Source organism: Maylandia zebra, linkage group LG3, assembly GCF_041146795.1.
Source record: "Maylandia zebra isolate NMK-2024a linkage group LG3, Mzebra_GT3a, whole genome shotgun sequence".
Lineage (NCBI taxonomy): Eukaryota > Metazoa > Chordata > Actinopteri > Cichliformes > Cichlidae > Maylandia > Maylandia zebra.
The window spans coordinates 30,317,072-30,448,019 of NC_135169.1; the positions used below are offsets into that span (position 1 = coordinate 30,317,072).

Below are 130,948 nucleotides of genomic sequence, written 5' to 3' on the forward strand. Positions count from 1 at the left end.
GAATTAAAAGTACGTTTTATGACTAAGTATAACTAATTATCGATACTGTCATCTTTGACAGCTCATCTCACTTATTCATTCCATTTCCAAGTGAGTAAAAAGTCTAAGATATTTGTTTTATGATAAAAGCTTAATTTCTTTAACTAATACAAATATCAGAGCACTTTGTTGGTATTATAATGATATTGATACTGATATGACTATAAAGCACTATTAACAAAAGATTACAGGATAATGATCTTTCAGTTAGAGCGTGTTGAAATGCAAGTGCCCAAGTTTGCCACCCCCTGTGTTCCAGTGTGCTGACTTTATTGGCTTTAATAGTATATAATGTACTTTATCATGATACATAATGTATTTCATTGTGAGAAATCTCACACTTTGATAGCTGATGTAAGAGTTGTGTTGCACACATCAAGATTCAAGAAAACTTTATTTGTCACATGCAAGTTGCCCTGCAGTGAAATGGGACTCCCCGACCTTACATACACAACACAGACATCACATAGGGAGACAGGTCGGAAACCGGTAGTATTACGGAAAACACTGAAATGTACAATACAATGGGAAAGTCCAAGAGGGGAAAAAAGAGACCTCTACTCATGCTGTGCTTCTATGGGAGGACAGCATGAGATCAGAAAACAAAAAAACTCCTCTACACAGAAAGCACATAAATGTCCACAGCACAACATTATGGAGCACGTGACAAGCAACAGGGGTGGGTAGAGGGTGAGGAGTAATCCGAAACATTTTTTCCAGAATTTTTTCCAGCGCTGGGCCCAGACCCACCGTGTTCTCCAGGAGGAGACAAGCATCGAAGGCGTTTGGAAAGGGAGGAGGGAGGAGTGCGTATCAGTGTGTGTGTATGTGTGTGTGTCCAGAGTTCAGCTGAGACAGTGTCCTTCGCCCATCATTTCACAGTAGAGGTTAAATACTGTATGGCAACTATTTGATCACATTCAAATAAATACATACTCGCAGGCTTTGCAAATATGGGATCCCTTTGTAGGATTTTAAAGATTTTAAAAACGTTTCAGGATTTTTAAATTAGGAGAGGGGGGGGGGGGGGGGGGGGGGGGGGGGGTCAAAATTAGCGCTACATCTCTCCTCTTCTCAGCCACTGACAAACACTAATCTGGCACTGTACACTAGGTCAGCAAAATAAAGCAGGAAATTGATGGCAGTGATTACAGATGCAGCGATTGTATCTGGGTCATCGTTTCTCCTGTAGTTAAACTGGAACACAGGCCAGAGGATGGTGGCGGACAAATACATGATAACTGCCAGGAGCCCATATGCCAAAAGGAACTTGGAGAATGGGATGGGGAGACAGCCGGTCCACTCTCCCACACACAGCACCACCACAGCCATGGAGACGATGAAGCAGATGCAGTACACTGCCATGCACCACGTCAAAGCTGGATGATGGTCGTATGTCACTGGGCTGCTGATCAGGATGAAGATAATACAGGCCAAAAAGGTCTGGCACACTTTCAGTAAGCCCGGAGCTGTAGCCATGTAACCTGCCACCTCTCCTGGCCTTGCTTTAGACAGGCTCACCTCCCCCATGTAGGCAACAGCTGCCAGGCAGGAGAAGACTGTGGAAACTATGCGATGGTCATGAGCTACACGATAGAACAACTGGTGTCTAAGGAAGAAGACTGTGGAAACTATGCGATGGTCACGGGTTTCACTGGCCTGTTGGTGTCTAAGGAAGAAGACTGGGAAGATGATGGATGCTGAAAGGCAGAGGAGTGTAGCATAGCAGGCGACAGTGATGGGGAAGTTGGACCAGGACACTGGCACCCGGGCCTGGAGGCCGAACAACTCTACCAGCAGGACCAGCAGAGTGCAAGCGAAGCTGAACGCCCAGCAGAAGATGCACCAGTCAGCCATGACTGTGATGGGCAGATGAGCTCCATGTGCAGCGGCGCTGAATGCCACACAGGTGAATAACAGGGCAGCTACTCGCATCCTGAACAACTGGGAAGTAGGGACCACAATCAATGGCATGATGGGATGTTACAGTCTGTCAGGAGGTGAAAGTGACTTTAATAGTCCTGCAAGTTTCAAGACGAGTCTTGTACTGAATGTCGGATCCTGCTTCTCCTCTACTTAGTGGGCATTTGTCTCATAATCTGCAGGAAGAAGACAAAGATAATCAGAATAAAATGAAGCAAATATGTTTTAATATGCAGTTAAGGAATAACTGTACAGTACGTCTGTGGAAAACAAAATTATTTTAGACATTTTAAAAAAAATTTAATTTTTAAAAAATTATATTTAAAATTATTTTAGTATTATTTATTTATTTGTATTTTTATTTCATTATCCTTTTTATTATGTACAGTCCATAAAAACAGTAGCTGAGTTTTCCAAAGTCTAACCTTTAAGTTTAGTCTTATTTCTTGTTAAAATCACATGCCATGCTTAGTATTTCTCATAATCAGTTAATAGTTTTCAAGCACTGCTTTAAACACTTTATTCATGATGAATAAGCTAATGTACAACACTTTTTATTAATTATGTTTTCATGTTCTACAACTCATTGATTAATCATTTATAAACGCTACTCTGCATCAGTTACAAACCAGTCATTTCAGGATGCTCAATGCTATACAAAATAACTGGTAAAAGGTAAGTAGATGGTTAGTAGTCCTATATAATACTATAAACTCTACATGTACTACACATAGTAGTTTCATACTAGATGTTTTATAAACACTGAATATCAGGGTTTCATCACTCATATATATCTTAACAGATGTCTTACAATATATTTATAACTGTCACTTAAAGGCTGCCAAAGCTGTAACTCACTATCGACCAACTTCTTTTTTGATAGATTATCTAAAATGCTCATAAATACCTTAATAAACTTATTTAGGAAGTTACAAACCATTTACTACTTGTTAGTAAAGTATCTTGAGTGAGCCCATCTAAAGTGGGGACCATATATACCGTACAACCTATTTATAGATGTGAAAGTTTTTAAAGTACATTGTAACAAAAAATAAATGACAACACACAGGGTAGATCCAGAACGCAATGTATTTTTAAGATGCCAATCACAAAAACATGAGAACAACGCTTACAGATTGGACACACCAAATTTTGATACAAAAATAAAAAGTGTCATAAACTATCAGCCAATGTTTGAGGTAATACAGAACATGGCTGGATGCAAACTATATGACTTGTAGCTCTTTACATAAAGTGTATCACATGTATGATCATTAAAATTAAACTACAAAATTTATAAAATAATGAAGTAACATTCAAACCAAAATCAGCAGCAGACATGGTGCCTCCTCTTTTGAACAGCCTCAAAATCTTGTTATACCGGTTGACCACTTGCTTCGGATTCTGGACTGCATTTGAGAGAGCATAATCATTAATGTAATAGTGTGGTAATGAAACACACCACATGCAAAATCAAACTGTTAAGTTAATCACTTGACTTCTTGTTCTTGGTTTTTGGTCATGTTTCTTTGACTTCTTGTGTTTTTTTGCTTTGCCCTTCATCCTCTTCTTCCTGTCTTTATCTGATGAAGTTGTGCTTATGGAGGAGTCAGAACTCTCATCAAAAGACCCATCAGAGGACAGTGAAGATATGCACACTTAAAATCAATCCTTTGATTTTTCTGAAAATCGACAGTGCCCCTTATAATCCCGTGTGCCTTATGTATGAACTCTGGTTGTGTTTACTGACCTCGAAGCGATTTTATGTCGTACACGGCGCTCGAAAATCTGTCAAATGTTTTAGTACGACTTTGCTGAGCTACGAACCCGCACCACTTGATGGATTGTCGGAGCATTACGGCTATCGTAGTCAGGCGCCTCGCGGAGTGATACGTACTGTGCTTCAACATAATATTAGGGTATTGTGTGTGTATAACCTCTTTTTAAGTTTTGTGGATATTATACATGGTTATGCTGAGGATATGTCGGCCAGTTTCCACTGGAAATGCCTTTTGGTTCAACTGTCAGCAAGGAATTTGCACTGTTACATTTTTATATAACTTTAATGCACATAAAAAACAGCTGCTTGTTTAAGTGAAAATACATTGATGGGGTTTTTTGCACTAATAACGTTGTGGAGTTGTAAAGTATTTTGTCTAGTGTCAATTATATCGTCAGTTATATCATTATCGCAAATTTTCAAATGTATATCGTGATAAATAATTTTGGTCATATCGCCCTGCTCTAGCTTATATGTCACCTCCTTTATTTGTTGATGAAAACAAACTGAAATGAAGTTAGCGTCATGCATTGGGATACTGAATTGTATCGTTGACATAATTGCAATTGAACTGATATGCGAGTAGGGCTGGGTACCAAAACACGATACCTTTTTAGTACTGACTGATTCAGTAGGTATCGATACAGAAAAAATTTTATTTTTGGCACAAAATTTCTGTACTTTTCTAATTAAATCTCTGTTACTGAGCCTCACAAGTCCTTTTCTTCTGCTGCTGCGGATCACATGCCAGCAGTGGCTTCGCAAATGCGCGATTCATTTGCAGTCTGGATGCAGTGGGTTAAAAATCATCTGTTCCATATTCCACTCTGTCACCAATTATCAGAGGCAACAGCCTTAAAAATTTCCAGTTTTGTATTAACTGTCCTGAGAGTTTGTTTGAGGAGTGACCTCACACGGCTTTGAAGAGGTATCAAAGTCAGAGTATTTAAACTGTTTAATGCTCTGATTTGGAATGGAGTGGCTCAACCATTCTTTTTTTTTTTTTTACAAAAAATTTAAAAAACAGCACAACATCATATGACAAAATGCCCTTAAAATGTTGTGTCCTGATCAAAATGGCAAACCTGGCTGTCAGATGTGAAAATCTTTTAAACAGTTGAAAACTGACTCAAATTTTATTCCTCCTATATCTGGTGTACCTTCAGTCTTGAGGTGTTCAACAGGAGAGTTGTACATCTCTATGGTGCATTCTGCACCACACTAATGACACTCTAATGACACTTACAATGAAATTGAAGGTTGTTGGTTCAGTGCAGGGTGCTGCTGGCCTCCCTTGCTGAGCTGATTCAGTCTGGACTAGTGATGTTCGATTCGTGAACGAATCGTTCAATACTTGAGAATCACTTTACTGACTCGAGAATCATGATTCACAAGCCCAACTGACTCACTGACTCATCCCTGTTGCTGTTAGCAAACTAATTCCATTAGTAGAAATATATCTAGCTTATAATTAAAATTGTGGGGGGAAAAAACAACAGCCAGTTTCGTAACAAAAGCATTTCTGCTCTGAACTGGAAGAAAAACCCCTGAGTAGAAGCTCACATCAAGAAAATAGCTCCCCGGTTCAGAGTAGCATCACGCTGCTAACATGCTAACAACATGTTTTGAAGATTAACAAAGACTAACACTGAGCAGTGCTGATTTTCTAACACTGGAATATTTCTAACATTTTGAGTTATTTTCCAGTGTTAGAAAATCAGCACTGCTCAGTGTTAGTCTTTGTTAATCTTCAAAACTGACTAGGTTACTTTTAAACATATAACACTGTCAAAGGTGTTAATTTAACACTCAACAGTGTTGTATTTAACACTCAGAGGTGTGGACCCATATAGACACTCTCCAGTGTTAATTTAACACTGGAGATTTTGCTGTGTACCAACAGGACAGTGTACATCACTGTCACAAAAGCATTTGTTTTCATTCAAAGGCTTTATGGTTTTTCCCTGGTGGGCTGGTCTCTAGTCAAAATGCCGGGGCTGATTTTTTGTCCCAGTCAAGCCCTGGGTACACAGTGGTCATAAACGGATAGAAATGAATGGTCGAAGTTCGAGGAGAGGAGTAAGCAATTAACTAATAAGAAAAATTATGTTTAATGATCAAAGTTAACTGATGAATCCCTGAGATTCTGAATTTGAATGTGTTTTTTTTTCAATGATAAGGAAGATTAAAACACAATCACTTGTGACTCATGATGTGCATTAAAGGGTTAAAAATCACTGTAAAAGCACACAGACGGTGTTATTGGTTCTACAATAGAAAATAGCCTTTTGCCATTATTATCCCACAAAATTTAGTTTCATTATAAATAGCTGTCTTATATCAAATCACAATCAAATCAAAATTTATTTATATAGCACATTTAAAAACAGCAGTTTTGATCAAAGAGCTTCACAAGTTACTTGGTGAGACTGTAGAACTTAAAGAAATAAACATTTTTTATTTTTAGTAATCGCTCGTATTTACTGTTAAGATATACTGTTTTATCAAACAGTCTGAGCTTGTTAATATTAAAACAAAATTCACCGTAATTTTCACAATAATTCTACCAGTGTTTTGACATTTTGTTAAAATGAAAAGCACGGTATGTTTTGAGTAATTAACATACAGTTGTAAACTGTAAATTCAAATGAAAAAAGCAGGAAAGATTGTCATTCATACAGAATTATTATGTAAATTGTAGGGTGATTAATTGTAGATAATGTTACAGATTTTTCCTGTTGTTTTCAAAGACAAAAGAAGCAAATAACCGTTTGTCAATATAAAGTAATTTAACATAGATATTACAAGCATTTCCCCTTTTTGATTTTAGGCAATTAACCGTTGCCATTTTACAGTTATTTAGGGTAATTTTTACGTACATTTCTTATTTCTAGGGTGTGGTGAATTTCACTAGAAGATCAACTCTAGCTCACCCCCGCCCCCATAGATCCCGTTCAATTGCCATTAACTCCGGTGTCACATATCCTGTTGCACATAAAGTGACTCAAGAAGCAGCTCTGAAGAGCTAACAGCGAGTATCCAGGAAGCAACAGTAGCAACATCGAAGCAGTTTTTCAGACTGAATGGTAATCAGGCCAGAATATTAGGACTATTTTCAGGTGTATTTTTTTTTAACAGGGATCAACATCCAGAAACACTTTTTTAAACTTCCTGTTGAATTATCACGGTTTAAACACACTCCATGCATGGTGATCTAAACTGAGAGAGATGACTGTTAAATTGCAGCAGCAGCATGGTCCTGATACATCAGAAAAAAGGTGCGGTTGTGCGGTGTAGGTTATGTGGCCTCTTCTGCTGACAGGAAACCAGGTTTGGGTTTACGCTTTTGGTAGCGCGCATACCATGCTTATAGGTTCTTAACAAAACCCAGTCGAGGGGGTCGTGCCATATAAAGCTTAAAAGTTAAAGGGAACCACCCACACTGTTGTAAAATGGGGGCAAAGAAAGTTTCTCACAAATAACAGGTTATGTTAAATCAAATAGGCTATTGCAGGATTTCTTACCTCTCTTAAAATAACAAAGCTATGAAAGAAATCTATGCTCGTTTTCATGCCAGAGGAGGCGTGTTCATTTCTAAGAGTATAACAGAGGCGTTTAACAACCGTTTAACTGAGTAGTTAAGAAGTTTTCCATGTCATATAGCGGACATAACGCGCCTCGGTGCTATGCCTTTCAGCTCTACTCCAAGAATAGACCGCGATAAACACGAGCTGCTAAGTTTTACTTAAAATCTTTCAGAGCAACATATCATCCTGAGGCGGGATCTTACCGATTTCTGAGCCACCAGGAGTTTTATTTCACAATAATGTTAAAGCTTTAAGTTCCTCGGCGCATCCCCTCTGTTATCCAGCGATATCTGTCTCCTGGTCCTAGCCTGTTTGGCACCCCGGGCGAACACTCCCTTGCTCGTTTCTCCTCCTCTTGTTTTCTGTTTTTTCTAAACTGAGGACCTGATGGCTTTGAACTTTTCTTGTCCATCTTCCATTGGTGTTAATTTTGCACTCCAGTATGAAGACAAATCCCCCAACCTGAGGATCGCCACAACATAACCTAATAGACCTACACTTCAGTTCACATATTATTCACTTTATAGGGTTTATTTCTGTGATTTCGCACAACCCAGGATTCAAATCATGAATACATAATGGGCTTGGATTTACAACATTATGAAGCAGCCGGCCCCTCTCCCCTGTCAACAGGTTGTGTGGGAGACTTTAAATCACCAAACTGCAGTGTAGATTTATTTTCTTACGCTTCTTATATTTATTGTTTGTTTACTTGCACTGCTGTAACTGGAGCCTCGTGGTCTCGTCTCTCTATATACTGGACTGTATGTAGTGGAGATGACAATAAAGTTTACTTTGACTTCAGCAGCAAGCAGGCGCACCGAGGGCTCTCACGCTCACTTTTCGCGTGTAGAATTTCGAAAAAACGTCGGTGCAAATTATAAGTCTGTATCATAATGTCCGCTGTTTTAGTGTTTGTTGTTTTTATTTTGTTTTATTTTGCGAGTTGTTTATTAGATGCTGCTCCAGCCAGCCAGAGAATCCGCCGCCGCCCCGCCCTCTCCTCCCTGTGCCTCAAGCAGCAGGCGCACCTCGCAAACGGAGGACGCCCTTACTCCCAGCAAATGGGCGATAGAAAACCGATCGGTGCCTATGCCATTCCCGATGTGAGTACGAGCATTTTTTTTTTTTTTTTTGCCGATGCCCGTGATGCCGCCCCGGGCAACCGCCCGTGTCGCCCGTGTCAAAAACCGCTGCTGCCCACGCCCCACACTGCCGTATTTGGTAAAGTGCTAAAACCTCTTCTCGGGGATGGCTTATAACTCACATAATAAAGGAACAAATAAGAAGGTCATTACTGGCATGTCGTGCTCCTCACTAGAGATGCTTAGTTGTGTAGCGCTGCTGGATGGGCGTGGAAGCTTACTGCCAGTAAATAAATAAATAACTAAATGAATAATTAAATCAACCGGCAGCGATAGGTCAAAAGTGTGAGTTATGTCATTTTGTGTCAAAATTCTGACACAATAAGCCCACAGTATTACTATCTCGAATTTTCTAGTTACTTCTGAGTAGAAATGTCAAGACTCCTGAGTGGAATTTCACAGAGAGGAAGCAGTAAGTGAGGCTGGAAAGAATCACATCAAGCATCCAGAAAATCACCAGGGGCCTCCCAGGGTTGTGTCCTCCTCTCTCCTCTCCTCCCAATAAGCAAACCTCAGAAGACCCGTCTGGTAAAATCGTGAAGTTCACAGATGACATGTCATTAGACTCATCGAGGATGGTGATGAGCGTGCATAAAGATGTGGGGTTGAACGGTACTGTGTGTGCTGTAAAATTCTTCAGATTTCTGGGATCCACAGTCTCCCAGGATCTTAAGTGAGGACAGAGCAGAGGATAGACTTCCTGCACCAGCTTAAAGGTCAGCCTGGCTCAGGAGCTGTTGATCCAGTTCTACTCTGCAATAATCCAGTTTGATCTCTGCTCATCCATTACTGGTTTGGATCAGCCACAGGACTACAATGGTCTACAACGGAAAGTCAAAAATTCATTGGTGCCAACTTGCACTTCATGCGGGACTACATTGCAAACCAATGACACGCTGGACACAAGCTGTTCCAACTGCTCCCCTCTAGGCGCTACAGAGCACATCAGGCCAAAACAACCAGACATCTGTACAGTTTCTGTCCATAGGTCACTCACATATTGTCTACTACTAAAAAACCCACCGTACCTGCTACTGAACCAAAGCATGCATAACTCAAAATTTTGTGATATGATTCCAATACCTTGACTTGCTCACGGAAAAGAAAAATCATTGAAAGAAATATAACGAAATATGAAAAAATATATTTTCCATAATTTGTTAAATATGATGATATTTATTTTTTTATGAAAATATGTTTCATAAAATCTGTGGCACAAACAAGCTAGAGTGATAGCGACGGAAAAAATAAATATTTATGTCAATTATTTAAAAATATATTTTTATTGAAAAAAAAATCTTTCCATAAACGGATGCAATTCAAACTTATCCTGTCTGGTTACTGTCCGGTTGTAGTACACAACCCTGACCAAACGAGGGCGGTGTTTACGCTCTGTGTGTACGTCGTGTGATCCTTGAGGATATGGTGGTGGATCAGCAGCCAGACAAGACAGCAAGATAACAGCACAGCATACAGCTTAATGTCAAGGACTTTGGAGAGGAGATAAACATATGCTACGACGATTATTAATTAAATCCGGGTTTTTGTGGCAGACCACGAGAGGGAAGCAGATTCTGCTGTAACCGCTGTGTATTTGGAAAGAAGACCTGAGGAGGAGCTCTTACTGGAATCGCTTTGCCTTCTCGCTAACTAGCTAATATGCAACTCTGCGTGTGAATTTGCACGAAAACAAGACTGCTGGATATAACAAGCCGGGGCTTGCATTGACTCCCCTCCCCTTTCCTTTCTCATTGTGATATCCACCTGCTCACATGCAGCTAAAGTCATGCCGGTCTTTCGTCTTGCAGATATAGCCGGTTAGCAGACTAGCTCGGAGGCTCGGCAGGTGAAAGCCGGGCACGCAGCGCTTCGGTTCTGCGTGAGACACAACGCCATGCCGCTGGTTGAAAGAGGCCGATTCGTAGAGCTGACTTCACCGAGCTAACGCTAGCTGCAATTAGCAGGCCGCTGCAATCATCTTCAAGTCAGCTAATTACACAAAGCCACAGGTGAACGGTGGAGATCACCTTTCGCTTTCTTTCTTTGCTGTGCTTACTTGTATATAAGCTCCATCTGCGGGGTGAGCCAATACCCAGTAATCTGCTAATCGGCTAGCCCTTTAGTTAGACAGTAGCGTTAATGCAAAGCCATTTGTAGCGTCTTGGTTTTGCTGTTGTTTACATTGTTAAGAAAAACAGACTGTTTTCTGTAGCTTACAGCTAGCTCGGGTGAGTGATAAGGCTGTTTGTAAACGTGTGTATATATATATATATATATATTTTTGTTTCACTAATACACGCAGTTTGATACTTGTGTATTGAGTAATTTGCACTAGATAGCCACATGTACATCACTACAGATCATATTCACTTTGTGGTGGCTTTATTATTTTTAAGCATTATCAGTGAAAGCAAAGTGAATGAGCAGTACTCATTTGAATGGGGTTATTTAGTCTGGGATCTCTGCTGAAGCCTCCACATGTAAACAAGTCTGAGTCAAGTGAGTGTCAGGTTCGCATTAGTATTTCTTTTAACTGCACGTAATCACCGAATATCCAGTTAATCCTCTGAACGTTATTTATCCATGTTGAAGCAGTTACTTTAAACCTGACACAGACAAAAACAAAAAACAGCAACAAAAAACCCAAAAATGGGATGTTGTTGACCTCCTGGAGCATAGCCAGACATATCAGCCCATTCATTCATGATTGATGATCTTTGTGGAAGTAGGTTGTCCTCTATCCATTTGCCACTAATGTGAGACCTCAGCACCAAGCCACCAACGATCTGTATTTAATTTTAACCACTAATGTAAAGGGGTGAAGACAAACCCTGGGGAGATTTGAGCGTTTATAGTTTTAGCAGCACTTTCCTTTAAATCCTACTGAGCCTAAAACTGGAACCACTGGTGTGAAACATGAAGAGCACTGTGTCTGATCTAAACCCGCAGCCCTGTAGCGTGGAGATCTGATCAAAGCGCAACAGAAAGGCTCATTGTACGGACTGATAGTTGAAGAGGAAACGGAGATCATGGTGGTGATAACAAAAGCAGCCCAGTGACAGCTTTGAATCCCACACCAGGAAGCAGAGGAGTGTCTATAAAGGCTGCAGATATGAGTCTCCGCCAACCCACCTCCACGCTGGACAGGTAGGAGCCTCACATCCGCTACACCCAGACAGTTTATGTGGGTAAAGGTATGCCTCTTTACGCCTCGCTAAAAAAATGTGGTATTCCCAGGTGAGCATTGTTTTTATCTAACGGATGTGCAGTGAGGCCACTGGAAGAACAGCTCAGACGGCTTGTTGACTTCAGGAAAAAAAGCAAAAGATTGCACAATAATGTTCATTTATGTCATTCAATCTGCATCTCCTCTAATAAAACACTGGATGTAGTGCACCCCGTCTTGTTTGTTAATGTCACCACTTTCACCATATATCCCTGCACTGTGTGATCGTCTTTGTGATGCATCTTTGTTGTTTATCATGTGTCTTTCCTCTTTCTCCTGCTGTATACTGTTTTCCCCGATTTGCACGTGCCCATTACCTCCCACTGCTGTGTCTTTGTGTGTGTCATGTGACGGCAGGGCAGCCAATAAGACAGACAACCAACTGTTCAGGTAGGACAGCTGCCCGGTGGTCGCTCATGTCAGGGTTTGGGGGTTAGTGAAGCCTACAGATTGTACAGCTGTGGCAGCAGATTTCTCAGCGGTTGGCTGCTTGTTTTTTTTCACAGTGCTTTGGAGACATTAGGAACCCAAAATACAAGAAAAAAAACATTTTATGACCTCGTTACGTGCACGATCCTTACATGAACACTTAATTTTAAGTGATAAAGAAACACTTTGACATCTTTATCTAAATACTGCCGTTTTGTCAAAGCCGCTGCTGCAAGTATAGCTCTGTGCTATGCCTATGTCATAAGAGCTAACCCTTCTGATACCCCTCAATCTAACCTACAGCCCCAATGTTCATGACCCTGGAGATATAACTACATGTGACCATTGACCAACGCATGCAGGTTTAAATGATGGCAATGGTGTTCACCACCTGTGTAGGTGCTACGTAGATTAATTGCAGAAGTCTCAAATCAAACACCAGAAATTGAGAGGGTTCCTACTCTTAATTTGTCAGGTATGGAGTGAACTTGCATTACTGGGTAGCTTAAGCCTCGATTATACTCGTGGTCATGGACACGTACACAGACAGCTGGAGACACCACAGCCGAATATCATTTATGCTATCCTTATTTGAAGTCCACCATGTGGTGCATGTGCATAGTTGGTGCATTTAAATATCCATCCATCCATTTTCTACCGCTTATCTGGGGCCATATCACAAGGCAGCAGCCTAAGCAGAGAAGCCCAACCACCTCCTGTAGCTCATCTGAGTGAACACTGAGGTGTTTCCACACCAGCCAAGAGATGTAATCTGTCCATGGGACTACCCAGGGACATCCTCCTGGTAGAGCACTCCTGGAACACCTTAACAGGAAGGATCCTGTTCAGGTACCCGAATCATCTCAGCAACTCCTTTGTTTGTCAAGGTTATGCTGATAGTGTCTCCTAAGGCACGTTGGTCCGGGGTGAGCTACTTTGCCCAGGATAGATGTACCAGAGCCCTGTAATACCTGGGATAGGCTCCAGCCCCCCTGAATTGGATAAACAGAAGAGCATGGTTGGAAGGATGTAAACCACTGAGTGAAATTAAAGTGTTCAAGTGAAACTACTCAGAGTAGGAAAACAAAGCAAAAGGCTTCTAGAAGGACATGAACTGCAGTGATGTTGGTGATTTTTGCCGTCTGCTGCAGGCTGTCGCAGTTTAAAACAAAGCTGTTCCACATTGGAGCAAATCCCCACATTGGAGTAGTCAAAACCAGTTTGATTTGAGAATTAGAGACATTCTCAAGATAATTTTTTTCGTTCAGATTTCTTTTGTTTCTGTTTTCTGATCACCTAACCCTTAAGTAACTGATCGTTTCGGTGCTACTTGCCTATGTGAGGAGCTCTATCTGTCCTGATCACAGCACATTTCTTTGGATTTAAAATGACCTTTGTTTGAATTATTCCCTTCAACCTTCCATCACACCCCTTCATATAAATATATTCCTTGAAGTCATGGCTGCTTTCAGTGTTTACAGTCTGTAACAGTCTGAAGGGCATAGTGATGGTTTAAGCAGCCTGCCCTCTCCCTCAGTCTGTTTCTCTCTGTTGTTTTCTCCGTCTTATTCTTTATTCTGACTTTCTGCTTCTTCCCCCCTTCTCTGTTTCTTCCTTCTTTCCTGTCATGCTTCGCTTTCAGCCCTTTTGCCGCTTGGTGAGTTTTCCTGTCAACTGCTATCTTGTCTCTTCTCTGCTATTCATACACTTATTACTGTTAATACCACAGCAAATATAACCGTGTGCCTCCATTGAATCTCCTTTTCTCTCTTCATTTTCTGCATTCCTGGCTAAGCTTTTTGGCCTGTTCTCTGACTTTTGATTTCTCCTCCACTGACCCTCATGTTTTTCATTTATTCCCTTCAGAGCTTCCTTGTCCCTCCCAGAGCGTTTCCTAAATTGGCCTGTTCAGTATCATGCCATACTAAAGTCTCTTTCTGTTTCTCGTCTTTCAAATCCAGGATCAACAGTTTGACAATTGGGGACTCGGAGCGTAAATCCTCTGGCCCTCAGCAGAGAGAGCCAACGGCAGAAATCATTTCTGACAGTACAGGTAACTGCGACTTATGATGGGTTATTTTTAGTTGCCGTTATATTCTTGTTTCATTTAATGTCACCCCGCCGCTCATTACGGCTTCTTCTTCTTCTTCTTCTCCCCCAGGCACTGGACTTGTGCACAGATGTGTGGTTGTGCAAAAGGACCAGCTGGGCTTCGGCTTCACCGTGTGTGGAGAGAGAGTGAAGCTGGTACAGAATGTCCGACCAGGTGAGACAGAGATGCTGCGCCTGCGTTGTCATAGAAACGTAGACAGTGTTAAAAGGTGAACGCAGGTGCAATTACATCACCTTTTGGGTTTTAAAAGGCTCATTGAGCATCGTTGCCAACCTCACCTTAGTTGCAAAACCCAGAGAGGAGTAGAGGCGGGTCTGACTGTGAAACAGCACCCTCACTGGCTCACAGCTTGTGATTGACATGTTGTTAGCCAATGAGTGAGCAGATAATACTGCAGATAATTGCCCTTTTTAAACGTAATTTAGTGAAGATTTGTTGTTCAGTATGGTAAACTGAGTCCTTCTCACACACTCAAACACGTTATGCAACATGCCACAGCCCCACCCATTCATAAGTGGACTTTTTTCTATGCTTAAGTGTTTTCAGGCTAATATTTACTCACATTCACGCCCAAGAGCAACTTGGGGTTAGTATCTTGCCCAAGGATGTTTGGCATGCAGACTGGAGCAGGGATCAAACCACCAGCCTTTATGATTAGTGCATGACCTGAGCTACAGCCATCCTGTTATGATGACCCAAAACGAGTGACTGAGACCGTAAACTCGCCAGGATTGTGTTTACAGAATCCAGTTTCCCATCTGTGAACATTAACTAGCATTAAATGAATGCGATACAACAAATAACACCATCTCATTTGCTAATATGCCAGCAGCAATCAGTAGTTCTATTGTTGTAACACCACTTCGGGCTTAACGGCGGCAGTAGCTCGGCTCCAAGGACGGCAAAGTATCCTTGGAACCACGAGGTGCTCTCTGATTCGCTTATCAGAGTGAATGTGATTGAATTTTTGATAGATGGAAGAACAGTGTTTGTATGACTTTGTGTGAGTGAGGCATGTCACCGTGGATTTCTACGAGTCATCACTGTAAAGAACGCTTGTTCAAATGCAGTCTGACCCACGTGCTCTGGTTGGTGACGGATTACAGCCGTGCTGACTATGTGTGAGTTAAATCGTCCTTTATCCTTTGCATGAGTTTGAATGTATGTTTGTATGGATGCTCTTCAGGTGGAGCAGCAGTGAAGGCTGGTGTCCAAGAAGGGGACAGAATCATAAAGGTTTGTACTGCTTTCCATGTCACTGAATGTGGGAATCTGTGCTTTTTGTTCCTATTCAATAGTAACATTACTGATTCTGTCTCTCTTTCTGCTCAGGTGAACGGCTCGTTGGTTGCCTCCATGTCCCATCAAGAGGTGGTAAAGCTCATAAAATGTGAGTATATGTTTGGCTTTAGTGGTTACATGTTTTTGCTTTTCTTGTTTTAACCTCATTCTTTTATCATTTATCATTTCAAAGCTGGATCTTACGTCGCACTTACACTACAAGGGCCGTCTCCATCAACCACCTCCTTGCCCTTAGAGCCCCTCGCCACTGATCACACTCTTAATCAAAGATCATCTCTGGCTGGGGAGGCTGCACCTCCTCCACCTCCACCCTTGCCCTCTGGACTGAGCAGCACCCCCTCCCAAAGGATCACAGGACCCAAACCACTACAAGTACATGAAACTTTCAGGACTGATATCTAGTCGGTAAAGCTTACTTACCAGCAGAGTAAACGTCAGTGATTTACAGGGGTTTTTTTTGTGTGTCACACTCATTTTTTAGGACCCACAAGTACAAAAACATGCGACTCAGATACTCAGGAAAATGCTGGAGCAGGAAGAGGCCGAGCTGCAGGTATCCATGCCACCTGTGCTATTTGTTTATCGATACATATCAGTGAGCTGCCCGTGTTGCAGAAAAATCTAGTGCATGCTGTCTCCCGTTATCACCGTGTACTTGAATAAATATTTTTTTAAGCTCCTTTGGCCTGTTTTGCTTTTGGAATACTAGTTAAGATAAAGTTGTGTGGATAAAATCTGCTGTTTATAACCAGACGGAGACTGACTTGATTTGCAGGACTTGATGGATGAGCAGCTGAGGAACCCGTCGCCATTGCTGGAGGAGCGAATTGAAAGCGCCAAGAGGAGAGCTCACCAAGTCAGAGTCAAGATTCAGCAAGATGTGGTGAGGCAACCCGGCTGTTTTACTCTATTACAGTTTCTGTAATCGCTGAAAAGCTCCTGTAACATTCACTTAATGATCTTACTAGGACAGAGCATACACTAAGACACAATAAAAAGAACAAACCATATTACTAGAAAGGCAACATGACCAGATAAATTCAGTTAAGTTAAAAAAAAATGTTTTCAGGGGAAACATCAAACAGAACGATCTGACTAACATGCTTGGTGCTTTTTTCCATTTGCATCAGGGACATAAAACAATGTCATTCTTTTAAATTGATTTGCTGCTCTAACTGTGCAGTATTGCTCTCATGAAAGACTTTAATTCCTATCCTGCAAACCCTGATTGATCCCCAAAAATGAATTAATTCTATCATAAAGGTAATAAACAAGCGTAACTTCTGTTTAAAGCTTGTGCTTCAAATCCATTTAACTCGCTTTATTTTTGGTTCGTAGGAGGGAACGAGGTCAGAATCTGTCACAGGCTACTTCATAGCAGGAGAAGGTTTGTATCTGTGGGTCTTTGTAAAGCTTCACAATATACAGTGCTGTTTAAAAGTCTCGAGCCACGCGTCATCTTTCTTCTTTCTTTTTTTAAAGAGGAGTTGAGCAACAGGCTTTCTGAAAGTCTTTCAGAGCTTCTATTTGGACTTGTCTGCTTTTTCACTCATCTTCAGTCCAGTCCTTGTACCTGACCATTTTCAGAGGAATGTTTATTTTTTTTAAGCTACTTAACAAATAAGCTGTGTTAAGAATGAAAAAGGAAACTAACTGTAAACTGAACCTAACTAAAAGTGACAAAGATAACACAGTTTGACTGACAGAGGATTGTATGAGTCCCATAAAGATATTAGCCGGAAACTTGGCGATTCTTCGCGTTGTGTGCAGTGAGTCATTAAAAAAAGTTTCTAGAGTAGATGAGCGGTGTCTTAAAGTCGTGCCATTAAGAATCCAGTGAGGTGAGGGTCCTTAGTCATCTATAAAACACAGTGGAGGCTCTGTCATGGTGTGAAGTTGGTCTTTTGCACAGCACTCTGTGTCTTTTAAGCTTTATTCACTAAAAACTTTAATGATAGATTTGGTTGCTTCATAATCGGTTTCAATTGATTCTTTGCTTTCACAGGGCGACAATCAATAGACTCCAGTGAAGGAGACATGGAGGTAGGCGCCACAATCTCTCTTTTAATAAGCTTGTTTGTGTGTGCTTGTGCATGTGCACTCATCCCGTCCCGCTCGTCCTTCTTCATTCCCTCCTTCTCCTCGTCCTCCTCCCCAGGCCTTTGAGAGTCCCCACTCCTCCCCCTCATTTTCCTTCAGGACCCCCCTGCACCGGCGCCAGACGTCCGACATATCCACCTTATCTGATTTGGTGAGATTGATGCACATATTCACTGCAAAGACTTTTTCCTCTTTCTGCTGCTGGAGGCACACAGGACTAATGACTGAAAGAATCAGAGGATCATCATCACACGATTAAGATAAATGTGTACTGGAGTGGTAGGAGGGCATGCAGGTCGAAAAGAAAAAAGAAAGTGAGAGAGGGAGACGGAGAAAGGGCACCACGTTAATGTATCACTTTGGAAATTTCCGATTTAGTGGTGTCATGTGATTGTTACCAAACCAGGCTGAATGTTATTAATCACTTTTATAGAGCAGAGTCAGTAACTGAGGAGACGATGCTGTATTACACAACATTTCCAGTCTGTACTGGGAGTCTGCCTTCGTACCTGCATGTTCTGCATGGTTCACTGTGACACGCCGACCCTTCAAGGCAACGGCTGCTTTCCTTCTCAGACATTCAGGCTGTCGCTTCCTGCCTGTTTCTGCCGTGTGGCACTTTGATTTGCCCTTTCCTTTCAAATGCACCAGACAGTCGCTGAGATCATTTTTCAGCATGAATATATTCATTATTTATATCGATCCCTGCACATGAATTATGTGAATTAAAATGCACATGTGTGTTTTCCAAAGTATTTTCCGTTTTCTGAAATCTGTGTGTGTCTGTTTAAGGGTGGAAAGGCTCAGATCATCGGGCCCGAGGAGGAAGATGAAGAATATGACGGCTATGCATTTAATGAGGTGACATAGATAGATGGATATAATATTTATTTTTTGGAAGATGTCTCTTCTTTTTTTGTACATTTTCCACCAGTTGAGCATCCCTTCATATTTTTCCCGTCTTTCTCTCAGATGGACGGTCCATACCAAGATATTGAGCTGTTAAAGGCACGACCAGCACACATGGCAGTGTTCATGAGATATGTCTTTACCCAGCTTCTGGATCCCAACCCTCTGGTCAGTTTATATTATCTTTTGCACAAGGTTCAGTAAACTCCCCATTTTCCCAAAATTTGAATTTTATTGCAGTTATGTCATGTTTCAGACTTTAAGAGGAGGTTAAGTGTGGGACGACACTCGAGTTCATATGCGTGTGAAGGCAGATAAGCAAATATTTGTGGCAATACAGTTTAGCTTTTTATTCAAGGCCTCCAATTTTAGTAGTTCAAAATGTTTCTGACAATCCAGAATCTTATGTATATTTCAATTAAATTGGTGCATGTCAGCACTAAGTTACACAAACGCACGTGCATGTCTGTGTTTGATTTCTTACTTTCATGGTTGTTTTCTGTGTTTCTGCATCAGCTGTTCTACCTGTCTGTGGAGGCTTACCTCGGCTCCCTTCCTAAAGATGCCCGCACTCTTGCACCTCAGATCTGCTCCCTGTTCCTGGAACCAGATGCTGTATGTAATGAGTCTAATCCTGTTATCCCTGTATTAACTGACTGGTGATGATGGTACCACAATTATCTTGTGTGCTCCGGTTAAAAAGGACTGACTCTATATTTTTACCATAGAGTAACTGTAAGAAAGAAAACATGTTTTTTTTTTTTTGGTTACAGCCCCTGAAGATTAAAGTACGAGAGGAGTATCTTGCTGATATCGGTAAGTGAACTAAAAGCGCGTGTTCGTGTTTGTGTTGATGTATCCAGTCATATACAGAATTTTCTGTTTTGTGAAAAAGCCTCCAAAAGTCAACCTTTACCACATTTCATTAAGCTAAATTGGCAAAATGAAGGTCTTCAAACTGTAGCATCATGGTTGTGTGATGTAAGAATTGTGCAGGCAGTGAATTCACAGCAACTCAGTGAGCGCCATTCCTGCCTCATGTCGCCTACCCACTTCCTGCTCAGTGCCAGATGTGGGAAATGTTATTAGGAATGCCTGCTCAACTGTTATTAATGCAAATATCAAATTAGCCAGTCGCATGCCAGGAAGTGAACACATTTAGGCATGTAGACATGGTTAAGATGACCTGCTGAAGTTCAAACTGAGCAGCACAGGAAGGTTTAAGTGACTTTGAGTGTGGTGTGGTTGTCGGAGCCAGATGGGCTGTTCTAAAAATGCTGATCTGCTGGGATTTTCCCACATAGCCATCTTTAGGGTTTACAGACACTGGTCTGAAAAAGAGAGTGAAAATGCCTTTTTGATGCAAGATGACAGGAGAGCGGCCGGGCGGTTTTTAGCTAATGGGAAAGCAACAGTAATGCAAATAACCACTCATTATAATCAGGGTTTGCAGAAGAGCATCTCTGAACACCCAGCACATCAGCAGAAGATTGCAATGGGAGAACAGCAAACTCTGACTATAATTCATGCAAACTCAAAAAAATTGGACTTGAGAAGACTGGACTGGATGTGGCCTGGTCTGATGAGTCTCTGTGGACATCATTTGGACTAAAATCTCAGAGGAATGTTTCCAGCTCTTTGATAAATCTGTGCCATGAAGAATTAAAGCAGTTTTTAATGGAAAAAAGGGGTCCAACATGGTAGCAGCAACATGTACCTAATAAAGTGGCCAGTGTGTCTCTCTTCCCCCAGTGATCCACCAATGCAGTGCATCTTTTGCCCACAAGGTGGAGCCTGCCAAACAGTTTGAGAGTAGCTAGAGTAAATTGATAGTAGTCATCAAATTTAAAGGTTCATGTTATTCTGTCAAAGCAAACATGTTATTTATTATTATTATCAATATTATTATTATTAAAAATATTAGTTTGATTTTTCCTGCTGACTAACTGTACCCTTTGCTATTATGTCCATTGTCTCATAAGAAAATCGACTTCATGCTCAGGAGGACATCCGGGGACCTCTGTCTGAGCTGCAGCAGCTTGTGCTGCCAGAAATCCAGGACCAGCTGCAAGACTACAGGTACATCACAGAGGATTCATTTTGTTTGTTTATTCAGTGGAAAACATTGTTTTTAAATCCGAAGAAGAGTTTCTCAGAGGGTTACATTAACCTCGTGTCCGTGTGTTTCAACAGGAACAAGCAGATGATGGGTCTCGGTTCTCTGTTTGGAGAAGGAGACCTGCAGCACCTTGATGGAGACACTGTGAAAGAGAAACAGGTGGTGGACAAACAAGTCACCGCCCTGTGGGAAATACTGTGAGTCTGTCTGCATTTATTGTGGTATTTTAGCCCTAAACTGTAAAGTTTAAACCACATCGAGTTCAAAGTGAAGGCAGCGGTTTGTTTTTGTTTGATCGGCTGATTCAGCTTTCTGTGTTGCTGTGTCCAATTAAGTTTATTTACTCGTGCTCTCACCACACGCGCACACACAGACTGAGCCAGGTTTCCCTAGCGACGCCGTCAGTTGTTCGGCGTCCAATAAAACTGTTATTACATATCAGTAAAGCTATCATGACAAAGGTCATTCATCCCGGCCACAAACTCTGGAAAAACCACATGACATTTCCTCCTCTCACGTTATACACACACAGAAGCTGCTTCCCGTCACATGACTGTGGCTCGGTGCTGTTTCTTGCGTTCTTATTTGCACCTGAATAAAGTGGATTTAAGTTTGAGGAGTTCTTTGGAAAAGGGATTTTTGTCGTGGAGGGAGTTAACAACGTTTTGTCTCTTTGTCTTCCTGCTGCAGATCAAAGCACGAGGAGGACAGAAGGTAAAAGAAGAGGCTCGCCTGTTGGAGTGAAATATAACAGCTACACCTGCATTAGAAATTTCCTAATTCTTCAAACCTTCTTTTCTGGTCTCTGCTCTTCACTCCTCTCCTTCAGTTCTCCTCTGGCTTCAGCTGTGATCCTCTACCTGCGTCATTCTGGGATCAAGCCTAGAGACTCCAAGGTCTTCCCCGGCCTGACCACAGAGAAGGACAAGTGGATCACTTTCTTAAAGTCCAAGAAGGTAAGAATGGAAACTTGCCTTTTATCTTGTCACCTTCTGCAGCTGTAATCATTAATGTGACGGCGTCTTAAAGAACAAACAAACTTGGAGAAAGTGAAAAGGACCTGGCCTGTGATTTTCTACCACAGTATTAGGTACACCCTACTGCTACCATGTTGGACTCCCTTTTGCCTTCAGAGCTGCTGTAATTCATCATGGCACAGATTCAATAAGGTGCTGGAAACATTCCTCAAAGATTTTGGTCCATGTTGACATTCATTGACATTCAAGTCATTGTCACGACAATATCCCCCCACACCATTACACCACCAGCTGAACAGTTAATACCAGGCAGGATGGATCCATGCTTTTGTTTATGCCAAATTGAGACCATCCAGATGTTGCAGCAGACAGGAGTGACACCAGGTGTGATCTTCTGCTGCTGTAGCCCATCTGCTTCAAGCTTTGAAAGAGTTGTGCATTTAGATATGTTCTTCTTCATATCTTAGTTATAATGAGTCGTTATCTAAATTACTCTGGCCTTCCTATCAGCTCACTCATTCTCCTCTGACCTCTGACCCATCACTGAGGGACTTTTGCCCGATGAACTGCAGCTCACTGGTAGTCAAAACAAAGAGCAGCCTTTCTTTCTCATTCTGAAGCTCAGCTCAAACTTCAGCAGGTCCCGACTATGTTTACCTGCCTAAATGTACCGAGTTGCTGACGTATGATTGGCTAATTTGTGTTATCGAGCTGTTGAACAGGTGTACCTAACAAAGTGGCCAGTTTCTCTGCATTGATTGCATGATATTCATTTTGATGTGACTGTGTTTTCCAATTTTCTCTCTTAAAAGTTGTTGTTTGTCGCACTCGATCTCAGTGACTGAACTCAGACCTCCTCTCCACAGCTGAGCGGTACCAAGAAGGAAAAAGATGGAGAGGATAAAAAGAGAAATCCCATCCTGAAGTACATCGGCAAACCCCGGACCACATCCCAGTCCAGTAAATTAAACAGCACAAACACTTTAGAAGAAGCTTTTTAAATCATCATCCAGGCCCGGCTCATGGTCATGCTTCCTGCGGTCTCTCGACATTGTCTAATAACGGCTCGTGTCAGTGTCAGCTGATGGTTCGCTGACACACAACAAACAGCAGCATGCTGACACACGTGACCCTCTCACTCATTCTGCTTCTATTGATTCCTTTTTGTCCTTTGTTCGCCTTTTAATTGATTTTTCCTGGTTTCATGCGTTGATTTATGGGATTTTCATTGTGTCATTATTCTGATTTTTATTGTTGTTTCTGTTTGGCTCGCTTTGATTTTGTAGCATTCCATGTCCCGCTGTCACCCACCGAAGGTACTTCACTTATAATTTCACTTTTAATTTTACCCTTTTGTGCAAATTTAATTTTAAGAATCATACCTGGTGATGGATATGAATTTTGTTTTTGTTTTTTCATCAACCGTTTCTCCTTGTAGTGTGTGTGTGTGTGTGTGTGTGTGTGTGTGTGTGTGTGTGTGTAGGGGCAAAAGAAAGGAATGTTATTTTATTATACCATTAAAGTAATGAGTAACGTTTGTATTGGCAGTCCGGCCTGGCAGCGTGCGGAACATCATTCAGCAGTTTGAGAATAGCACCGAGACCGGCGAGGAAGTCAGCGACGGCGCTGACCCGCAAAGGCTCTCCTCCAGCAGCCTCGGGGATGAAATGGACAGGTAGCTGCGCCTGCAGTATAAGTTCACAGCCAGCTGGCAGCAACTGAGCGAAGCAGACTTTGCTTTATTGTTTGTAAGTTGGAAGTGGTTAAACTGATTTAGCCTTTTGGGTTTGCTTTGTGCGCTCTGTCCCCACCAGCCCTCTACCAGTTCGTCTGGCTCGCAGCGAGTCACTAAAGGCTCAGGGAGAAGGGCGACGGCGGGGCGGCACCTCAGGAGCAGAGTCTGTGCCCCGCTCTCGTAGCGATGTGGACATGGAGGACTGCGCAGATGAGAGGGACGGGCCAGGCCTGAGGCCTCTGCAGCACAGCGCCTCGTCCTCTGCATCCAGCAACTCTGCACGGTAAAGATTGACCAAGCCAGACCTGTCGGGGTGCTCAAACACCAACACACGCACCTTAGCAGCCTTAAGGCAGGAGCTGAGGTCACTTTATTTGAAGGAGAGACTTTTGATCCCCTGAAGCACATGTAAATAAAGTTTTTTGCCCCTGATTTGACCCTGAGAATTATAGGTTTTCACCTAGTGCCGTCTTTCTCTCCACTCTCTCAAACTCAGGTCTCTAGAGAACCCTACACCCCCATACACCCCTCGGTCTAGACGCAGGTGAGTTAAGCTGTTGTCACAGTAGATGGACAGGGCAAAGGAATAACGATATGGACATTTGAAGATGAAGTTGGGTTCACAAGCAGGAAAATTTTTACTTTGATCATCTTACAGTACTAATACATTTTAAAAGAACTATTTAGACATGGAGTTACAGAGATGATCGTGGATTCACGGCTGATTATTTTCTGTTTGTCTCTTCGTGTGTCGTCCGCCACTGCTGTCTACCCATCGCTCCATCTCTCTGCGGGTACACGTCGGTCCGCCTCATCCACCCGTGTTTCTGGATCCCCGTGTAGGAGCGTGGAGTCGCCGCTGGCCCTGCTACCCGATGCTGCAGCACTGGAGGAGGACGTGATGGATAGTAAGACCTGGCAGGAGACTGTTACCCCTCAGCTCCTTGCAACACTCAGCCCCAGTGAGGTGGATAGACAGGCTGTCATATACGGTAAGAGCTACAGCATTTAATTCTCAGTACAATCAGCAGGTTTTAATTTGCTTTTATTTCCTAATACACATCTCTCACATATGCGAGGTAGTATGACCCTTTCCTCTTTCCTCATGTGGCCTCATCCTGTTCAGAGCTGTTCACCACTGAGGTGTCCCACCTGCGAACCTTACGGGTCCTGGACCAGGTTTTCTATCAGAAGATGAGGACTGTCCTGAACTCTGACGAGCTGGCCTGCATCTTCCCCAACTTGCCTCAAGTCTACGAGCTCCACGGTCAGTGTTTGTCCACCATAGCTGCTAAAGGCCTGTGAAAGTGTTTATACACAGGCCTGGTTGTGACATTTTAATCAATACAAGCAAGAAAATGGAATAAAGATTGATGTTTGGATGTCTTCATATTAGTTAGATGAGTTAAATATGAAACGTATCCTGTGTAAATGGAAATCCTCCCTTTTTAAGAGCCCTTTGCTGTCCTGCTGTGTCTGTTTGCACACCCGATGTGTTGTACTTTGAGTTGCTTTGTGTTCACTGCTCTGTGTTGCTAGGTAAACAGCAGCTTTTCTTTATGTTTGCTGAGCCTTTATTTCGAGCCATGTAGACACTCTGTGTTAGACCACTGTACTCCCTCACTAAGGGGAAGCTTTGTCCTGATTCTTAAAAATACCCCGTGTGTTGTTTTCATGATTAATTTAAACATTTCCAGGCTTTGATGTTCTTTGTTGCTTTTGTGTCTCTCGTTTGCAGCGAGTCTGTGTGAGGCGATGAAGAAGCGAAGAGAATCGCCGATTGTTCAGGACATCGGGGATGTGATGCTGACCAGGGTTTGTTTTGCTCCTCCCGTCTCGATGGCAAGTAGAAACATGTTTTCGTGCTCCATATTCAGTGTGTTTACAGTTTGTGTGTGTTTGTAGTTTGAAGGGGCAGCCGGAGACGAGTTTCAGGAACAAGCGTCCCAGCTGTGCTGCCAGCAGTCTCAGGCTCTCGAGCTCATTAAGAGCAAACAGCGTAAAGACCCTCGCTTCGCTCACATTATCCAGGTACACACACACACACACACACACAGCCTCTGACAAAACATGTAAAATATTCATGCAACACACACTTTGATGCTCCTTGTGCTTATTAAAGCTTTATGCAGTGAACACATCATTTTAAAAAAGTGTGTCATTTACTCACAGTTGACGACAGAAGTGTGTTCATGTGTGTACAGTTTGTCAGATTGTTCAAAACTGTGTCACCTTACAATAACTGCACTTCTAAGTTCAACAGTTCAGATTTAAAAGACCAAAGTAAAAGTCACACAGTCGGAGGGGCTGTTGTTTTTACTGGGACTAAAATATTTTAACATTTCATACTTTGTGTGTTTGCCTTCATTTTTAATGACATGGTCTCTTTTGGCACACAGGAGGTTAGTGTTGCATCATTTCTAGAGTTTTGCTTCCCCCCAGCTGCGTTTTCTTTTTCACTGTCTCAGCTCATAGTCTCTCTATTTTTTGCTTCGTGAGAGGACATGAATTCAAGCTTTCCTGTTGGGTATTGTTATGTTATAACACTCCTTACAGAGGAATCTTAGAAGTTCTGTAGCCGCCGTTAGGCTCTTATGATTTAAATGTAGTTTTTCCCAACATCCTTTGCTCTCGTGAAGCCCTGCATCTTCACACTCCCACATCTGTGCTTTCCTGCCGGGATTATACATTCACTGTGATAATCCTGAGCAAGTTCACACCGAACGTACAGGACGCCGTCTTAGTCTGAAGCAAGCCTTCGTTGTTTTACCACAGTGAGAAAGCAGCGAGCAGGAGGTCGTGTCTGTGGCCGCAGCTGCAGTGGTGCACATGCAGGTTTTTATCTGGCTGCTGATCTTTCTGCTTTCTTTTTATGTCTTTGTGTGAAATCTTTGCATTTTCCAGTTAATTTTTCAGGAAGCAAACATGCTCTGTCATTATCATCAAAAACACAGCGGCCACTTTATTAGGTATACCTTGCTAGTTTCAGGTTGGCCTTCAGAGCTGCTTTAATTCGTCGTGCCACAGATTCAATAAGGTGCTGGAAACATTTCTCCGAGATTTTGATCTGTATTGACATGACAGCATGACGTAGTTGCTGCAGTTTGTTCTTCCACTTAAAGCTGCTCTATTGAACTGTGATGTGGTGACTGGATGTGATTTGAGTGCAGTAAACTCATGTTCAAGAAGCCAGTTTGAGATGATTCAAGCTTTGTGACATGACTTGTTGTCCTGCTGGAAGCATCCATCAGAAAATAGGTACACTGTGGTCATAAAGGGATGGACGTGGACGAGGCAGCCTGTGGTGTTTAAATGATCAGTTTGTACTGAGGGTCCAAAGGAACCAGATGTTCACAGTCCCTTAAATCAGTTTGAGCTTCAGTAGGTCATCCTGACTGAGTTGCTTCCGTGTGATTGGATGATTGGTGACTGATTTGTGTTGAGGAACAGTTGTTATTAATCGCTTTATATCTGTGATATTCGAGGGTGCACTAAATAGTTCTGTGTACAGGATAGTTATTATACCGTGTATATGTGTCATAGGTGTAATAAAGCGTATAGTTGTGTTTAAACATGACCGCGTTGTTTTATTTGTTCAGGAGTGTGAGGCGAGTCCTCACTGCCGCAGGTTACAGCTCAAAGACCTGCTGGTGTCAGAGATGCAGAGACTCACCAAGTACCCGCTGCTGCTGGACAAAATCGTTAAATACACAGAAGGTGAGGAAAAGCAGATCCAACATAACCCTGACCACAAACTGAGCTGTTGCTAGGAACCATGATCTTATTTGTTTTTGTTGATTTTAGCGGGCTCATCAGATTTGCCCTTGCTCCAGCGAGCGCACGCGTGTTGCCGAGGGATACTGCAGAGCGTCAATGAGGACGTTAGGGAATCGGAGCACCGGCAGCGCCTCAGCGAGTACCAGTGCAGGCTGGATGCTGCTCCTCAGTTCAAGGTGGCGTACAAGTTTAAAACTTTATTTTTCTTCTGATTTTTAAATGACAACGATTCATTTTTGATCTGTAAATGTTTCGCTTCGTTCTTGTTTCACGCAGAATGTGGACCTCACCACGAAGAGAATGATCCATGAAGGTCCTCTCACCTGGAAAGTTAACAAAGAAAAGCTGATAGGTGAGCATCGCTGTGGTCATTATGTCTCATCAGTTTAGTTTCAGGCCTTCTAACCACAAATATCTGCATTCCTGTGTCAGAGATCCAAGCGCTGCTGCTGTCAGACTGCCTCGTCCTCCTTCAGAAGGGCCCGGACGACCGCCTACAGCTGCGAAATCATTCCAGCAGATTGGGTGGAGGCGGGGGAGGCAGCGGTGACAGCAAGACCTCTTTCAGCCCTCTAGTGAACCTGGCGTCGCTGCTTGTTCGCCCGGTAGCTACAGGTACGCTCGCAGCCTTCTGTTTCTCTGTTTTTGTAATTTTTAAATAATATTTAATTACCTTTTTTTTTACAAATTTTATTTTTTATTTCTGTTTTCTCTAGACAAGAAAGCTCTTTACATCATCAGCACCACAGATATGCAGATCTATGAGCTGGTGGCTGCAACAACATCCAAGAAGGAGACGTAAGCTCTTTTCTTTGATTCATTCACATTTACCTGAGGAAACCTGTGCTGTGCTGCACTCTTCACTTAATTTAAAATGTCTTAACTTCTTCTTGTTAAACAGCTGGAAAGATTTACTGGAAAAGGCCATCTCTGCCGCCGGCGGATCGTCACCTCTGATGAATCACAGCTCGATACCCATGTCGTGAGTAGATTTGATTTGAATCATTTCTTTGATGAAATGTCCTGATTAGACAGTGAAAAAATTGAACTTTTCTGTCATTTAATTATGTAACTATCACTTATTTATGTTATTGTCGCATGAGTGGTCATGTTTAAGCAGGAAAAGCTGTCAAACTTTACCAAACTTAAAAGTGCAGAGTTCACATGTTCCAAAACAGTCCGACTGGCAGGATTGGAGTCTTTGGGGGTCTGATTCTGGCCCGCAAGCCTTATGTTTGACCTCCCTGTTTTAAACACAATATGATGATCTGTATGTTCTTTTGATCTGTTTATTTTTAATCCAAAAATATGCGTCATACTCTTTATTCTTCCTCCAGGTCCCCGAGTCTACGCAGTTCTTCCCCCGCCTCAACTGGCAGCAATGCCTACGGAGGTAATGACCACGCCGCGATCGTCGGCCTCAGATCTGTAAACATTCTGCAGATGTTTTAAAAACCTTTCTCCAACTTCGCTGTCTCCCAGATAACTCGATGACGGAGCAGTCAGACTCCACGGAGACTCATTCCAACAGCGACGAGCCCGCGATCTCCCACAGTACGCCTGTGGACCAATCGGAAGCTTTTCTCAAAGGACAAGGCGTGGCGGAGGCCGCTCTGCAAGACGGTGAGAGCCTCCGAGTATTTTACGTTGGATTCTGTTTCTTCTGATTGTGGAACATAAAAAGTAGAAAAGAAAGAAATCGAACCTTTAAACCTGAATCATCGCTAATCCAAAATTCATCCCTTTTAAAAAAAATTTACAGTTGAAACCCTGCGGCAGCTCATATTACAAGATTTCGGAGAGGACTGTTGGAGCCACGATTCAGATGATACACCCACCAATGAGACGGCCGCTGAAAGCAACTCATTCACAGAGAGGCAGCGACCGGAGTCTCTGGAGACGGTCCTCAGCTGCTGCACCGATGAATGGGAGGCGGAGCCAGAAGAGCTGCTGCTTGCAAAAGCACCCAAACCTCAGGTTGTGAGGAAAGGTAAACACAGCCTGGCTGCCGAGCACCCGTTTTTTCATGATTTTTTTCAGCAGCCGCTCACTCACGATTGCACTAAATTCTCAGATAATTAAACATCTTAAGCTATAATTTGCACCTTTTTCCCCCAATGAGGTGACACGTGGTCACTGTCATCTGCTTATATGACATCTGGGTGTGAATAATGGCCGCCGTCCTTTGCATGTCTTCTCTCTCACGCACTTTATCTTCTCGCTGTTGAGAACGTGACGGCACACTGGTTGCTTTAGTTCAACTCTTCACTCCTTTACACCTTTCAGTGCACTCCTCTTTTGTCACAAGTCTATCCTCTGTGTGTGTAGCTGTGGTTGCGGGTCCTCCTCCTTCTTCTTCTTCTGTCGCTGAAGACATCACTGATGATGTCACCCTCCCCTCCAATCAGTCATCCAAGTCAAGAAGCGAGGCCAAAAAGCAGGGTAATGCTGACCGACCTGGTCCACAGCTGTAGTTTTTTTATAGGTGTAATAAAGAATATAACATCTGATGTTAGCGGTGTTGATTTTACTCTCTGTTCATTCACTAAAACACTTCTTGTTTTGTTACACCTCTGCGATTCAGGAAATACCTTCTACCTGGTCATGCCCATAGAACAGGGCGAGAGCGTGACTGAAGATCTCAACGACCCCCCTACACCCACCGCCAGCCACTTCCCTCCACCTGTAGAGGAAATGACGTTGCCACAGACGCAGATGGAAGAAGAGCCGGCAGCCCGCGGCCCGGAGGCCAACCAATCAGAGACTATGCAACTAGAACAGGAAAAAGAAACAGGCCATTTGCAGGCTGCGCAACACACTCACGTAATCAGAAACGTGGATGAGATTTTTCATACGATTGAGGAGCTGATGACCAAGTTGCGCCACCTGAAGGTGAGTTTTGTGGAAAAGATGGCAACAAAAGAGCCGCCGGCGCAAGCTGGTTTTCTGTCTGTGCCAACTGCCAACTCCACACCCCCGACCATGTTCAGTGTGTGGTTATTAGACCTGAGTAACAGCAGAAGATTAGATATTAAATGCTGTAAGAAACTTTTGAGAAACAAGAATCTGAAGAGAGGGAAAAATGTGCATAATCATCACAGTTAATCTTCAGTCTGTCCAGTAAAGAAACATAGATCATTGTGAATAGGTTTCATTTGCTTTGGTGCGAATGAAGGTGATGACAGGACACCTGTCATAGCCTTAGATTGTGTCCGGTGCACAGATAGTGTAGCTCCTCAAAGATCGTTAACTGTGTCTCCCAGCACAGTCTGAAGGTGTGGAGGAGATGGCAGGAGGTACGCTGTTACATGAGGACGGCTGGTTAGGGTGAAAGGACTCCTGCATAATGACCTCTAGGAGGTCACTCAGGTGGAGGTTTGTGACCAAACTTTAGTCAGACTGTATTGCAGAGACTCAAGGGCCCAACGTCCTTCAACGTCCCAGGATACCCACCGAGTCTGTCGCTTTGATTGTTGTAAACAGACGGTGTCATCACACAGTTACTTCTATTTTTGCTCACCGTTAAGGCGCAGTAAGCAGCTGCAGTATTCTCCTGAAAGATAGGTGTCGCCACTCACACAGCATCACCACATAAGCACTGAAAGTGGAAGAGAAGTCTCATATTTTTGAAACTGTTGCAGCATATCCCGCTGCGCAATCTGACGATCTCTGAGCTGCTTTACTGAGCCGTCATTTAAACGGTGGTTAAAAACCGACATGATCGTACACTGGTGTCAGTTTTGTCACACAGCCATGCAATAGGGAGAGAACAGAAAGCATAAAAGCACCATTAGTAGGACCTGTGCTCACAGCCGTGTGCCAGTTAGCATTTGGTGGCCTGTTCTCCTCACAGATGAGAGCAGGTTCACCCTGAACACGTGACAGACGTGAAAGAGTCAGGAGACCCCGTGGAGAACAGTTTGGTCTACCCTTGGATGCTCACAGACTTTCCCTTGCTAGCCAGCGTTCACATACCAGAAATAAGTGTGTTTCCTAAAACTGTTAACTCCTTTGCAGGAGATAGAGAAGGCCCACTATAAGCTTCTGGAAACTCTCAGAGAGTCCTCCATCAGTCAGGAGTCTGAGGACCAGCAGTGTCGCTCGGCAACCGTCTCCAGGACGCCGTCTCTGGATCGTAGCTCAGGAGATGGTGAGCACGCACTGAATTTGCAGCTTGAACTCTTACATATTGTTGGCCGATGATAGCAACTTCTCCTCTTGTGCTACTAATTAATGCTTTCATCCTTCAATCACACCAGGCAAAGAGAGCAGACCTGCGGAGCCCAAAATCCTGTCGACTGGATTCTGATGCGGCTGCATGGTAAATCCATTTGCAGTCGCTCAATCTTGATTGGCAGTCTGACGTAGCTATCCACTTTGGGGCTTCCCCTTAGACCCGGTTCCACTCACCCATCAGCCCCGTGTGCACCAGCCTGTGGCGCAGAACATCAAAAAGCCCGTCACCATTTCTTTGTTTCTGTTGCCCTGATATAACAGGAAGGTGAACTGACTCATCGAGGTTTCTGAGCTCAGTAAGCGCAGAATGAACGGAGTCCACGGAAGTTGAGGAATAAATACGAAGGAAAGGAAGAAAAAAGCAGAAGACAAGTTGACTGTGGAAGAGAGAAGTTGGAAAAATTGAAAGTGGAAATGTGAGCAAGTTTGGATATTTGTGAAGGAAAGAAGTGTTCATGTAATGCTTTTGGAGAACTGGTTGAAGGAACAGAGCAGCAAAAATGTTTAAATGTTAATTTAAAGAAGAAGAAAAAAAAAAATCAGAGGGACCCGTCACCCCAGCACTTTACCCACAACGCACCTGTCTGTCATGTACGTCCTCTACAGCGGACAGATCAGGGACTGAAGGATTCAGGCTTCATTTAGGGAGGGTGGGGTGGAGGGCTGAGACTGCCTCCTGATGGGGTCTCCCTCCCCCTCCCCCTTCGCTGTTTGCTTTACACCGACTTCACCTGCCACCTCGGCCGAAGGACTGTGTCTATATAATTCAGGTTATTTGCACTGGGTAAGGAAACACACACACGAGCATAGCCGAACTCTCATTCATCTCCTACACCGACTGTGGAAGAAACTCTTAATTCATTTCGTTCACACGCCTTCTTTGAAGCAACAGGAAGGCTTTCATCAGTGCAACATGTTTCACATTTTTGTATTTTGGAAACAGTACTACGCTGTTTACTACTGAAAATGCTGGCAGGATTTATTTTCAGCGCCGCTTCAGGGGCGCACAGGGATCTCAGCGGTTCTTACGTGCTCAGCGGATTCATGCAGTTGCTCGACCGTGTACAGCTGTTGGAACGTTTTGGGGAGATTTACAGTATGTTGAGGTGAGACTCAAACCTGGGATGATTCAAACTTAAGAAACTTGAATTTTCACCAAGAACCTGTTGCCAAATAACCAGACTGGCGTCGCCTGTCTACACTTTAGGGTTTAACTGTGCATCCCTCTCTAGTGTTTTGTGTATATGTGTAGTGACCCACCACGGTGAATACTGCGAACCAGCAACTTCTACCCATTTAATATTAAACCCATAAGTAGTGTTTATATCCTCCCAGGCCTACACTAAGCCATGAAAACGACTGCGCTCCACCCCCACTCCAAGCACACATCCACTTTGAAATTGTGGAAGATTAAAAGCTTTGTAAGAACCTTCTGACATTTTACGGGAAAACACTCAGTTTCGTTGCCTTAGCAGGTGGTTAGCGGAGCTTAGCATCAAAACTGGAAGCTGGGCTTGACCAAAAGTAAGCAAACCCACCTGCTAGCACCTCCAAGAGCCAATTTTCACATCTGAACTCAGCACAGCATTGGGAGAATCAAGTCAGGATCGTTGTCCAAATTAGTTTGCCTTTTCTCACATGTAGCGCACAACGGGATATTTTCACAACTGGAAACACTCAGTCTGGACTTAGTGGGCGCTACCTGGTTTGCAGATATAGTAAATGGGATATGTGGTGCTCTCTAGTTAGCACACTGTGAACTATTTGGATTATTACCTACTCTGTTCTCACTGAGCTTAGCAGGTGGGTTTGTTGCTTCTGGGAGGAGCCAGACTGGCTCTTTCAAGTCCTCATGCTAAGCTAAGCTGGCTAGCTGTTAGCTTAAGTTCTGTATTCAAAGCACATACGTGAGACTGGTGATGGTCTACACATCGAGGTGTGTTTCCCAGAAGTCAGGCCGTTCCTTTAACTATTTTTGGGAACATATTTAGGATTGTTTTATTGCTACTGACATTCAAATTTTTTGTTGAACGCCTTGTTTGAGGCACATCTAACCAGCAATGACTGACACTAAAGCCAAGTGATTTTTCTCTATTCTGTCCTTTTTCTCTCAAACTACATCTGTCTGGTACTAATTCTAATACACGGCAGGACAAAATGTGTATTTTAAACTGCAACTAAATAGCAGTTTAAGTGTTTTTTTGTTTTTTGTTTTTTGTTTTTTGCCTCTTTAATGCTCATCGCGCTGGGCAGAAACACACCGCGCTGAATTTGATTTGAGCTGGTTTCAAATACTAACTGAGGAGTGAGTAACCCTGATTACAAGCTCCATAACTAATCCTAACACTAAACTGATCAAAACCAGGAGCAGATTCAGTCGTTCGCACTGTCAGATTCTGCCATTTGAACGGATGTTTCACTGCCCAGTGGAAGGTTTTTGCTCTTCAGCCACCAACACTGTGTAGGAGAACGTGTGACTGTCAAATCACACGTGTACAAAACATTAAATGCAAATTTTAAAAAAAAGAAGAGAGATGATTAAAGCAGCGTTACTTAATGCCAGGATGGCTGATTTTTCTTTTCACAGCTGTATGAAATTTGTGCTAAAATGTAAAAATGTTTCACCAAAGTGATTTTTTTTTTTTAACTCCAGAGGTGTTTAAGGGAACACGTTTTTTTGTTTTCTTTATTCACATTTTGGCGGCTGAGTTTCAAGCACTTCAGACCAAGAGACTGACATTATTACTATTAAACTTTAAAATCACTATTTTTAACACCTTTTCACATCGAGCTGTCAGCACACAGTTTTCACACTCTACATTTTATTTATAATTAAAAAACAAACACAAAGCACCAAATGGTCTGAGCTGGTTGAATGCTAATCTTTTCTTTTCTGCACATCTTTCGGTGTACTGTCCTCTTTGTTCCTCCACAGCGTTTTCTAATTCCTACCTCTACACTTTCCTTTTAGTGATTTCCTTATCATTTTTACGTCAGCGCCGCAGCCCTAATGGCTGGAAAGAAGCTAGAATTGATTCCATTGTTTAAAAAGAAGAAAAAAAAAATCTTGCACAGACAAAAGTTCCCTGCACAGTGCAAACTACTGTATGCATAAACACATCAATAACTATCATCTCATTCTTTATTTTTGTCTTTTTTTAAAAAAGAAGAAATCTTGTTCACATGTAATATAGAGATCAACCCACTTGTTTTATATACGTTAATTTTTTTTTCTGTAAAGCGTTAGTCATTGTATTTGATTTTATTTTTGTAGATATAAAAAAATGATGTATAAATTATTTTCTTCTCCTTTGTTTTTAAAATTGGTGAGATTGTTAGCTGCACAGAAGGAAAAAAGAGCTCATGTCTCAGATTCATGTGTTTTGTGAGATTAAAAAAAGAAACTGGTTAAAGAGGACTGGCGTGCATTGTGACTCTTTGATTCAAATATATTTTGTTGTGCCGTCTTGTTTTGTTTTTCTTCTCTCTAAACTTCGACCTCTCCTGTATCTGCACATCAGCCACCTTAGTCATCAGTTATAAATATTTTCCTGGCATTTCTGTCTTTCATGGAACAGAAAGTAGGAAGAGACGATGTAGGAGAGCCCTCGTTTCCTGCCCCCCCCCCCCCCCCCCCCCCCCCCCCCCCCAAGGAAAAAACAAAACAAAACCAAAACCCATATTTTAGGTGTGATTGTGATAGATTGTAGCTGAAAAAGTTAGAAAAGTCTGATTAGTGCGTTTTTTTTGGCTTAGAAACCAGATTATTAAAAGATTCATGGACAAGACAGGAAACATAGTTTCAAAATAAAAGCATGAATGAGAGTTTCTAAGGCTTTCTTGGTAAATCTGCTTTTCTGTATTATATGGAAACGATATAAAAATGCAGTTTCCATGTTAAGAGGTTGTAAATAAATAATCAGGTGGCTGTGGAAATACATCCAGGGAAGTTTTTAAGGTTTTTGCGAATATTTTCGCATTGTCTTTGAGTTTGAAAGTTCAGTCTTATTATGAAAATCCCTACCGGAAGCCGAGAATACACTCCAACTGTGCCGGTTCAGTACGTGCGTACGAGACCCCCCTCACAGCGGGACACCGCAGAAGTAGATCGGGGATGAGGTCTGACCCGCAGCCTGTTGTTGATGTTCGCTGGGGGGATTTTATTAAAGAGAAAAGTAAAACAAAGTGTGCGCACAGCGGAGATTCAACATTCACTCCTGCTGTTAACGAGCGAGGAAACTGTGGACAGATGAGAGAAAGTGAATTGGAAGCGTTTGGAGTCGCTTTTGTTGGACACTCTGCCCTCTGGCACCGCTGCTGCTGCTAACAGCGGCTCTTTGTGCTGCAGGCTGCCGCTTTTTCCTTCAGGGAGAAAGGTAGGACCTCTGGAAAAACCTTCCTGCAGGTATTACAGTAGTTTATTATACATGAATTTCTCCAGCACCACAACACTTGATAGAAGCTGGTGCTCAGCCTCTCATCCGTGGACTTTTACGCATAGTGTGCTTAAGGACGCACTTTGCGCCACGCGTGTGGGTAGACTATTTCACTATCGTGAAATAAAAGACTGGTGACCAACTTATTTGCTGTTGGTCACCAGTCTGCTGCTCACAGCAGCATCACTTCAGCCTGCATGCTCTGCTTTGTTTTAACACCGATTCTCTTTGACGCTTAAAGTAAAATCGCGTTACGTGCAAACCTTCCCTGGAAGCGCCGTCACATCTATCATGTCAGCTGTTTGAGTGTTTGTAGAGTCCTGGATTATTCAACTACTCTGTTTAGGGTTGACTCTTGGAGTGAGGACAGGAGGCAACCCACACCTCGCTGGCTCACTGCCACCCGGAGGACAGGAGACCCCTGTGAGTCACAGAATTAGACATGAGGCTAAACAGCGACAGAGAGTTAAAAACATCCTAAACTGATTTAAAAAAATACAAAGTTTCACCTGCTGACAAATGCATTTTATTTAAACACGAGTGGAAGGACACATAGTGATATGAAGGCAATGAAAGCTTTTTAAAAATGCAAATCCACAGATAGTTATCTCTCAGCATCAGCAGAAGTGGACGCTAGTAAACACTGACGACAACAACAACTTAGGACTTTGAGGCAGGCCTCTTAAATTCAAATTTAGTTTAAGTGCTGGCAGTCCCCTTTCCACACTGCACGTGGAAAATCTCACATGACAGTGGACTGCAGTGTAAATCAACTAGTGAATCGATTACAGTGGGATAGCCTTATCTGATCAGTGTGATCGATGTGATTAACTGTGTCCTGTCAGCGTGAGAGAGAGAGATGAGGGGCTGGTTTTGTTCACATTCATGGCACAAAATAGTTTCCAATCTGTGAGAAACATTTACTGTAAATTCTGACATTTTGCATTAAGTTTGTGTTTGTCTGCAGAGAGAAAATATTCTACTTGAGCATGTGTCAGTATGCCTCCCATAGTCAAGGACATCCATAGAGGTTTGCACTCTCTAGACACACAGAGGTAACTGGGGCTGTTTTTCACTCAGTCCTGATGGTTTGTAACCACCACTCTCTCATGCTCCTTTTTCTGTTTGAGACAGTATTTGAAAAAAACCCAAAAAAACCCCTTTGTCTTGATGAGAGGTATCATGCTCAAACTGCAGCAGCTCTGAAGATAATTTTTCATCGTGTCAACAGGGAATATGAGTTCTTAGGTCAAAGTGATTTCCATTTTTATCCAGAAAGTTGGCAGAGCGCTCTGCCCAGCATGGTGCTGTGACAGGTAGTCCATACAGCCATGTCTCTCTCTAAGGAGGCAAGAATGCCGTTTTATGCCCTGTGGACACAGCAGACAAAAACTATGCTTAGCAACTCATTGCTAAACTCTTCACTTCATTTATGTGTTCCCTCTTTTAGCTCATATACATTCAAAGAAGGTTTTACATGAAAACTGAGGAGACATTTGACTTTTATTGGGATAAAAGTCCACACTTTTTAAGTAGAGATAGTGTCTCTCTCATGAATCCAAACCTGGTTCCACAGAGGAGGGGCCTGAAAGCTGAAGGCTCTGTTTAACTGTTTGTTCTAAAACATGGCCAGATTTCTAAATAATCAGGTCAGTGTATGTACAGTCAATTATATGTGAGCCACAAGCTCTAGGCCACATCCACACGTACATGGATATCTTTTTCAGTATCAGTATCAAGAGGCCAGTATCACTAATATCATCATCTCACACACATAGCTCTAGCTTTAAACATACAACTAACTCCAACTTACTTTTTAAGTCTTCTGTTTATAAGGGGCTGTTAATCAGAAGAAAGCTGTCTTAAAAAGGAAGGTGTGAAACAGTTTGTCCGCTGTGAACCAGAAGCTCAGGATTCACAGTTTTCTTTCAACCTGTGTTTCTTCATTACGTCAGCGCAAGCAGATATCCTAATATGTTCCCTGATAAGGCACACATCTCCAGCTGAGAACAAAGAAGCCCCACCCATCTGCTGTTTAAATATTTTGTTTGCTAGGAGCAGCCAATCAGAATAAACTTTTCTAACAAGGAGGGGGAAGGGAACTAAAACTGCTTGTTTTTGACAGTGAAGAGAGGGGGTGCACAGAGCCCGAGTATAAAACGAATAAGGGTTATATTTAACTGTGAGTTATGCAAAACTGCATGAGTGAAGTCTAATAAAAATATGGAAGTTGAATATAACAGGTTCCCTTTTAAAGCGGTGGTCCTCATTTCTGCATTATTAAAATAATAACAGCTTCTACAAAGTAAATAAATCAGTGTGTCAGAGAAATATTGATATTTAAGTGTCAGAAATTTTCAGTGACCCTCTGTGGATGTCAGACAACTCCACATGAAGGTCCGATCTCCTAAAATTTAAACCTACTCATGCGCCTTCTTGGAAAATGTCCGTCTTCAGAAGTCCATGTTTGAATCACATGAAAGCCGTTAAGTAAAACCTGAAGTCTCTAATGTGGAGATGTGATGCTTCAGGTCACGGCACAAACTGAGAGCACGAGGTGGCTTGTTATTAGATTAAGTGTCCGCTTTTTCTGCAGGCAGTTTGAAAAGTACCCATGAGAAAACAACCCGGCTCTATCTGCATGAAAACAAAAACAGATTACAGGTCTGTAGATTCAGAGGAATGTCCTTACAATGATGCCAGATTTGCTTAGTTTAAAAAAAAGTCTTGAGGTGTGCAGTTGAGGGATAAGAGAACAGGATGGGGTGCTGCTGAGTTGATGTTTTGGTCGCCACGACAACTGCTCCCCCTCCTGTCTTTTCTCACCGCTAGCCTCCCATTCATCCCCATTGTAGTAGCTAAGCTCCGTTGCCCCAGGAGACCACGGGGGACAGTTGGGGAATGTGGGCGAGAATGCAGATCGCAGACCGACCCACAACAAAACACTGCGGAAGGTTAAATATACCGAAATAAATGAAGCTCACTTTAAAAAGCAACAAAGTTCTTTCTTTTTTTTAAAAACTGCATGTTTCCAAGTTTTTCACGTATAAGACAGCAGGAATATTTTCAAGCGGCTGCCATGTTGGGCATCTGTTCCTGTGTGTCCTGCACACTGGAGACTTGCAGCCTAAGAATAGAAGGTGATGTGGTTGCCCTTCATTGGCTGAGAACACACTTGGAGCCAAATCACTCAGTTTGCTCATTTAAAAAAAAAAAAAAGGCAGAATAATGGGCTCAGTTATGCTCTTCCATACACTTAGAGTGCCAACATTTCAACAAAGCTGTCTCTCTTCCTGTTGCCATTCCTCGGTATGTGTCCCTCTGAGACTGTTTTACTTCTGTCTCACATGACAAATTATCTTTTTCCTATCCCTCCTTCTCTTCATTCATCTCTCTGCCTCCTCTCCCCGCTCTCCCTCTCTCTTCTCTCTCAGCTTTCTCTCTCTCCCAAATGGTTTCCATGTCTTTTCCAAACACTCACCCTATGTATAATTAATCTCTCACTCTGTCTTCCTCCCCCATCTTTCCGTCTTCTCCCAAGGCTCCAAGATAGATTCCCTCAGGAGTAAAGTGGATCTGCTGCGCCTCCCTCTGGCCCTCTCTACCAAGTCCATCAGCAACTGCAAGAGCCAGTTGGGAGTGGTCTGGGACAAGGGCGGTTTGGGGACAGGAGTGGCCCGGAAACTCCGCCCACCGCCGATCACTGACATGGACAACGAGTCAACGTACTCGGGATACTCTTACAAGTCATCCCACTCGAGGAGTTCCCGCAAACACAGGTAGAAGAAGTAAGCTGAGCAGCAATGCTGTCCAGTGTTTGTGTTCGTGTCTGTCATTGTCCTCACCCCGTTTTAAAATAGCAGAGCATTTCTGAAAGGCCAAGCTGAGGTCATTAAATCTAAATTCTAATGATCGATGAACTTTTCAGTCATATTACAGCTGGATGTCACAACTCTTACAGTAATAAACCAAATCTGTGATTAGGACGTGAGCAGCGAAACTATCGCTATCAAGTACTGTGATCACATGTCATCACGGTGCATAACAACCACATGACAACAAGCGAAAATGACACTTCTGACATCTTAGAAACCCACTGAATCATTTTAATTTCACAACAGTAACATCTAATTTGTATCCACAAAACTTTTAATATTAGACAAATATGCGAAATGCAGGTGTGATTTATCCACACCTCCCCGGTCCTCTGTGAAAAAAGAATTGCCCTGTTTGTTAAATCATGAATTAACTTTGATTAATTGCACTCGGGCTTTATTACTGCTAGACCTGTCAAATCAAGAAATCACAAAAGATCGCAAAAAGCAACACATCAAGCCATGACTTAAAGAAACGGCTGACAAACAGCCAGTTATGTCTAAGCCATTTGTAAGGCTTTGTGATTCCATGAACCGCAGTGAGAGCCATTATCCACTAATGGATAAAACTTTGAAAAGTGGCGAAGAGTGTCCTGCCTACCAAAATGACTCAAAGAGCACACTGACGACTCATCTAGGAAGTCGTAAAAGAACCTAGAACAACATGTAAAGAACTGCAGGCCTCATGTGTCTCAGATAAGGTCAGAGGTTATGATTCAACAATAAGAAAGAGACGGCAAAAGTGCCATCCATGCGAGAGTTCAAGGAGAAAACCACTGCTGAGCAAGAAGAACACAAAGGCTCGTCTCACATTTACCAAAAAACATCTTTGACTCCAAAGACTTTTGGAGGAAAAAAGCTGAACTTTCTGGAAGATTTGAGTCCTGTTAGATCTGCATTAAACTGACACAGCATTTCAGAAAAACACCATCATACTAACAGTCAGACATGGTGGTGTTAGTGTGATGGTGTTGCTTCAGGACATGAATTCTGATCCCTACCAGATAATCCTGAAGGAGAATATCCAACCATCAGCTCATGCTCAAGAGCGGAACAAAACGTCTTCCACATGTGAAAGCCTCAGTTTTTTAGTTTTTTGGCACTGCCAGTTTTAGGGGCACTTGCATTTTAATGCAGGCTGTAGGTTTGGAGAACTGTTTTCCCCTTAATAATGAAATCATTGTCTAAAAACTCCAAAAGTTGATTCTGTTCATCTGGACGTAGCGTTTTCAGTGGGAGAACACGTCCAGAACACGTTGGATTTTGTTAAGAAGGTGAGAGATGTCATTATGGAGGCAGATGAAACCGTGGTCTCGTACCATGTTACATCTCTGTTCACTTGCATCCCAGTCACGGAAGCGTTGGAGGTAGTTTGTAAGAGATTACAGGATGACCTCAACCTCAGCAACAGGACCACTCTCAGCATCGACCAAGTGTGTTTGCTTTTGGAACTGTCTTCATTCCACCTACTTCACAAACAAGGGTCAGTTCTACAGGCAGAAACATGGGTGTGCCATGGGCTCCCCAGTTTCACTCAATGTGGCTAATTTGTACATGGAAGAAGTGGAAAAAAGGGCTTTGCTATCCTACCCTGGAACACCACCAAGCCATTGGTTCAGATATGTGGATGACACCTGGGTGAAAATAAAATCTCAGGATGTACCACAATTCACGGATCACATTAACTCGGTGGACCGACACATCAAGTTCACCAGGGAGGATATGAAAAGGGGCAGGTTAGCCTTCTTAGACTGTGAGAGTTCCATCAGTAATGGGGGACATCTAAAAGCTGACGTGTACCGTAAACCTACACATACGGATCAGTATTTAAGGTTTGACTCTCATCATCCACTGGAGCACAAACTCTCCCACTGAAAACGCTACGTCCAGATGAACAGAATCAACTTTTGGAGATTTACTTACCTGGATGACTGAGCACGCATCAAGACATTGTCTAAAAACTGCATTTTGTCTTTACTTTAGTTATCTTTGTCTAATATTAGAATTTGTTTGATAATCTGGAACATGTAAGTGTGACAAATATGCCAAAAACTAAGAAATCTGGAGGGGAGCAACTATTTTTTCACCACATTGTATTGCTATGTGATCAATGGACAGTCGGTTAATTGACATATAAATCATCTGACTAAAATCAAACAAACAACTCTAGAGCGCGGGCATTTACTAGTAAATAAACAGTAACACATGTCTTTAAAGACACTAGATAAAGTCAACACGCTGGTTACATGAAACAGTAGTGTATAATTACATTATATGTTCATAATAACAATGCAGTAGATTATGGAAAAATATAAAATGATGTTTTTTTGTTAAATAGCAGAGTTTCACCACAACCGCTTCTGAAGAATCAGATCAAAATCTGCTGACATGAATTAAGTGTTGTGCGTTTGTAGACGATAACTACTTTTTTCTTGTGTGTGTGCAGGGAGAGAAGGGACAGGCATCGCTCTAAGAATCGCGATGGCAGCATCCGTGGAGAGAAATCTGTGGTCATCCAGGCTCCGGGGGAGTCGCTGCTGGACGCAGATTCCCCCAGAGAGGACGACAGGGTGAGAGATTCATTTTTCATTTTTAGTCTTGTAACAAATGTTCTTCATAGCCGCAGCATTTCTGACACTGACCTCTTCCTTCAGGATGACAACTGGGGTGAAACGACCACGGTGGTCACCGGCACCTCCGTGGACAGCATCTCAAACGAGGACCTGACGCAGCTATCTAAGGACTCAGACGACTCTTCAGCGCTGGAGTGCCGGCGTTACATCAGCCCAGCGCTGGGAGCCATTCTGGGCTTCGTCTCTCTGATCACTCCACTGGCCTTCTTGGCCCTCCCACAGTTCTTGTGGCGGGACTCACTGGACCCTTGCGGCACGCCGTGCGAAGGCCTTTACATTTCACTCGCCTTCAAGCTCCTGATCCTCCTCATCTCCACGTGGGCGCTGTTTCTCCGCCCGCCCAGAGCCGCTCTGCCACGCTTCTTTGTGTTTCGCTGTCTGCTGCTTGCGCTGGTCTTTCTCTTCGTGGCGTCCTATTGGCTCTTCTATGGGGTGCGGGTGCTGGAGCCCAGAGAGACAGACTACAGGGGGATTGTGGGCTATGCGGCATCTCTGGTGGACGCGTTGTTGTTCATTCAGTACCTAGCCCTCGTGCTGCTGGAGGTCAGACACCTGCAGCCGGCTTTCTCTCTGAAGGTTGTGAGGAGCACAGATGGAGTCAGCCGCTTCTACAATGTGGGACATCTCAGGTTAGTAAGTGTGGAAAATCAGGAGTATTTGTCTATTTTTTGTGTCTCTTTTTTTTCTCGAGTTCTCTGAAATAATGCTTTTTAAATTTCAGTGACACTTGCTGCAGAGTTTGGCCACGCTGTAGTAGGGGGCAGCATTTCATCACTGTTTGATCTGTCTGGGTCATGTTCGTTTCAACCCACTGCTAAGATGTCCAAAAAAAGCCCACTTTGTTTCGCACATGCATTATTTTCTCCAAACCGCATGTGGATCAACCCACAAAAAAAAGTCCAGATTTTGTTACGAAGTTTTCCCCACAGTGTCGGTGGAACTGTTCAGTCCTACAACTTTGACTCTTGACCTCAATGCATTGCACTAATTCTCAGTTTTAGTCATTGCTCTAGTTTTCCTGCAGTTACCAACCAAACCGCAGTGAGTGGTTTTTAAAATATGCAAAGATCGTGTGGATGGTGTTGCTTTCATTTTCTGTGGGTGGTTAGGAAGTCACGCCCGTGCTATGTGTGTTAGACCCCTCTTAACCTTTGGCTCTGCTGTGAAGCTGCAAGCATGTGCTGGTGGTGCAAGCAGAACGATCGGACTAAAAACTCAACACAACTGCAAAATATGTGGCCATAATTAGGTGATGATTTTATTTAGAGGATTGCAAATCACAATAACAGCCATCTTCAAGTTAAAGACGTTATAGATGGAAAAAGGAACAGCCCAGCAACACTCGAGAAGGGGAGAAAAAAAATAAGCTCTGGATGGACCAGACAGCTCAGGAGGGCAGACGTCTGCTACAAATGTCCAATTGCACAGCAGGATGGGTGAGAGCTGATAAGGATCACAGATTCAGACGGGATCAGGCCCAGATCCTGTTCAGCTCTGATCATTTTGCACTTAACTCAGGTTGAACATCCTCAGAGTGGACTGAACTCTGATCAACCTTTCTGGAACAGGAGACTCCAAAATTGTCGATCTCACAGTTATTCAAGCCACAGTTTCTTTTTAAACTCAGAGTTTGTTGAACCTGCTTCCTGTAATACGGCCCTGGTGACTGTGGAGGTCATTTGAGTGCAGTGAAGTCATTGTCACGCTAAAGAAACCAAGAATATTGTGACTTTGCGTGTTGCCATGGAGCTGTAAATACTGTGGTCATAAAGGGATGGACATGATCAGCAACGATACTCATGTAGCCTGTGGTGTTTAAATAAAGATCAGCTGCTATGAAGGGACCCAATCTGTGCAGAGGAAACATCCCCCACACCACCAAACCACCAGCAGCAGCCTGAACTGTTGATGAAGGCACGACGGAGCCATGCTTTCATCTTCTTTGTGCCACTACACTTACCATCTGCACCAGCAGGTTGTCTCAATCATGTCTACATGCCTAAATGCAGAGCCCTGTGATTGGCTGATCAGATATTTGTGTTCATATGAGTTGAACAGGTGTTCCTAATGAGGTGGCCAATGCAGCGTACTTCATAGCAGAGGATTGCTGTTGCATGTGATTTCTGATAATTCTTGCAGTGCTGTGCACTTTTTTTTGTTTCACACTGATGTACGTTGTTAGTCCACAGCAACCGTTTTTTGAGCGGCACTCCATCTGAGTGACTGTGGCTGTTTCTTCCTGTTTCAGGGGCAGTAAAGCAGCGAGGATGTTAAGGTTGCCGACGCTGATAACAACTCTGCGTCTGTTTTAACAAACTTTCTTCCTCTTTGTTGTGCAATGCAGCATTCAGAGGGCCGCAGCGTGGGTTCTCGATCAGTACTACAGCGACTTTCCGGTTTATAACCCTGCGTTGCTTAACCTCCCCAAGTCCATCCTCACCAAGAAAATGTCTGCTTTCAAAGTCTACAACCTGGGGGAAGGTAACAATTCAGCTGAGCAAAAAACCTTATCAGTCCGAGTGAAATAAATGACGCTGAATGAAAAAGCAGTTTTCACCTCCACATGTAAAGCCATAGCTTCAGATTGCATAGTGAATTTCACACAAGCACGAGTCTATTAATTTATTTCTTCCAAATTCTACATGGAATAATAGCTGATAAGCTCATCAGAAGTATCAGAGCCACCCGTGTTACTCTGCTCACGAATTAAATGTCACATTTCTGTTCACAGACAACAGCACCAATAACTCCACAGGCCAGTCCAGAGCCATGATTGCAGCGGCCGCTCGGAGAAGAGACAACTCTCACAACGAGTACTACTATGAAGAGGCCGAGGTGGAGCGGAAGGTCCGCAAACGCAAAGCCAGGTACTAACGGGTGTGTGAATACAGAAGTATTCACTGACAAAGATGCAGAAGTTGCAGACTAGGTTAAACTTAAAAGGTTGTTTTCCTACTAAAACATAATCATATAAACATACTTAAAGATAAGAAGGAAGCACAAACACAAAAAAAATGATGTTAAGATGTTTGTTGTCATGAACTAACTAAATTTGTGGAATTCATATTATTACGTTTTTACCTGAAAGTCCTAAAATGATGCTCTTTTTTTCCCCCCTGGGGTAATAAACATAGAAGTATAGAGTTTGTAGTTTGTAATGTACATGACATCGGTTTAGTGGAGTCATGGTCTCCTTAATCCTCACAGGCTGGTGGTGGCAGTAGAAGAAGCTTTTACCCACATCAAACGTCATCAGCAGGAAGATGCAGTCACTTCGTCTCCCAAACACCCGCGGGAGGTGATGGACCCCAGGGAGGCAGCTCAAGCCATATTTGCCCCCATGGCGCGGGCCATGCAGAAGTACCTTCGTGCAACCAGGCAGCAGACTTACCACAGCATGGAGAGCATCATCAGCCACCTGCAGTTCTGCATTACCCACAACATGACACCAAAGGTAAGGAGGGTCAGTTTGTGTGCGTGATTTTCCCCAGTTCAGTCCTGGGAGGAGACACACATCCCTTCAGCGTTGTGTCAGGAACGTAGAAATAACAATATGATACAATAAGCAGAAATGCACTATTTCCAGCTAAAGGTTCAAATAAATGAATTCTGCTCTTGTGTAAGTAGACAAAGTATGAAAACAGTGTGAATTTCTTTTATAAATGTTTTGCATTTGATTATGAATTGTGATCAAAATTGTCCAGCATTAAAGTAGTGGCAGCATTTTATTTTGACATCACGTCCAGCCACATTAAACAGTGTGATGGAGTTTGTTCACAAACCGTTCTGCGCATTTTCTGCTGTCATTAAAGGCTTTCCTAGAGCGTTACCTCGTCCCGGGCCCCACCCTGCAGTACCTGGACGGCAACAGGGGGCGCCAGTGGACACTAGTGAGCGAGGAGCCAGTGACCGCCTCTTTACGTCAAGGCCACGTCTTCAGCCTGAGGCGCCTCGACCTTTCTCTGATTGTGACAGTAACGCCGCTTCCTTTCTTGCACATAGCCGAAGAGTTTATTGACCCTAAAAGCCACAAGTTTGTCATGAAGCTTCAGTCAGAGACGTCTGTGTAGGAGGGGAGAGGCACCGGGCAAGGCAGAGGAGGGGCAGGATGTCGCATCATATGTACTAATAACTGAGGTCTATTTTTAATGTATCTTTTGTTTGTTCTTTATTTACTTTGTGGTATTAAAAACCTGATTGTTATGACTGTTTATTAGCACAGAAAGGTCTTTACTGACATAAATATAGAACTTGTAGGAAAAACACCAAGGCCACAAAAATAGCATGTTACTGACGATCTTCCATTTACTTGCTTGAAAAACTGCTGACTGTTAACTTTGCTCTGTGGTTCTAGTTCCCATTGTTGCATTTTGTTTGCTCTTTAAATTAGATTCTTAATAAATATGATATTCCTGCACTGTTTACCTAAGATCCACCCATGACAGATCTATGGGAAATATTCAAGCATTTTTATTGTTCACAATGACTTTTTCATATGCAATCAGACCTGAAAGGCTTCACTTTATTTTTCTCAGACTATATCTCAGTTCTCTTTTCTATCTTTAGCATCTTCTTTTTTTTACTTTTTTAGTTCCTGCAAGACTGACCTTAAAAGGCAAAGAATGAACAGAAAACTTTACTAAAAGTTTGCCTGACATTTATAGACAGCTTTCATAGCCTAAATGCGGAGACATGAAACCATCTTTGAACTATTTCTTCTTATATTTTTTATTCCACATGAAGAAGGTGAAATGCTAACTTTGTAGTAAATAAGAAATTTTAAGTGAGTCTGGAAGGACAATTTCACTGTTTCTGAAACATGTTTTGTATTGTTTATGTGATTTGGTCACTCACTGTGAGCACCACTCTTAACCTAAAAACGTATTTCAAATTAAGATCCTAAAAGAGTTTCAGTGCATAGGTGCCCTTCATTACTGCAGGGTTTTTTTTATTATGAAACCTGTCCAAGCATTTACACATACTATATGTACAAACGGCTGGACAAGATTAAAGGATGACAATAAAACACAGTGTTAAAAGGAAGATGATTGTATTGTTACACTTAAACTGAAGCAGTAGAAATGCACCTATGCTTAGTTGGCGCAGACATTACACCATGGGCACCTGGAGCTTATCTAGCCCTGCTATGTCTGTGTATGGGGGTCAACTTTCATCGATTATGAGTAGATGAATCTATAACACTAGCTAGAGCTGGTTGTCTGGAGTAATAACAAAGGTATTGATTTTAATGATGGATATATTTATGTGTCTTTTGTCATTCAAAGATGTCTTTTTTTTACATTACAGATAGTCACATCACTGACGACCAGTTTATATGTACATTTGGAGTGTTTTCCTTTTTTAAAATGTAATTGTATTTTTTATTGGGTGTATTTTGCTCTCACTTTGTTGTACTGAAACTAATGTCTTAATGTCCTGAAATTACCACTTGTCTCTGCAGGTCACTGTCTCTTAAGAAAAGACTCTTGGAAAAAAAAAGTATTAAATGATGTCAGTCAAACCTCATATGTGTCACCAGATAGTTGAGTTGTGTATTTGTTTTTTGGTCTGAAAAAAGGAAGTGAGGCTGACATACATAGGAGTGTGTGCGCCCTAACACGAGGTGACAAATTTCCACAGTCATGATATTCCATGTAGCTAAAGTTGACTGGAATTTTCCACACTACAGAAAAAATAACCTACAATAATACAAAATACAAATGCTATATAATTGAAAATGAAACCATAAAATACATTTTAAAAAACGGAAAGAAAGAAATTCAAAATGTACCAAATAAAAGAGGATGGTAACTTTGATAACGGACAATATTTTGAAATAAGTGATGAACATATTATAAGAAGAATATGTTATTTAAGGAAAAAGTAGGGTAGTATTTCTGTAGTAAATTGTATGATGTGGTAAAGAGTGTCCTCAGTAGAGAGAGAGTGGTGATTGGAGCTGACTTTAATGGACATGTAGGTGATGAGGTGTTGGGCAGGTATGCTTTAATGGAGAGAAACACAGAAAGACAGATAGTAGTAGATTTGCAAAAAGGGTGGGAATGGGTGTGGTGAACACTTTCCAGATGGAAGACGAGTAGGGAATCAGGAAGTGCAGAGGATAGCTAATCTGGATGACACACCTGGCAGGGCAGTAGGCTTTTTAACCAAACTCATTAACACAGTTTGGTGATTGACACAAAGAGTACTTTGACTGATTTTCAAGAACAAGAGTGATGTGAAGACAGGTCATTGAGATGAAAATGTTAAGGTTTTCATTGGTTGTGACTCATGACTAGGATAGACAGCATTAAGAGTAGATCAGAGGACAGCTCAAGTGGAGCGTTTTGACAAAGAGTCAAGACAAAGATGCTTGTTCAAAGGAGGGAATGTGTATATATTAGACAAACGATGCTGAGTGTGGAGCTGTCAGGAAGGAGGAGAAAAGGAAAAATATTCATGGTTGTAGTGCAGGATGACATCCAGAGGGTTAGTGTGATGGAGGCAGATGCGGAAAGAGGAAGAAGTGATGTATGAAATACAAAAATTACAGAAAGTCAAAGCACTTTGACTGTGTTGACGCCAGCTACCATGAGACTACCAACCCTTTTTATTCTTTTCTTTAAAGGTACGTCGTATCTGAAGCTATGTATCATCCAAAGATGTGTCAGACCTGGAGATAAAAAATGTTTTAAATATTTATATTTTTAAAACATATTATATTATATATATATTGATGTTTATGGTCAAAGATTATATATTTAAAATTTGTATTGATATCTACCCTGTCTTATACTGAAAAGGAGAATGTTGGATGTCTAGACAGATGGAGTCATTGGGATTATCAGTTTGACCCAAAAAGAAAAATATATTGACAACAGATGTTCAGTATGGCCTGCTTATCGTTGAAACTACTGTAAATACTGCTAAAAAAACAACTTGGACATCCACTGTCTTCATGTGTTGATTTAACTATTAAAACCACTCTTAAACGTCATTTATTGTTGATAATTTCCAATTATTTCTAATCAAGATCACCACATAATTATGTGACAGATAGCTGTCATTAGCCATTTTATGACAATATCGTATTTAGAGATGGGTCAAATGAAAGCAAACTAAATTTGTTGACTCATGCAGTGGAGCTGAAATGTTTAAACTTTTAGTTGTAGGTCAAAAGTATGTAGACTAGTGCTTTTCCTTTCTTTTTTAGTGTTTAGACCTAAGAGACAATGTACATTGTTGCTAAATGTGTTTATATATTTATTTAACAGCAGTGCAAGGTGTTCAACCAGCAGCAGTAGCTAAATCACATCGCGAAGTCTCTGGGTACCTTGGAGAGAGCATCACATTGCCCTCAGGAGTCGACCCATCATGGAGGCTCATCAAAATTGAGTGGTCAATATTCCCCAACATCACTTTGATTGCCACTTATCGCAACAGGAAAATAAACACTGAACGTGTCCCTCAGTACACAGGGAGACTCACTCTTAACACAACATCAGGTGTCATTTATCAGCTTTTTTATTGCAAAGGAATTGTAGTTTTATTTCTTTCTTGATTTGGTTTCAATGTATTTTATTGTATAGGTGACCTAACAATTCACAACTTGAAGCAAAGCGATGCCAGTGAATACACTGTAGAAGTCTTCAACAGCGAGGGTGAAGACTTCTACAGCGAGGGTGAAGACAAAGTACATCAAGTCACAGCAAAACGTAAGTGATGTATAAATAAAAATGTATTAATAATAACAACACACACACATATGAGATGCGCAGATGCGGATGCAGAAAAAGAGGAAGAAGTGATGTAGCAAAAAAAATCAGGAAGTCAAAGCACTTTGACTGTGTTTCACGTCAACCACCATGAGACTACCGACCCTATTTATTCTTTTCTTTAAAGGTATGTCCTGTGTACATTATCTGAAGCTATTTATCAGACACAGATTTGCCAGACCTGGAGATTAAATACGTTTTGAAATATTTTTACATTTTGCTTTAAAAATGAGTAACTTCCTGGTTTCTTAGGTAGTAGTGCAAAACTTAACTTTTGAATTAATCGCCTCACATGCTAGACATAAATGATGTAAATGTTACCCTTTAAATTTTAGATTTGTTCCAAGAAAAGTGTGTATAGTGAAATGATTTACTGTTGTACGTATTATAAAAAAGGAGGATGGTTAGCTGGTGTATAAACTTGGCTGCTGTCACATGGCTTCATTTCCGTTTCTCATACAACTTGTTGTTAACTCTTCTGAAAATGAGACCATATATCCATGTGTTTAGTGTTCATTAACATACATTCCTATTGTACAATCTATTAGCTTGACCATTTTTGTGCGATTTTGGAAATGCTTTGATCTTTATCCTGAAAGATTATATATTTTCAATCTGTATTGATATCTACCTTAGCTTACACTTTAAAAAATAATTAATTAATATAAAATGTCAGAAGGAATTCTCATTCTAGACTGATAGAGTCATTGGGATTATCCGTTTGAACCAAAAAGAAAAATATCTTGACAGTAGATGTTCAATATTGCCTGCTTATTGTTGAAACTACTGCAAATTCTGCACAAAAAACCACCAGAATATCCCAAGAATTTGATTGTTTTCAGTGGGAGAAAATGTTAGATGAACTGAATCAACCTTTTGGGATTTCCTTACCTGAATGATTGATCATCGTGTAATTATGTGACAGATAGCTGTCGTTAGCCATTTTATGAAACTGTCATATTTAGGCTTGAAAAGCAAACAAAATTTTACAATTTCTGTATTTAAAAATTCCAACAAAATAACCTGTAAAAATGTCTAAAGATATCAGAGTAGTGGAGTTTTTGAAGCTTAAAGTCACGAGTATTTATAGAAGTTCTTTTCCTTCCTTCTTTGAGTGTTTAAATCTGAGAGAATATGTACAGTGTTGCTAAATGTGTTTTTGTATTTATTTGACAGCATTACAAGTTGTACAGACAGAAGCAGTAGATAAATCACCTCAGGACGTCTTTGGATACCTCGGAGAAAACATCACATTGCCCTCAGCAGTCGACTCATCGTGGAATCTCACCAGAATTGAGTGGTCAATATTCACCAACATCACTTTGATTGCCACTTATCGCAATGGGAAAATAAACACTGAACGTGTCCCTCAGTACACAGGGAGACTCACTCTTAACACAACATCAGGTGACATTTATCAGCTTTTTTATTGCAAAGGAATTGTAGTTTTATTTCTTTCTTGATTTGGTTTCAATGTATTTTATTCTATAGGTGACCTAACAATTCACAAACTGAAGGAAGGTGATGCCATTGAATACACTGTAGAAGTCTTCAACAGTGAGGGTAAACGCAAAACGAATCAGATCAAAATTACGGCAAAACGTAAGTGATGTATAAATAAAACTGTATTAATAATGAAATCCTTTATATTTTGACTTTTTTGTTGTATCATCTCAATCAACCATCTCTTATTTATCTTATTTAAAGATTTGCAGCATTTATGGACTATTACAGACTATTTTGAATGCACCCATGCTTCATAAATATAAAATTTAGCCGTCTACAATCAAATATACTGCTTGGTTTAAATTAAGCTATGCAGGCTTGTCTTTACTTTGTGTGAATTTATCATTTTCACTCTCCATCCTTGCAGAAAGGCTCCAGCAGCCATCCATCCAGATAGTCACGAGTACATCTGTAGAAAGTGGCTGTTTAATGGTGGTGAACTGCTCTTCTCTGGATGAGGGTGTTAATCTCTCCTGGGGTGTTGAACCAGTCAGTGTGCTCACCATCAACAAGAGTCATCCCAGTGACAGCTCTGCACAGCTTTTTGCATTTGTCAACACCAAAGAGAACTTTGCCAGTTTTACCTGCATCTCCAGCAGAGACACAGAGAGTGTTTCATCCAAACCTGTCACACCAAAGTGTGAGAGTAAGATCTGTGGTAAGTTGTTGAATGGGACACATTCTTTAACATATAAGCACAACATAGGCTGAGATGAAGATTAAACAAAAGATCCTGTATCAGTAACCAGTAGTGGTGTCAATGCATCCTTTGCTGGAAGGACTCTAAACTGAAACTAAAACGGACAAACCAGTTGACACAGATAATTCACATATCTGATGATTATGTTTTTGCTTCCTCTGTATAGATTCAAATTGTACAACTCCACCTTCACCCACAACAGAGACACAGTACTGTGCTGGAAAAATTGTTATTTGGGTCTTTGCCACTTTTGGAATATGTGGCATCATATTTTATATGATTTATCGTTATCGAGGTAAGTGGAAAAATAAATCACCTCCAGAAGAAAATGTTTATTCAGTTTCCTCCTCTGTGTGCAGAGCAGTAGAGAGCATTGAAGATAATATGAGGTTAGACCCTCTTTTGGCAACTGTCATGTATTTTAGTATAATTTTCTGACATTGTCTTTTAATGTTATATTCTGCCAACTGAAGACTGGAGACAGGGTAGAAGGAAAACAGGTTTTAATGTCCATCTTTCTTGATGTTACAGTGCAATCATACAGCCCGCAGGGTGACTTGTCATGTATAACTCAGACTGTTGTTACTCTGGTACAACGAAGACGAGGAGGTAATTTCATAACACACTTTACAGCAGATTTAAAACACACATTACCAGAAATATGGCAAAAATGCAAACTGTTCTGATACTGTGAGATCATTGCTGACTAATACAATAGTAGATTATATTTCTTGTTATTTTTTAGTTGAATTTAATGAGAGTGTGTGTTTTCCAGCGCAAAGAAGAACTGACAATCCTGGAGAGGCTTTACAAAACCAGGAAGACCAAGGTGAGCAAATGGGCAAATAGTGAAGTTAGGTGGGAAAACAATGCTTATTTTTTCATAAAATAATTTTACATACATTTCATCAATACTTTCCAATAACACACTTAAAAATGCCATTTGAAACTCTAAACATTTTGATATGAAGAGGAGCAGTTTACATGATTCATATCACTCTAAACAGCTTGAATAGCTCACTGATTCTGATGTTTCGGCGGGTCCGCGCTTTGTGATTAAGCCCTTTTTGCGCTTGATTCTGAAGCTGCAGGTTTTATCTCTCTACAAACTATTTGACTGAACCAGCAGCAAAAGAAGATCCAAACTTCACATAAACATCGTCATGAATTCCGTCTTACTTGTGCTGTTTTGCTTCCACCACGATAAAATCACACTTCATGCACAGCTCTCTCTCTCTCTCTCTCCCTCTCTCTCTCTCCCTCTCTCTCTCTCTCACAGTACACTTCAAGAACAGCTTCCCGTCTAAAAATCTGTTTTGTGAATTATTCGCTTGCTTGTTATGCACAAGTCTACCGTTGTTTACAGCGCTGTTGGTGGCTGTTACTTCTAAAAAGAAAGCCTCATTTCTGCAGTTCAATACTGAACAAACTTAAACTTTTTAAAATTATGCAAAATTGCAAAATGCTTGGCTATGTCTCTAATAAAACCTCTGTAACTTTGCTCTGCTTCACTTTAGCAGCATCAGGTAATGTTCATATGTTGATTAATGGTTTTCTTTCGTTTGTCATCTACTGCAGATTATTTTTATAAAATCCCAGGCCAGGAAAATGACCTTGATGTTTTTCTGTGTTTTATCCTCAGCTATTTTGACACAAAGGCATCTGCTGTGATGCTTACACACCTTTGATAAAGTCTCGCAACTGTCAGCTTTCATTTTATAGATATAAAAATATGGAAATGTACTGATGCATGATCTGAATTATAATATTTCTGAGGCAAAATTTCCCTGATTCAAATCGAATTGAATCGAATCGTAGAGCGAATTGACTTTATAGACACTTTACCTGAAATATAGCAAAAGTGCAAACTGTTCTGACAATGTGAGCTTTTACTTACTTGTTCCCCAAGCAGCATTGCAAACGTTAGCTCATATAGGCCAGATAGAGATTATTAGCTAATTTTCAGAACCACTAGTTTGCTGGTATATTGCTAGTTCCCAGTCAAGGAGCAGATGTACTTTATTAATTTAGTTTGTTAAAGATTTCTATTTCAATACTGTTCGAATTGTGCTTCATTGTTTGTTTACAGTACACCTCCAGATCCAGGAGGCAACAAGTGAAAATGATGTTAGCTCTCGATGTCCAGCATCAGCTGGTATTCAACTGAAATTGCTATAAATTAATATGAATCAGTTTAGACAATTTATTAGGTTGTAAATTCTATTTCTGTTACATTTACATTTTTAGTGGCAGTTCAAAGACAGACAGAGGAAGAGCAGAAAAGAAATCAGAATGAAGACAGCAACAAAAGAGCAAGTGAGCAAAAAGAAACAAGTAAGATTTGACATGCACAAGTATGCGAAATCATTAAGCAGAGTGTTATACTATATATAAATATGGATCTCCAACCTGCTGTTATAAATATTTATATAAGATTATATGTTCATCATGTTCTAGTTCAACACAAGGAGGAGAACAGAGAGCTTGAACAAGAGCATGAAGAACAAGGTGAGCAAATGGGCAGATGGAAAACATGCATTCATGGATGCTTTGTACCATGCCAGTATTACATGAAGACTTAAAAATACTAGTGGACATTCTACTCAAAATGCTATTCGTAGGGTGATGTTTTAGTGTCTGTATTGAATAGTGCCACTTTAACTGCTTGACTCCTTCTTTGTCGTTAAGAAACTGCAATAATGTGTGCAAGTTTCTCCTCTTACCTGCTTTGTTGCAAATTGTTTAACTTACTTTGGAAAATGTTGGTCAACATGATTAAGCCTCTGCCTCATGCTATTGAAATCAATAATTTACAAGTTAGAAATGTACAAATGTGGAAAGAGTTGACTACATTTGCAAGCAGCATATTATGCATGTTAATTCCACTCGTTGTGTTAAAATAAATATCCATTCACAGCACTTTTTTCCGGTTTAATTATTTCTTGAATTCAAAAACAGTAAAAGCAGCTTATGAATATGTACATAATAATAATAATATGTATATATACAAGAATACTTTCCTATAATTGAAGCAGTGAATGGTAAATCCTAATATTGTTTGCGGTTTAGCATAGAACAAATTAAATCTGGATGTGAAAAATTAAATTATGTACCTAATTTAGCAATGCTCAGTCACATGGTCCCTCATACGTGAATTACCCTTTTACAATTTGCCCAGGGGTGGGCCCATATTTCAAGCACTCTTTAAATGACTCAGTTACCATTTGGGCTACAGACAAAAGGTTCTGGAAAGAAAAGAAGATGAGCTTTGAGGGATATTTTATGTATAGCACGAAGCATTCAAAAGGTACTTGTGCCTGAACACAGACAGAAAAATCAGCTTTGCCAAGATTTTACCACGTGCGCTTAGCATTACAGTAACTCCTCAACCAGTTTGGTCTAGAAATAAAATTCAAATAGTTCGTGAATGACGAGAATTATGATGCAATTTCACAGAATTGAAAATGATAAAATAAATGATGATAAAATAAGTCTAGATGGCCTGTATTATATTTAGGTGATAAAAGTTTAAAGGTAAGTTTCTATTTCAATTTTGTGTAGTTGCTAGCATTCATTACACATTTTTTATACACTGCCCAAATAACCAAGTTCCTTTCTACTTTATTATATGTCATAATAGTTTCAAGAATGTCACAACAGCCTCAACAAGAATTCCTGAATGAGTGCGAAGACATGACTGAAGACAAATGGCAGACAACCATCGTATTCGATTGAATGCATTCTGACATAATCTTCAGGTGATGGACTCAGTATAATGAATACATCAGTTATTTAACTGATAAAGTTAAAAATGAAGTGTCATAACTTAGACATGCTGATCGTTACTCACTATTGTATAGGTGTTCAGGATTCTTAAATTATCTCAAATATAGGTTTGAAGGTAATTATGTGTTTTTTCTGCCTTTTTAAAATATTTCATTATCTCAAATGTAAATCTCTCCCTCTCTATTTTTTGCTATTACATGTACAGATGTAAGCTATAATTACAGCAATCCAGTACTGTCCAGATTATTTCAGTTTACACTGTTTTTTTTTTGTTTTGTTTTTTGTGCTGTGTTCAGTTGTGTTTACTGGTGCTTGGTGCAAAATCAAATTGAATGTTCTTTCTGAATTATTTTCCAAATCAAAATAATTTTACCACATGAAAATTTGCATTCTTATATGTTAATTTTAAATGAGTTCACATAAACTCAGGTATATTTGTTTTGGATCATATAATATAATACATTTGTAAATAAATGCACAACCTTAAATACCGTAAATGAGAAACATCCCTCTATTTATAGGTTTGTCGTGTTGGACCAGTGTCAGGACGGTCAAAATCATGTATTAATTTCTATTTGATTCTGTTGGATTTTCTTTACTTTGAAGTTGTACATATGATGGTAACCGATCCCCGAAAGTCAGTTGCAAATTGGTCACAATGCCTTACTACTTCCAGTTTTATTACTTTAATCCTTTAATTCTGCAAAATAGAGTTGTGTGTATATTGTGTGCTTCACTCCATGGCACTACAATGTTGACTCTTACACTAAGTTGGATCACCAAGTGACAGTGGGAGGAAGACTAGTAGCAGAGCCCTTGAGTAAGCAAGAGTCATGTCAGTGGGTGTTCAGAATTCAGGTTGTCACCAGGGCTGGACTGGGACAAAAAAATCAGCCCGGGCATTTTGCCTAGAGACCGGCCCACCAGGTATTATAGGAAAAACCATAAAGCCTTTGAATGAAAACAAACTTTGTTGTGACAGTGATGTACACTGTCTTGTTGGTACATATGTATCAATCTAATAAACTTAAACCTACACCATCCTCCCTATTCTGGTATTCTAAACAGTACTTAGCCAAAACCCAAAGACTGCTTGGTTGAGTTAACCTCCTGAACTATCTACAACATATGGTGGAAACCTGAAATTAAGACAGAGAGGACTAGAGGTGAGACATGACCATTACTGAATATTAAAAATAATAAATGACAGATTTAGTGATATTTTCATAAACTATTTATTTACCACATCAATAAACAGCATGGCAGGGCAAAATATTTTTTCTAACATGGCAACCTTTTAAAAGTGAAAGGAGACAGAAAGACAGGTGAGCAAGAATAAAACTTAACTGACTTTTTGATGGCATTTTACACAAAGTACTAGTACAGTATCTAGAAAATGTGGGAAAATACTGGCATCATGTACAGTAATTTCTTCTGAAGAAATTATGTTAGGACCCTGAAAAAAACTTGCTATGTACAATAATGGATTTCTATACATTTGACATCAGATGAAAACTTTGGTTGTAAGATTCGGATAATTATTTGTTAAAAGCTAGAAATTTTAAATGAGAATAAGAAAGAAAAGTATTTCTTTGTGCCCCCCTTTCCCTGTTAATGTCCTACCTGGCCCCATGGCAAAACTTTGCTAGACCCGCCCCTGCACAGTTACCAGCTGTCAGCTACATAAAAAAGGATCCTGGTGTAAGTTGTCTCTCAGAAACAGTTCATAGCTTTCCTTCAACTCATTCATGTCACCTAAAAGGCAAACCTGTTTCTCCATCACCTGTTCAGCTCTGATGATTCAGTAAGAACATCTCCTGGTTTCATCTTCATGTTTCCCTCTCACCAGATAACCAAACCGATATCATGACCAGCAGCTTTTATGGCTGTGGCTCCAACAAACATCAGCTGATACTAGAAAGCAATATTAAATAAATTCTAACAACAGCTGATCAAGTTTAAAGGCGCTTCTGCTGTTTAATGCGACCTCCGCTAGTTTCCTCTTTCTGGCGCAAAGCGGGAGATAAACAAGCAAGAGAGACGGGACTTGCGGCAGAAATGCTGATCAGCTGATCATTGATCAGTTTCATGATTGAAGTAGCAGCAGGAGAGGGAGGGGGGAGAATGAGAGAAGAAGAGGCAGCTGACAGCGTAAAGACACAGAATAACTCCAGCTTTTTGTCTTTTTTTTTATTGTTTCTGAAGTACGGGACAAATCCCGTTTATTTTCAGCTCAATACGAAACACGTAATATTAACTCTGAATACCAGAGGATTCCGTTTTTTACTGGACGGATGGCAACTCTACTAACTAACCATATGAATAAAATAAAGTTCACCAGTAACATCATATCACCCACCCAACTGTATAGAAACTCCATCATGCTAGCTAGTACACAGTACGAGTCAGCACAACGAAAATAAACTCCACCTAAACTAAGGACCTGCAGTTCAAAAAAGCGCCCCTTCGACAGCCAAACCCATCTGTCCTCTGATTGGATAGTTAAATTTGTGATTGACATGACATTGGCCAATCAGATGAAAGGAAGAAAAATAGGGTCAAAATCCGTACTTGTAACTTGAAGAGTTTCACATGTTTTTTTTTTGGCTAAGTCCACACACAAATTCTTTTTATACATACAAATCCTGATTTACAAGTACAAAATATTTATGACCACAATTTGAGCCCATGTTGCTCTGCTAACATTGTCTTTAACTTGCTTTTTTTTTTTTTTTTTTTTTTTACAGCACCTAAATCTCCTAATGTAGACACTAACAAAACATTAGGCTTGCATTGTATGGCACAACTTAATTTTTTCTTGGTGTACTGATAGCATGGAGTTTTATTTTTAAACATCTTCCCTTTAAAAAGTGCATCTCAGTCTTTTGTGCTGTTATATCTCTGCGGTGTGGCTAGTATGTATTGCTAACTTTTGGAACTATTGTGAGGCTCCATCATCCACCACTGTTCTAAATAAATGGTCCATTGGAGTGATTGGAGATGATGCGACTCTTCCATCCAACGGCTTTGACAAACAGAATATAACAGTTTGTTGTGATTGGCTGATGGAGAGTCTGGGACAGGCAGCAGAATTAAGGACTATGCTATGAAGGGGCTTTAACCCTGAGTTAATGAGGATTGTCATGGTTCAAAAACTCTAATTCTGTGTTAACTATCACTTTGTTGGTTAAGATGTCTGTTGATTCAGTGTTTGGGACTGACAATAATTGTAGTAGAATGAGCACTGCATACTATGACTGTGCAGGTAGTTTTTATAACAATAAAAAAAAAATACTGGTAGAACTATTGTCAACAAAATAATTATTAACAAAATAATTTACAGTCACATTAATGCAATTAAGTGTATCAGAAGAAAAAAAATCATAATATACTCTGTAATTTACATAATTTACACGTTAATGAATTTCCTCATATAGCTTACAACGTCAATAAAAAAAAGAGACACTTTCTCCAGTATTATAATAATAATATTATAAAAGTCACAGACTAAATGTAGTAAACAAATGTTTCCTCTTTTGTTTTCATATTAACCTTGTATTTTCTCATTCTGCTCATTTTATAAATTGTTGTTAAAAGCAAAATGTTAAACTTCACCTTTTTTATGTTTACACAAAAAATGGACAAAGGAAACTGTACACCAACTAGGAAACATCTTGGTAGGGGGACACTGAAACCTTCCTCACACGATTAAGCTGGATCTTGTCGTAGATGGTCTGAGGCTGTAAGTGTGAAAAAAAGACATCAAATCCACAGTTACTTGGTCTGTTTTAACATTAACCAGGATTTACAAAAAGTGAAGTATAAAAAGTGGAGTACTTAATATTGAGCACAAGGTAGGGAAAAGTATACTGTAGCGACTAGAGATGGCACGATACCACTTTTTTATGTCCGATACCGATACCGATATCATAAATTTGGATATCTGCCGATACCGATATGAATCCGATATAGTGTTTTTTAATCAACAAAACTGTTTTTTAAAATATCTTTCTGCATTTTGCAAGTCTGCAAGTTCATACTCAAGTTTAAAACAACAACTACACTAAAGCTATTCTGTTATACCTGTATACAAAAAAAATATTTCATAGTTCAGCAATACTGATCAATCTAATAAACTTAGACCTACACCATCCTCCCTATTCTGGTATTTTAAAGAGTACTTAGCGTAAATATTAAGCAACCTAACTAATAGGGTTCCAACTCCCAGCAACAACATAAATAAATAAAAAATAGGGAACCACCCCTCACGCGCCACCTCATGATGCTTAATCGACGTAATCAACCTTAATTTGATGCAGTGTGAAAAAAAATGCACAGAAATCAATTATTTTTCAAGAAATATTAAATAGATTCAACATCTTTCTTCAACAAAATTGCAGACTGCACAGATGGTACCTTCCCAAAGGAAAAAGTACTATAGCTTACTAGGGTATATATATTAGACTTAATAGTCACTATATACAGTAATTGACTTCTATTCATTTTACATCAAATTAAAACTTTGGGTGTCAGATAATTATTTATTAAAAGCTCGACATTTTAAATGAGAATAAGAAAGAAAAGTATGTCTTTGTGCCCCCTTTTCCCTGTTAATGCCCTATCGGCCCCCCTGGCTAAACTTTGCTAGATCCGCCCCTGCACAGTTACAGCCGTCAGCTACGTAGAAAAAGATCCTGGTGTAGAAAGTAATATTAAATAAATTCTAACAACAGCTTATCAAGCTTAAACGTGCTGCTGTTGTTCAGCCGCTGGTTTCCTCTTTCTGGTGCAAAGTGGACCAAAAACAAACAAGAGAGACTCACGACAGAAAAGCCGATCAGCTGATCAGTTTCACGATTGAAGTAGCAGCCGGAGAGCAAGAGGCAGTCACTCGTTAAGCTTAATGTGGGAATGCTTTACAAACATTCAGAGCTGGACTTACACACTTGCTTTACTTTACTTTACTTCTCTCGGGGATAACTTTGTCGGAGATGAAATGCCGGGTTGCTAGCGAAGCTCCAAATGCTATCCAGACCACCGACAGGTCCCGCATGCCACAGCCGCTCTATCACGTGATGCATACTGCTCCGACGTGCTAACGTTCTGAGGTGAGTTACGGCGTGTTGCAAGTTTTGTGAGGTGCTTTCGTGATATTTAATGGATCGGATTACATTTTTTATTTTTCTCCGATATCCGATCCAGTAATTTAGGTCAGTATCGGACCGATACTGATACGTAATATCGGATCGGTCCATCTCTAGTAGCGACCTGACATTATTTCTCCAAAAGATATCAATTTAGTCTTACAAGAATCTCAAACAAAGTTTTGCTCTTACCCCAGGTTTAACTGCTGGGACTCTGTTATCGATGGTTTCGTACACCGAGCAAGGCTGCATGGTAGATGAAGTCCCCTGAGAGTGGACAGAGACAAGTAAAATCATTGAAAGTAAAACTTTTAGGAAACACATAATTTTCCTAACAAAACTTATGTCTGCAAAGTGTATGAGCATACTTACGTCATCATTTGTAAGCTCACCAATATCAGCATACACAGTGAGGTCATTTGTGTCACTTCCTGGTTACAAATGGAAAACCTCAGATAAACTATTAAAATATGGCACTATTGATGTTATTTTAATGTTAGCTAAAAAATGGACACAATCAAGAGTTTCTTACCAACTTGTTTTTTTCTGCAGCAACAAACTCCCACTATAATGGCTATAGTGACAAGAATCAAACATCCACCAGCTATGCCCACGAAAAGGAAAATGTATTTTCCTGCAAATTATGACATTGTTTACATTAGGAACATGCTAGGATTAAATGAACATAACCAAAATAATGCCAAGAAAACATATGCAGATATGTAGTTTTTACAAGTTCAATGAAAATTTTAACTTCAAAATTTAACCCTATATGCAACATCAACACCTACAGCGATGTGCAAAGGTCCAGAACCGTCTCTCATTTCTTTATATTTTGCTTCCAAGGAACCAGACTTTCCAGCATTTTTTAAATTGGACTTGAGCAACAATTACTACGAGTTTCTGGTAAAGACAAAAAGGTCTTTTGAAGTTTTACTTTGGACACTGGCTGCGTTTTTAAGTCCAAGATACCTAACTCAAGGCGATAACCCTGTGTTGTGTCAACACATAACTAAAAATACATAACGACAACAGCCGATTTTACATTGCACCTTTAGAGTCTTTGGGCCAGCAACCTGTTGAAAAATATACTATTTGTTCACATTTCTTTGGTTTAATACATGAAAAAAAAAAAATCCAAAGAATGACACGTTTTGACAAACAAAAAAGTATTTTTGCACCAACAAGGTCATTTTCAAAGAGCTATTAGCTGAACAGTTGTTTATATCTCAGCATGGTGTGCAATGTGTCCTTAAAAAACTGAGGAAACTGGACAAGTGGAGGACACAGGACTGATTAGTCTCTATCATGGTTCGGAGCTGCAATTGATAGAATTAAGAACACAGAAAAGTCTAGAGAACTAGTGATGAAGCCCAATTAAAGAAATACAAGGTAGCTTGCCTAGGAGAAATCAGGCTGTGTAGAAAAATACAGGTGCTGATACCCAATGTTGATGTTAACTCTGTTTTTGCCTTATATAGTGCATTTATGTATTAAATATTTATGTTTAGAAATGCTTCGAAAAGTTACTGCACGTTTCCTATTTTCTTTGCAAAATATACAGAAATGAGGGGTGAGTCAAGACATTTGCACAATCGTATGTAAACTATTTATCCTGCTATATCATTTCACAGATTTACAATATCCATGGTCATGTTTGATCTGAGGATTGCATCAATATACAGGGAGTGCAGAATTATTAGGCAAATGAGTATTTTGTCCACATCATCCTCTTCATGCATGTTGTCTTACTCCAAGCTGTATAGGCTCGAAAGCCTACTACCAATTAAGCATATTAGGTGATGTACATCTCTGTAATGAGAAGGGGTGTGGTCTAATGACATCAACACCCTATATCAGGTGTGGATAATTATTAGGCAACGTTCTTTCCTTTGGCAAAATGGGTCAAAAGAAGGACTTGACAGGCTCAGAAAAGTCAAAAATAGTGAGATATCTTGCAGAGGGATGCAGCAGTCTCAAAATTGCAAAGCTTCTGAAGCGTGATCATCGAACAATCAAGCGTTTCATTCAAAATAGTCAACAGGGTCGCAAGAAGCGTGTGGAAAAACCAAGGCGCAAAATAACTGCCCATGAACTGAGAAAAGTCAAGCGTGCAGCTGCCAAGATGCCACTTGCCACCAGTTTGGCCATATTTCAGAGCTGCAACATCACTGGAGTGCCCAAAAGCACAAGGTGTGCAATACTCAGAGACATGGCCAAGGTAAGAAAGGCTGAAAGACGACCACCACTGAACAAGACACACAAGCTGAAACGTCAAGACTGGGCCAAGAAATATCTCAAGACTGGTTTTTCTAAGGTTTTATGGACTGATGAAATGAGAGTGAGTCTTGATGGGCCAGATGGATGGGCCCGTGGCTGGATTGGTAAAGGGCAGAGAGCTCCAGTCCGACTCAGACGCCAGCAAGGTGGAGGTGGAGTACTGGTTTGGGCTGGTATCATCAAAGATGAGCTTGTGGGGCCTTTTCGGGTTGAGGATGGAGTCAAGCTCAACTCCCAGTCCTACTGCCAGTTTCTGGAAGACACCTTCTTCAAGCAGTGGTACAGGAAGAAGTCTGCATCCTTCAAGAAAAACATGATTTCCATGCAGGACAATGCTCCATCACACGCGTCCAAGTACTTCACAGCGTGGCTGGCAAGAAAGGGTATAAAAGAAGAAAAACTAATGACATGGCCACCTTGTTCACCTGATCTGAACCCCATTGAGAACCTGTGGTCCATCATCAAATGTGAGATTTACAAGGAGGGAAAACAGTACACCTCTCTGAACAGTGTCTGGGAGGCTGTGGTTGCTGCTGCACGCAATGTTGATGGTGAACAGATCAAAACACTGGCAGGCTTTTGAGTGTCCTTGCAGAGAAAGGTGGCTATATTGGTCTCTGATTTGTTTTTGAATGTCAGAAATGTATATTTGTGAATGTGGAGATGTTATATTGGTTTCACTGGTAAAAATAAATAATTGAAATGGGTATATATTTGTTTTTTGTTAAGTTGCCTAATAATTATGCACAGTAATAGTCACCTGCACACACAGATATCCCCCTAAAATAGCTAAAACTAAAAACAAACTAAAAACGACTTCCAAAAACATTCAGCTTTGATATTAATGAGTTTTCTGGGTTCATTGAGAACATGGTTGTTGTTCAATAACAAAATTATTCCTCAAAAATACAACTTGCCTAATAATTCTGCACTCCCTGTATTGTAGATAGACTTTATAACGACTTGTTATATGTCCTACACCTGTTGGACACTACCTGGTTCTTGTTGTGTGTCTTTGCTGCACTTCACTGTTTTAAATGCAGACTTCTCACTGACATGATTGGAAACTGTGCAGGTGACATTGGTCTCTCCATCCTGCTCCCTGATGATGTATTGTTGCCTGGGACCAGTTAGTGTTTGTTTTCCTACAGTCCAGTTGTAGCTGACATCACCAGTTGTGCTGCACTCCAGCAGAACTTTACATGATTCATTTAAGGGAATCCAGGTAGAACTGATTTTTATGTCAGGCTTAGCTATGGGCTCTAATGAGAAAACAGAAGGAGAGAGAGTCTGTGTCAGTTCACTTTTTGCTTCAGAGCTTAAAGTATATGTGGAGTTCTGAAAATGTATTATATAAAACTAATAATATATATAACTAACATTACAACAACAAATTCAGATAAGTACTGCTTTGCCAGTTGGTCACATCTGGTCTAAAAAAATGCAAAAAAAAAAAGCTCAAAAACAAACCAAATTGTATAAACTAAATGCTTTAAAGATATATTCTATTCCAAGTTAATTACCATACCAGCTTTATTTATAAAGCACTTTAACATTAAGATCCTAAAATGTACAGGTAGCCAGTGGAGTGAAATTAAATGGCATTAATAAGCTCAGACTTTTTTCTTCCAGTTAAAAGACGCACTGGAGCATTTTGCACAACCTTCAGATGCCTAATGGACGCATCACTAGCATCAGCAATAAAGGACATTGACAAGATTAAAGTCAAATCAAGAACAATGATGGGTGAGGGTTATGATGAGCAAAAACAAGTAGGATTTGCTATTTGAGCAAATATCTAAATGATTTCATCTTCATCTTAATTTTCAAGTTACTAAAAAATCTGGGAAAGACACAATAACAGATGTGCAGTAAAAAGAACAACAACAAAAAACTGAGGTTGATTAACCATTACAAACTGTTGCATTGTATTTCACACAGATTAGTATCAATAAACAGAAATGTAGATATAAAGTTCAAAATATAAAATAAAATCATTTAATTAGTATTTTACACAATACGTATTCAACATTAACACATTAAGGTGACTGTGAAAGCACAGAAAACACAAGTTAATCAATAAAGTAATCAAGAGGAAAGAAAATTTAAAAAAGAGCTACTGGGGTTTCTTTTCATTAGGATGCTTTTAGAATTAAAACAAACAAGCAAAAAAAAAAAATGTCTCTTACCATGAACTTGCAGAGTGATGATGACTGAAGGCCGTTGCTCATCATTCACCTCTGAGACAAAAGTGAAATCACCAGAATCTTGAAGAGTCAGTTTTCTCACTGTTAAATTAAAGTCTGTGAGGTTCAGCTCTGATCTGTCCTTAAATGGAGAGTCTTTAGAAACACCCACATCTTTCCCTGCAACTGTTATTCCTCCATATCTCCATGCTGCTGCAGTCACTCCTTCAGTTGGTAAGCCTGACGAAAGCTCCACAGTATCGCCAACGTTTTTATGAATGACGCGTTTTCCACTGGAAGTCTCCACATCTGAAAAACATACAAACAACTGAGTATGATCTTCATGAAAGTTCAAAGTTCATTCAGTTAGTGAGAAAAAAAAGACCAAATTGCCTGCAACCATATCCTCTAGCTTTTGTATGAAAACTGTGATTGCTAATGCAAATATAAGACTGAAGACAATTGACATTTATGATATAAGTGACCTTGCAAAGCTAAAATTTAAATATGGCAAAAATAATTACATATGATTGCTCCATAGATGTTTCTAGGTTGTACTTTCTCTATGGACAAACAAAAAGTATTTATTTTGTAATTTTAGGATAACTAGAGCAGTGCATGAATAAAAAATGAATAAAAAACAAAAATAAATACTCAACGAAAAAACCAACTGAAGGAATCTAAAGGCAGTTGTTCATTAGTATTATTATCATTTATAGCAATAATCAATACTTTAACTCAACAATAGTCTGTGTGATTACAAAAAATGCTGCATTTTGATAAAAAAGAAAATGCTGCAAATTTGTGGGCAAAGGTTACAACTGCCCTCTATGTTGTGAGCTCATCACTTTCGGCCAGTGCTGCAACTGGTGGAGAGCACTCAGGAAATGCTGCTGTTGCTAGTGTCATGTCTGACTCACAGGTTTTTCCATTTTGCTATACTGAGTTTATTTGTCCTTTCTAGTCACTACATGTTTTTTATGTATTTTTCTTTTCTTTTGTTTTTGTTTCTAAATAGAAGAGAATCAACACATAGATCAATTTATGTCTGTACAAAAGACTTCTGAAATGTGTCCACACCCCCATTTCAGTCAGATCAATTACTGCGTAGAACTGTACTGTATGAGATGTTATGCATAAGCATAAGAAGTATACAATAGAAAAATAAAACTTGCATTTTATACTTGAAAATACCTAAAAAATACAAAATAAAAAAATCAGGAAGCAACAGAAACAGAAATGATGATCAGTCCTTGAGTTTCTACATTTAGACTTCTAAACAGATGCAAGAGGAAATCTGAAGTAGCAAAGATGCAAACCAAACTGCCAATTTAGAAATACAAGATGTAACATGGTCAATGTTGATTAAGTTATAAATCCTCAAGTAGGGAGAACAAATTTTTAACATAACACAAGAACATGAGACTTAATCGGGAGAAACTACTGCTCTTAGAATATTTAGGTGTTGAAAAACATTTAAATTTTTAGTTATTTATTTTTTATATAAAGTTCACAAGTTCACATGATATTATAGCTTTAAAGTCACCGCTACATTTTGTAACACCAGGTTTAGAAACTCACAAGAAAAATACACTGCAAGCCTCTTCCAAGGAAGACACGTCACTTCTCAAGAGTTGAAGCACTTCTGATGTACTAACTAAGCATGTATCAGAGTTTATGAAGCAAACAAATACAACACATTAGTATTGTATTTGTGACACACATCTGAGAAAGATCTGAAAGCACAGGTGTACTTACAGTAGAAGCAGACCCAGAGAAGTAGCACAATGCTCTTAACGAAGTAGCTACGATAACAAAGTCGACCACCAAACATCGCTGTGGGGAGAGGAACAACGTCTGTTTCCTCTTCTTGTCTGTCAAACTGTGGCTTCACAAGTAAGTGCAGAGAAAAAACTGAGAGGGTGGAGAGTGGGGGGAGGTTTCAATCAACACAGAAGCAGAACAAGCGGTCTTAAACTTGCATGATATGCAGCAAGATTAATGTAGGCACGCTATTTAAAATCCATTAAAACACATTAAAACTAAATTAAACTTAGTTAAAAAAAAGATATTTGAGAGGATTTTCTAAGACACTGTTGGGAACAGTTAAGATGGACAACAGCATTGCCTATTTTTGCTATAACAACATTTTTAGGTCACAGAAAGTAGCCTAAATAAATACAAATTCCTACTTACATTAAACATTAAAAATCCTGGGCCCTTATTATTGGTAGTCAGTCCTACTTTGCATTAACAGTACAAACCCTGCATTTACTGCTACAAACAACTGTATCTAAGCTAGATGTGAAGATAAGATGAGAGATTAGAGTCCTTTTCTAATAAGATTTCTGCAAGAAGAACATAACCACATCCTGCCTCAGATATGTTACACTTTACAGAGTGTTGTCCTAAACTTTATTCACCCCAGAATAGAGGAGAACATGGATCCAGATAATGAACTGCAGAGTCCATTTAAACATTTAAATAAACCACCATCTCTGTTATGACTCAGTTTCTTATTACCACTGCAGCACCCTGTCTGTATATACTGTATGTAGACATACATACATACACAGTCCGCAAAAATTATATTGGACAAAATGAATAAACAATTAATTAAAGACAAATGTGTTTGAGTTCCCCTCTCCTGAACAAGTCTTATCCTTGATGAGCTGGAGATTTCTTTACAATAAGGAAATGATTTTGGTCTGGAGGAACACTGGTGGAGCTTTGTCCAATAAGTTGTGAAATATTTCAACACTGCTGCTAAGTGCTGTTTTCCTCTGCACACTGTGTAGATGAAAATATGCTTATTTTCTTATTTCCTCTGCAGGGCTTCAGTCTGTGCTTGCACGATGAGGCCTATAATAGTATATGCCTTAAGCAGAAGTTAGGGTTCTGTGGGGACTTAACACAGGAGGAAGTGAACTACCCATCATCAAGATAAAGCTCATTTCTATGCAGCCTGCTCAGAGAAATTACATGTAAAGAGGATATATGACCATGCTGACCTGCCTGGTCTGTCCTGACTGATCTGATTCGCTGCAGCCAACAAAACAAAACACTTTTCAGACACATATATATTTTTAAACACACCCAGAGACAGATGGAGTGAAGTAAGTGTCTCGATGGACTAAGATGTAGGTGTATGGACACCATCTTTATGAATTCCCCAGACAAGTGCCTAAAGAGGTTCGACACTGTCTATCATTGGGGTTTACGTCTTATTACTGCCTGTGGAAACTGTGCACATCACTGCTGTCTGTATGCTGTTGCCAAGTGGCCAACTCTGTCTCTATCAGGAGAATCTCCCATTGGTTACTTTTTATCTAGAAATCTCCTCTTGGGCTGTTTTTTTCTTATCCGCGTCTATATGTGCAAACCCCACAACCAGTATAGCCAACACTTTCACAATATAGAGAACAGCTCTCTTGGTCAGTGTTGCTGCTTTTAATGTCACTCTTGCAATGATAAAGGTTTTTAATTTTAACACCCAATACATATCATTATATAATAACAACAACAACAACAACAACAACAACAACAACAACAACAACAACAACAATAATAATAATAATAATAATAATAATAATAATAATGGATTGCATTTATATAGCGCTTTTCACAAAGCCCTAATGAGAGAAAGTCAAATATCACACTTGCACTTTACATAATAAGGTTGATCTATTGTATTTTTAGCTTCAGATGAGTGTACGTTAAAGGTGAGTGCATCTTAACTGCAGCTAAGCAGCCAAAGCCTGATCTCCCACAGGCAACAAAAGCACTGGTAAGCAGTTAGGGTTGTATCACAACCCATAAAGGAGAATTGCTGCCTTTGGACAATTTTCTACTTTAGTGTCAGCTTTGCGGTAAAACATAAGCACTCAAAGAAAGAGCCTGTGTGTGTGTGATAAAAAAGCCCAGAAGCGATCACAGCTAATGCAATGATTGCAACAAAATCTGTCATTTAGCTGTCCGTTTGACATAATGGCCGTTCATGAAACAGAGCAATCCACCTTAAAAGTTTCCTGAAGCCTTTCAGTAAATCCCCCCTATATTTGATTCAGTCTGACATTAGTTTATGTTGTTATTTGACTAATGTGTGGAAACTTGCCACCATAACTGTGGTTACATAACTACAGAAAAATGTCACAGCTCAGTCATATCTGTGAACTCGGGTCCTCTAAACTTAAAGTAATAGTGAGCTAATAAGATTGCGTCTTTAAATGAGTATAATTATGAAAACGCTAAAATACTTGGCAACTGTAAGATTGCAACTATGTAGCAGTGATGACTTAGGGCTGATTGCACAGACAGCTACAGTGCTTTTCTCGTATTATGATTCTGATCAGTTGGATTATTTTTATATAGTGTTAGTGCATAACAGCAGTCACCTCCATGTGCTTTAAACTGCAAAGCAAAAACCTTAACAATATAAGAGAGAAAACTTCAGCAGAACCAAACACAAAGACAGGGGCAAGGGCAAGAAATGTGAAAACAAAACAGAAGTGGAAGCAAGAGTCAAAGTCAATTTGATTTAAATAGCACATTTAAAACAACACATGTTGACCAAGGTGTTGTACAATAAAAGAAATACAAACGTAGGGAGACATGATACAAGTTAGGAGAAAGAATAATAAAATTAGAAAATTTGAGTAAGAAGTAAGATAAATGAAAGTAATACAAACTCATTCTGATTTAAAAGTCATGGAGTAAAAGTGGGTTTTCAGACGGGTTTTAAAACTGTCCAATGTTGGGGAGGTCCTGATTTGAAGTGAAGTGGAACAATTTAGGAGCAGTTACAGCAAAGGCCCAATCTCCTCTGTGCAAGGCGTTAGTTAAGTAAGTGTAAAGACAAAGATAGGAAGTTAAATGACAGAAAATGCACAAGGAAAGGTAATTACCAAAATAAAACAAGAAGCCAAAAACTCAGAAAAAGGAAAGAAAAAGTTGTGGAAACAGAAGAACGGAACAAAATAAATACAAGGGAGGAAATCAGTGAAACAGACCTGGAGAGAAACTCAAATATCGACACCCAACAGAAAGCCACATGCATTATTATACGTGTATAGAAAGTTACTCTTTATGATTCTGTATGAAGGCTTTTGCTAAACCGTATGTATATATCAATACAATAAACATAGTTTTAAGACATTTTACAATTTTTGTACTATAATCAGAAATAAGATGGACTAATATTGTCATGAGGGGGGTCTTTATTAAGAACCTGAAACTGTGTAGCTGCTGCAGTGTCTCTTTGGCCAGCACCACTGTGGTTTTCCTGGTGTCACGTGTTCATGTGAAGCAGAGAGAGCTTACCGACAATGACTGAAACTCACAGTGTGGTGTTCACAGTGGTCTCTTCACGTATGTGCACGCCATGAAGTTGAACGTCTTTTAATTTAAAGTTTTTCTTGTTTACTTCAAGGAAAATGATCTCTCTGTAAACACACTGCTGATGAAACAAAAAAAGTTTTGATGTTTCCTGTTTAAAGCGTAGCAACACAAACTGTGTGTAACACCTCCCACATCTATGCTACTGACGATCAGCCACTGATGTTACTTCTCTGTAGATCAACATCTTTATGAGTTGTGAGCGACATTGTTTTCACATGTAATCACAAAAAAACATCTGAGCTTCAGTTTCATACTTTTAAATAAATCCAGTGTTTAGGTTACTTGTGTCAGACCTCGCATATCTTTCTCTTGTAAGAAAATAAAATCAGAAAAAAATAAAACTAGCATCATTAATTTTTTTTGAAACTACAAATAGTCTGGTTTGATGATGTTAACAGCAGCTTTATGGCTGGAAACATTTGGTTAACAGATCCGCAGACAGATATTTCACTGGTGGTTTACCAGTATAACTTTGTACCAAGTAGAATTTTGTAGCTGCACTGACTGTATAGTCAGTTAAGATTAGGCTGGAGTTTATCACCATTACCACCATTATGTTTAAGATTTTAATTTTTAATAATATGTCTTTAGATGGCTGACAGCCTCATAGGCTGAACTGACTTGGAATGATCCTGGGAGAAAACATGTTTTCCTTTGGATTTGTAGAGCTACGCGGGGGTGTGACCCCTTCTGAAGAACTGCTGTAAAATCATTTTACCCAGGAAAAAGGACAGTTCAAAGAAATTATTCAAAACCCCAAATTACCATGACATTCTTCACTATGATGAAACTTCTGATGTCAACTGTAGCATCAAGTAGTTCAGACATGTTTGTTCAAAGACAGTTGCTGTGTACGCTTAAAAGAGTCTGACCACGTCTAAATGTACTGAGGCCTCTTAGCCGCTTTGAGATATTACACAGTTTCCTGTTTTCTGAGATATGGTGAGGGGAATTGGATGACACAGTTGCTTTTTAAAGAAGTGATCATACCATAAACACTCCCTTTCCCTTCTCCATCACGTCATTTTCTATTTATTTCAAGCATTTCCCACTAGTTTGTGTATAGGATCAACTGAGCTGGTCAGCCTTTGAGGAAAATAACTGGTGAAAACCTGAAGTGTAACAGATGTGTGGTTAGTGACATTTCGAAACAAGAAGTGATACAGTACTGGTAAAGTGAGGCCGAACAATGACTCATTCAAGAAACAGAACCAACACAGGACACCCTTAAGGGCACTCCCTGAAATATTTACTGGAAAGATCTTCAGCACAAACCCGATGAGTTCAAAAGTTTGTAACAATGTTACAATAAAGTTTCCACCAAGTTAGAATTCAGAGGTGCATGAACACTGCTACAAATAATGACATAGATATTACAATACAAAGCACATTTGTCCTCTAATATTACATATTTAAACGCAGTGAAGTTGTACACTTGACTCTTGCAAACCACCATAAAAATGGAGCAGAAAGCAAAACCACAGAGCCCCACCACGTGGCTAAAAATGGTAACCAGCAAAAGTGATACCAGTGCCTTTAACCTTTGGCAATACACTCTTCTTCACACACACACACACACACACACACACACACACACACACACACACACACACACACACACACAAACGCTGAATTGAGCATGCCTGTGTGTGTGTTTGTGATTAGTGTACATAGACCTGTTACAAACTGTTAACTAACAAAGTTTATCACATATCAACTCAGATGCTGACTGTAGTTCATTCAAACCTTCAGACATTTCAACCGCAGTTAAAAATACTTACCTGCATTAACAGACACATGAGGTCATTGGTAGCTCAAGCTCATGGGAAACAAAGTCTCTGTGATACCAGGTAAATCGTGTGATAGTTTTAATGTTTAGCTTCTTCTGTTTTATATTTTCAAATCAAGTTTGAATCATAATTATGTTTACTTAAGATAGCCGCTAGCTGTTTGCAGATACACAGGAAACCAACTAGGACACTGTTGGTCAGCGTTAGCGGGTGCATTTCATGCTAATATTTCCTCTTGCAGAGACATCTTCCCACAGCAGCACCACTTACATACTTTAAGCAACACTGTTTAAAGAGTCTGTTAATACATTTTTGTCTGGAAAAATTTGTGCCACCATAATTTAGCATGTCAGAAATCTTGCTTTCTATATGTGTGATGGAAAAACTATCAATATCAGAAAGTGCACCAGAGAATACAAAAGAATAAGATGAGCATGGCTTTAGGTCTGCCTTAAAAAATAATGTTTTTAATCCAAATTGAATTACTTTAAATCCATCATTCAATCACTAATGAATACTAAGTTATTAACCCTTACAATCTCTAGCCATACATTATCCAGCATCTTCAGGGCCACTCATTAGTTCAGAACTGTCACCACAGCCGTCACCTACTGTTCTTTAAAAAGGATCATATAAAATAGTCTTTTTGTCTGTGAAATATTTAATACAAAATTAAGATTTTGGCATAATGATTTCTTTGTTATTATACTCTATACTCAGAACTCAATAGGGAGAATAAGTCATGCTTAGTATCTATATTGACATGGACAAGGTAATGTGTTAGGAATGAAAGGCCACATGGTTTAATGATAATTAGGCCACTGTTGTGAAGTCTGTTTCAAATCCACACAGTGGGCTGCTGGATGTCATTCTGTAAGAATCTGACGGTGCTCATCCTGTTCTTCCTTGCACAAAGATGCAGATATTCCTGCTGATGGGTTAAGGATCTCGTACAGCCCAGTCCAGCTCTCCTAGAGTAGCTGCCTGTCTCCTGGAATCTCCTCCAGGCCCTTGAGACTGTGCTGGCAGACACAGCAAACTTTCTAGCAATGGCACATATTGATGTGCTATCCTTGATGAGTTGGACTATTTGTGCAGCCTCTGTAGTATCCAGATATTGCCACATACTACCAGTAATGAGACTGACCACAGTCAAATTCAAAAATAGTGAAAAACAGCCAGAAAAGGTGAGGAGGGAAAAATGGCCTCCACTGTAAAACCATACCTGTTTAACAAACAAACAAGCTTTTATTTTGTTACATACAGTATCATATGTAGTGAAATGTTCTTGTGTCCATGCTGGAGATGTAGCTGCGGCGTTCCACTGCCTTTTTTTAAGCATGAAGGGTCTAGACAGGACCCTTACTGGGTGGGACTGAACTTGTGACTCCTGCTCCAAAGATGTGTCATGTTACCACTACACTTTCCAGCTGTTTTGGGACTTGTCTCATTGTTGCCCCTCTACTGCATCTATTATTGATTGATTTCATCGATGCCAACGCTGAGTCTAATTAAAGGGTCGAGACGTGGTGGTGTTAGACATTGCAACAGCCTGTCCGGTGTACAAATTAGCCTTTGTGCACATGGTTGCAGAATTTTCACTGACACTAAAGTGCAGTCACTTCTTCTTCTTTTCTTCCCAACACTAAATTGGTGTGTTTCTGGTCAACATTGTGTGAACAGGATTGTTTTCATGGTTCCTCTATAAGAGATGTGCTGCTGTGATAGACACACACTTTGAGTCTGCAAACTGGACAAACACTTTGCAACTGTTATTTTTGTGTGCCAGCTATATTTGAGGTCACACCAACAATGTAAAATTAGACGTGGGGCTTTTGTTCATGTCAGTTTCTCACAAACATACTGTGACACCAAAAGTATAACAGAAAAAGCAGCACCTTTTCTCCTGCCATTTGTGTTTCCACATTATTGCAATTATATTTGCCCAGTTAGATTTGAATATATGTGATTATATTGTCGAACACAAAAACCTATTACATTTTCATGCTTACTAAAATGTTTTTGTAATTGTCCTCTCAGACTCTGTTTTTTTTTTGTTTTTAAATCACTCTACTCACATACAGCTTGCCTTGCATACTACGCAAGCTGCTGATAACAAATGGTGATCAGGAGGAAGAAGATGGCATCCGTCTATAGCATGCATCATTGACAGCTAGAGCCAGTGGCGGTCCTAGCCTGTTTGGCGCCCTGGGCGAATACTCCCCCCCCCCTCCCCCGTGTTTGTTCGTGTTTGTTGTTTTGTTTTTATTTTGTTTTATTTTGCGAGTTGGTTATTAGATGCTGCTCCAGCCACCCTGAGACTCCCCCGCCGCCCGCCCTCTCCTTCCTGTGCCGCAAGCAGCAGGCGCACCTCGCAAACGGAGGGCGCCCTTACTCCCAGCAAATGGGCGATAGAAAACCGATCGGTGCCTATGACATCCCCAATATACGCTGGCTGATGTCGGGGCAGCATGAGTACCGTGATGCCCGATGCCCGTGATGCTGCCCCGGGCAACCGCCCATGTCGCCTGTATCAAAAACCGCTACTGGCTAGAGGAAGGGGCTGACAACAAGTGTACCAGAGGCACTGATGCTCTGATCATCCCACTAAAGGAAAAGGCCCTAAGCAGCATATTCACAGAGGCAGGAGTCTACCTGCAGCCTGTGACAAGTTACCCTTGAAACAGTAGTGATGGGATTTCCGGCTCTTTTTAGAGAACCGGCTCTTCTGGTTGTTTTGTTGCTTTAATTAATTTATTATTAACAATAATATAAAATTATGCACAAAAGGAATTACTAATGTTAAAAAAGTGGTTTTATTTATATATGTTTATATATAAATATAAACCTCTGTCAGTGTGCCCCAGGGTGGCTGTGGCTACAATGTAGCTTGCCATCACCAGTGTGTGAATGGGTGGATGACAGGTTGTGTAAAGTGCTTTGGGGTCCTTAGGGACTAGAAAAGTGCTATACAAATACAGGCCATTTACCATTTTTTTTTATAAATATATGTGGTGGCCCCTAGAGACAAAGCATGTACAAACTCCAAAACACATTTCTAGTGTTAACTGAACTTCCAAAACAGAGCTACCTAGATCACTTAAATTACACAATTGAAAGCATGTGTGTATTGTTTGTGTATTTATACACAGGCACTCATATATATTCAAATAATTTAAAAGAATGTTCATTTACCTGTTACTACCACACACCAAATCCGGTCGTTGGTACTTGCTGGCTTGTGTAGCCACGAGGTAACAAAAGCTCAACACTGCGCTCAGCATCCTGGAGCACTTCTGTTGTCTTTTGTACATGTTTTGGAGTTCGTACGTGCTTTGTCTCTAGGGGCCACCGTAAATATACTTTTATTTATTCACTCCACATAAAATGTAATAAATAAATCATATAATACAAAAACCAAAAATTTACATTTCAACTTTTAACTATTTAAATTTTCACCTTTTAAACAAATTTAAAATGAAACAACACAAAACACTGCAAACCACAACACAATTAAATATAAATTGAAATAAAAAAAGAACATGCACATTCTCTGTCATATGGATCTGCATGAATAAACTTTCTGAATCCTTTGTCATCCGCAACTGAAAATAGTTGTGGATGATTACTATACCTTTCTAATGTGACGTTGTTGTCCCTGGCTCTCTCTCTCTCTCTCTCCCTCCCACTCTGTTCCTGTGCTACTGAGTGTAACTACCGCCCCTCCCCCTCTGCCCAGCGCAAAGCACAAGGCTAATAAGAATAAATTACACAGATTATGAAGATCTTACATGTAAAAACCACTGTACGTGGTCCTAGATCAGTACTTTTTAAATAGATGTGATTAGTGACATGCAGACATTGATGCTGATTTATTTGTTTAATTGGAAAACTAAATCCAGCAAAGTCACAAATTGTACTCAGTAACCAGTAACCAACGATGGAGTCACAGAGCAGGGCAGGGTCACTCTGCCCCCTCCTGGAACAGTTGTGCTATTGCCACTCAATTTGGTTCAGCTGCTGTTCAGCTTTCAACAACGACACAACAAAGAAACCATCAGAACCAAACCAATTTACGCAAATAGATTGAAATAAAAGTGGTAAATATTTGTATTTATACTTATTCAGTTACATGTGTAGGTATTTCAAAAAACTAATAAAGTTTGAACATGATGGGAAAAAAAGTATATTTTCCAAAGTGGCAAAAACTTTTCTAAATTCTTGGTATATACCTGGTCCACCTTATTCCCAGGCAAGCAACAGTCAAGTATCCTATTGTAAAGTGTCCTTGGGTGACCTGAAAGGCACTCATAAATAAAAATTTATTATTATTATTATTATTATTATTATTATTATTATTATTATTATTATTATTATTATTATTATAAGTAGTACTCAGTGTTGTGGAAGTATCAAGTCTCAAGGAAAGGTGCAGTAATACTACACTGCTGTGTACACCAAAATCACATATTTCAAAGTAAAACTCAATAAAACAACATTATTTATATCACTGTGCTTATATGAAAATTAAATAGATTAATCAATTAATTAATGCATTTATTTAAAAAAGTGCTACTGGAATAATAACATAAAATTGTTACAACTGCACACTTTGTTGCTTCAAATAGTGATCTGAAAAATGGTTCCCCATCACATGTTGGAAAATCCAAGACTTTTTCCTAAAGATCAAAAAAACAAAACCCAGTTAGCCTGAATGATGATAGGGGACCCAGGTCAATATTAACTCAGGAAAAGACTCTGGATTTAACATAGCATAGCAGTAATTTACAGCTGGGAAGTTAATAGAGTTGAACCTGATGATCATGATCCTTCACCATGCAGATTGCATTCTGGTGTCTTGCACCATCAACTCAGCTCAGTAAGTGGCAGTGACACCAACTTATTTTAGCTTTAATTGCAGAAGAAGAAGAAAAAAAGAAGAAAGCGAAGAAGAGCTGTAAATGCAGTAGTTATTGTCTTCAGCGCCCTCTGCTGGGTCAGTAATGATCACATAAGAATGCATAAAAAGAAAACCCATCTGTTTGAAAGCAACAAATGTCAGCACACACTTTGTGTCATGCTTGATTGACAATGTTAATTACATTAAGACTGGTAGAGGGAAAATAAGTTATTTAGTATAAAAGTCTTGAACCACCTCTCATTTGTGTATATCGTGATAAGAAAATAGGTGCAGTGATTCACTTAAACATGTTCAAACATACAAAGTAATAGTGTATATAAGACAAAAACAGAGGTTTTAAAATTCTATCATTTTTTACCATCTTTTAGATACATTCAGTATTGGGGTCCCCCCTTTTCCTACAAACATACATCAGGAGTCAGGGGGGTTGTTGTGTCTAAGAAATTACTCAGTTACGATGAACACATTTTCACACCCATGTACAATGCAGGAAGGTTCATAATTCTAATTTACATTTCCAGCACATGTTGTCCTTCATCACTTTTATTCTATGTAATCTCAGGGTATGATAGTGTCTGTGTAACCCCCCTCTCGCCTCTCTAACATACTTTCTACAGTCTGCCAAAATCCCCCGCCAATTTTCTTGTCCTATGTTTATTCTCAGATCTTTTTTTCCATTTTGTCCATTTTTGTCTCCTATGATAGAAACCAAATCATGCATGGCATAATGCAGACACCCAGAGTCTATTATAGATAAGATGTATTGTATAAGCTGTATAAGGGCTCTGAAGCTGTGGGATTTGGTTTCTTAACAGGACCCTGACCTGTGAAGGGAATATTTCTGTGGCAGCCTTGTTGCATTCTGTTTAAGAGTGTTCTTACTTTTCACAGGGTTTTATGGCTACAATATGGCAAGCTATATTGTAGCCACAGCCACCCTGGGGCGCACTGACAGAGGCGAGGCTGCCGGACACTGGTGCCACCGGGCCCTCTGACCACCACCAGTAGGCAACGGGTGAAGTGTCTTGCCCAAGGACACAATGACCGAGACTGTCAGAGCTCATTTGTTACTTTAATGGACTGCCTAATCTCCAAGAATCTGTGTAGATCTTAGGTTTAAAAGTTATGTGGTGACCATAAATATGCTGAAGAATGTCTCGCTTCCAGACTGTTTTCAGTTTTAATGCCAACTTTCAGAAATGTCAGTCTCACTCTTTTAGTGTGCTGATCTATGTATTTTTATCTGAAATGATTTTCTGTTTGAGGACCACATGTTTGATGGTTTTGAGCAGCATCATCCTACTTTCATGTTTCATTCTAAAAAACAATTTCACTTCAATTTCAGGTTGAAGCTGAAATGACAAAATAAATGTTCAGTTTAATGCACTTTTAGCAACTATATATTATTAAATATTGAATTAAATATGAACAGATTAAATTATTAAATAACAAACACTATATGTCATAAGTGCTAATATATGTGGAAAACTGGTATGCCACTCTGATCGAGTTCAGAGCTACAAAAGTAGATACTCATGTTAGTTTATGTTGGTTACCCACATGTTTATAAAAAGAAGACAAACTTACATAATTTGTAAAGGTTTACAGAAATTTACATTTTAAACATTATAGTTTTCACTAGTTTTGTTAACAGTGGATTTTAACTAAATAAGCAGTCAAACGGACAGATGTGAGCAAATGACAGAAAAGTTTTTTTTTTTTTTTTCAATTTATTGTTTCCTCTCAGAGATTCATAAGATAATTCAAACCAGGTCATATGAAACAGACAGGCTTACATGACACTTTATACATTAAAAATGGTGTTATACCTTCAATGTTACAATGAGCTGTTTGTAATTATCCTCTTAAATCATCCAGTTTTTAAAAAAAAAAAAAAATAGTGGTCACTACAGTGAAAGCTATTCAAAAGCTGTTTTCTTGTATGTGTGTCAGTGTTGAAGGTAAACTTGCACATAAACCACTATATTGGACACTGATGTGTCTCTCCATACCCTACCACCCACTGGTTGTTTAATGTACTATAGATGTATGACGTGTTACATTGTAATTATTGTTTTTTAACCCCTTCATGCATGAATTATGACAACCTCATTTAAGATTTGTTTCTTAAGTATTTTTATACATCTTTTCATGCCTAAAGATGCATAAAAATACATAAGAAACAAATCCTGATTGAGGTTGTCATAATTCGTGCATGAAGGGGTTAAATAGGATGATTTGATATAATAATTGATAAAATAATTACATTTAAAATAAGGCACCCAAAAAATACCACAGACATGCAGAACTGCAGCTCGTCTAGTCTGATTTGATGCACTGTATTTGTGATCCACCTGAAATACAGTAAGAATAGTTTAAGAATGTCACAAATGAAATTCTTGAAATCCCAGAGTTCCCATTTATTACTTTGATGGTTCATCATTGTCATACTGTACCTGGTCCAGCATCTTCAGATCCTCTAACTGTCTCATAAACACAACGATCACCTGCAAGTTAATAACAGTTCAGTCAAAGTCACAATAATTAACATCTCCAAATGATCTAACATTGAATAATTCCTGAAGAATATAATATGACTGATGAAAGCAGGTAAACAGTGTTAGACCTGACCGTGGGAAAGAGCCGAGTACACATGCTGTTGATTTTCTTCCTGGATGATTGTTTCAGACTGTGTGAGCCTGAAATAATTAAAACATATTCTTATTAGTAGAATAAACGTATTTTTTAAAATTCCTGCTGTTAATGAGTTTCAGCAACTGTAACGTCTGTGTTGGAGACGGTGTGGAGCGTGGACCCACGTGCAAACATAAGGCCGAGCTGCATTGAAAAACAATACAGAAACCTGAAACACAAAACCTTGAACTGGGAAAGAGAAACCCGAGACCTGAAAAAAACAAAAACAAAAAAACTGGGACTTGGGAGGTAAGAAGAAAGAGGAGAACAGAGGACTAAATAGACACAGATAATGAGGGGATGGGAAACAGGAGGGAACACAGATATGAGAACATAACTGACTCAATGTGACACATGGTACACAGGAGAGGCACAGCATCAAAACCTGAAGACTAGAAATCACAATCCTAAAGATAACTTATAGGGAGCTAGAAATACAGAAGCCTATACCATGAAACACACAAAATCAAAGAATATGGGCTAAAACGAAACAAACAAAAAAAAACGACACACCAGAAACACAAACACTGGGGCCCCAAACCCAGGACCATGACACCAACCTTTTGTGACACAGACCTGTAAAAAACAAAACAGAAAGTATTATGAGATTCGGAGATTAGGAGAACATTTTTAATAGTAGCATTAACAAGAAATCTTACCCTTTGACTTTATGCAGTAAAGCAGAAAGAGGAACAGTAGAGTGATCAATACACCAGTAAACAGCCCAGCAATGAACATGAGAAGAGAAGAAGAAGAGCTGCACTCTGAAATCACAAACAGTAATAATTACTTATATAAGCAGAACATGTATTCACAACCTCAGTCACTCTCCACATACCTGTTTCTTTTCTGTGTGAATGATCTTTGCTGCACTTCACAGTTTGAAATGCAGACTTCTCACTGACATGATTGGAAACTGTGCAGGTGACATTGGTCTCTCCATCCTGCCTGATGATGTATTGTTGCCTGGGACCAGTTAGTGTTTGTTTTCCTACAGTCCAGTTGTAGCTGACATCACCAGTTGTGCTGCACTCCAGCAGAACTTTACATGATTCATTTGAGGGAATCCAGGTAGAACTGATTTTTATGTCAGGCTTAGCTATGGGCTCTAATGAGAAAACAGAAGGAGAGAGAGTCTGTGTCAGAGCTTAAAGTATATGTGGAGTTCTGAAAATGTATTATATAAAATATAAAATAATATATATAACTAACATTACAACAACAAATTCAGATAAGTACTTTTAACTGCTTTTCCAGTTGGTAACATCTGGTCTAAAAAATGCAAAAAACAAAAAAGCTCAAAAACAAACCAAATTGTATAAACTAAATACTTTAAAGACAGTGAAATTAAATGGCATTAATAAGCTCAGACTTTTTTCTTCCAGTTAAAAGACGCACTGGAGCATTTTGCACAACCTTCAGATGCCTAATGGACGCATCACTAGCATCACAATAAAGGACATTGACAAGAATAAAGTCAAATCAAGAACAATGATGGGTTAGGGTTATGATGAGCAAAAACAAGTAGGATTTGCTATTTGAGCAAATATCTAAATGATTTCATCTTCATCTTAATTTTCAAGTTACTAAAAAATCTGGGAAAGACACAATAACAGATGTGCAGTAAAAAGAACAACAACAAAAAACTGAGGTTGATTAACCATTACAAACTGTTGCATTGTATTTCACACAGATTAGTATCAATAAACAGATATGTAGATATAAAGTTCAAAATATAAAATAAAATCATTTAATTAGTATTTTACACAATACGTATTCAACATTAACACATTAAGGTGACTGTGAAAGCACAGAAAACACAAGTTAATCAATAAAGTAATCAAGAGGAAAGAAAATTTAAAAAAGAGCTACTGGGGTTTCTTTTCATTAGGATGCTTTTAGAATTAAAACAAACAAGCAAAAAAAAAAAAAGTCTCTTACCATGAACTTGCAGAGTGATGGTGACTGAAGGCCTTTGCTTATCATTCACCTCTGAGACAAAAGTGAAATCACCAGAATCTTGAAGAGTCAGTTGTCTCACTGTTAAAGTAAAGTCTGTGAGGTTCAGCTCTGATCTGTCCTTAAATGGAGAGTCTTTAGAAACACCCACATCTTTGTCTGCAACTGTTATTTGTCCATATCTCCACAGTGCTGCAGTCACACCTTCAGTTGGTAAGCCTGATGAAAGCTCCACAGTATCGCCAACGTTTTTATGAATGACGCGTTTTCCACTGGAAGTCTCCACATCTGCAAATATATAGAAACATATCTTTGTGACAGTCCACTGTTTGAGTTAGAAGTGAGTGAGTCAGAAAAAAACTGGCCAAACTACCTATAACCTTATCCTCCAGTTATAGTATCGAAAGTGCGTTTCTTAAAGCAAAAACAAAAAAACACACAATTAAAAAAAGGAAAAAAGTATACTTATAGAATGAAAACAACAACTTATGTCAAATAACATTTATGATATAAATGACCTGGCATAACTAAAATTCAAATATGGCAAAAAATATTACACAACATGGCTCTACTAATGATTTTTTATGTTCCTACTTCTACATGGACAACAAATAATTAATAATCTTGTAACTTTTGGATAAATAGCACAACAAATGAATAAAAAAGAAACAAAAAAAAAACACACCATAGAAAATAAACAAATTGAAGTTATGGAAATTAAACTTTCAGGAAGGGATTAGAAAAACATGTGTCTGTTAAACTCAATTGTTCATTAATAGCAGATACTTATAACAACATATACTTTAACAAAACAACAGTCTATGTGATGATCAAAGCTATAGTGTTTTGAAAGAAGAAAAAAAAATGGTGAAACCAGAGAATTCATGGGCAAAGGTTACAGCTGCCCTCTGTGCTGTGAGCTCATCACTTCTGGCCAGTGTTGCTTCCACTGGTGGAGATACTCAGGAAATGCTTCTGTTGCTAGTGTCATGTCTGACTCACACTTTTTTGATAGCACTATAATCAGCTACGTTGTCCTTTCTAGTGAATACATGTTGTATTTTTTTCTTTTTTTTCTTTTAAAATATTTTATTTTTATCTCTACTCTAAACAGAAGAGAACCAACACTTAGATCCAGATGTCTGCAAAAACACGTCCACACCCCCGTTCCTGTCAAAACAATTACTGCATAGAAATGTACTGTATGAGAAGCAATATAAGCCTATAAGCATGTTTAAAAGTATATCGTACAACAAACACTGAAAAAAAAAATCAGGAAGTAACAGCAGCAGAAGGGGCGATCCTTTAGTTCCTTTAATTAGATTATAAAAATTAACATGTTATACTTTAAAGCCACTACTGCATTTAGAAACTCAACAACAAAAATACACTCCAAGGCTCTTCCCAGGAAGACACATCACTTCTCTTCCACTTCGCAAGAGAAGTGCTCCTGACCTCCAGGTACTCTTGTTTGCCTCATTTTAGAGTTAATGAGGCAAACAAATACAACACGCCACAGAGATCTGAAAGCACAGGTGTACTTACAGTAGAGGCAGACCCAGAGCAGCAGCACAATGCTGTGCATGAAGTAGCTACGATAGCAAAACCAACCACCAACCATCGCTGTTGAAAGAGGAACGACGTCTGTTTCCTATTCTCATATATCAAGCTCTGCCTTCACAAGGAAGCACAGAAAAAAATAAATAACCGAGAGCGGGTGAGGTTTCAGTCTAAATAGAAGCAGAAGAAACGGTCATAAGCTGGCCTGATGTACACAGATCAGCTATAAAATATTAAAACAAAAAGTTAAACAAAAAATATTTTTAGCATATACCATTGCCTGTTTTTACTATGTCACAGAAAGCGGCCTAAATGTTCAGGACCACTACAAAATGCTACTTACATCTAATAGCAATCCTTGGCCCCAATTACTAGTCAGTCCAACTCTGCATTAACATTACATTTCCTGTGTTTACTGGTACAAGCAGCTGTGTCGGAGGTCAGAGTTTCTATCTAATTGTATTTCAGCAGGAAGGACATTTATGTGAGTGCTGGGCCAAGCTTCATTCACTATTCACTCCTGCATGTCCGACATAGAGGGCAGTATGGATCCAGTAGATTAACCCATCAAGTTTGCCAAGTGAGTGTGTTTATTAGTTTGAATTGGACTTAAACATTTTAAAAAACACCAACTTTGCTCTGTAATGCAAGAGGAATCATCAAGCACTGGCTACAGCTGACATGTTTCATATCATTCCTATTTTTTATTTTTTTTACAGGAAGTGATTTTGGTCTAAAGTGATACTAGTGAAACTTTGTCCAGTATATCAGTAAACATTTAAAAAGCCCTGTTAAGCATTGCTTTCTCATTCTCAATATGTAAAGGAAAGCAATGCATATTTTCTTGTTATGTCTGCAGTGTTTCTGATCTTGCTTGCATGATAAGGCTTTTAATAGCACAAAGCTTAACCAGACTTTGTGGCTTGGGTGGGGACTTGGTATACAAGGAAGTAAACGACAAACAAACAACATTATTTCTATGCAGCGTGACATGATATTGCTGAAGTTATTGTTTTAAAAATAAGATTAGGACTATTTGTATATAATACACTCAACAAAAATATAAACGCAACACCTTTGTTACTGCTCCCATTCCCCATGGGATGGACGTAGAGACCTAAAATTCATTCCAGATACACAATATAACCATCCCTCCCAAACAGTGGTCACAAATCAGTCCAAATGTGTGGTAGTGGGCACATCTGCTATATTGAGATAATCCATCCCACCTCACAGGTGTGCCACATCAGGATGCTGATCTGACATCATGAGTAGTGCACAGGTGTACCTCAGACTGCCCACAACAAAAGGCCACCCTGGAATGTGCAGTTTTGTCTCACAGCAAAATGCCACAGATGCCACAAGCAATGAGGGAGCGTGCAATTGGCATGCTGACAGCAGGAATGTCAACCAGATCTGTCGCCCGTGCATTGAATGTTCATTTCTCAACCATAAGCCGTCTCCACAGGCGTTTCAGAGAATATGGCAGCACATCCAACCGGCCTCACAACCGCAGACCTCGTGTAACCACACCGGCCCAGGACCTCCACATCCAGCAGGTTCACCTCCAAGATCGTCTGAGACCAGCCACCCAGACAGCTGCTGGAACAATTGGTTTGCACAACCAAACAATTTCTGCACAAACTGTCAGAAACCGTCTCAGGGACGCTCAACTGCATGCCCGTCGTCCTCATCGGGGTCTTGACCTGACTCCAGCTCGTCGCCGTAACAGACTTGTGTGGGCAAATGCTCACATTCGATGGCGTCTGGCACGTTGGAGAGGTGTGCGCTTCACGGATGAATCATGGTTCACATTGTTCAGGGCAGATGGCAGCTGAGAATGTCCCAGTTCTTGCATGGCCAGCATACTCACCGGACATGTCACCCATTGAGCATGTTCGGGATGTGCTTGACCGGCGTATACGACAGCGTGTACCAGTTCCCACGATTATCCAACAACCTCGCACAGCCATTGAAGTGGAGTGGACCAACATTCCACAGGCCACAATTGACAATCTGATAGACTCCATGCGACGATGTGTTGCACTGCATGAGGCAAATGGTGGTCACACCAGATACTGACCGGTTCTGGGTCCCCAGACCCCCAATAGCGCAAAAAAACTGCACATTCCAGGGTGGCCTTTTGTTGTGGGCAGTCTGAGGTACACCTGTGCACTACTCATGATGTCAGATCAGCATCCTGATGTGGCACACCTGTGAGGTGGGATGGATTATCTCAATATAGCAGATGTGCCCACTACCACACATTTGGACTGATTTGTGACCACTGTTTGGGAGGGATGGTTATATTGTGTATCTGGAATGAATTTTAGGTCTCTACGTCCATCCCATGGGGAATGGGAGCAGTATTTTTGTTGAGTGTATGTAGGAACTCCTGTTTGTAAAAAAACAAAACAAAAAATGTATTCTTATTTGTCTGCCAACATTACATATTGTTACAACTTTGCACCGTCATGCAAGAGGAATAATCAGACACTGGATGCTGCTGACATGTTTGTTGTGAATGAACTCAGTTCTACCACTGCACTTTGTCTGTTTAAACTGATGCGTTAACATTGTCTAACTGCTGCTTCCTCATAGCTCAGCAAACTAGCTGCAGAAGTGACAAACTAACAGTACATGACTAATAGCAAAAATGTATCTACAATATTATATGAATCATCTGATTAAAACAACACACTTCCGCAGCTGATCCGACACATTATTGTGTCCTCAGAAACAATTCCATTTTTTTTATGTCTATTATGTTTTATTCAACTTCTGTGTTTTATTGAATTTCCATTGTGTTTCATATGCTTCTGTTGCACTTTTCTGTTTTTTTTATTTTTCTATTTGTCTTCTTAAATTTCAGTCTGTTTGACCCTGGCTCCCTTGAAGTCTGGCTCCTCTGAACCAAAATATAAATATATGAAGTGTTACTGAAGACCTCTGCACTGTACTGTATTATATAAAAATAAATATAGGAAATATGTATTAACTATTACCTATTAATATCTATATAGTATTTTATCAAGGGTAAATAATAGATTCGAATAGAATAGATCTTTATTGTCAATGTTACAAGAATAATGAAACACAGTTTGTCATCTCTCTGTTAGCAGCATGTAGATTTTTACATTAAAATTCCTTTAGAATAAGAGAAAAAAAAGACTTAAAGTTTGAGAGGTATCTACACAGGGAATGTATGTAACAACGTAAGTATCTACACAGATATGTACAAGTTATATATGTAATAAAGGAGCACATGCAATATAAGGTGCAATGTGATCAGTGGTAGTGCACTTTGAGTTCTTCACACAAAACTTTTTGCAAACAACATTCCTTCCTCTAGTCTTACTAGTCTAGTCCTAATCGGTAGGACTAGAGGAAGGAATGTTGTTTGCAAAAAAAAAATTATGAAATTATGTAAATGTCCATAAATATTAACAGCACAGTTAATCTTCAATCCGGGTAGAGAGGGGGTGGTGGAAATAATGCACACCACAGTAGAAAAAAAACCCAAATCAGTTTCTCACCATCAGCATTTGTGTAGAAGCGTGCACTGAGAACTAAAACAAAGACTGGAATCTCATCAGACAGGTTTATTAAACATTTCCAACTTAGACAAAAGCAGAGATCAGATAATACATTTCTTATTCATAAATGACTTGCCAAACATAATATAGGCATTTACAATCCTGAAAAAAAAAATTTCAGAACATGTTCTTGGACATCTTAAATGTTGCAGCTCGTCTAGTCTGATTTGATACACTGTATTTGTGATCCAGCTGAAATACAGCGAGAATAGTTTAAGAATGTCACTACTGAATTGCATGAAATCTCAGAGTTTTCATTTATTACTTTCATGACTCATCATTGTCATACTTTACCTGGTCCAGCATCTTCAGATCCTCTAACTGTCTCATAAATACAACGATCACCTGCAAGTTAATAACAGTTAACAACATTAAATGATCTAACGTTTAATCATTCTTTAAGAGTTTAATGTGACCAATCAGAGCACGTAAACAGTGTTAGACCTGACCGTGGGAAAGAGCCGAGTACACATGTTGTTGATTTTCTTCCTGGTTGATTGTTTCAGACTGTGTGAGCCTGAAATAAGTAAAATATTTCATTATTAGTAGAACAAAAGTATTTATTATATTACTGCTGTTGATGAGTTTCAACAACTGTCACATCTGCTGTGGCAGATGGCGTGGATTGGAGAGAGTGTGAACCCAAATGCAGACAACAGAGATGGAGAGGAATGTTGAGAGAAAGCAAAGAAAAGCTGATGGGAGAATGCGATAAACTAATGGAAACCTAAACTGTTTCAGTTCAGCGTTCAATACAATCCTCGCCTCACAACTCATCAGGACACTGACAGACCTGGGCATCAGTTCCCTCATCTGCAAATGGTTACTGGACTTCCTGACCAACCGCCCCCAACATGTCCGGCTGGATAACCACTGCTCATCTACAATCACAATGAACACCGGTGTACCACAAGGCTGTGTGATGAGCCCTTCCCTCTACTCCCTCTCCACCCATGACTGCAGACCTGCCGATGGTTCCAACACCATCATTAAGTTTGCAAATGACACCACGGTGATTGGCCTCATCAATGACAACGATGAGGCCGCCTAAAGGGAGGAGGTGGATCGTCTGGCTGAGTGGTGTGAAACAAACAACCTGCTGCTCAACACTGAGAAGACCAAGGAGCTTATAGTGGACTACAGGAGGAATGCTGACCCACATCCACCCATCCACATTAAAGGGACGGCTGTGGAGCGTGTGAGCAGCTTCAAGTTCCTGGGAGTCCACATCTCCGAGGATCTCACCTGGACGACCAACTGCTCCAAGCTGGTCAAGAAGGCTCACCAGCGCCTCTTCTTCTTGAGGACTCTGAGGAAGAACCACCTGTCCTCAGACATCCTGGTGAACTTCTATCGCTGCACCATCGAGAGCATCCTGACCAACTGTATAACAGTCTGGTACGGGAACTGCTCTGCCTCGGACCGGAAGGCGTTGCAGAGGGTCGTGAAAACTGCCCAGCGCATCGCCGGAGCACCACTTCCTGCCATAAATGACAACTATAGGAAGCGGTGTCTGAAAAGGGCTGGGAAAATCATCAAAGACCCCAGTCACCCAGCACATGGACTCTTCACCCTCCTGCCCTCTGGGAGGCACTACAGGAGCCTCCAGACTAAGACCACCAGGTACCGGAACAGCTTCTTCCCCACAGCTGTCAGACTCCTGAACTCTGCCTTCTGACATCTGACCCACATTAAACTCATGGACTGAACATACACACACCCACAACCACCTACACACACACACAATGGACAAAAACAAACAAATGGAAAACTACACCCTAATACGTCTGTGAAGGTTCTCACTCATCCAGGTCATCGTAGTCAAAGGAGCTTGCAAAGAAAAGCGTCTGGACTTCTTTAAGTTACTTGAAGACGTTTCACCTCTCATCCGAGAAGCTTCTTCAGTTCTAAGGTCAAATGGTGGATAAAATAAATAAAATTAATAAATGATCACAGACAGAAGCAGAGCAAATCAGGATGAAAGTCTCAGCCACGCTCTCCAGTGCCAAAGTCCCTCCATCCAACCTCACAATACAGGAAAAGAAGGCCGTCGCTTCCCTGAGCAAAGACCACAACATCACTGTTTTACCAGCTGATAAGGGAAGATGCACCGTGGTCCTAAACACTACAGATTACCACACAAAGATCACTACTCTCCTCAGTGACAACAATACCTACGAAGCCTTAAAGCGAGACCCCACAAGCAGCTACAAAAAGAAAGTTATAGCTTGCCTTCAAGACTTTGAAAAGGACAAAATTATTGACCGCCTTACATATCACCGCCTTTACCCAGGGGATGCCATACCCTGCATTTACGGACTTCCTAAAATCCACAAGGAAGCTGTCCCACTCAGACCCATAGTCAGTAGCATAAACTCAGCCACTTACAACATTGCTAAACACCTTGCTACCATCCTTGCTCCTCTCATGGGGAACACCCCACACCACATCAAGAACTCCACCGACTTCACCGACAAGGTCCAGAAACTTACCCTGGATCCAGATGAAACCATGGTGTCCTTTGATGTAGTCTCTCTCTTCACTTGCATACCCACCACGGAGGCCGTGGAGACTGTCAGAAAATGACTACAAGAAGACAGCTCCTTGAAAGACAGGACCAACTTCACACCCGATCAGATCTGCACACTGTTAGACCTCTGCCTCACCACTACATATTTCAAGTACAACGAAGGCTTTTACAGACAAAAACATGGCTGTGCCATGGGCTCCCCCGTGTCACCTATTGTAGCCAACCTTTACATGGAGGAAGTGGAAAGGAAGGCTCTTGGCTCTTTCAAAGGAAGAGTACCCAGCCACTGGTACAGATATGTGGACGACACCTGGGTCAAAATCAAGACACAAGAAGTGGAATCCTTCACTGCGCACATTAACGCTGTGGATAAAAACATCAAGTTCACCAGGGAAGACACAAAGGACAACTGTTTGCCTTTCCTGGACTGCGCTGTGCACATTGAAGAGAACGGCAACCTCAACATCGAAGTTTACCGGAAGCCCACACACACGGACCAGTACCTCCTCTTTGACTCCCATCACCCTCTGGAACACAAACTTGGAGTAATTAGGACCCTACACCACCGGGCAGAACATGTTCCCTCTAAGCCTGAAGGAAAAAAAGAAGGAACACACACATGTAAAGGAAGCACTCAAAACGTGCAGCTATCCTAAATGGGCGTTCTTAAAGTCAGCAAAGAGGCACAGAAAAGAAGATCAGACACCAGCGAGGGAGGATAAGAAAGACAGACGCAACAACATTGTCATCCCCTATGTAGCCGGTGTATCAGAAAAACTCAGGAGGGTTTTCTCCAAGCATGACATCCCGGTGCATTTCAGACCCAGCAACACGCTCAGACAAAAACTGGTTCACCCGAAAGACAAAACGCCAAAACACAGACTTAACAATGTGGTGTATGCTGTACAGTGCAGCGAGGAATGCCCAGACCTCTACATTGGAGAGACCAAACAGCCACTTCACAAGCGCATGGCACAACACAGAAGAGCCACCTCCACAGGACAAGACTCAGCAGTCCATCTGCATCTTAAGGATAAAGGACACTCTTTCGAGGATGCCAATGTTCACATTTTGGACAGAGAGGACAGATGGTTTGAAAGAGGAGTGAAAGAAGCCATCTATGTCCACTGTGAGCGACCATCTTTGAACAGAGGCGGGGGTTTACGACACCAACTCTCTGCCATCTATAATCCAGTTTTGAGATCCCTTCCCAGACGCCTTAACGCCCACTCACATCCTGGGCCATCTGACCTCAGGAATTCGCATGATAAGGTGGGGCCAGGTTTCAGAATGAACACACCCGAAACTCTGGCTGATTGGGACCCACACCCAGTTTCACACCTTGGCTCAGGCGATTAGAGGCTCATCAGGGGGTCCTTTTGTCCCTCTGTTACTCCCACTAGGTTTATATGTGGGACTCTCCACCATTTGACCTTAGAACTGAAGAAGCTTCTCGGATGAGAGGTGAAACGTCTTCAAGCAACTTAAAGAAGTCCAGACGCTTTTCTTTGCAAGCTCCTTTGACTATACCCTAATACACACAAAAATAACATGGACTGAACCACCACTACTGTAAATGCTGTATAGACAATCATTCTGTACAATAAAATAATTATAATTCTACAACTGTTTACAACCGTTTATAACTTGCATAGCTCATATTTCTGTATAGCTTTATATTTCATATTTCAGTGTAGTTTTCATATTTATATCCTGTTCACAGCCTGTACACACTTATAGTTATAGCATATTCATAACATACCCTCATACTGTGTACATTGCAACATACCCATAATAGACCCATTTTGTACACTCATACTTATAATAATATATATCTATATAATATACCGTATAGATATGTAGATATATCTATATATCTATATTATTGCTAAAGCACTTTCTGGATGGATGCAAACTGCATTTCGTTGGCTTGTACTTGTGATGTGCAATGACAATAAAGTTGAATTCTGTTACATTCTTACTGTGGAAGGTTAAACATAAAAACACAAGAGGCATAGAAAAACTACACAGAAACCTGAAACACGAAACCTGGAACTGAGAATGAGGAACTTGAGACCTGGTAAAACCTGGGACTTGGGAAACATGAGAGAGGTAAGCAGAAAGAAAAAAAAAGGGACTAAATACACAAGAATAATGGGGGGCTTGGAAACAGGAGGGAACAGAGCTCATACTAATCAGAAACAAAGAAATGGGTAGGAAGCAAAACTGAATAAACTACGGGAAAAACAACAGAATTTTTTATTTCGAGCATGCAAATATAACTGAAACAACAAGAGAAAAGAAGAAAAAAACTTTAAAACCAACAGGTTTAATCAATATCTCTATGTCTACACGATGTGTGTGCTCGAAAAGGAGTAGGATGAAGTTTACACTTTTTCTGTTCCTACTGAGGAACAATCAAAATAAAACAGGAAACATGAGACAAAGCCTGAGACGTGAACAGACATAAGAACATAACTGGGTCGATGTGACACATAGAAAACAAGAGAGGCACAGTAACAAAATCTAAAGACTAGAAATCACAAAATACTAAAAATAACTAAGGGAGGTAGAAATACAGAAAACGAAAACATGAAAAAACACAAATCAAAGAGTATGAAAAAAACAGAAAAAATTTCGTCCCCAGACCCAAGACCATGACACTGACCTTTTGTGACATAGACCTGAAAAAAAAAGTAAGAAAAAAGTATTATGGGATTAGGAGATTAAGAGACCATTTTTAATAGTAGCAACAAAAAATCTTACGCTTTATGCAGTAAAGCAGAAAGAGCAACAGTAGAGTGATCAATATTCCAGTAAACAGCCCAGCAATGAACATCACAAGAGAAGAAGAGCTGCACTCTGAAATCACAAACAAAAATTAAAAAAAAATATTTAATGATTTTAATAAATTATTAAAACAAAACAGTTATATTGTATTCACAACCTCACTCTCCACATACCTGTTTCTTTTCTGAGTGAATGATCTTTGCTGCACTTCACAGTTTGAAATGCAGACTTCTCACTGACATGATTGGAAACTGTGCAGGTGACATTGGTCTCTCCATCCTGCCTAATGATGTATTGTTGCCTGGGACCAGTTAGTGTTTGTTTTCCTACAGTCCACTTGTAGCTGACATCACCAGTTGTGCTGCACTCCAGCAGAACTTTACATGATTCATTTGAGGAAATCCAGGTAGAATTTATTTTTATGACAGGCTGTTTACACTCTAAAAAGTAATTCATCAGGCCTTTTATCACCACTTGATTAAATCCATGGCTGCAACATAAAAATTCTAATTTATTGATTAAGATAGACCTTCTAAGTTGCAAACTTTATTTTTTTGGGTTGTGTTGAAATAATAATGTTGGTAATTACATTAAATTAATTTTATATGTAATTTGAAATTAAATCCCAATGTTAGTGGGTTCAAAATAAAATTCAAGTTGTAATTACTTAAAGAAATTGAATAGATAACTTATTCTTTTTCCACTGTAACTTCTGATTTCAAATTCCCTCCCCTACCGACTTAACTAGCCCGGGCAAATTCACACAAGTCAAGTCAAGTCAAGTCAAGTTTATTTATAGAGCACATTTAAAAACAACCAAGGCTGACCAAAGTGCTGTACAGTAAATACAGATAAAAATACAATAGAACACAATTTCGTAAAACACCTCGCTGATCAAATAAAAATAAATAAACAAATAAATTAAACCTTTCTAAAAGCCAATGAAAAGAGGTGAGTTTTAAGAGCAGTTTTAAAAGTTTCTAGGCTTTTGGAGAATCTGACGTGAGGAGGTAAACTGTTCCACAGTCTGGGTGCAGCCACAGCAAACGCCCTCTCTCCCTTTGTCTTTAATTTATACCTGGGAACATCTAAAAGCATCAGATCGGCTGACCTCAAAGATCTCCTGGGGCGATAAGTACTAAGGAGTTCTGACAGGTAAGAAGGTGCAGTGCCATTTAAAACCTTAAAAGCCAGCAGTAAGATTTTAAAATCAATCCTAAAAGCAACTGGGAGCCAGTGGAGAGAGCAGAGAACCGGAGTGATGTGGTCTCTTTTTTTTGAACCGGTCAACAGGCGAGCGGCAGCGTTCTGCACCAGTTGAAGGCGATGTAGACAGGAACGATCTAGGCCAGCATAGAGGGAATTACAGTAGTCCAGCCGTGAAGTAATAAAAGCATGGACCACTCTTTCTAGATCGTTCCTGCAAAGGTAAGACTTGACTTTGGCTAAAATCCGTAAATGATAAAAAGATCCCTTAACTACAGAGCTGATTTGTTTATCAAGTTTAAAAGCATTGTCAAAAATAACTCCAAGACTCTTAATGGAAGAAGTGCAATCGGAGGTTAGGGGTCCCAAAAAGTCAAGAGAGAAGTTGGGATCTTTAGGAAGCCCAAACACAATGACTTCAGTTTTGCTTTCATTAAGGTGTAAGAAGTTAAGAGTCATCCAAGTCTTAATGTCAGACAAGCAGGAGAGTAGCGGCTGCAAAGAAACATTGCAGTTCAACCTCAGAGGGAGGTAGATCTGAATATCATCGGCAAAGATGTGGAAGGACACATTATGTTTACGGAGCACATCGCCCAGAGGGAGCAAGTACAGAATAAACAACAGGGGGCCTAGTATGGACCCCTGAGGTATGCCACAGGTTAAAGGAGCTCTGGGAGATGACAGTTCACCAAGGTGAACAGAAAAACTCCTATTATTCAAATAGGACTGGAAAAACTTTAAGACAGTGCCCTTTAAACCGACACAATGTTGAAGGCGGGCTAGCAGTATGTTGTGATCTACAGTGTCAAAGGCTGCTGTCAGGTCCAAGGTTACTAAGACAGCAGCACAACCAGAGTCAACAGTTAAAAGCAAATCATTAAAAACTCTCAGTAGGGCGGTTTCTGTGCTATGCCGAGCTCTAAAACCAGACTGGAACTTCTCATAGAGATTGTTGTTGTCAAGAAATAGCTGGAGCTGCGTGAGGGCGGCTCGTTCCAGTACTTTGGACAGAAAAGGGAGGTTGGAAATGGGCCTATAGTTAGAGAGTAGGGATGGATCTAGATTAGGGTTTTTAAGGAGAGGTTGAACAACAGCGTGCTTGAAAGGTGTTGGAAAGCAACCAGAACTGAGGCAGGCATTGATCAGGACCAGAAGGAAAGGTCCGACTGAGTCCAGAACCTGCTTCAGAAGCCGAGAGGGGATAGCATCGGTGGAACAGTTGGTAGTCTTAACCTTGCAGACTATTTCATGCAGCTGAGAGAGAGAGATTGGTTCGAACTGATTAAAGGCAGAATGGCACAAAGAAAAAACACAGGGATTGGAAGGTGGAGATGGAATGACAGACTGCAGGGAGGAAATCTTGTTTACAAAGAACTTTAGAAAGTCATTACAGAGGGTGGCAGAAGGTGTGAGGCTGGTGGATATGCAAGGATTAACAATGGAATTTAAAACACGAAACAGAGTCTGAGGTTTATGGACACTACTGCTAACCAGGTTTGATATGTAGGAGGACTTGGCCTCTTTTACGGCTTTCTGATAGGTTGAAAGAGAGTCTCTGAGGATATTAAAAGAAATGTGCAGCTTGTCCTTTTTCCATTTTCTCTCAGCACACCTACAGGTGCGCCTGAGAGCACGAACAGAGTCTGTAATCCAGGGTTCAGCGTGAGCTTTGGGACGGAGTGTTTTTAAGGGAGCGATGAGGTCCAAAATAGAAGTACATGTTGAGTTAAAAAGAGCAGTTAAATCTTCTGCACACAAGGAATCAATCCAGTCCACCGTGGAGAGCTCAGAGTTGCTAAAAGTAGCAGAAAACTGAGATGGTACATGGGTATTGATGATCTGGTGACAGCGTGAGGGAGGTTTAACTGCAGCATCAGAACAATGTGCAGTGGCAGAAAATAGAACAGGAAAATGATCGGAGATACACGCACTCACAAATTTCAGAGATGTGGATACCCAAGCCGTGAGACATGACAAGGTCCAAAGTGTGACCCTTCTCATGTGTGGAGCCAGACACACACTGAGTAAGGTTGAAGGAGTCCAGCAGGGAAACAAAGTCTCTAACCAGAGGTTTAGATGGACAGCACACATGAATATTCAGGTCACCAACAATAAGAAAATGATCAAAATCTACTGAAAGCCCTGAAAGAAATTCCCCAAACTCACTGATAAAGTCCTTGTTAAATTTGGGAGGACGATATACCACTGCAATCAGTAACGGAGTGGATGAGTTTAGTTTAAAAAGCTGTAGTTCAAAGCTGGAAAAAGAGGAAAAAGAAATCTGATGGCAGTCATAAACAGATTTAAAAACACAGGCGAGGCCTCCGCCTTTGCCAGAGGACCTGGGAGTGTTTAAAAAACAACAGCCTGGAGGAAGAAGCTCAGAGAAAGCCACAGTCTCACCAGCGCGTAACCAGGTCTCCGTCAGGAACATAAAATCCAGGTCGTAAGAAGAGAAAAAATCCTTGAGCAGAAACGTCTTATTGGAGAGGGATCGAGTGTTGATCAAAGCCATAGATAAGGTGAGATCTGTAGCTGTCATCGGGGTTGATATGCGGGTGAGTGGGCGTAGGTTAGAGTTTGTAGCACCAAATCTGCGGATCCGTGGCTGTAGGAGAGCCGATGACCGAGGACCCGGAACGGAAACAGCAAGCGACGGACCCGGAGAGTCACGCAGGAAGGGAGCAGACACCAGGCGTACCAGAGGAGAACGCCGCCGCCGGCATGGCGAGGAGTGAGCCAGATGACCGAGGGAGGCGCGGGCCAAGAAGCGGGCCTACCGGTAAAGCCGGAGCAACAGCAGGCGGGTTGCATGGTGCAAGCTTTTGTAAAAGACATTTCAAGGTAAGTAACATTTCATTTACAAATAACAGTTCTACCAAAGCAAAGCATTTGTGCTAGTCACCTGTAGTGGATTTGTGTATGATGTGATGCTCATACAGATAAGGAAATACTTTGCACTACATGTGGCTAATGCTAGCCATTCTAAACTTTAGCACAGCAGAGGATAAGACTTATAAAGTTTCATTTGACAAAAGTCTTCAGCTAGAGAGTGCAACTGTGGCTAGGAAAAGCGTGGTTAAAGTTTTGCTACACAGTGCAATCTAATTTCGATCTTAGGCTGATTTTGTTTTTCTTTTTACCAAAATTAGAAGCCTTTAAGCTGTGAATAGTTTTGTCAGAGGATGACCTAGAGGCTTCTTTTTCCCCCCTGGCTCACCTATTTTATGTCTTTATAAAATTTGCATGACCTATATGTAATATTACATTGTAAATGATTTTGGTTACTATTGTGATACAGCTTAAAGTAAGTATTGTTCTTGATCTTAAGAGCTGCAGCTATCTTTGTTTCTTTTTGAAAAATCAGGTTGTGTGAAATATTGTTAATGTCATTCCAATAGCATTATTCTGGCATAGGCTATGTGAATCTACTTAACATCAAGACTTTATGTAAGCAGTTAGTATAGTGTGATAATCTAGGGTCATTAGTGCTTTGTTAAGTTGGGACACAAAAAAAAAAAAAAAAAAAAAAAAAAAAATATATCGAATTTCCCAGAGGAACCCACCCGAGGGATTAATAAAGTTCTATCTAATCTAATCTAATCTAATCTGATCTAATTTTTTACAAAATGGGCTGGGAGTGAACAATGTGTAAATTCGAAACCTCTGCAGAAACAGGGTTGCTAAAACATTAGAGATTACACCACGGTTATGGTGGGGAAGTCTCCCTTGTCTTCACCACGATTGTTTTGGTTCCCTCAAAACTTGGGGTAGCCTTAGATCACGTCTATCCTCTTTAAATAATGTAATACAGCATTCATTAATGCAGTATAGCTAATAGTCTGCAAGGTTTAATTCTTCTGTTTGTGTGGTCTACAGATAAAGGAGGAGTTCAAGAGAATAACCACTGTAAGCCTTGAATGGCTACACTTGACCATTGCACCCCAAAACTGATGGATGTCATTTTATCAAGGGGAGGAGCTAAAGGAGTGAGAATCAGGCAGATCAAGGACATGCTTCTTGAGGTAGGACAACTATTTAGACTTTGGGTAGCTTTAAAATGCACTTTGTTGGCAGTCACCCATGTAGTTTATACGCATACTTTATTTTTTCTTAAATAGTACAATACAATTGAAACACGCAGAGAAGTAGCCATCTGCTGCCTTATCACATTCCTTGGAGAGAAGGACGAGGACCTTTTCATGGAGTTTGGTGCAAGTAATTCAACAGTGTGTGTGTGTGTGTGTGTGTGTGTGTGTGTGTGTGTGTGTGTGTGTGTTCCATTGATCATCTGAATTCATTAAGATTCAGTAAGTATAAAAGTCTAATCTATAATTCACTAACCTATTTTTTAAAATTTGCTTTACAAGGACACCGAAGAACTTAAGGCAGGTGATGAAAACTGCCATCATCAGTAACCGGTACACCCCTGGATCTAACCATAAGACTGCAACCATTGTGGTGGAGGAAACAAAAATCATGGAGGGCCAGAATTTCCCAAGGTGCTGTGTTTTGCTCATGGGCATAATATATGCTCTCAATCTAAGCTAATGCAAGGATCTGAAATATACTTTTGAAGTTGTTCAGAAGCTGTTCCTTGACCTTGATGGAACCATCATTATGTTAAAGATGTTGACTCTGTTTCAAAAATTGTTAACTGTTTTGAATCCTGTATGTGTAACATTGATCTTAAAGGTGTTTGCTGCATTGTGTAATAGAAAGATGCAAGATCTTGTAAAGTTTGGTAGGCATTGAAAGTTAACATTTACTGAACACTTGCATGGAAGTATTACTGCAACAAAATGTTTTCTAAGTAGATTTTTTACCAATTGAACACATTTGTTTCTGTGGTGTTAAATACATAAAGGCATATTCTATAACTTGGCTGTGATGGTATAAATCTAAATTTCTGGTTTATTTTCACTTTTTAAATACAAAGTGTTGAAATGCCTACTGTTAAAAAATAAAAAAAGTTATTTGATTAAAAAAATGTTGAATGAATTCCTTTCTTAAAAGCTATTACAATAAAAAAAATAAGAGAAAGCTAAAATGATGACAATAATGATGAAAATCAGCAACTTAATATTTTAAATAATGAACTTTAAAAAATTGTTTTTGTAATTGCTGTAATTAATTACATAACACTTAAAAATCATTTCAAATAATGTGGAAAAAGTAATTGGAGGAACATAATTTTTATGAGTAAACAACTTAAAAATATGTTTTTAAGCTACCAAATATTACGTAAATGGTAATTAAAATCACCTTTGATTATGGAGGATAATTTAATTCCCGTAACTCAATATAGTTTGTTGGTTCAATCTAATTTCAACATAAGTTATCATAACTCAAAAAGAGTAATGGAAACTGTTGCGTTAATTTTTTTTGTTGAGCTTAAACAATAGTTTTTAGAGTGTAGTTATGGGCTCTAATGAGGAAACAGAAGGACAAAGAGAGTCTGTGCCAGGTCACATTTTACATCACAGTTTAAAGTATATGTTTGTGCAGAGTCCTGCAAATCTATTTTATAAAATTAGGCCAAACATCAACAACTTCAAACAACAACATTATCAGTCCCAAAGTTTATTAAAGGGGCAACTACTGTTAACTCCTGTATCAGATGGTCTCATAGTATTTAAACCTAAAAATTAAAAACCACCTCAAAAACAAAACACATAAAAAATGAAGACAAGAGATTAAAACTCAGTCAAATAATGACCACTATATAAATTATGATAAAATACACATTTTATCTGTAAGCTAAAGGATTTGCTACTTGAGGAAAATATATAAATTAAGCTATGTCTCTCAGGAAATCAGGAAACAAAACCAGACAAAAAAGATGTGGAGTATAAAAGGGAGGTTGATAAACTATTTCAAAATATCACATTGTATTGTATCAAGATGCTTGTTTACTCAATAAAGTATCTTACCATGAACTTGCAGAGTGATGATGACTGAATCCCTTTGTTTCTCTTTTGTTGCTGACACAAAAATGAAATCACCTGAGTCTTGAAGAGTCAATTTTTTCACTGTTAAGGTAAAGTTTTCCTGGTTTAGCTCTGATCTGTCCTTAAATGGAGATCTTTTAGAAACACCCATATTGTTTTCAATGACTTTGTCTGCAATTATTATTTCTCCATATTTCCATGTTGCCGCAGTCACCCCTTCAGTTGGTAAGCCTGATGAAAGCTCCACAGTATCTATACTTTTTTATGAATAACATGTTTTCCACTGGAAGTCTCCACATCTGAAAAACATACAAATACCAAGTGTCATATTTATGAAACGTCAGTGAGGAAAAACAAGACCAAATAGCCTCCAACCTTATTCTCTCCTCTAAAAATGCAAAAATATCAGAATTGAACAATTTTAAAAAATGTGTTTGGTGACTAACATTTAAATATGGAAACTGAATAATATGTGCCTGTCCTGGTGGTAACCAACCAGAGGTGACACCAGAGGTGAAGGGAGCCACCAAGCTGAAGGAGTCCTTGGCTTGATTAGCCTGTGGGGCAGCTTATAGGTACTGACGGGCCAAGTGGAACGCGGTTTAGCAGTGGCTGAAGCAGTGCTCTACCTGCACTGTGTATAGTGTTCCACTTGGCCTGTCGATCAGCACTGCTGACTTCAACTGAGAACATTTTCTGGTGGTGGAAGGAATACTTAAGGACCTCCTTAATCCATCTGGCAAGTCTTCCCTAGAGGAAGCAGAGTCTGCTGAGTGTAAAAGCGCTCAGTTTACTGGTCGATCTACGCCCCTACCCTCACCTATGGTCACGAGCTGTGGGTAGTGGCCTAAAGGATGACATCACGGATGCAAGCAGCAGAAATGAGCTTCCTTCGAAGGGTGGCTGGCCTCTCCCTTAGAGATAGGGTGAGACGCTTGGCCAACCAGAAGGGACTCAGAGTAGAGTTGCTGCTCCTCCACAGCGAAAGGAGCCAGTTGAGGTTGGTTATGGTTATCTGACAAGAATGCCTCCTGGGTGAGGTGTTCTGGGCATGTCCCACCAGGAGAAGGCCCTGGTCGGACAGACCCAGGCAGACCCAGGCCAGCTGAGAGATATAATCTCTCAGCTGGCCTGGGAACGCGTTGGTGTTCCCCTGGACAAGCTGGAGGAGGTGGCTGGGTAGAGGGAGGTCTGGGTTTCTCTGCTTAGGCTGCTGCCCTTGCGGCCTGGCCCCAGATAATTGGAAGAAGATGGATTGATGGATAGTTCAATCAGCAAGAACAAACTTCCAGACAAGTACTGTTTATTGCTGTGTCTGTTGGTCACATTTAGCCTAAAATGTGATAAATAAATAAAAAAAAAAAAGCAGAAAATCAAAAATCTGCTCACGCAGGGCAGCAATGATGCAAACAACACTGCAATTTTGGAGCCACAAGATATAACAGGCCCACTGTTCATGTAGTTATAAATACTAGGGAGGACACATTTGCAACGAACAGTTAGGACAGTGAACATGAGACTTGTTTTAATCAGAAAAACTAATGCTCTTACAATATATAATCTTTAAAATGTTTATTTTTTTCTTTAATGTACAGTGGGGCAAAAAAGTATTTAGTCAGCCACCGATTGTGCAAGTTCCCCCACTTAAAATGATGACAGAGGTCAGTAATTTGCACCAGAGGTACACTTCAACTGTGAGAGACAGAATGTGAAAAAAAAATCCATGAATTCACATGGTAGGATTTGTAAAGAATTTATTCGTAAATTAGGGTGGAAAATAAGTATTTGGTCACCTCAAACAAGGAAAATCTCTGGCTCTCACAGACCTGTAACGTTTTCTGTAAGAAGCTTTTCTGTCCCCCACTCGTTACCTGTATGAATGGCACCTGTTTGAACTCATCATCTGTATAAAAGACACCTGTCCACAGCCTCAAACAGTCAGACTCCAAACTCTGCCATGGCCAAGACCAAAGAGCTTTCGAAGGACACCAGGAAAAGTATTGTAGACCTGCACCAGACTGGGAAGAGTGAATCTACAATAGGCAAGCAGCTTGGTGTGAAAAAATCAACTGTGGGAGCAATCATCAGAAATGGAAGACATACAAGACCACTGATAATCTCCCTCGATCTGGGGCTCCACGCAAGATCTCATCCCGTGGGGTCAAAATGATCATGAGAACGGTGAGCAAAGATCCCAGAACCACACGGGGGGACCTGGTGAATGACCTGCAGAGAGCTGGGACCAAAGTAACAAAGGTCACCATCAGTAACACACTACAACGGCAGGGAATCAAATCCCGCAGTGCCAGACGTGTTCCGCTGCTGAAGCCAGTGCATGTCCAGGCCCGTCTGAAGTTCGCCAGAGAGCACATGGATGATACAGCAGAGGATTGGGAGAATGTCATGTGGTCAGATGAAACCAAAGTAGAACTTTTTGGCATAAACTCAACTCGTCGTGTTTGGAGGAAGAAGAATACTGAGTTGCATCCCAAGAACACCATACCTACTGTGAAGCATGGGGGTGGAAACATCATGCTATGGGGCTGTTTTTCTGCCAAGGGGACAGGACGACTGATCCGTGTTAAGGACAGAATGAATGGGGCCATGTATCGTGAGATTTTGAGCCAAAACCTCCTTCCATCAGTGAGAACTTTGAAGATGAAACGAGGCTGGGTCTTCCAACATGACAATGATCCAAAACACACCGCCCGGGCAACAAAGGAGTGGCTCCGTAAGAAGCATTTGAAAGTCCTGGAGTGGCCTAGCCAGTCTCCAGACCTCAACCCCATAGAAAATCTGTGGCGGGAGTTGGAAGTCCGTGTTGCTCGGCGACAGCCCCAAAACATCACTGCTCTCGAGAAGATCTGCATGGAGGAATGGGCCAAAATACCAGCTACTGTGTGTGCAAACCTGGTAAAGACCTATAGTAAACGTTTGACCTCTGTTATTGCCAACAAAGGTTATGTTACAAAGTATTGAGTTGTATTTTTGTTATTGACCAAATACTTATTTTCCACCCTGATTTACGAATAAATTCTTTACAAATCCTACCATGTGAATTCATGGATTTTTTTTTCACATTCTGTCTCTCACAGTTGAAGTGTACCTCTGGTGCAAATTACTGACCTCTGTCATCATTTTAAGTGGGGGAACTTGCACAATCGGTGGCTGACTAAATACTTTTTTGCCCCACTGTAGATGTTCCAGTTTTAGAATTTACATATTTTTATGACCTTAAAGCCACCACTACCTTTAGTAATACCACATTTGAGAACCCACAAGAAAAATACACTGCAAGCCTCTTGACATGTCCCTTTCTTAATATGAGAAGCACTCCTGACCTCAGAGTCAGTGAGGCAAACAAATGCAACACGTCGCAAACGTGGACTTACAACGGAGGCAGACCCAGAGCAGCAGCACAATGATGTGAATGAAGTAACTACGATACATACAAATACTGTTTACCACTGTGTCATGTTGTCATGCTCGCTGGGTTGGACCCAGGGTTAGAGTCTACTTGTGTGGTTCCTATTTTTCCTGTGTCATGTTATATCCTCCAGCAGTCTGTATATTAAATTCAATTTTGTTTATAAAGCGCCAAATCACAACAACAGTACCCCAATGTGCTTAAAATTGTAGCGTAAAGACCATAAAATAAAAATAACAGCAGTTTTCCTTCTCTGGTTAAATTCTAGGTAAGTCCAGGTATCTTGGTTTTGTTATATTTATAATGCCTGTCTGATATCTCTGTGTCCTCTTTCCAAGTTTGTTTGCCTTTCTGTCTTTGTGTCAAGTTGGTCTTTCTTTTTCTTCCGGTTTTATTTTAGAGTCAGACAGTGTAAGTTCCTGTTTGTCAGCTCCTGCCTCATGCCAATTTTATTCTATATATTCTCAGCAGTAAAGCTGCTTTTAAGTTTACTTCTCATTTTTCAAAGAAGAAAGAAAAACTCATGAGCTCACAAGGAGATTTTTTATTAACAGTAATCAAGGACTTTGTTTAAAAAAAAAAAAGGGAAAAAAAGTCTCTTACCATGAACTTGCAGAGTGATGGTGACTGAAGGCCTTTGCTCATCATTCACCTCTGAGACAAAAGTGAAATCACCAGAATCTTGAAGAGTCAGTTTTCTCACTGTTAAAGTAAAGTCTTCAGGGTTCAGCTCTGATCTGTCCTTAAATGGAGACTCTTTAGAAACACCCACATCTTTGTCTGCCACTGCTATTCCTCCATATCTCCACGTTGCTGCAGTCACACCTTCAGTTGATAAGCCTGATGAAAGCTCCACAGTATCTCCAACTTTTTTGTGAATGACGCGTTTTCCACTGGAAGCCTCGACATCTGAAAAACATACAAACAACTGAGTATGATATCTATGAAAGTTCAACATGTGAGTGAACTGGTGAGAGAAACAAGTCCAAATTGCCTGAAACCTTATCGTGAACGTGTGATAGTTAAAGTAAAAACAACAAAATCTGAAAAAAAACAAAATAAATCTCTTTGCAGAATGTGAACATCATCACACATAAGTGACAACTCTGATATGACTGACTTGGCACAACAAAAATGTAAACATAGCAAAAATGTTTACACACTACGGCTCCATGAAATGTTTTTAGGTGTTTCTCTGTGGACAAGCATGAATTCATAATGTTGTCATTTTCATATAAATGTGACAGCAAATGAATTTAAAAAATGAAATAAAGTGTCAGAAGCTGTTTCCCAGGAATTCAAAAAATGTCTGTTAAAGGTAATTGTTGATTAGCAGCAGTTAGAACAATAATAAATACTTTAGCACAACAATACTCTGAAATGGCAAAGCTGCAGCTATCAGCTGTGTTCTGAACTCACTCATGTACCACAGTTCATGAGGCAACAAATACAACACGTCACTAACATCTGGAAGCAAAAGGTTTACTTACAGTGGAGACAGACCCAGAGCAGCAGCACAATGCTGTGCACGAAGCTACGATAACGTCGTCCACCAGCCATCACTGGTACACAGCCTCTGTTTCCTCTTCTCATCTGTCAAGCTGTTTCTTTACAAGTAAGCACAGAAAAAAATTACTGAGAGTGGGTGAGGTTACCATCAAAATAGAAGCAGAAGAAGTGGTTATAACCTAGCCTGATGTACACAGATCAAAGCAATCACACACTTAATAATTCAACTATTAGACATTAAAGTTACAGTTAAATAAAATATATTTAAGAGGATTTTTTAAAAACACTGTTAGGTACAGTTACAGAAAGTAGCCTAAATGTTCAAGAGAATCACTATAAAATCATATTTACATCAAACAATAGCCAGTTTTACTCTGCATTAACATTACAAACTCTGCATTTAATGCTACAAACAAGTGTATCTGAGCTAGATGTAGAGGTCAGAGATTAGAGTTTAATAATAACATTTCAGCAGAAAGAACATAACCACATCCTGTCATCAGATATTTTAAACTGCTGTCCTAAACTTTATTCACTCCTGCATGTCCACAATAGAGTACAGCATGTACTGAGATAATGAATCGGAGAGTGAGGGTGTTTATTGGTTTGAACTTGACTTAAACATTTAAAGAAGCAGCAGCTTTGCTCTGTCATACAAGAGAGATCATCAAGCACTGGCTACAGCTGACATGTTTGTGGTGAATAAAGTTGCTTCCACCACAGTCACCACTCTGTCTGTGTGTACTGCACGTAAATACTGATATGCATGAAGAAACGACAGATAAATATTAAAGAACAGTGAGGTGCACAGACAGGAGGCTGCTCTCTTCAGGGGAAACGTTTCTTCCCCTGAAGAGAGCAGCCCATGATCAATCCTGTTTTTAAAGGAAATGGTTTTGGTCTAGAGAGATACTGGTGAAACTTTGTCCAGTGCATTGGCAAATGTGTTAACAGTTTTTAAGTGCTGCTTCTTCATAGCTCTGCATACTATATAAATAGCTCTTAGTGTGGTGCTTCTGTCAAAGTCATCTGTGGTTAGCTACAACTTTATTTCTCATGGAAGTCAGAGCAAAGTGCTTATCTGTAAACACACAAGCATTAAACATAAGTCATAATGTATCAATCAGATCGCTCTGTGATGCTCACACAGCAGATTAACATCATTGTGACTAGTGATCGATGTGAAAAATGTAACAGTATTTTGGGTTAGTGATGCTAGCTGTGGTTTTATGGTTGGAAATGTTTGGTTAACAGATCAACGCACACATATCTCACCAATTCTAACTTTGTACTGACTGCATAACAATGTTCATCCACATGACCCTTAGGTTTAAGATATTGGCTTTTTATTTCTATGCCAAAAAAAAGCTGATGGTTATATTGCTCTGAAACATTGTACAGAAATCCATTTGTCTCACAGGACAAACTGACTAATTATTTTGAAATATGAAGAAGTGGAGAGAATGACACTGTTTCTTTCTGCTCATACCACAAACACTCCCTTTCTCTTCTTTCTTCACACAATTTCCGACATCAATTTCTACAGTAATTTAAAAATAGTCCTTGATCATTCAGCAGAATCATCTGAGCTGCTTGGAGGCTTATTTCAGGCCTTTCAGGAAAACACTTGTTGAAACCCTGAGACGTCGCACCATCTTTGCTAACATTTCAAAAGAGGTCATGCAATCCTGGTTTAAGTAAACTCCAGAGGACAGGAAGTGATCGTCTGCTGCTCTAGGTGCATTACTTAGAGATGCACATCCCTCTTATTCACCATTAATTATGGATTTCTTCTCAGTTGAGGTTACTTTTAAAGTTAGTAATGCCCTTCAGATCACAGTTCAGTGTCACACTGCCCCCTGCTGGTATGGTTGTGCTGATATGATGCAAAATAAGAAAATACAATAAAAGCTTTTGGAGTCTATCATCATAAAAAAAAGTTTATTTGGGTACATGCACATGTTGGCATTAAAGAAAATGAAATGGAAGACGGTGAGGCTGAGAAAGTTAAATGGGACAAGAGGGAAGTGAGGGTGGCACTTAGTAAAATTTGAGTTTTGGAGCAGAGCAGGGCAGCTGGTAAAAACAGAAAAGTAGTCATACTCTCTAGACTAAGAATAGCTCATGATTTAAATTCAACCATTAACCATTAAACTATTGAGAAACTTAAAAGAGAAATGACAAGAAAATGAAACTGTGCAGCATGTAATGTCTGAATGTAATGAACATAGGAGAACCAGAGAGATTTCCAAGATAAAATACAGAAACAAGGGTCAACAGGAGCTAAGTTTAGGTATTTTATTGTAGAGGGTATGCATGATGGGATTACAGTACTTCTGAAAGTACTGTAATCCTCTCTTTAGTTTTAAGCTAAAGAAAACATCTAAATTGAGTCTATGGATAAAATGTAATACACATTGCCGGAACCTCACCATGCGACACAGGCGGAAGTAAAGAAAGGAAAGGCGCCATTACTGTTACTGCCCCACGTGTGTTGTTGTGTGTGAGCTGTCGCAGTAACAATGCCTCCAGTTCAGTATCTGAGAGAGTTTATCGACAAGCGACTAACTGCTGCTGCTGAACATTTTCTTGGAGTTTGAAAAAAATGATCGTCCAGTACGAGGAAGAGATCAACCGTTGGCGCAGACTGCTGGATATCACCTGGAAACCCGAAATAAAGCTGCACAGGACAGACATCCCACAGCAGCCTGTCTGTAAGGAGAAGGAGGTTCTCCCCGAGCAGCAGCTCTGGAACCAGGAGAGGAGCTCCAGTCTTGACCAGGAGGAACCAGAACCTCCACAGATTAAAGAGGAACAGGAGGAACTGTGCAGTCAGGAGGTGGAGCAGCTGGGACTGAAGGAGGAAACTGATACCTTTATGGTGACTGCTGCTGAGGAAGGAGACCACAGTGAACCAGAAGCAGGCAGGGAGCAACTCCTCGCTCACAGCTCTGCTGTAGCTGACAGTCAAGAACACAGATTCAAGATCAAGTAGAAAAAGACACAGAAAATCCCACTATGTCAGAGAGCGTGTGTAACTTTGATAAAAGTAGTAAGTCTTTAAAATGTGATGTGTGTGGAAAAGCTTTTAAGTTTAATTATCTAATGACGAGACATTATACATTTGGGGTGGCTGTGGCTCAGGTGGTAGAGCAGATCAGCTGATTATAAGGTCTGCATGTCAAATATCCTTGGGCAAGATACCACGGTAACCCCAAGTTGCCCTCCGATGCGTTCATCGTGGGTGTGAATGTGTGTGAATGTAGATTAATTTGCACTTGTGTTTAGAAGTGCTTGTCTGAGTGGGTGTGAATGGGTGAATGAGGCATGTTGTATACAGCGCTTTGAATACTCTGGGAGAGTAGAAAGGCACTATATAAGAATCAGTCCATTTACACTAGGCTGGTGATTGTAATTGGGGCAGATTTCTTGTGCAATGGGAAGTCCTCATGCTGATCACCTCCAGCCTAATAGGTGGTGGTGACTCCAACATCATCTGCAGTTGGGAAGAAGTAGTAGAAGAAGCAGCAGCATCAGAAGAAGAAAGAGAAGAAATACTGTGGTTGTTATCTTAGTAGCAGTGTGCTCTGCTGGATCATTGACATGATCTGTCAGGACAATCATATATAAGTGCATGAAACTGCGTAAAACTCAAAACACACCTTTTCTCTTTGGCGTTTAACCCAGTGTGAGTTGTCATCTGTGTTAAACTTCTTATCTTTTGTGTGACCCTTGTATTCTTGTTCTCTTATTTTTTTCTTTTTGTACAACACTTTGGTCAGCTGTTAGTTTGTTTTAAAGTGCTTTAGAAACAAAGTGAAAGTTTGTCTGCATGGATTTTAGTTTTGACAGCATTTCTTAGACCACATTTTTTACAACTGTATATACTTTATATTCTGTGTATTTATTATTTCACTCCTATTGCCTGTTCTTATTGACCTTATCTTCAACGTATGCTGTCTGGTTGCTTGTTAATTGTCCCTTGGGAAATAAAATAAAGTCTTCTTTTTCTGAATCTGATCCTCATTTTAGATTCGACAGCATTTCTAGTAGAAATTGGCAGATGAGTTAAGGATGAATTTAGGCTGTGTATCATCTCTGTGGGCGTGTCTTGATTTCCAGATTACATACGATCAATTAGTACTCAATGTTGAGGAAGTACCAAGTGTTAAGGAAAGGCACAGTAATACTACACAGCTGTGAACAACACATATTTCAAAATAAAACTCAATAAAACAGCATTATTAAAATTCATTGTGCTCATATGTAAATTAAACAGATTAATCAATTAATTAATGCATTTATTAAAGACAGTGTTACTGGGCTAATAACATAACACTGTTATGTTTGCACACTTTGCGGTTTCAAATACTGATCTGAAAAATGGTTACTCATCACATGTCATAAAAAAGAAGAACAAAACCCCTCCAAAACAGTTAGTCTACATGACGAATAGGTCACCCAGGTCATTATTAACTCAGGAAAAGACTCTGGTTTAACATTTTAACATTAGTAGGCCTATTAAGAGGAATATCAGGAATTAGCAGCTTAAAGGTTTACCAGGAAGCAACCAGTGTTGGAAAGGTTACTTTAAAATGTATTCCACTACAGATTACACAATACATGCCCCAAAATGTATTTTGTAATGTATTTTGTTACGTTACTCAATGAGAGTAACGTATTCTGATTCTGATTACTTAATATATTATCATGCTTTTTACAACTACATGAATGTGCTATTGCTGTGTGATTTATTACTATTCATGAAGGTTATTCCCCATACTAATACCAACTAGATTTTAAATAAAATGAGTGACATTAGGTAAGGCTGCACTTTTAGCAGTGATCTTGTATAGAAAACTATTCCGCGCTTATATAAAACAGGTCGGCGGCTCCTAAGGGACCTCTGGCTAATACGTCGGGTTCTGTGTCGGGCTCGTCACCGAAAACTAGCTTTACTTTGTTGTCTGTGTCAACTTTGCTAGCGAGAGACAGAGAGAGGCGTTGAAAGGCTGCTCCAACGGGACTTATTGTTTCGGAGGAAAACACAAACACAGTGTACAGTCGAGTCTTAACAGCTTACTTACACTCGTCAGGCACTCTTTTTGGCTGCAGTGGTTATTATTATATTTACATGGTCCCATCTGTTTCTTGTCAGTGACAACTTGTACTTTCCGAAAACGTTCCGACCTTTTTCTCCCTCCCTCGCACGCAGACATCGGGTGTGGCAGTTTATGCTCCCTGCAGCACGGACTACACTGCCCATGAGGCTACATTCTTTAGGGCTGTGCCTGTAACACTCTGCCTATTGCCTTCATATTAAATCATATTTTGAATAATATTTTTTAAAAATATTTCTGCACAGTAGAGGTGATCTGGTCCGCGAGATTGAGACACAGGCACTAGAGCCTCTTAATGCGAATTACCAAAAATAAAGAGGGCATAGCCTAACATATGACACAGGAAAAGACCACCGTGTAATCTATTTATTTCAACTGAGTAACAAAGCGAAAATATAAATGTGCCTGTTTGATGACTTTGTTTAAAAGTCAAATTATGTAAATTAAATGTTATTTAACTAGTGTATTGTGCCAAGTTTGGTGGTGTTTTAGTACTTTGTCTTGTTTCTGCACATAAAATGAACTTGTCTTTTTGTGTATGTATGTGTGTTTTTCAGCATCAGTCACTACTGAAACAGCAGCAGAGATCCAACCACAGCAGATAAGTCTACAGCACGAGGATGAAGATCAGCTGTAGTGTAAAATGTGTTCTCCAAGGGTAAAAGAAACAGCGCACCTGCAGGAAGAAAACCAAAAACTGAAACAAGAACTGCCCAAAAAGAAATTAGACAAGGACTTCCTGAAAGACAACAACTCTAAAGTGAAGTTCTACACAGGGCTGCCATATTTTGCTTAACTAATGGGGGTGCTACAACAAATTAGCCCCAGTTTACCAGATACTGACAGAAGAATTTCTCATGTTTAGATGCTCTTGTTGACTCTCATACGTTTAAGACTAAACCTACCTAAAAAAAAAAAAAAAAAAAAGACTAAACCTACCACTTGAACATGTTGCAAACCTCTTTGATATTAGCTGGACAACCACATCCACTGTGTTTAACATTACTGTGAATGTACTGTACGCCCACCTCAGCCCATTGGTGCACTGGCCTGGAAGACATTGCATACAGGCCAGTACGCCACACCAGTTTGTTGAGATGTTTGGTGACCATGTGACAGTTATTATTGACTGTTTTGAACTTTTCATAGAGAGAGCACAAAATGTACGCGCTAAGACAGAGACATACTCCACATACAAAAGTAGGCACACAATGACATATCTCACAGGCATCACACCACAAGGGACCATCTCTTTCATTTCTAAAGGATGGGGAGGGTGTACCAGTAATAAACGTATAGCTAAAACATCTGGCTTTCTACAGAAGCTTTCACCTGGGGACATAGTGCTTGCAGACTGGGGTTTTGATATTAAGGAAAGTGTTGCCTTAAGGGGTTCCATTTAAAAAATCCCAGCGTTTACCCAGGGTCGTAGTCAGCTACAAGCAAAAGATGTGGAAGAGACACGAAAACTTGCACATGTCAGGATCCATGTTGAACGAGTTATAGGTTGTCTACGTTCAAAGTACTCCATACTGAATGACACCATAAGTCTAGGTTTAGTGGTGCCGTGTGAAGGTGAAAAAATGACTTTGCTGGATAAGATAGTCGCTGTTTCATGTGCGCTCACAAATATGTGCCCAAGGGTTGTATTGAAGAAATCAAGTGATGAATAACTGTTTTCCAATATGTTGTTTTGAAATGTTTTTATTTTATTTTTTTGCATTGTTGATTTGTTTTTCACCGAAGCAGCTAATAAAGCATGATGGAATACAATTTAGCCTCTTTGTTGTAAGATTCTATAATAAAATGAAACAATAATGCCAGTTATAAATAAAGACAATAAATGGAATGAATTATGAAACACTTATTTCATTTCTATTGAATCTGAAAATGTTGTGTAACACTACAACCTGAAAAGACGAATAGATTGCGTTGGCCACAGGAGAAAACATTTTAACGACAGCTGTAAAATGAAATAGTCCAAATTAGAAAATAGATACAGCAAAGTAAACTGGTCCTGGGCTTGTTGCAGGGATCTGAAGTTACTAAACACTCACACTTAGGACCATATAATTATAAATACGAGCGTGATGAAAGTCGGGCAGCACGCTAACGTCTTTGGCCCACTCTGTATGCTCGTATGCGTCTGACCCTTTCACTCCTTTGATTTTTTTTTCCTCGTATCTTTTTTTTCCTTTTCGTCAAGTCTGTCTTTGTACGGACCTGCCGTGTTCTCGGTTGTTTTGTACATAACTGTTTTGGGGGCAAATAAAATGCAAGTAGGGATTAAAACCGCAGAATTAATGATTACCGGTGCTGGAAATGCTAGCGCTTGATGCAGTGTTTTGATTTTGCTGCCACTCGTACCTACAATGCAGCGCGCGCAAGTCACGTGGTCTGTTGATCTCTATTATGAATACCACCTTTTTAAACAGTAACTGTAACAGAATAGAGATACTCATATTTTGTATTTTAAATACGTAACGCCGGGACATGTATTGTGTACGGAAGAGGATTAGGGCCACAGGAAAAAAAAAAAAAAGAATTCTGACTTTAATCTCAGAATTCTGACTTTTTTCTCAGAATTCTGACTTTATTCTCAGAATTCTGACTTTTTTCTCAGAATTCTGACTTTAATCTCAGAATTCTGACTTTTTTCTCAGAATTCTGACTTTATTCTCAGAATTCTGAGATTAAAGTCAGAATTCTGAGAAAAAAGTCAGAATTCTGACTTTTTTCTCAGAATTCTGAGATTAAAGTCAGAATTCTGAGAAAAAAGTCAGAATTCTGAGATTAAAGTCAGAATTCTTTTTTTTTTTTTTTCCAGTGGCCCTAATCCTCTTCCGTAATTGTGTTACTTCCCAACACTGGAAGCAACAATAGGAATCAATCAAGATCCCATTTTTTTCACCGTGCAGACTGCATTCTGGAGTCTCGTACGATCAACTCAGCCCAATAAGTGACAGTAGCTGTATCCCAATTCAGGGTCTGCAGCCTTAAAGGCTGCATTTTAAGGCCAATTACGTCACAGTGGCGCGCCAAAGGCTGTCCCAATTTAAAGGCTGCTTGAAATGCAGCTCTTAAATGAGTCCTTCATTTCCCTGAATTTTAAGGCTGTGGCGGTGTAGACTTTGTGGCCCCAACATATCCCACAATTCATAGCGCGGCAGTCGGTGTGGATAATTTTGCCGCAGACGGCAGAAGCGTAGCGGCCGAAGAGTAAAGTAAGTACTGAATATTATGCCACTTATTTATGTGCAAATGTTTAATAATGGGGAACATTAAAACATTACTGTTGGCCACATGTCGGCAGAGTTATTTGCCATTAGCGATGTTTGTAAGTTCAGCTTTTACTCGGTTTTAAAGCCTTTAAAATACAATAGCTGACCTTAATCTCACAGGGAATGTGATGTAAAGTCAGTCATATATCCACAATCACAACAAGCTGAAAGTCAGTGATGCTGCGCGGTTTGCAGTCCTGAAGCAGGATTCACTGCACTGTTAATGTGACTCTGTTATATTGCTGCCTCTGTTCGGTGGTGTCGAGCCAAATGAGCTTTAATGTGTGTTTGAACGAGCTGACGGTTCACTTGTTAAGCTGAAAGACAGATGCTTTAATCACAGGAGTCACACATGTGTCCACTGTACCATCTGGGTACAGTGGAATATGCAAGTGAAGAGAGAGGTCTAACATGGTAATATGGTAAATGGCCAGTCTTTTCTAGTCTAGTCCCTAAGGACCCCAAAGCGCTTCACACTACATTCAGTCATTCAACCATTCACACACTGGCGATGGCAAGCTACATTGTAGCCACAGCTGCCCTGGGGCGCACTGACAGAGGCGAGGCTGCCGGACACTGGCGCCACCGGGCCCTCTGACCACCACCAAACATGGGGTTAGTATCTTGCCCAAGGATATTTGGCATGCAGCCAGGAGGCAGCCTGGGATCGAACCACCGACCTTCTGATTAGTGGCTGACCTGCTCTGCCACCTGAGCTACAGCCACCCCACAATAACACAAACACTAAATCCTCCTTTGCATCCTGCCATATTTAAACCTAGTGGGGGGTTACTCCCACTAGGTTTATATCTGGGACTCTCCACCATTTGACCTTAGAACTGAAGAAGCTCCTCGGATGAGAGGTGAAACGTCTTCAAGCAACTTAAAGAAGTCCAGACGCTTTTCTTTGCAAGCTCCTTTGACTATGATGACCTGGACGACTGAGAACCTTCACAGACATATTGCCATACATTTTGGGAGGAACACCCTTCAACTGGTGCAGGAGTATAAAAGCGAATCAAGGAATCTAGCGGATTATAGGAACCATCTCTGTTTCAACCTAAGATGCAGACAAAGCAGAGTTGTTCCTAAGAGCCTGCGCCTTGGATCCACTGTCAGGGGATACAGAGCAGACTTGATTCTACAGAGAGCACAAAATCACCTTTTAAGTGAAAGGATAAGACAGGTCCATTTCACTACAGATGCCCTCCAGATCAAGATCAGCCAGACTCTGCAGGAACTGGAAATCCTTCTAGCCTCTCCAATCTTAGAAGAGGTTTACAAGTTTGTGGACAAGGCTCAGCAGGCCCAACACTCTAAAGGAAAAGAAAGACAACGCAGGAAATTTCACACTTTGCTTTCAAAAACACACACTCCTCATTCTGAACCTACACAACCCAGAGAAGAAAATACACCTGAAGACCATCAGGAGAAATGGGTGAAAAACTTTTCAGACCGGAATCTCACTGAACCTGAAAAGAGAGTATTAGCCAAAGAACTCAATTTTGCCATTTTGCCAAGGACAAAATCATTGACCGCCTTACATATCACCGCCTTTACCCAGGGGATGCCATACCCTGCATTTACGGACTTCCTAAAATCCACAAGGAAGCTGTCCCACTCAGACCCATAGTCAGTAGTATAAACTCAGCCACTTATAAATTGCAAAACACCTGGCTACCATCCTTGCTCCTCTCGTGGGGAGCACCCCACACCACATCAAGAACTCCACCGATTTCACTGTCAAGGTCCAGAAACTTACCCTGGATCCAGATGAAACCATGGTGTCCTTTGATGTAGTCTCTCTCTTCACTTGCATACCCACCACGGAGGCCGTGGAGACTGTCAGAAAACGACTACAAGAAGACAGCTCCTTGGAAGACAGGACCAACTTCACACCCGATCAGATTTGCACACTGTTAGACCTCTGCCTCACCACTACATATTTCAAATACAATGAAGGCTTTTACAGACAGAAACATGGCTGTGGCATGGGCTCCCCCGTGTCACCTATTGTAGCCAACCTTTACATGGAGGAAGTGGAAAGGAAGGCTCTTGGCTCTTTCAAAGGAAGAGTACCCAGCCACTGGTACAAATCAAATCAAATCAAATCAAATCAAATCACTTTTATTGTCACATCACATGTGCAGGCACACTGGCACAGCACATGCGAGTGAAATTCTTGTGTGCGAGCCCCACAAGCAACAGAGATGTGCAAACACAACAACACAAACGAGCAAAATACAAGAATGGCCAACCTGAAACTAATAAATATATGTACAATATATAATAGTGTATGCATTTCTGGATGTGTATACTAAATATTTTCCTACGTGTGTGTGTGTGTGTGTGTGTGTGTGTGTGTATACACATTTTTACAAATTAAATAGTAAAAAAAAAAATAAATAAAAATAATAATAATAATAATAAAAGTAATAATAAAATATATAAAATATACAGAGTTGAATATGTGCAAAACAAGTGGCATTTATATACAGTGTGGAGTGCATAATGTTGAAGTTCCAGTAGTGAAGCTGAGGTGTCTATGACGTGTTCAGCAGTCTGATGGCCTGATGGAAGAAGCTGTCTCTCAGTCTGCTGGTACGGGACCGGATGCTGCAGAACCTCCTTCCTGATGGAAGCAGTCTGAACAGTTTATGGCTGGGGTGACTGGAGTCCTTGATGATCCTCCCCGCTTTCCTCAGGCACCGCTTCCTGTAGATGTCTTGGAGGGAGGGAAGCTCACCTCCAATTATCCGTTCAGAGCACCGCACTACTCGCTGGAGAGCTTTGCGGTTGTAGGCGGTGCTGTTGCCATACCAGGTGGTGATGCATCCAGTGAGGATGCTCTCAATGGCACAGTGATAGAAGGTCCTGAGGATGCAGGGGCTCATGCCGAATCTTTTCAGTCTCCTGAGAAAGAAGAGGCGCTGCTGCGCCTTCTTCACTGTTTTGTTTGTGTGTACTGACCACGTAAGATCTTCAGCCAGATGTACTCCAAGGAACCGGAAGCTGCTCACTCTCTCCACAGCAGCGCCGTTGATGGTGATGGGGGTGTGTACTTCTCTGCACCTCCGGAAGTCCACTATCAGCTCCTTTGTCTTTGCGACGTTGAGGGTGAGATGGTTGTCTTGACACCAGTGGGTCAGGGCGCTGACCTCCTCCCTGTAAGCCGTCTCATCACCGTTGGTGATAAGACCCACCACTGTAGTGTCGTCCGCAAACTTCACAATGATGTTGGAGCTGTTAGTGGCTGTGCAGTCGTAGGTGTAGAGTGAGTACAGGAGAGGGCTCAGTACACACCCCTGTGGAGCACCAGTGTTCAGTGTGATGGGGGATGAGGTGATGCTGCCCAGTCTGACCACCTGGCGTCTGTCAGACAGGAAGCTAAGGATCCAGCTGCAGAGGGAGCTGCTCAGTCCTAGATCCTGCAGTTTCCTGTCCAGCTTCGAGGGAACGATGGTATTGAATGCTGAGTTGTAATCTACAAACAGCATTCTCACATACGTGTCTCTCTTCTCCAGGTGTGACAGGGCAGTGTGTAGTGTCAGGGCTATGGCATCATCAGTGGACCTGTTGTGGCGGTATGCAAACTGTAGAGGGTCCAGTGAGTCCGGTAATGCAGAGCAGATGAAGTCCCTGACCAGCTTCTCGAAGCATTTGCTCACGATGGGGGTCAGGGCTACAGGTCGCCAGTCGTTCAATGAGGAGATGGTGGAGGATTTGGGTACAGGGACGATGGTGGCCATTTTGAAGCAGGCTGGGACTACAGACAGAGAGAGGGAAAGGTTGAAGATGTGTGTGAACACTCCAGCCAGCTGAGCCGCGCATGACTTGAGGACGCGGCCGGGAATCCCGTCCGGACCAGTAGCTTTGCGTGCGTTCACCTTCGTGAAGCACTTCCGCACATCCTCCTCAGACACAGTGTGCGCACTGACGTCATCCGCGGTGCGCACCCTGTCCGGTCTCATGGTGTTCGCTGCGTCGAATCTAGCGTAGAATACGTTTAGATCCTCACACAGAGAGGCCGTGGTCTGCGGTGTGCTGGTTTTCCCTCTAAAGTCTGTGATCGTGTTTAGTCCCTGCCACATACTCCGAGGGTTGTCAAACTGTTGCTCCACCCTGTCCCTGTACTCACGTTTGGCTGCTTTGATCGTCTTCCGGAGTTGGTAATGTGCATGTTTGTAGTCCGATGTGTTCGCGGAGGCAAAGGCGGTGTTCCGTGCCGCCAGTGCCGCGCGAACATCTCCGTTAATCCAGGGTTTTTGATTTGGGAAGGATTTAACTGTTCTGGATGGGACGACATCTTCCACGCATTTCCTGATAAATCCACAGACTGAGTCTGTGTATTCATCAATGTCTCTGGCGGCCACGTGAAACATTTCCCAGTCCGCGTGATCAAAACAGTCCCGCAGCGCAGACTCCGATTGGTCCGTCCAACAGTGCACCGCCCTCCGGGTTGGTGCTTCCTGTTTCAGCTTCTGCCTGTAGGCGGGCAGGAGCAGGATGGAGCAGTGATCTGATTGGCCGAATGGGGCGCGGGGGAGGGCTTTGTACGCATCCCGGAAAGAGGTGTAACAGTGGTCGAGTAGCCGGTTTCCACGTGTGTTAAAAAGGATGTGTTGATGGAGTTTTGGTGAGACTTTCTTCAGGTTTCCCTTATTAAAGTCTCCGGCTGTGATAAACGCTGCCTCTGGGTGTGCGGTTTCCTCGCTGCTGATCGCGCTGTACAGTTCCCTGAGTGCACGGTCAGTGTCGGCTTGTGGGGGAATGTAAACAGCCGTAATAATCACTGCTGTAAATTCCCTCGGTAGCCAGAATGGCCGGCACTTAATCATCAGGTACTCCAGGTCCGGTGAGCAGAAGGATTTGACCGGGTGCATGTTCGCATAATCACACCAGCTGTTGTTGATCATGAAACACACACCACCGCCTCTGCTTTTCCCAGTAAGATCCTGTGACCTGTCCCCGCGGTGCACAGAGAACCCCGGCAGTTGTATTGCGGAGTCCGGTACTTTGTCCGATAGCCAGGTTTCTGTGAGGCAGATCACGCAGCAGTCCCGCATCTCTCGCTGGAATGAGATCCGTGCCCGAAGCTCGCACAGCTTGTTCTCCAGAGACTGCATATTAGCCAGTAATAAACTGGGTAACGGTGGTCTGTTAGTGCGCTGTCTCAGTCGAACCAGAACGCCAGATCTTCTCCCTCTGCGTCGGCGTTTGCGGCCTCCAGGGCCAGATATGTAGACGACACCTGGGTCAAAATCAAGACACAAGAAGTGGAATCCTTCACTGCGCACATTACCACTGTGGATAAAAACATCAAGTTCACCAGGGAAGACACAAAGGATAACTGTTTGCCTTTCCTGGACTGCGCTGTGCACATTGAAGAGAATGGCAACCTCAACATCGAAGTTTACCGGAAGCCCACACACACGGACCAGTACCTCCTCTTTGACTCCCATCACCCTCTGGAACACAAACTTGGAGTAATTAGGACCCTACACCACCGGGCTGAACATGTTCCCTCTAAGCCTGAAGGAACACATGTAAAGGAAGCACTCAAAACGTGCAGTTATCCTAAATGGGCGTTCTTAAAGTCAGCAAAGAGGCACAGAGCGAGGGAGGATAAGAAGGACAGACGCAACAACATTGTTATCTCCTATGTAGCCGGTGTATCAGAAAAACTCAGGAGAGTTTTCTCCAAGCATTTCAGACCCAGCAACACGCTCAGACAAAAACTGGTTCACCCGAAAGACAAAACTCCAAAACACAGACTTAACAATGTGGTGTATGCTGTACAGTGCAGCGAGGAATGCCCAGACCTCTACATTGGAGAGACCAAACAGCTACTTCACAAGTGCATGGCACAACATAATAGAGCCACCTCCACAGGACAAGACTCAGCAGTCCATCTGCATCTTAAGGATAAAGGACACCAACTGTCTGCCATCTATAATCCAGTTTTGAGAGCCCTCCCCAGACGCCTTAACGCCCACTCACATCCTGGGCCATCTGACCTCAGGAATTCGCATGATAAGGTGGGGCCAGGTTTCAGAATGAGCTCACCCAAAACCCTGGCTGATTGGGACCCACACCCAGTTTCACACCTTGGCTCAGGCAATTAGAGGATCATCAGGGGGTCCTTTTGTCCCTCTGTGGGGGGATACTCCCACTAGGTTTAAATCTGGGACTCCCCACCATTTGACCTTAGAACTGAAGAAGCTTCTCGGATGAGAGGTGAAACGTCTTCAAGCAACTTAAAGAAGTTCAGACACTTTTCTTTACAAGCTCCTTTGACAATCTTTACTGAAGCTCAGTATTAGACACAGAGTTCAATCACATGTGCTGTACCAGTGTACCTGCACATGTGATGTGACAATAGAAGTGATTTGATTTGAGAGTTCAAACTCACTGATGTAATAACTAATAATGATTAATATAATAACTATAATATTGGCCATATCATATTTTCACTGACTTTAGTCTCATGAACAACATTAACTAATTGTTATTTACTAGCTAATCTTATATGACTGTTCAGTACAGATATGAAGCCCAACAATCATGTTTTACAGTCCTGTGGTCTCAGCCTCAGATACTTATTAAATCACACAAAGCTCATGTAGAAACAAACAAACAAACAAAATATATTCTCCTTCATTTCTGTCAACCACACGTTTCCAGCTATCATGGTTGCTAGGCAACCTGGGCAGCCCGACGGAGGCTAGACCGTCCCATTTCACAAGCCTCGCACTTCCGGCCTTAGCGGTCTTTGAGTACGCGGCCCTTGAGGACCGTTGAGACTGCGTACTTTAAGGCTGCAGACCCTGAATTGGGATACAGCTAGCGACAAACCAACTTCTTGGATTTAACTGCAGAAGAAGTAAAAGAAGAAGAACTGTTAATGCAGTAGTTCTTGTCTTCAGTGCCCTCTGCTGGATCAGCAATTATCATGTAAACATGGATAAAAAGAAACCCAATCCGTTTGAAAGCAACAAGTGTCACCACACACTTTTTGTTATGCCTGAATGACAACATTAATTGATCAGAAGGGCCAGCTCTGTTCTAGGATGCCCTCTGGACCCAGTGGAGGTGGTGAGTGAGAGGAGAATGGCGGCTAAGCTGTCATCCCTGTTGGACAACATCTCCCACCCCATGCAGGAAACTCTGACAGCACTGAGCAGCTCCTTCAGTGGCAGGCTGCGGCACCCACGGTGTGGGACGGAGAGATTTCGCAGGTCTTTCCTTCCTACTGCTGTCAGACTCCACAACAAAGACTTTTGCAGCTGATCAAACACACAAATGTGCAATAAGGCTGCTATATGTGCAGTTCTTTTTCTGACAAAGTTGTACTTTTGTATTTTCTTACTCAGTTGTATATAGCATTTGTATTCTATTTTATTCTATTGTATATAGTATTTTATTTTATTTTATTGCATTCCAGTGTTTTATAATTTCTGCTACATAACTTTGCACTTTTGCTGTAATGAAACAAATTTCCCACCTGTGGGACTAACAAAGGTCATCTTATCTTATCTCTGTTAGCCCCGCCCCCACAAATTTGGCATCAATAGAGAGCCCAGGATGTCCCCATGACAGCACAGCAGGAGTCATAGATAGCATGACTGGTGCTTGATGTAGTGCTTGCAGACTGCTAGCCCCAATAGAGAACAAAAATTAATTACTGGGACTTATGAGGATATGTGTGAAAAGTTGAAAATATAAAGACTTGACACCACCAGAAGGAGCCTTCTGTTTATATCATAGTGGGGAGCTAAAAAAAAAGTTTTTATGGGTTAATAAAAGTCTAATTTGTGTGAACTATGGAAACCTACTTTAGAAGAGCATAAAAAATATTCACAGATTCTCTTTAATCAAAACACATGATCTGTAAAGTTTGCAACAAGCTCACCAATCAAAAAATTGAGCCTACCATAGCATAATAAAAAATTTGAATAGGTATAATGTGAAGAAAATTACTTTTAGGCTCTTCAATTAAATAATGAACCTTTAAAACATTTACTATAGTTTTCACTAGTCATGTTGACAGTGGATTTGAACTAAATAAGCAGATGTGAGAGAAGTGTTTCCCTCGAAGATTCAAAAGAAAATCCAACCAGGTCACATGAAACAGACACAGGCTTTCATAACATTTCATACATTGAAAATGGTGTTAATCTTTAATGTAGCAATGAGCTGTTTGTAATTATACACTTAAATCATCCTGTTTTAAAAAAAAATAGGATTTGACATAAAAATCACATTTAACTTAAGACACCAAAAAAATACCACAGATATGCAGAATTGCAGCTCGTCTAGTCTGATTTGATGAACTGTATTTGTGATCCAGCTGAAATACAATAAGAACAGTTTGAGAATGTCACAAATGAAATTCTTGAAATCCCAGAGTTCCCATTTGTAACTTTCATGGCTCATCATTGTCATACTGTACCTGGTCCAGCATCTTCAGATCCTCTAACTGTCTCATTTCACTAAGTGTCATGTCTGCTGTGGCAGATGGTGTGGAGTGGAGAGAGTGTGGACCCAAATGCAAAAAAATATAGACGGAGAGGAATGTTAAGTGAAAGCAAAGAAAAGCTGATGGGAGAATGTGATAAACTAAAAAAAAACCTAAACTGTGGAAAGTTAAACATAAAGACATGAGGTGCAGCAGATAAAAACTGTAAAAACCTGGGACTTGGGAAACATGAGGGAGGTAAGCAGAAAAAGAAGAACAGAGGAGTAAATACACACGGATAAGGAGGGGATGGGGAAAAGTAGGGAACATGGACATGAGAATATAACTGACTTGATGTGACACATGGTACACATGAGAGGCACCACAACAAAACCTAAAGACTAGAAATCACAAAATCCTAAAGATAACTTAGGATTACAAAGCTAGAATTACAAATACTAAACCATGAAAAACACAAAATCAAGGAATATGAAAATCACTGAGTCCCCAGACCCAAGACCATGACACTGACTTTTTGTGACACAGACCTGTAAAAAACAAAAGAAAACAGAAAGTATTATGAAATTCGGAGATTAGGAGAACATTTTAGTAGCATTAACAAGAAATCTTACCCTTTGACTTTATGCAGTAAAGCAGAAAGAGCAACAGAACAGTGATCAATACTCCAGTAAACAGCCCAACAATGAACATGAGAAGAGAAGAAGAAGAGCTGCACTCTGAAATCACAAACAGTAATAATTACTTATATAAACAGAGCAGTTACATGTATTCACAACCTCAGTCACTCTCCACATACCTGTTTTATTTGTGTCTGTGTCTTTGCTGCACTTCACAGTTTGAAATGCAGACTTCTCACTGACATGATTGGAAACTGTGCAGGTGACATTGGTCTCTCCATCCTGCTCCCTGATGATGTATTGTTGCCTGGGACCAGTTAGTGTTTGTTTTCCTACAGTCCACTTGTAGCTGAAATCACCAGTCTCCAGCAGAACTTTACATGATTCATTTGAGGGAATCCAGGTAGAACTGATTTTAATGACAGGCTGTTTAGTTATGGGCTCTAATGAGAAAACAGAAGGAGAGAGAGAGTCTGTGTCAGATCACATGTTGCATCACAGTAGATGTTTGTGCAGAATTCAGCAAATTTATTATATAAAATTAGGCCAATTAACAATAACAAAGACAAGTATTCTTTACTTCTGTGTCATGTTGTCATGGTTGATGGATTGGACCCAGGGTTGGATTTACTTGTGTGATTCTTATTTTGTCTGTGTCATGTTATATCCTCCGGCAGTCTGCATATTAAATTCAATTTTGCCTATACAGCGCTAAATCCCAACAACAGTACCTCAAGGGGCTTAATATTGGTAAAGGTACAGACCTTACAATAATACAGAGAGTTTTTCTTCTCTGGTTAAAGTCTATTTGACTCCAGGTATCTTGGTTTTGTTATATTTATCATGCCTGTCTGATGTTTCTGTGCCCTTTTTCCAACTTGCTTTTCTCTTCTTGTGTCCAGTTGGTATTTCTGTTCCTGAGTTCTGTTTCTACCTGTTGTATTTTAGTTTCTTGTGTCTAGTTCTACTTCCTCTGTTTTGATGTGCTCCCACCTATTTCCTTTCCGTGAGTTATACTATGTGTATATATTCAGATTTTCCTTGACCTTTGTTGTGTTCTGCCTCAAGTTGTTTGTGCTTTTCTTGTATGTTTGTGAGATTTTTAGCTCCTTGCTAATGTCAAGTTCATTCATTTTCATTCATTTCATTTATTTATTTATAAAGCACATTTGGTGGCTTTTTGGGTTGCAACTGTGACATTTAGCAGTCGCATCATTATTCTGACACACAAAACAAAACAATCGACTAGGCTACAAACTAACTACACAACACAACACATTTACTTAAGACTCCAAATAAGCTAAAAGTCACAAATCTCTGACATCTCAAAACTCTCAATCTGTCTCTCCTTTGCTCTCTCTATGTCACTGCGAAACATTGAAATGGTCGAAAACGCTTACATTCCAGTCCTGCGCATGCGCAAAAGCGAGTGAGAATTAAAGAATTTGAAGAAAAGCTATGTGGAGCATGTACAAACTGATATTAATCTTTTTTAGGGCTGTCAAAATTGAGAGCAATCAAAACAACTGCTGTATAAAGCACTCCGCTATAGTAGTATTTATTTATTGTCATTGTCAAGAACAATGAAATTGCGTTTGGGGCTTCCATACAACCCCCCCAAAAAAGAAGAAAATAATAAATACCCCTTAAAACCCAAGTGTACATATTTAACCCAGTGTGACTCCAATGCAATAAGACAATCCTTAGCAATAATGTTCGTAGAAATTCAGACAAAGACCTGAGAAACATGACAAAATACAACAATGCAACCCATTCAATATTATTGTACTGTGAGATATGATATCAGATATGATAGTTATCTATTTAAGAAAGAGGGGGGGGGGGGGGGGGGGGCAGGAGGGGGAAGAGAATAAAGATATGATGCACCAATGCAGACCAGTTCATTGCTATTAAGAAGTTGGATATGGTTATTGTCCGTGAGAGGGGGGCAGAGAGTTCAGGAGCCTCACAGCCTCTGGATACAGGCTGTTGGCCAGTCTGGATGTTCTGGCCTGTATAGACCTGTACCTTCTCCCTGAGGGCAGCAGATGGAAAAGGTGGCGCGCAGGGTGATGTTGGTCCCGCAGGATACTGTGCACCCTCCTCAGACAGCGAGTGGGGAAGATATTACTGATCTCTGGCAGACTTGTTCCAATAATTCTGCCAGCTTCTTTCACCACCCGCTGGAGTGCTTGCTGATCGGCCTTGGTGCAGCTGGGGAACCATACTAGAAATCCATACGTCAGAACGCTGCTGATGGCACAGTTGTAGAAGTTCAACATCAGAGATCTGGGAATGTGTGCGCTCCGCAGTCTCCTCAGGTAGTAGAGGCGCTGTTGGGCCTTCCGTGCAACTGAGGTGATATGGTTGCCCCAGGACAGGTCCTCGGTCACAGTTACCCCCAAGAATTTAAAACTGCTCACCCTCTCCACCGCCTCACTGCCAATGAAGAGAGGCAGATGGTTGTTATGACCCCTCTTCCGGAAATCTACAATGATCTCCTTGGTCTTTTTGGTGTTTAAAACCAAGTTATTGTCGTGGCACCATGACTCTAGTTGTTGCACCTCTGTCCTATAGTTTGTCTCATCATTGTTGGATATAAGTCCGAGCACTGTAGTGTCATCTGCAAACTTAACAATGAGATTGGACGCGCAGGAGGAAATACAGTCATGGGTGAAGAGAGTGTATAGCAGAGGGCTCAGAACACACCCCTGAGGGGCACCGGTGTTGACCACAAGGGTGGAGGAGGTGTTCTTACCCACTCTGACACTCTGTCTACGGTTAGTGAGGAAGTCCACAATCCAGTTGCACAGAGAGGAGTTAAGTCCCAGTTGGTGGAGTTTGGGACGGAGTTTGTATGGCCGGATGGTATTAAAAGCCGAGCTGTAGTCTACAAAGAGGAGCCGTGCATAGGTGTTCCTGTGTTCCAAGTGCTTCAGTAATGTGTGCAGCACTGTGGCGATCGCATCCTCGGTTGACCGGTTCTCCCTGTATGCAAACTGGTGCGAGTCCAGGGATGGTGGAAAAGCAGCTCTGATGTGTTTAATGACCAGTCTCTCCAGGCATTTGGCGGGAATGGGGGTGAGTGCCACAGGTCTGAAATCGTTCAGACATGTGACATTTGACTGTTTTGGGATGGGAACGATGGTTGCTGCTTTGAAACAGGATGGTACCAGTGAACAGGACAACGAGGTGTTATAAATAGAGGTGAAGACGTCCGCCAGGTCCGCAGCACAGTCTTTTAGCACCTGGCCCAGCACTCCATCTGGCCCGGCCGCCTTCCTGGTGTTAATGCTCCGGAACACACGCCTCAGCTCATGAGTGCTCAGGACTGGAGCAGGATCGGTTGAGGGGAGAGGGGACAGGACAGGGTCGGTGTTCTCCCTGTCAAAACGGGCATAAAAGAGATTTAGATCCTCAGCCAGAGTAGAACTGTCGGCTGAGGGTGATGGTGTTCTTCTTTTGTAGTCCGTGATAGCCCTGATGCCCTCCCAGACCTGCCTTGGGTTTGTGTTGTTCTCAAACCTGGCCTCGATACGCCTCCTGTGCTGCTGCTTGGCAGTCTTGATGCCTCTTCTCAGGTTGGCCCTGGCAGCACTGTATGCCTCCTGGTCCCCGGATTTGAAAGCGTTGTTCCTTGTTCGAATAAGTTGTTGAACTCTGTGTTTCATCCAGGGTGGATTATTGGGAACACACGGAATCGTTTCCAAGTTGTTACATTGTCCACACAGAAACAGATGTAGTCCAAGACAGTGGAGGTGTAACTGTCCAATGCGACACGATTGTCAGTGTCCTGCACCTTGAATACATCCCAGTCTGTGCAGTGGAAACAGTCCTGAAGCATCGGAATAGCATCCTGCGGCCATGTTCTCACGGTTTTGGTTGTAATCCCAGTGCTCTTGATCTTTTGTGTGTATATTGGGTGTAGCAGAAGGGAGAGATGGTCTGACAGACCCAGGTGGGGATAAGCCTGGGCTCTGTACGCATTCGCCATGTTGGTGTACACCTGGTCCAATGTTCTATCTCCTCTGGTAGCACACTTCACATTACGGTGGAAATTGTGAAGTACAGATTTCAGGTCCGCGTGGTTAAAATCCCCAGCCGCAATAAAGACACTGTCCGGGTGTGCTACCAGGCTGTTATTGATGCTGCTGCTCAATTGTGCTAACGCTAGCTTAGCATTAGCATCTGGTGGAATGTAAACAGCGCAGATGTAAACGGCAGAAAATTCCCGAGGGAGATAGAATGGACGGCACTTTAACACCAACAGTTCTACCTCTGTACTGCACAGTCTTTCCGTTACCGTGACGTTCGTGCACCAAAAGTTGTTAATATAGATGCACAGCCCCCCGCCAGTCTTCTTACCCGAGTCCGCAGACCTGTCGGCTCGATAGGCGGTGCGGCCTGCTAGATCGATAGCCGCATCGGGAATGGCGCTGTCCAGCCAGGTTTCAGTGAAAATCATGCACGAACAGTTATTAAAAGTCCGTCGAGTGGCGATCTGCAGTCGTATTTCATCCAGTTTGTAACGGATTGAACGGGCGTTGGAGAGGAATATGATCGGGAGTGGTGGTTTAAACGGACTAGTCTTTAGCCGTGCCCACAGGCCTCCCCGCCTGCCTCTCTTCTGCCTCCGCTCGCAACGTCTCCTCCTGCGGCTTGCTGTTGCGGGTAGCCCCGGGGGTTGCTTAACGATCTCCGGGGGGATGAGATACTCGGATGTTAGTTGAAGATCTCCACGGCTTAGTTGTAGTAGATCATCTCTGTTGTATTGAAGTAACCCCAGACTGTGTGAAATAATACACAGTACCACCAAAAGTGCAAAAGTGTAGGAGCTCCGGGCCGCTGCATCTGTGCGCGCCGCCATCTTGTCTTATCGTCTAGAAAGGCGCTATCTTTATTTAATTGGTCACATGACTGCATCACATGACTAAAATCCGTCATTGTTTTAGAAAGTCTGCGTTTTCGAACGTCCACACTGTGACGGGACAGCTCCATTTTGAAATGTATGCGTTTTCGAGAGCGTTTTCAAAACACAGCGTTTTTCCTTGAGGAAAACGCTGTCTCAGTGTGGACGGGAGGCCAAAACGGAGGCTGGGGAGAGTTCCACAGCTCGGGAAAACCTCCTTTGTTGTACCAGTGCCAAAGACTCCACGTCCCAAGGACCTCAACTGCTACAGGCTGGTGGCTCTGACATCCCACCTGATGAAGATCCTGGAGCGGTTGGTCCTGACTCAGCTTCGGCCCCTGATGAGCTCTTCACTGGACCCACTTCAGTTTGCCTACCAGCCTGGCATTGGAGTGGATGATGCCATCATTCACCTCTCTCACCTGGAGACCGCTGGGAGCACTGTGAGAATCATGTTCGTTGAGTTCTCCTGTGCCTTTAACACCATTCTTCCCACAGTTCTGAAGGACAAGCTGGAGAACTCAGAACTGTTTCTCTTCAACATTTACACCACAAACTTCTGCCTCAACTGTGCCCAGTGCTTCCTGCAGAGGTTCTCTGATGACTCTGCAGTAATCGACCTCATCATTGATGGGGGCGACAGGGAATACAGAGAACTGACCCAAGATTTTGTGGACTGGTGCCAGCAGAACTACCTCCAGATCAACACTAGTAAAACCAAGGAGCTGGTGGTAGACTTCTGCAGCAACCACTTAACATCCAAGGTATGGACATTGAGGGTGTGGAGAGTTACCGGTACCTTGGTGTTTATCTGAACAATAAGCTGTACTGGACTCACAATTCAGATCCTCTCTACACAAAAGGGCAGAGCAGGTTGTACCTGATGAGGAAGCTTAGATCTTTTGGAGTGAAGGGCCCACTCCTGAAGACCTTCTACGACTCTGTGGCAGCCTCAGCCATCTTTTACGGTGTGCCTTACTGGAATAGCAGGATCTGTGCTGGGGACAGGAAGAGACTGAACAGGTTGATCCGAGGGCCAGCTCTGTTCTAGGATGCCCTCTGGACCCAGCGCAGGTGGTGAGTGGCAGGAGAATGGTGGCTAAGCTGTCATCCCTGTTGGACAACATCTCCCACCCCATGCAGGAGACTGACAGCACTGAGCAGCCCCTTCAGTGGAAGGCTGAAGGAGCTCATAGGAGGAGAGGATCACATAGGATCAAAATTCATGATGCAGGCTAAAACCACAAAAGGTGACACTTTCATTTGTGGTAAAAACAAAGTACACCTCGCTAAACTATGAATCCCAAACAAAAGGAGCAAGAATTGAAGGCGTGTCCATGAACCCGCTAAGGTCTGCTGAGGTCTGTGTGAAGTAAACTTCATCATCAGATGGTGAGCCCATGCAAATGTCCTACCTGCATAGATAAGTCTGTGGAGAATTCACATTGCAGTATAACAACTATGAATGCACCCCGAGAAGGGGACTTCAAAGAAGTATCACAGGAATGACTACTCCAGCTTTCTATTTACAATTTAGTGTAATCAGGCCTTATAAATAAGAAGATAAGTAAAGATTTTCTTTCAGTTGTAGCCCTGCTTCTATAAGTAATGAAGATGTGAAGCTTGGATAATAAAAAAAAGCATTTTAGTTTCTTTATTTGTCCTCCTTCATTTGTAAAAGCACAGAAACTTCAAACACAAATGAGTAGAAGTCAAAACTAGAATGAAGACTCTAAATCGTATTTCACTTTGAATCTGGTGAAACTTCCCAAGGAAAGCTGCACTATATATGAAGACACAGGGGGACGCTGTTTTACTAAGCATTTAAAGACACGTTAACACTTTGCTTCTAAAGGGCTCAGTAACTCTGCACATAACTTCACTCATGCTGTAACTACCACCACAAAACAACTGTAAGTGTAAACAACATTGCAGCATTGGCAGGGACAGCAATAACAGTTACATAAACACAACAAATACAGTAATCACAGCTTAAAACTCAACATTAAACACACTGTTCCACAGGCACAGCAGGGAACTACACTCCAGCCACTCCCAACATGTCACAGTATATAAAGTGCATTTATATGGCACACAGAATCAGATAACACAATGAAAAATCTGCCTGCAGTTTAGAATTTTATAAAATTTAAAAAAATATAATTTTTCAAATGATACTTAATCCATTCAGGACATAGAAAACATCAGTACATATACTGAACTGAACTCAAAGCCACAACATCACTTTCAGATAAAGCTCATTTATAATGAAATGGCAGCTTTTTAAAAAAACAGGCAAAAAACTTTTTTCTTCTCATTTCTTCTTTCAATGCTTTGTAAAATTCATATGGATTTATCCGGAACAAGGATAAGTGGAAGCGAATGGATGGATGGATGTATAAAGTAAATTCTTTCCTGCATTCAACTGCTTTTGTTTGTTATTAATCTGGAAGAACATAATCATGATTATTCAATGGTTAAAGGTGATTTGGTAATGAATTTACTCAGTTTAAAACCTATTTGATAATCATTACAACATGAAAATTCCTTGTGTTTCTTGTGGTTTGATTTCAGAATAGACCGCTTTGTCACCTGCTTCAGTGGCTGATTTTCCTGCAAATAAAAAACATTTTTAGTAACATCTTGCTTCAAACTGACAACTTTACCCATTTATATAGTTTTCCCTGATGGATAAATGAAATGTAAAAGAGAAGAAAATATGGTACCAATTTTATTGCTTTGCTTACTTTTGTTACTGTTGCATTCAGCCTTACTGTAGGTGGCATCTGCGTACAACAGGCTGTCATCTATGAGAGGATGGACAGATCATCAGGGTAAAATAGGATGACATTCTTACCTTTACAGTTACAAATCCACTTCCAACAGATCTGGGCTCTGTACAAAGCTTAATGATAATAGCAACATCTCTCAACAACATAAAGCTGGAAAAGGAAGAGTTGCAAAAAAAAGCTAATCTTAGACAGGTACGATTTGCAAAAGTTCACCAATCTGCAAATAAATTGTATAGAAAATTTTGTTTTATTCTCTGTCATACTGCAGGCTTACTGGTGATTCATCAGATATTTAAAAGTCGAATGGAAAGCAGAGCCTTCAGCTTTCAGATCATCTGATTGTTGTGGTTTTCTCTGTATTACTGTAGGGCCTTTATCTCACAATAAAAAGCACATGAGTCAATTGTAATTTAGCCCTATATAAATAAAACTGGATTGAACTGAATTAACTTGAACTCTTACCTTTCTTAGTGAAGTTTTTTAAGCTCAATCAAAGAATATGTGAAATCCCTGCATTCTGCTAAAATGGAGAATTAATATATAAAAATGGAACATAATCACAATGAGTCTGCATACTTATATGAAACTATAAATGCATTACCCTTTTCTCTGTCATCGTAGTCTCCGATTGATTCATATATACAAGCATCACCTGCAAAAACAAGTCAGTGATATATTAATAATGAAATTTCTATATATGAA

The 130,948-nt window shown here is 40.7% G+C and overlaps 7 protein-coding genes, 2 long non-coding RNA genes and 1 pseudogene across 19 annotated transcripts; 5 read left to right on the forward strand and 5 right to left on the reverse strand.

Annotated features, from left to right (window-relative positions):
* Nucleotides 1-1,083: 1,083 nt before the first annotated feature.
* Nucleotides 1,084-7,633, reverse strand: LOC106675855 (myeloid-associated differentiation marker homolog). The gene is made up of 2 exons (XM_076882697.1): nt 7,533-7,633; nt 1,084-2,138 (listed from the first exon to the last, which is right to left on the reverse strand). The coding sequence occupies exon 2, from the start codon at nt 2,011-2,013 to the stop codon at nt 1,114-1,116; it is 900 nt and encodes a 299-aa protein (XP_076738812.1). The 5' UTR covers nt 2,014-2,138; nt 7,533-7,633; the 3' UTR covers nt 1,084-1,113.
* Nucleotides 7,634-9,865: 2,232 nt separating this feature from the next.
* Nucleotides 9,866-34,815, forward strand: arhgef11 (Rho guanine nucleotide exchange factor (GEF) 11). Of its 10 annotated transcripts, XM_012915583.5 has the most exons (44): nt 9,866-10,483; nt 11,424-11,621; nt 12,058-12,090; nt 13,772-13,786; nt 14,091-14,182; nt 14,291-14,395; nt 15,429-15,478; nt 15,575-15,632; nt 15,717-15,916; nt 16,026-16,097; nt 16,320-16,427; nt 16,883-16,931; nt 17,550-17,587; nt 17,703-17,795; nt 18,437-18,505; nt 18,617-18,721; nt 19,070-19,168; nt 19,327-19,369; nt 20,536-20,632; nt 20,747-20,869; nt 21,363-21,386; nt 21,502-21,628; nt 22,516-22,609; nt 22,936-22,965; nt 23,198-23,324; nt 23,464-23,667; nt 23,881-23,928; nt 24,228-24,376; nt 24,511-24,651; nt 25,123-25,199; nt 25,290-25,415; nt 26,984-27,101; nt 27,189-27,337; nt 27,438-27,513; nt 27,594-27,776; nt 27,878-27,959; nt 28,063-28,143; nt 28,499-28,554; nt 28,644-28,784; nt 28,924-29,151; nt 29,490-29,603; nt 29,746-30,053; nt 31,179-31,311; nt 31,421-34,815. In XM_012915583.5, exons 2-44 carry the CDS (start codon nt 11,587-11,589, stop codon nt 31,468-31,470), a joined length of 4,350 nt encoding a protein of 1,449 aa, XP_012771037.3. In that variant the 5' UTR covers nt 9,866-10,483; nt 11,424-11,586; the 3' UTR covers nt 31,471-34,815. The 10 variants fall into 10 exon arrangements, with proteins under 10 accessions (XP_012771037.3, XP_012771036.3, XP_012771041.3 ...); XM_012915582.5 differs by having other exon boundaries at nt 9,866-11,621; XM_012915587.5 differs by lacking the exon at nt 29,490-29,603 and having other exon boundaries at nt 9,866-11,621.
* Nucleotides 34,816-35,488: 673 nt separating this feature from the next.
* LOC101469466 (vang-like protein 2) lies at nt 35,489-47,867 on the forward strand. 2 transcript variants are annotated; one of them, XM_004573866.4, is made up of 8 exons: nt 35,489-35,802; nt 39,375-39,612; nt 42,155-42,278; nt 42,363-42,970; nt 44,686-44,822; nt 45,073-45,208; nt 45,549-45,795; nt 46,154-47,867. In XM_004573866.4, exons 2-8 carry the CDS (start codon nt 39,542-39,544, stop codon nt 46,409-46,411), a joined length of 1,581 nt encoding a protein of 526 aa, XP_004573923.2. In that variant the 5' UTR covers nt 35,489-35,802; nt 39,375-39,541; the 3' UTR covers nt 46,412-47,867. The 2 variants fall into 2 exon arrangements, with proteins under 2 accessions (XP_004573923.2, XP_004573922.2); XM_004573865.4 differs by having other exon boundaries at nt 35,489-35,773.
* Nucleotides 47,868-48,126: 259 nt separating this feature from the next.
* LOC101472919 (uncharacterized) lies at nt 48,127-58,275 on the forward strand. The gene is made up of 12 exons (XM_014411271.3): nt 48,127-48,148; nt 49,931-50,056; nt 51,293-51,523; nt 51,608-51,718; nt 51,990-52,280; nt 52,489-52,617; nt 52,854-52,931; nt 53,098-53,151; nt 54,412-54,477; nt 54,570-54,656; nt 54,780-54,830; nt 55,963-58,275. Exons 1-12 carry the CDS (start codon nt 48,127-48,129, stop codon nt 56,055-56,057), a joined length of 1,341 nt encoding a protein of 446 aa, XP_014266757.3. The 3' UTR covers nt 56,058-58,275.
* A 53-nt stretch (nt 58,276-58,328) lies between these two features.
* Nucleotides 58,329-67,585, reverse strand: LOC101473513 (uncharacterized). The gene is made up of 7 exons (XM_012915588.5): nt 67,477-67,585; nt 65,722-66,027; nt 64,528-64,794; nt 61,785-61,886; nt 61,625-61,683; nt 61,445-61,519; nt 58,329-59,848 (listed from the first exon to the last, which is right to left on the reverse strand). The coding sequence occupies exons 1-7, from the start codon at nt 67,550-67,552 to the stop codon at nt 59,771-59,773; spliced, it is 963 nt and encodes a 320-aa protein (XP_012771042.3). The 5' UTR covers nt 67,553-67,585; the 3' UTR covers nt 58,329-59,770.
* An 11,968-nt stretch (nt 67,586-79,553) lies between these two features.
* Nucleotides 79,554-84,097, reverse strand: LOC143412283 (uncharacterized). Its single transcript, XM_004573874.4, has 8 exons — nt 84,025-84,097; nt 82,462-82,767; nt 81,359-81,628; nt 81,180-81,284; nt 81,081-81,096; nt 80,458-80,525; nt 80,283-80,333; nt 79,554-80,180 (listed from the first exon to the last, which is right to left on the reverse strand). The coding sequence occupies exons 1-8, from the start codon at nt 84,062-84,064 to the stop codon at nt 80,146-80,148; spliced, it is 891 nt and encodes a 296-aa protein (XP_004573931.3). The 5' UTR covers nt 84,065-84,097; the 3' UTR covers nt 79,554-80,145.
* Nucleotides 84,098-87,431: 3,334 nt separating this feature from the next.
* On the reverse strand, nt 87,432-93,411 carry LOC143416716 (uncharacterized). Its single transcript, XM_076882200.1, has 6 exons — nt 93,129-93,411; nt 92,932-93,027; nt 92,834-92,849; nt 88,085-88,152; nt 87,930-87,980; nt 87,432-87,827 (listed from the first exon to the last, which is right to left on the reverse strand). Exons 1-6 carry the CDS (start codon nt 93,409-93,411, stop codon nt 87,793-87,795), a joined length of 549 nt encoding a protein of 182 aa, XP_076738315.1. The 3' UTR covers nt 87,432-87,792.
* A 4,574-nt stretch (nt 93,412-97,985) lies between these two features.
* Nucleotides 97,986-99,116, forward strand: LOC106675857 (uncharacterized). Its single transcript, XR_001342109.4, has 3 exons — nt 97,986-98,186; nt 98,283-98,379; nt 98,532-99,116. It is a non-coding gene; the product is annotated as an uncharacterized LOC106675857 (long non-coding RNA).
* A 644-nt stretch (nt 99,117-99,760) lies between these two features.
* LOC143417063 (uncharacterized) lies at nt 99,761-110,266 on the reverse strand. Its single transcript, XR_013097276.1, has 4 exons — nt 110,136-110,266; nt 105,030-105,146; nt 104,143-104,448; nt 99,761-100,411 (listed from the first exon to the last, which is right to left on the reverse strand). It is a non-coding gene; the product is annotated as an uncharacterized LOC143417063 (long non-coding RNA).
* A 545-nt stretch (nt 110,267-110,811) lies between these two features.
* On the forward strand, nt 110,812-111,841 carry LOC143416717 (uncharacterized; annotated as a pseudogene).
* The last annotated feature ends 19,107 nt before the right edge of the window (nt 111,842-130,948 follow it).

What these genes read in the sequence shown, in the direction of transcription:
- LOC106675855 (XM_076882697.1), bottom strand. Translation starts at nt 2,013, where the DNA reads ATGCCATTGATTGTGGTCCCTACTTCCCAGTTGTTCAGGATGCGAGTA.
- arhgef11 (XM_012915582.5), top strand. Translation starts at nt 11,587, where the DNA reads ATGAGTCTCCGCCAACCCACCTCCACGCTGGACAG. An exon ending in TGTTCCTGGAACCAGATGCT is followed by an intron (nt 19,169 to 19,326) that starts GTATGTAATGAG and finishes TTTTGGTTACAG; the next exon opens with CCCCTGAAGATTAAAGTACG. An exon ending in ACCGCCCTGTGGGAAATACT is followed by an intron (nt 20,870 to 21,362) that starts GTGAGTCTGTCT and finishes TTCCTGCTGCAG; the next exon opens with ATCAAAGCACGAGGAGGACA.
- LOC101469466 (XM_004573866.4), top strand. Translation starts at nt 39,542, where the DNA reads ATGGACAACGAGTCAACGTACTCGGGATACTCTTACAAGTCATCCCAC. An exon ending in AGGAGTTCCCGCAAACACAG is followed by an intron (nt 39,613 to 42,154) that starts GTAGAAGAAGTA and finishes GTGTGTGTGCAG; the next exon opens with GGAGAGAAGGGACAGGCATC. An exon ending in TACAATGTGGGACATCTCAG is followed by an intron (nt 42,971 to 44,685) that starts GTTAGTAAGTGT and finishes TGTGCAATGCAG; the next exon opens with CATTCAGAGGGCCGCAGCGT.
- LOC101472919 (XM_014411271.3), top strand. Translation starts at nt 48,127, where the DNA reads ATGTACCAAATAAAAGAGGATG. An exon ending in ACATCAAGTCACAGCAAAAC is followed by an intron (nt 50,057 to 51,292) that starts GTAAGTGATGTA and finishes TTTATTTGACAG; the next exon opens with CATTACAAGTTGTACAGACA. An exon ending in TCGATGTCCAGCATCAGCTG is followed by an intron (nt 54,478 to 54,569) that starts GTATTCAACTGA and finishes TTACATTTTTAG; the next exon opens with TGGCAGTTCAAAGACAGACA.
- LOC101473513 (XM_012915588.5), bottom strand. Translation starts at nt 67,552, where the DNA reads ATGTTTGGTGGTCGACTTTGTTATCGTAGCTACTTCGTTAAGAGCATT. An exon ending in CATCACTCTGCAAGTTCATG is followed by an intron (nt 64,795 to 65,721) that starts GTAAGAGACATT and finishes TTTTCTCATTAG; the next exon opens with AGCCCATAGCTAAGCCTGAC. An exon ending in TCCCAGCAGTTAAACCTGGG is followed by an intron (nt 59,849 to 61,444) that starts GTAAGAGCAAAA and finishes TCACACTTACAG; the next exon opens with CCTCAGACCATCTACGACAA.
- LOC143412283 (XM_004573874.4), bottom strand. Translation starts at nt 84,064, where the DNA reads ATGCACAGCATTGTGCTGCTGCTCTGGGTCTGCCTCTACT. An exon ending in GCTCTGGGTCTGCCTCTACT is followed by an intron (nt 82,768 to 84,024) that starts GTAAGTACACCT and finishes ATATATTTGCAG; the next exon opens with ATGTGGAGACTTCCAGTGGA. An exon ending in GTACTCGGCTCTTTCCCACG is followed by an intron (nt 80,334 to 80,457) that starts GTCAGGTCTAAC and finishes ATTAACTTGCAG; the next exon opens with GTGATCGTTGTGTTTATGAG.
- LOC143416716 (XM_076882200.1), bottom strand. Translation starts at nt 93,411, where the DNA reads ATGAATTACTTTTTAGAGTGTAAACAGCCTGTCATAAAAATAAATTCT. An exon ending in TTCACTCAGAAAAGAAACAG is followed by an intron (nt 93,028 to 93,128) that starts GTATGTGGAGAG and finishes TTGTGATTTCAG; the next exon opens with AGTGCAGCTCTTCTTCTCTT. An exon ending in GTACTCGGCTCTTTCCCACG is followed by an intron (nt 87,981 to 88,084) that starts GTCAGGTCTAAC and finishes ATTAACTTGCAG; the next exon opens with GTGATCGTTGTATTTATGAG.